The sequence below is a fragment of the Neoarius graeffei genome, chromosome 27, assembly GCF_027579695.1.
Source record: "Neoarius graeffei isolate fNeoGra1 chromosome 27, fNeoGra1.pri, whole genome shotgun sequence".
Lineage (NCBI taxonomy): Eukaryota > Metazoa > Chordata > Actinopteri > Siluriformes > Ariidae > Neoarius > Neoarius graeffei.
Window position 1 is genome coordinate 2,088,172 of NC_083595.1, and position 122,029 is coordinate 2,210,200.

The following is a 122,029-nucleotide window of genomic DNA, read 5'->3' on the forward strand; positions in this document are numbered from 1 at the left end:
CCCATCCAGACGACGTCTCTTTCAGGGAAGACATTGCATTTACCAACATGACAATGCAAAACCACATACTGCATCAATTACAGCATCATGGCTGCGTAGAAGAAGGGTCCGGGTACTGAACTGGCCAGCCTGCAGTCCAGATCTTTCACCCATAGAAAACATTTGGCGCATCATAAAACGGAAGATACGACAAAAAAGACCTAAGACAGTTGAGCAACTAGAATCCTACATTAGACAAGAATGGGTTAACATTCCTATCCCTAAACTTGATCAACTTGTCTCCTCAGTCCCCAGACGTTTACAGACTGTTGTAAAGAGAAAAGGGGATGTCTCACAGTGGTAAACATGGCCTTGTCCCAACTTTTTTGAGATGTGTTGTTGTCATGAAATTTAAAATCACCTAATTTTTCTCTTTAAATGATGCATTTTCTCAGTTTAAACATTTGATATGTCATCTATGTTCTATTCTGAATAAAATATAGAATTTTGAAACTTCCACATCATTGCATTCCATTTTTATTTACAATTTCTACTTTGTCCCAACTTTTTTGGAATCGGGGTTGTAGGACATTGTTGTTGGTTACCTTTAAGCACTAGCATGGGTATTAGCAGCTCATAGATGCTTCAAGCAAACTAATGTATGGCATTTCTGTCCCATTAGCTGCCTCGATTCGTAAAGGGTCAAGCAGGTCAATCAGTTCTGCTATGCCCCTTGGTGATACATCAGGTAAATGGCTTTCTTTCCATACCTTGTCTATAGCACAAACTTGTGAGCTGGTATCCTAGAGTGCCAAACCTTCTACTCGTGCAGGAAACACCTGATGAGGCACTTCTTCCCCACTAACTCCCTTACACTAGGTGTTTCCTCTGGACTACTGTTCCCTTTGCACTTTACTTTCTTACATGGCTGCATAGTTTGTTTCTGAATACCTAAACACATATATGGCTTAAAATTTCTTTACAGTGTGTTCTCTGACATTCTTTTGTGCAATACAGCGTTGCTTTACAAACTGAACAATATTTTAATCATGCACTTCCTTTCTCTTTTTTCCAACTTGCACAAAATTGGGACTTATCTATGCTGCCGGTTGCTCCATGTCCTATGGGAGCAACCCCTCTTAGTTTAAATGGCCCTGCCTGGGGGGTGGGGTCCTGCTGGTCTCTGTGCCCTACAACCTGCTCTAAAGTGCTCACTGTTTCCACACTTAAAACAATGCTGCCAGTATGCTTCACCAGCTTGGATACAAGAAAAACACCTTGGTTGGGGACGTGGTGCTGGGTAATATCGTTGTGCTGCAAATCTTTGTTGGAACTAAGCTGTCTCCCTTGTCTGCCCAGAGCCAGATGCTGGTCGGTGCTTCTGCACTGTTTGTGAACGCTGCTGGTACAACGGCATGGCGTTTGATTCAGTCTTATAAGGTGGGAAGTGGGGGGTTGAAAACACTAGATAAGGAGCAGACACATTTGCTGATTCTCTGCTTGGTGGGGGATACTGTGGGGGTGCAGGCGTGGGCTTTTGGATGGTTTCTCTGATTTGGAAAATCTCAGCTTTCAAGTCTTTCAACAGCACCATGCCAGAGTGGATTTCATTGATTTTGGACAGCAGACCAGAGGGTAGGGTGACTGTGTTTTGCTGGATGGCACTTTTCTTTTCCACTGGAACGTCACCTGCCTGGACTGTATTCACACTAGTCACTCGGGATGGAGTAGTGTGCTTCTTTTTGTCTTGTCTCTCCTTTTCACTGGTGCATGCAATGTTCAGTTTCTCCAGCAGCAGCTCATCTGAAGTGTTTGTCTGCAGGAGGTAAGACTGCAGGTCACTTTTAATATTGTCATTCTGTAGGCCATTTAACACAGTATGCATGAATAGACTTTGGACTGGTGCTAGGTCATATTTCAAGTTCGAATCAACTTCCTGAGAGGCAAACAGGATTTTTTTTTTTTTTTTGCCTTAGGTCCATTGCCCTTATCAGGAAATTCTGAGGGGTATCTTTACTGCTCTGGACCTCAGATGTGAGTTGTTTATATAACTCTGTGGCACGCCTCTCCTGGTAGTGACACCTAAGGATCCTTCGAAGGGCCGGTTGTGTCAGTTTGTCTTTGCCTTCAAGGTAATTCTGTAACTGCAGGCCTGGTGTGATGATACGGATTACAGCATCAATGATCTGTGACTCTGGGTAGCCTTTGCTGAGCCCACTTTCAATTTGTCTGGCCAGACTCGAAAAGATTAGCCCATCTTTTTGCCCTGGCTTCCCTATCTCGCCTGATTTCTTTAAATCTTTGCACCACATGGAGCCACCAATTATCCTAACCTGCATGTCTTTGGACTGTGGGGGAAACCGGAGCACCCAGAGGAAACCCACACAGACACAGGGAGAACATGCAAACTCCGCACAGAAAGGCCCCTGTCGGCCACTGGGCTTGAACCCAGGACATTCTTGCTGTGAGGTGACAGTGCTAACTACTACACCACCGTGTCTCTCTGTAATTTGTATGTGACAAATAAAGGCTTCTTCTTCTTACTGTATTCACTTCAAACTGTGTGCACTGTGTCACTGGTGATCTCATAACCTCTATTATATTATAATGTTTCGATATACAGTCAGTTGTAAACAGCATTCTTTAATGTGTAGATAAATGAACGTATTGTAATTTTATTATTTCACTGTTTTCAATAAAATGATTTGACAGTTTGTAATATTTTACAGCCTGAGATACATTATATGGCCAAAAGTATGTGCACCCCACAACCATCATATCCATATGTCCTTATTGAAAGTCTCATTCCAGATTTATTCCCCTTCACTGTTATAATGAGCGCCACTATTCTGGGAAGGCTCTCCACTAGATTTTGTGTTCATGGGGATTTCTCACTACAGGAGCATTCATGAGATCAGACACTGACGTTGGTGAGGAGGTCTGGGGTGCAGTCGCTGTTCCAGTTCATCCCAAAGGTGTTCAGTGGGGTTGAGTTCAGTCAGGGCTCTGTGCAGGACACTCGAGTTCTTCACTCCAGCCTTCACACACCATGTCTTCATGGAGCTCCTGTGCTTTGTGCACAGGAGTATCATCAGGCTGGAACAGGTTTGGGGCATTTAGTTCCAGTAAAGGGAAACTGTAATGCTACAGCATACAGAGACTGTGTCAGTGGGGGCATGGTCAGGCATCAGCTGTGGACAGCGAGGAGCCAGGTAGAACCAGCAGGTAACACGTGATGAGTTTCACCTGTGTTTGTTTACAAGCAATTTACTTTTGTGTATTTTCTGTGTTCTTGCAGGGAGAAGCCGGTAATCAGGGAGAGGGCTGAGCTACCCAGTGCCGTGTGTGTGTGTGTGTGTGTGTGTGTGTAAGAAAAGATTAAGAAACCAAAGTTAGTGAAAATTTGAGAAGGAAATTAAAACACAACTTGAGCTGTTAAGCTTCATTCCTGAACCTCCAAGGCTGCTGCAGAGATGTTCTATACAACTGTGTGCTTCAGACTTTGTGGGAACAGTTTGGTGAAGAAACACATCTAGGTGTGATGGTCAGGGGTGCATATACTTTTGGCCATATAGTGTATATAGGGCATGAACAATTACATGTATGTGGTGACAAAACAGTAAAAACACAATGATGTGATGATGCAGATTATTTTAATGGAACAAAATGATTGAGGTGATTAAAATGATGAAGATAAAGATGATAAAGATGACGATGATGAGTACATTACAATAATTTCATCATTATGCGTTAAACTGTAGTTTTAGTCTTTTAATCTAAACACGAAGAAAAGTTCACATTATTATTTTAAATGATTATTGTGAGCCTTTTTTTTAAATTTCCAGTAGGAGGAACAACATTAATCAAGATTACTCTGTGTGTGTGTGGACTTGGTACATATTGAGGACCGGAAAACGTTTTTTACCAGCACAGTTTGGACATTTTTGTGAAGTGAGGACCAGGGGCGATTCTAGCATCTGATCTTTGGGGGTGCTTAGCCCCCAGAGCTGACAGAGGCACCTGGCTTGAATGACAGTGTTTCCACGTTTATTCCGCATTTAGACTAGACTTAACTAGACAAGAAGACTAGACAAGACTAGACTTATGCAATGTTTGAACAGAAGCTGACCCAATAAACTATGATATCTACACATTTACAACCACTGACACAAATATTTACGTTATATTTTTAACTAAACAAGACCTACTACTGCATTTTGAAAATGTAGGCTATATCCAAACCACACTCACTGTCCCCCCCAGACAATGACCAGGGTTTGGATTTGTGAATGATAAGCAAACGTAAATGCTATGTTACATTAAATAAAATTGACTAACACACGGTGGTCTAGCACCGTAGCACTTGTACAGCTCTGCACAAAAGTATCTCGATATGGATGATAAATGTCGTTTTTATCATTCTGTTCATAGACCAGGGAACATCAATATTGCATTATGCATATTATTGTGTTGTGTTTAACAATTGTAACTCAAGTCCGTACCTTCACATCTCGCTATGCCAGTAATACTCAGGTGCTACTTCGAGTTCCTCATCGGCGTGGAATCCAGTTAAAAAAAACACCATGTCGTAGCAAGCACTCGCGCGGACAGGCAACCCAATCAGAGGGGACACAAGGAGGAGAGGTATTTTACTGGTCATAGAATTATCACGTAACAGGTGAATTCAAGAACACACACACGCCCGTGCACACATTCATTGCGCAGTGCGCAAGGGCACTTATTTCTGAAAATTACATCCAAAAGCAGTGTTTTTGAGGGTGCTGAGCTAGGGGGTGCTGAGTTAAATAGGCTAAACACACCCCTGGTGAGGACATTTTGTCTGGTTCCCACTTCTGCAAAGGGCTGTTCGAGGGATAAGACTCAGTTTTAGGGATCAGAATGAGGTTTAGGTTAGAGGTAAGGGGTGGGGTTACTGGTAGGGTTAGGGTAAGAGGTGGGATTAGTGTAAGAAGCGGAGTTAGAGGTAGGGTTAGGAATTTAGGTGTGTGTGTGTGCTTTATGCGTGTAGATCTGTGATGTCCCACACAAAGTCCACTGGCAGATCTTTCATTTGTTCCTGATAAACACGGTCAAAGTGTTCATTCTGTGCCACAGTCAGAGAGTTCTTCCAGTCTCCCACTGTACCTGCACACACACACACACACACACACACACACACACACACACACACACACACAAGTAAAAATCAATACCAACACGGGGGAAAATCACAGTATTGCCTTTAAGATCAGAAATTTACATACAGGGACATGAATGTCATGGCAATTTTCGGTTGTCAGCGATTTCTTCAAACTCTTCTTTTTCTGTGGCAGAATGTGTTGATTTCAGAAAACCCAAAATAAATTAAAACTTGTGCATTACGTTCCTGTTTTGTTTCCTATTAAAGTTGTCTGTTGTAAAATCATTCAGCCACAAAAGAAGAACACTTCAAAGAAACCACTGAAAGCCTGACATTGCTGTGACATTCTTATGTAAAGTGTTTAATAAGATAAAATCACAGATCAGTATTGCAGATAATACACAACCCAGTGCAGAAAGAAGGCAGAAGCTACAGGGATACAAAAGGAAGCCATCACGAAAGAGATGTAAATCCATTTTCAGTGAATGTTTTGGTGGATAAAATGAGTGAGAGTTGGGTTTGTGTGTCAGCTGAGAAGTGAGAGATTGTTAATAATCCCTTTCTCACTCTTTCGTACCCTTGCGCAGGAAAGCGCCTTTCATTGGATCTACAAGATCATCAGGTAAAAATTCGTAGTTGGCTTTTGGGTCTTTCTTCATGTAGTTGAAGCTCGATTTCTCCACCACACTGTCGATGACATCATCCGACACGTTCTTCCCCAAAAACTCACAAATCTGCACCACGGCACCTCTCCGGTCCTGAAACACCACAACACATGTTTACATTCATTCACACAACATCCAGAAACCTACATGGGACACAGAGTCCAGTCAGAGCAGCTGAGGATTATAATATCATCATCATCATCATCATGAGGTCAAATCCAAAATCATCCACTGACTAACACACATTTGTTTAATTAACACAATATTGTACAATAACAGTGTGAACTGAGATAAAGTGTTAAGTGATAAACACAATATAAAAATAAAATGGCTGTATGTTTCGTCTCACCCGGATCATCTGCTCATAGCTGAGAAACAGGATGTTGTATTTGTCCTTGTTGGTGTACCATCCTTTGATGTGATCAAACCAGCAGCCGCCGACCACTGCACACAAAACACACAATACATTCAATCCGACTGAACCCACATCAGCTCGACTGCTCTCACATTTAAACTGTCCTGCAGTCCCATTTAGAGAACGTCTGAGTGTTAATTCTCAGCAGGACAAAAAACCAGCCTGAACTCAGATCATAAATCCTTAGTCCGTCACAAGTGTGTTGGAAGGTTCAACGGAGTCACTAAACCTCGAGTCCAAGTCCAGTCTCGAGTCCCCAGTGTTCAAGTCTTAGTCAAGTCCAAGTCATTAAAAATTTTTTTGAGTCGATATTTTCGAGTGCAATATTTACCTTCACTATTAGATTAGTTTCTTACATAACTTACCTTATTTTTACTGTTAGAACACTAATCATCGAGGCACTGGTTTTTGCTTTTTCCGTTCCCCTTATGTCACTTACAGTATTTCTATTGTTCTATTAGACACTGTTTTTTAGGCATTTATTTCTTGCACAGTTCTTATTATGTACTTTTTTCCCCTCCAGCTTGTATTGTTGTATTTTAACTTATATTGCACTGTTATGGAGCGACTTCTGGCACAAGAATTTCCCTCGGGATTCATAAAGTTTATATATATATATATATATATATATATATATATATATATATATATATATATAAAGGTCAATTCAATCTCCTTGGGTACACACAGATTAAAACCTGTGATCTCCTCCTGACCAATCAGAATGCAGAATGGAGAAGTGTAATTAAAGCAGTTTAGACAGTAATTCTCTCTCTTTCTCTCTGCGCATATAAGGGAGAACACTGCCAGCTTGACATTGTGGATAACAGTTGAAATAATCCTGACTGCATGTTTGAGTAAGAGTGAAATGAGCAGCACAGGGAAAACATTAACTTAGTTATTTAGTTTATTATTTTCTCATTCTTTCGTGTGAACATTTATTCGTTTAATTAAAAAAACATGCTTGGAATAAAAAAAAAATTTGTCTCAAAAGTGTAAAATAGTTTCAATTATTAATTTCTACATTATGTCATTGTGGCAGCGGGGGCGTGGTCAAGTGCCGGTCTGTGACAGGAGGGCGGAGCCAGGGAAGGTGAGTGGCAGAATCACTTCACCTGACGGTAATTAACCTGTGTTTTGTGTGTTTTCCCAGTAACTGTGCCCTATTTAAGGAGGCAGAGGGAGAGCAGAGGAGAGCTCATCCCGGGACAAGAACACAGTGTGTGTGTATCGCGAGCAGATTAAGAACTGGCAAAAATACTGAAAAGTCTGGCAATAAAAATCCTTGTTATATCTGAAGCGTTGTCCTGCCGTCCTCTGTGTTCCACCCACACTTCAAAGAGCTTTACAGTGGTGCCGAAACCTGGGAAGGTGGAGCACCAACCTTGCAGCCCCATGGAATCCTCCCCGTTCGCGGACCTGGTCCACGCCCTCGCCACGGCTCAGCAAAGCCAGCACCAGGCGCTCGTCACGCTCCGAAAGGAGCAAGAGCAGCGCTTCGAAGCCCTGGTGCTGGCCCAGCAGGAAGATCGCGAGGCGTTCCGGCATCTCCTCGCGTCGGCGGGGTCCACCAGCGCCCCGGCCGCGGGCCCGTCTCCCCTCACCGTGACCAAGATGGGCCCGCAGGACGACCCCGAGGCATTTCTCACCTTGTTCGAGCAGGTCGCCGAAGCCTCGGGGTGGCCGATGGAGCAGCGCGCGGCACGCCTCCTCCCCCTCCTGACGGGAGAGGCACAGCTGGCCGCGCTACAGCTCCCCGCCGACCGCCGGCTGGCCTACGCGGACCTTCGCCGGGCCTTCCTCCAGCGCGTGGGGCGCACGCCAGAACAACAGCACCAGCGCTTCCATGCGCTGCGGTTGGAGGAAGTCGGCCGGCCGTTCGCGTTTGGCCAGCAGCTCCGGGACGCCTGCTGGCGGTGGCTGAGGGCTGACGATCGCGACACCGAGGGAATCATCGATCAGGTGGCGCTGGAGCAGTTCATCGCACGCTTACCAGCCGGAACCGCGGAGTGGGTCCAGTGCCACCGTCCGGCGTCGCTGGATCAGGCAGTAGGACTGGCGGAGGATCATTTGGCGGCTGTTCCGGTGGCAGGACGGCCGACGACGTCTTCTCTTCTCTCCTCTTCTCTCTCTCTTTCTCCCCTCCCTTCTGTGTCCCGTCCTCACCCCATTCCCCCACCACGGAGGCGGGGGCCGGCTCCACCCCAGCCGGCCCGCTGCACCCGTGGGGCCCTCCCGTTTCTCCCTTCTGTGTCTGTCTCTCCCCCCCTCAGGTGAGTGAGCCCCAGAGCACAGGTGCAAAGGGAAGGCCCGGGCCGGTTTGCTGGCGCTGCGGGGAGCCGGGCCATCTGCAACAACAGTGCGTAGTAATGGAGGTGGGCGCGGTGGTACGGATCCCCGACGCGCCAGAAGCTGCCCTCGATCGGGCCGGAGCGTATCGCATACCGGTGAGTGTACAAGGGGCTACATATCAGGCGTTGGTGGATTCTGGTTGCAATCAGACCTCAATCCGCCAAAGCCTGGTGCAAGACGAGGCATTGGGGGAGCACAGGGGGTGAAGGTGTTGTGTGTGCACAGGGATGTTCACAGCTACCCTTTGGTGTCGGTCCACATATATTTCAGAGGGGAGAAATCTATAGTGAAGGTGGCGGTTAATCGTCGCCTTACCCACTCTTTAATTTTGGGAACTGATTGGCCGGGATTTCGGGGTTTAATGACGCGCCTAGTAAAGAGTGGGTCCTGCCATTTGACAGGGGGAGGTCCCGGTGTCGCTTTGGCTGGAGCTGCTATCGCAGAGCCGTCTACGTCATCTACGCGACAGAGTGAGGAGCCGCCGGCTCCTCCTCTTTCTGTTGGGGAATCACTCGCGGATTTCCCATTAGAACAATCGCGAGACGAGACTCTGCGACATGCGTTTGACCAAGTGAGAGTAATCGATGGTCAAACGCTCCAGCCGAACACCACCCCATCCTTCCCCTATTTTTCTATTATGAAGGATAGATTATACCGAGTGACGCAGGACACTCAGACGAAAGAGCGAGTCACACAGCTGTTAATTCCAAAGAGCCGCCGGGAATTGGTATTTCAGGCGGCTCACTTTAATCCCATGGCTGGACACCTAGGGCAGGATAAGACATTAGCCCGGATAATGGCCCGATTCTATTGGCCGGGGATTTGCGGCGACGTCCGTAAGTGGTGTACGGCGTGCCGCGAATGCCAGTTAGTAAATCCAGCGGCCATTCCAAAAGTGCCTTTGCGCCCTCTACCATTAATCGAGACCCCGTTCGAAAGAATTGGGATGGATCTCGTCGGGCCATTAGATCGGTCAACACGAGGGTACCGCTTTATATTGGTTCTGGTGGACTATGCAATGCGATACCCGGAAGCAGTGCCTCTTCGCAATATCTCAGCACGCAGTATTGCAGAGGCCCTCTTCCACATCATTTCCCGGGTTGGAATCCCGAAAGAGATTCTGACTGACCAAGGCACCTCGTTTATGTCACGAACACTGAGCGAACTGTATGGGCTGTTGGGTATTAAGCCGATCCGCACCAGCGTTTATCACCCACAAACAGACGGTTTAGTTGAACGGTTCAATCGCACCCTCAAGAATATAATTAAAAAATTCGTAAGTGAGGACGCACGTAACTGGGATAAATCGCTCGAACCCTTGTTATTTGCAGTGTGAGAGGTCCCCCAAGCCTCCACAGGGTTCTCCCCGTTTGAATTATTATAGGGGCATAAGCCGCGCAGCATCTTAGATGTGCTGCGGGAAAATTGGGAGGAGGGACCTTCACAGAGTAAAAACGAAATTCAGTACGTTATGGACCTGCACGCAAAACTCCACACGCTCACCCACCTAACTCAGGAGAATTTGCGGCAGGCCCAGGAACGGCAAGCCCGCCTGTACAACAAGGGCACGCGCCTTAGAGAGTTCACTCCGGGAGATAAGGTACTCGTACTGTTGCCCACGTCGAGCTCCAAATTAATCGCCAAGTGGCAAGGACCCTTTGAGGTCACACGGCGAGTCGGGGACGTCGACTATGAGGTAAGGTGAATGGACAGGGAGGGGGCGCTACAGATCTACCACCTCAATCTGCTTAAACTCTGGAACGAGGAGGTCCCCGTGGTGTTGGTGTCGGTAGTTCCGGAGAAGGCGGAGCTGGGGCCGGAGGTTCAAAAAGGGACATTGGCATCACGTACCTCTCCGGTCCCCTGTGGAGACCACCTCTCCCTGACCCAACTCACGGAGGTCGCCCAGTTGCAGGCCGAGTTTTCGGATGTGTTCTCGCCCCTGCCCGGTCGCACTAACCTCATAGAACACCACATAGAGACACCCCCAGGGGTGGTAGTGCGTAGCCGCCCTTACAGGCTACCCAAACACAAAAAAAAGGTGGTTCGGGAAGAACTTCAGGCCATGCTCAAAATGGGCATAGTCGAGGAGTCCCACAGTAACTGGAGCAGCACGGTGGTCTTGGTACCCAAGGCCGACGGGTCGGTCCGGTTCTGTGTGGACTATAGAAAAGTCAACGTGGTGTCTAAATTCGACGCGTACCCAATGCCTCGTATTGATGAGCTGCTCGGTCGACTAGGCACGGCTCGCTTTTACTCGACACTGGATTTGACGAAGGGATATTGGCAGATCCCCTTGACTCCATTATCCCGGGAGAAAACGGCCTTTTCCACACCGTTCGGCTTACACCAATTCGTCACACTTCCGGTTGGGCTGTTTGGGGCGCCCGCTACGTTTCAGCGGCTGATGGACAGGGTCCTCCGGGCCCACGCCACCTATGCGGCTGCATATCTGGGCTTCCACTTGGGCAACGGGCAGGTGCGTCCCCAAATTAATAAGACAGCAGCAATTGCGGCTTGCCCGAGGCCCAAGACCAAAAAGGGGGTGAGACAGTTCCTGGGGCTGGCTGGCTACTATCGTAGGTTTATACCTAATTATTCGGACGTCACCAGCCCGCTGACTGACCTCACTAAAAAGGGGGCACCAGATCCGGTCCAGTGGACGGAGCAGTGCCAGCGGGCTTTCTCTGAGGTAAAGGCTGCACTGTGTGGGGGGCCACTTTTACACTCCCCTGACTTCTCTCTCCCTTTTATGTTGCAGACGGATGCGTCGGACAGAGGGCTGGGGGCCGTTTTGTCCCAGCAGGTGGAGGGGGAGGACCGCCCCGTCCTGTACATTAGTAGAAAGCTGTCAGTGCATGAGGGGCGCTACAGCACTATTGAAAAGGAATGCCTGGTGATCAAGTGGGCGGTCCTCGCCCTCCGTTACTACCTGCTGGGGCGCCCATTCACCCTCTGTTTGGACCACGCGCCCCTCAAGTGGCTCCACCGCATGAAAGATGCCAACGCGCGGATCACCCATTGGTATCTGGCACTCCAACACTTCAATTTCAAGGTGGTCCACAGGCCGGGGGCGCAGATGGTCGTGGCGGACTTCCTCTCCCGTCAAGGGGGGGGGGAGTCGGCTGCGGGCTGGACGGGCACCCGGCCTGAGTTGGGCGGTGGGGGTATGTGGCAGCGGGGGTGTGGTCAAGTGCCGGTCTGTGACAGGAGGGCGGAGCCAGGGAAGGTGAGTGGCAGAATCACTTAACCTGACGGTAATTAACCTGTGTTTTGTGTGTTTTCCCAGTAACCGCGCCCTATTTAAGGAGGCAAAGGGAGAGCAGAGGAGAGCTCATCCCGGGACAAGAACACAGTGTGTATGTATCGCGAGCAGATTAAGAACTGGCAAAAATACTGAAAAGTCTGGCAATAAAAATCCTTGTTATATCTGAAGCGTTGTCCTGCCGTCCTCTGTGCTCCACCCACACTTCAAAGAGCTTTACAGTCATGCTTAATGACAAAACAATATTTTAATATATTTTAAACACTTTATATTTCATTGTTTTTTGGTAAAAAACGAACACCATGTGACCTCCTCGACTGGATTTAGCAACTACTAATGCCTATATCAGGGATGCGCACTGCAAAGAAACTCTTCATAATGTTGCTATTTAGACTCCTTCTGATGAGTGAGTTCAGGAAAACCACGGACAGAGACAACGTTCGTTGCTGAAGAGAGTCTCTCAACTCACTCTTTCGCCCTAAAGGGCAATGTTATTGGGAAACCCACCCCAGAACGGCAGGCAAAATCATAAAACCATGAAACAGGCGACAGGTCGAGCGAGGCACAAACAGGCTATCATAGACTCGGCAGAATCAAAGACGAGAAACAGGAAATCAGGGATCAGGAAACCAAACAAGGACATAAGGCTCGGTAACGTGTCAGCAATGCAACTCAATACTTCCCAAAGTAAATGTGTTTTCACAGTTTTTATATCAGCGCGCTGATTGTGGCTTAATCCTGTGCAGGTGTGAGTCGTTTACAGCACATGCAACAGTCCAGTTGGCATCCACGCACTTTCCGAGGGTGCCCGAGTGTCTATCTGATGCATGCATCAAGGTGCGCAGCTGTGACACTCTTGCATGAAATTAGTACAAATATTAAGGTAGATATAAATATCTTATGCCAAATTATTATGGCATGTTACAAAAAATAAAGAAAAAATCCAAGTCCTCATCTCCAATTTACGAGTCTGAATGCAGTTAATGCACGAGTCCAAGACTGAGTCATCAGTGCTCAAGTCCAAGTCAAGTCATGAGTCCTTAAAATTAGGGCATGAGTCGGACTCAAGTCCGAGTCCTGGACTTGAGTACTACAAGCCTGGTATGAAGAATACTGACCCCGTCCAGTGAAGAATCTCTCCATCAGCTCGTTGTACGTCTCTGGTTGTTCTAAAACCTTCAGGAACCGAGTAAAGTGGAAGTACGACGTCATGATGTCTTTGGGATTCCTGCTCACATAGATGATCTGGAATAAGAAAAACAAAACATTAATAAAAGCTCATGTTTATTACTGTACAGATCAGAGCAGGGTCGGAAGAGACACTACTGTTAGCTTGGTGCTAACATAACTTTGAAATCACCATCTGAGCGCTAGCTAATATTAGAATTGGGGACTGGACACACATGTTAAGGACAGTGGTAAAGGCTGAGCACTGCCTTAAGGAAACGGTCCTCAATATATACATAAAAGATTTACATAAAAGATACAAGATTTACAAACAAGAAGATCTACAGACATAAGAGTTTATAAATTTACAAGCTATGGCCAAAATTTACAAACAAAAAAGGTCTACAATCTACAGACATTCACATAACATACACTGAGCACTTGGTAATAGGTATTGCACTTGGCAATTGGTATTGTGATAATAGATATTGCATAAGAGAGGATAATGCACTTGATAATAGATAAATAACCCTAAGTATGAGTCTGCGATGACCTGGAGACTTGTCCAGAGTGTACCCTACCTCTCACCCATAGTCAGCTGGGATAGGCTCCAGCTTACCTGCAACCCTGTACAGGATAAGCGGTTACAGATAATGGATGGATGGATGGAAGTGGTAAAGGTTGAACAGTGTGTGTGTGTGTGTGTGTGTGTGTGTTTGTGTGTGTGTGTGTGTGTGTGTGTGTGTGTGTGTGTCCCACCTTTCCTTTGCCCTGTAACCCACAGGGCATCAGGTACTCGGGGAGGTGAGAGCAGAAGAGGCGGGGGGATCGGCGAGTGGGATAGTACTGTCCCTTTCCATTCATGGGAAACTCCAGCCATGGCATGCGGTCATTTGTATTCTGATCTATGGACTCTGGAAACTCGTCCTCATACAACAATGTCACAATGCGCTGAGTCCAAACTGTACCTGAAAGACACCCAGGTCACATCTTCAAAAGATTTATAGTAAATTTATTTGGGGTGGAGCTACAAATGATCTCAGACTGTGATGTCAGAAATATCACATCTGATATTCAAATTAAAAGAAGAAAATAGGATGCACTTGTTTGGAACGCAGTCTTGCCAAGTGATGCCCAGGATCCTTCTAAGGCAGTGCAGATGGAAAGCATTGAGTCTGCGCTCTTGACAGGGGTACAAGGTCCATGCTTCACTGCCATAGAGCAGAGTGCTGAGCATGCAGGCTTGGTACACCTTCATCTTGGTGCTGATGGTCAACATGGAGTTTTCCCAAACCCTCTTTGCAAGGTGAGCCATTGCTGTTGCTGCTTTGCTGATACGCATGTTCAGTTCAACATCCAGGGAGAGGTTGCTGGAAATGGTAGAGCCAAGGTAGGTGAAGTTCTCCACCACCTTGAGGGTGTAGTAGCTGATGGAGATGCTTGGATTGTTGCTGACACCTTGGCCTAAGATGTTGGTCTTCTTAAGGCTGATGGTGAGGCCAAACTCTCTACATGCACGTGCAAAGCAGCTAATAAGATGCTGTAGAGCTTCCTCAGTCAAGTTCAAGTTTTTATTGTCATATGCACAGTTAGGACATGTCCACTTGCACAATGAAATTCTTAATTTGCTGTCCACCATGAATGTCAATTACAAATAAATAAATAGGTGGAAGAAGTAATACAAAGTAAGGCAATATAGTGCAAAAATAAAAGCAAAGAAAAGCAAAAGCAACAAAAACAAAAACACCCAGTGTAGTACAAAATAAAGGTGAAAGTCAAGGTCAAGTCAAGTTTATTTTTATAGCTCTTTTAACAATAGACATTGTCACATAGCAGCTTTACAGAAAATTAAGAACTTTAAACATAAGCTAATTTTATCACTAATCTATCCCCAATGAGCAAGCCTGTGACGATGGTGGCAAGGAAAAACTCCCTCAGATGACATGAGAAAGAAACCTCAAGAGGAACCAGTTTTAAAAGGGAACCCACCCTCATGGGTTCCCTTTTAAATCTGGTTCCTCAGGAGAACTCATCCTCATCCCCTCCTAGAACTGCCACCTTATTGTGGTGGAGGGGTTTGTGTGCTTGAATGATCCTAGGAGCTATGTTGTCAGGGGCATTACGCCCCTGTTAGGGTCTCCCAAGGCAGACAGGTCCTAGGTGACAGGCCAGACCAAGAGCAGTTCACCAAAACCCTAATGGAAAATAATAGATCAAGGACCGTGACATCGCTGGGTATGGCGCAGCTGCGGCCCCACCCTGGAGCCAGGCCCGGGGTTGGGGCTTGTATGCGAGTGCTTGGTGGCTGGGCCTTTGCCCACAGGGCCCGGCCGGGCTCAGGCCAAAGCGGTGATGTGGGCCTGACCTCCTGTGGGTTCACCATCCACAGAGGTAGCCGTAGGGGGCTGGTGCAGTGTGGATTGGGCGGCACTCGAAGGCAGGGGCCTTGACGACCTGATCCCCGAACACAGCGGCTAGCTGTTGGAACATGGAATGTCACTTCGCTGGGGGGGAAAGAGCCTGAGCTTGTGTGGGAGGTTGAGAGGTACCGGCTAGAGGTAGTCGTTCGAGTCGTTGGAGAGTCCAGCCCCTCTCGAGGAGCTGGGTTCTGGAGCCCAAGCTCACCTCCACACACAACTTGGGCTCCAGAACCCAGCTCCTAGAGAGGGGCTGGACTCTCCACTTCTCTGGAGTCACTCATGGTGAGCGGTGGCGGGCTGGTGTGGGCTTGCTTATAGCTCCCCAGCTCAGCCGCCATGTGTTGGAGTTTACTCCAGTAAACGAGAGGGTCGCCACTCTGTGCCTTTGGATCAGGGAGAGGGCTCTTGCTGTTGTTTGTGCCTATGGGCCGAATAGCAGTATAGAGTATCCGGCCTTCTTGGAGTCCCTGGGAGAGGTACTGAGAGGTGCTCAGACTGGGGACTCCATTGTTCTACTGGGGGACTTCAACGCTCACACGAGTGACAACAGTGACACCTGGAGGGGCGTGATTGGGAGGAACAGCCTCCCTGATCTGAACCTGAGTGGTGTTTTGTTATTGGACTTCTGTGCTAGTCATGATTTGTCTATAACGAACACCATGTTCAAGCATAGGGGTGTCCATAAGTGCACGTGGCACCAGGACACCTTAGGTCGGAGGTTGATGATCGACTTTGTTGTCGTTTCATCTGATCTCCTGCCCTATGTCTTGGACACTCGGGTGAAGAAAGGGGCTGAGCTGTCAACTGATCACCACCTGGTGGTGAGTTGGATGTGCTGGCAGAGGAGGAAGCCGGACAGACCTGGCAGGCCCAAATGTATGGTGAGGGTCTGCTGGGAACATCTGGCCGAGCACTCTGTCGGGGAGGTCTTTAACTCCCACCTCCGGGAGAGCTTTTCCCAGCTTCTGAGGGAGGTGGGGGACATTGAGTCTGAGTGGACCGTGTTCTCTACCTCCATTGTAGATGCGGCTGTTCGGAGCTGTGGCCGCAAGGTCTCCGGTGCCTGTCGTGGTGGCAATCCCCGAACCCCTTGGGGGACACCGGAAGTAAGGGATGCTGTCAAGCTGAAGAAGGAGTCCTATCGAGCCATGTTGGCCTCCGGGACTCCTGAGGCAGCTGACGGGTATTGGCAGGTCAGGCGTGCCACAGCTCGGGCAGTTGCGGAGGCAAAAACTTGGAACTGGGAGGAGTTCGGTGAGGCCATGGAGGAGGACTATCGGTCGGCCTCGAAGAAATTCTGTCAAACCGTCCGGCACCTCAGGAGGGGGAAGCAGTACTCTGCCAACACTGTTTACAGTGCGGGTGGGGAGCTGTTGACTTCGACTGGGGACATTGTCGGGAGGTGGAAGGAATACTTTGAGGATCTCCTCAATCCCACCGTCATGTCTTCCACTGAGGAAGTGGAGGCTGATGATTCAGATGTGGACTTGTCCATTACCTAAGCCAAAGTCACTGAGGTGGTTTGCAAGCTCCTCGGTAGCAAGGCACCGGGAGTGGATGAGATCCGCCCCGAGTATCTCAAGTCTCTGGATGTTGTGGGGCTGTCTTGGCTGACACACCTCTGCAACATTGCATGGCGGTTGGGGACAGTGCCTCTGGAGTGGCATACTGGGGTGGTGGTCCCTCTTTTTAAGAAAGGGTACCGGAGAGTGTGCTCCAATTATAGGGGAATCACACTTCTCAGCCTCCCCGGGAAGGTTTACTCCAGGGTACTGGAGAGGAGAATTCGGCCAATAGTCGAACCTCGGATCCAGGAGGAACAATGCGGTTTTCATGCTGGTCGCGGAACACTGGACCAGCTCTATACCCTTCATAGGGTGCTCGAGGGTTCATGGGAGTTTGCCCAACCAGTCCACATGTGCTTTGTAGATCTGGAGAAGGCATTTGACCGTGTCCCTCATGGTATTCTGTGGGGGGTGCTTCGGGAGTATGGGGTTCGGGGGTCTTTGCTAAGGGCTGTCCGGTCCCTGTACGAACAGAGCAGGAGTCTGGTTCGCATTGCCGGCAGTAAGTCAGACCTGTTCCCAGTGCATGTTGGACTCCGGCAGGGCTGCCCTTTGTCACCGGTTCTGTTCATAATTTTTATGGACAGAATTTCTAGGCGCAGCCAGGGGCCATAAGGAATCCTGTTTGGGAACCACAGGATTTCATCTCTGCTTTTTGCGGATGATGTTGTCCTGTTGGCTTCTCCAAACCAGGACCTTCAGCATGCACTGGGGCGGTTTGCAGTCGAGTGTGAAGCAGCTGGGATGAGAATCAGCACCTCCAAGTCCGAGGCTATCGTTCTCGACCGGAAAAGGGTGGCTTGCCCTCTCCAGGTTGGTGGAGAAGTCCTGCCTCAAGTGGAGGAGTTTAAGTATCTCGGGATCTTGTTCACGAGTGAGGGAAGGATAGAGCGTGAGATCGACAGGCGGATCGATGCAGCCTCTGTAGTGATGCGGTCGCTTTACTGGTCCGTCATGGTGAAGAACGAGCTGAGCCAAAAGGTGAAGCTCTCGATTTACCGGTCAATCTACATTCTGACTCTCACTTATGGTCATGAGCTTTGGATAATGAGCGAAAGAACAAGATCGTGGATACAAGTGGCCGAAATGAGTTTCCTTCGCAGGGTGGCTGGGCGCTCCCTTGGAGATAGGGTGAGAAGCACAGTCACTCGGGAGGAGCTCGGAGTAGAGCCGCTGCTCCTCCACATCGAGAGGAATCAACTGAGGTGGCTCAGGCATCTCTCTTGGATGCATCTTGGATGCCTCCCTGGGGAGGTGTTCCAGACATTTCCCCTCAGGAGGAGGCCCCGGGGAAGACCAAGGACACGCTGGAGGGACTATGTCTCTTGGCTGGCCTGGGAATGCCTCGGTGTTCTTCCCAAGGAGCTGACCGAGGTGTCTGGGGAAAGGGAAGTTTGGGCTTCCATGCTTAGACTACTGCCTCCACGACCCGGCCCCAGATAAGCGAATGAAAGCAAGATGAGTATAGTTTTAACATGAAGTTTGTTTTGTTGAAGTTATAAACTGTTCATTGTTGGAAACTTGAGTGCAAAACTGTTCATGACAACAGCAGTCCTAAAGTTAGCAAGTTAACTGTAGACCTTAGCCATAAAAGCATTACTGTAAGTGTCCAGAGCCATCTTCCAAGTGTGACAGTGTGTGCAGTCAGGGCAAAATCATCTGCAAACAGCACCTCCCTGATCAGGACAGTCGCACCTTGGTCTTTGCATGGAGGCAAGTGAGGTTAAAGAGGTTCCCATCATTTCTGGTGTTGAGGTATATGCCATCCTCTGACTGGTTGAAGGCAAAGGACAGCAGCAGGGAGAAGAATATGCTGAAGAGTGTTGGGGAAAGTCTGCTCCCCTGTTTCACTCTGCTCCTGATTGGAAATGGATCCAAGGATGAGCCATCGTAATGGACAATACCTTGCATGCCTTCATGAAAAGATGCAATCAACCTCAGGAGCTTGGGGGGGGCAGCCGATCCTTTGCAGCAGGGTGAACAGACCTTTCCTGCTGACAAGGTCGAAGGCCTTCGTCAGATCAATGAAGGCGATGTACAAGGATCGTCTCTGCTCTTGGCACTTCTCTTGCAGCTGTCTCAGTGAAAAGATCATATCAACTGTTGCTCTTCCTGCTATGAATCTGCATTGTGCCTCAGGGTATACACCTTCCACAAGTGCCTGAAACCTGTTCAGTACTACATGGGTGAAGGCCTTCCCAACAATGCTGAGGAGGTAGTTATTAGGACTAATTCCACAGTAGTTGTTGCAGGTCACTACGGTCACCTTTGTTCTTATACAGCGGGATGATGTTGGCCTTATGCATATCCTGGGGCACTGTACTGTCCTCCCAGCACTGTAGCAGGAGCTTGTGAAAATGGTGCAGGAGAACAGATTTCTTGTCAGCCTTGATGACCTCAAGGGAAATGTTATCCTTTCCTGGAGCTTTGCCACAAGCTAGGAAGTCGATGGCCTTGCTGTGTTCCTTCACAGAAGGTGGAACATTGAGCTCCTCCATGACAGACAGGGGATCAATATGCTCAAATCCTATGTTGGTGATAACATTCTCCCTGGAGTACAGCTCCTGATAATGCTCTGCCCATCTCTCACCATTTTTTTTGGTCTGTTATGATGTTGCCAGAAACAGACTTCAGGGGTGTGAGCTTGGTGCCACTTGAACCGAAAGCTTTTGGCACAGATGTTGCTGCAGTCAGCAGAGAGTGCTGGCAGAAAAATGCTCTGGCAGAGGTTCAGCCAGTACTTGTTGGCACACTGTCTAGCGATCCGTTAGCATTGTTCCTGGCCTTCCTGAGCGCAGTGTCTTCTCTGAGGGCTATCTCTTGTAGTTGAGCAGTGCTGTATGCTTGGCTGCAATTACTGGCTTAAGTTCAGCAATTCCTGCTTTGAACCAGTCTGGATTCTATCTCTTTGTCTTGCCGAAGGTGTCCAAGGCGGAGTTGTAGATGGCATCATGGATGTGGTTCTGTCTTTCTTTGGTGTTGCCTGTGGGGCAGTCCTTCAAGTCTTCTTCAGTGGAGTTGGCGAAGTGTTCACACAGGTCTGGGATTGATGTCCTGGCTGTGTTGATATGTGGGCATCCTTTCTGCTTGTAACCATGGATTCATTTGGGCTGAAGATGCATCTTGCTGCTGATCAGGGAGTGGTTGGTGTCACAGTCAGCGCTGTGATAACTGCGAGTAACAAGGATGCAGTTCAACAAGGGTCTTCGAGTGATAATGAGATCCAGCTGGTGCCAGTGACAGGATCTGGGGTGCCACCAGGATACTCTGTGGTTCGGTTTGGTGGAGAAGAATGTGTTGGTTATACAGAGATCATGGTAGGAGCATAACTCTAGAAGCCTCTGTCTGTTCTTGTTGAGCTTGCTGACACCAAAGTGGCTGATGCTATTGGGCCAGCAGGGATCAGCTCTCACTTGTGCATTGAAGTCTCCAAACAGGTACAGGTGCTTTGTGGGAGGAATCCCTCTGATGGTGGAATCAAGCTAGTCATAAAACTCATCCTTTAGCTCGGCTGATGAGTAGAGTGTAGGAGCATAGATGCTCAGGATGTTCACTGTGCCAGAGGAGATTGAGAGACAGAGCAAGAAGATTCGGGCTGTACCTTTGGATGGCAGTCCCACTGATGACAAGAGAGAGTTTCTCATGGTGAATCCAACACCGTGCAATCGTGGGTCCTCTGGTTCCTGCCCCTGCCAAAAGAATGTGTAGTCCTGTTCTCTGAGGCTGCCATTTGAATGGAGTCTGGTCTCCTGCAGTGCAGCAATGTCAATGTTGAGCCTTTTGAGTCCTTGGTTGATGATAGCTGTTTTCCTGGAGTCATCAACCTGACGTAAATCATCGGAGAGGCCAAGACACATTGTCATGATATTCCAGCATGCTAGTCACAAGAGTAATGATTTTCTCTTTCTTCTTCCTTTACCTAGTGTAAGGTTTACAGTCTGCTTGTCAGTTGTTACCCTTAGCTCTAACCACCCAATGAAGCAGGCAGATTGTGGCGGGTCAGCACCTGACTGGCTGGGGACTGCCCAGCTTGAGGCAGGCGATAGCTGACCAGTGAGACTATGATTCACCCTTGGAGACAGCCCATAGCGCCTGAACCTACACCAATTAGTCTGGACTTATAACTCATAACTGCTGCCTCCCATGTTGTTTCTGCTGCTAAGAACAGCGGCACTGGAGTCACCTCTCCAGGATGCATACCTGGGCAAAATGTATGGAGATCCTGTGTTGCCCAGTCAACAGAATCCCCCTCTTGACCTCACTGATGTGGTCCAAAGGAGAGCAAAGTAATACATTTGGCATCAGCTTGGCTGCAGAAGCTGCCAGAAGGAGGTCAATGTTGACAATCCAACTGCCTTAGGGTCCCCACCTGGGACCCAGACACTTTGAGATACTTGTCATGGTAACGAAACATTCATCCATCCATCCAATATCTCTAGCCACTTATCCTGTACAGGGTTGCAGGCAAGCTGGAGCCTATCCCAGCTGACTATGGATGAGAGGCAGGGTACACCCTGGATAAGTTGCCAGATCATTGCAGGGAAATAAAAAAAAACATTACATGCTAATTGGTTAGCTAAGCTAATTCATGCTAGCTCTATTACGCTTTCAGTTCTTTGCTCACTGAATAGAAACAAAAATTAATTCTCATTTAAAATCTCTCTCACACACGCACACATGCATGCACATACATACACCCTACAGATAAAGTGTAGTGTAGAGTTTATTGGAGTTTAACTGCAACGTTGCTTGGCTCGGTGCTGCAGTGGTTATCACTGTCGCCCCACAGCAAGAAGGTTCAAGGTTCTGGGTCCTCGCGGTCAACTGGGGTCTTTCTGTGTGGTGTTTGCATGTTCTTGTGTCTGTGTGGGTTTCCCCTGGCTGCTCCAGTTTCCTCCCACAGTCCAAAGACATGTGTATTCGGTCAACTGGCTCCTCTGAATCCCCCAGAGGTGTGAGTGTGATGGTTATTTATCTCTGTGTGACCCTGTAATAGCATGGTGGCCTGCCCAGAGTGAGCCTCACCTCTCACCCAAAATCAGCTGGGATTGGTTCCACCTTCCACCATGGTCCTGATGGATAAGCACTGTAGATTACAGATGGATGAAACTCCAGTGTTTATCAGATGTGTATGACAGTTATTTGAGTTCATTCAGTGACTATTACAAAACATATAGTAAACAGGACAGGGGTCATGATGAAAGTCCACTGTCTCGAAATTCTGCTCATAGTTTTATTCATCTAATGATTAACATCAGCATCACATTATTGTCAGTGGCAATTCTGGACAAACCCCCATTCAGTCCCCCCCAACACCCAAAAAACCCTAACCTCCCCCAGCACAAAACAAACAAACAAAAACAACAAAACATTCTTTACAAAATTAATTTTTTTTCATACATTTGGAACAACTCAATCACTGAACACAATATAAATATTAAAAATACAGACAAAAATAAGACACATATCAAAAATAAGTAACAAAGATAAATAAAAACAAATTGTAGGATATAAATACAAATAAAAAGAATCAGATTATGAGAATAAGTTTTAATAAATGCTTGTGTGATATATGCTGCAGGCTGCACACATTATCCTTCATTTCCTTCGGGATGAATAAAGTATCTATCTATCTCTATTATCATGATAAAACAGTGTGAAATAAAAATTAACAAACATAAGTGTTTTCAGTGTGTATTATTTTTAATGATTTCACACAAACCAGAAAAAAGAGAGACCAGGAAGGAGCCTGGCTGCCTGGCAAATGAGTGACAGAAAACTCATCTCATCTCATTATCTGTAGCTGCTTTATCCTGTTCTACAGGGTCGCAGGCGAGCTGGAGCCTATCCCAGCTGACTACGGGCGAAAGGCGGGGTTCACCCTGGACAACTCGCCAGGTCATCACAGGGCTTAAAAGAAAACTGATTGTGTAAATGTAAACATTCAGATTTTTTTGTGTGTCTCTCATACCTAAATCCACCGCTGATTATTATTACATACACTTCTCACTGTCTTGATTCTCATATCTGTTGATATAAAAACTTTTATTCCCAATATTCAGTGTGTGTATGAGGGTTGTGTCTCTCACCTGATTTAGGAAAGGTAACAACAAACACATCATCGTCTCTAATCTGGAACGTCTCCAGACTGTCCATGTACTCCGGTGTGGTATCGTTCTCACTGGCTTGAGGAAAGACAAATCCTCTGTAGGAGAGAAGTTTGTCTCCGAGCTTCTGGAACTCCTGCTGAGTCATGCTGTGATATGACTGTGATCCACTCACTCACACACTCAGATCTTATATAAGTAAATCAAAGCAGCAGATAAGAGATCTCGTGGGTGTGGAAAGTGGGTGGAGTCTTTCCATCCATCCATTCATCCATCATCTGTAGCTGCTTATCCTGTCCTACAGGGTCACAGGCAAGCTGGAGCCAATCCCAGCTAACTATGGGCGAGAGGCGGGGTTCACCCTGGACAAGTCGCCAGGTCATCACAGGGCTGACACAGAGACACAGACAACCATTCACACTCACATTCACACCTACGCTCAATTTAGAGTCACCAGTTAACCTAACCTGCATGTCTTTGGACTGTGGGGGAAACCGGAGCACCCGGAGGAAACCCACGTGGACACGGGGAGAACATGCAAACTCCGCACAGAAAGGCCCTCGCCGGCCGCTGGGCTCGAAGCCAGAACCTTCTTGCTGTGAGGCGACAGTGCGAACCACTACAGGGTGGAGTCTTTGTTAATTATTTATTTCAATAGGCCAGAAGTAAACTGTATTGACTCAGAGTTGTGTGTCTCATTCACTCAGTTCATATTTCCTGCTGTCAGATGAAATTGTCACCACTTAGCTTCAGCCAAAATCAAACTGTAGTAAAGTATTCTGTGCAGCACACTCGAGTTCTTCACTCCAACCTTCACACCCCATGTCTCCATGGAGCTCGCTGTGTGCACAGGGGCATCATTATGCTGGAACAGGTTTGGCCCTCTTAGTACCAAATGAAGGAAAATTATAATACTACAGCAAACAAAGACTGTGTCAGTGGAGGCGTGGCCAGGTGTCAGCTGTGGGTGGCGAGGAGTCAGGTAGAACCAGCAGGTAACACGTGATGAGTTTCACCTGATGAATTTAGGTGTGTGTGTGTGTGTGTGTGTGTGTGTGTGTGTGTGCTTTATGCGTGTAGATCTGTGATGTCCCACACAAAGTCCAGTGGCAGATCTTTCATTTGTTCCTGATAAACACGGTCAAAGTGTTCATTCTGTGCCACAGTCAGAGAGTTTTTCCAGTCTCCCACTGTACCTGCACACACACACACACACACACACACACACACACACACACACACACACACACACAAGTAAAAATCAATACCAACACGGGGGAAAATCACAGTATTGCCTTTGAGATCAGAAATTTACATACAGGGACATGAATGTCATGGCAATTTTGGGTTGTCAGCGATTTCTTCAAACTCTTCTTTTTCTGTGGCAGAATGATTACAGCATACCAAACATTTAACCTAATCCTAGCTGGCTGTATGTATAATCTGACCCTGTGTTGATTTCAGAAAACCCAAAATAAATTAAAACTTGTGCATTAAGTTCCTGTTTTGTTTCCTATTAAAGTTGTCGGTTGTAAAATCATTCAGCCACAAAAGAAGAACACTTCAAAGAAATCACTGAAAGCCTGACATTGCTGTGACATTCTTATGTAAAGTGTTTAATAAGATAAAATCACAGATCAGTATTGCAGATAATACACAACCCAGTGCAGAAAGAAGGCAGGAGCTACAGGGATACAAAAGGAAGCCATCACGAAAGAGATGTAAATCCATTTTCAGTGAATGTTTTGGTGGATAAAATGAGTGAGAGTTGGGTTTGTGTGTCAGCTGAGAAGTGAGAGATTGTTAATAATCCCTTTCTCACTCTTTCGTACCCTTGCGCAGGAAAGCGCCTTTCATTGGATCTGCAAGATCATCAGGGTCATTCCGTGCCAACTCACCTAAGGGTCCCCACATCACCGTCTCAGATTTTGTTCAAAAAATTCTATAATCAAGAATCATATGTTTGTACCACACATGCAAAATATTAGCTCCCAATTCATTGTAGTTTTGGAACTACTGGCCTTTGAAATTTTGATGTCAAAATACCACATGACGAAATGGCTCTTTCCCCAACTTCAGAGACCCATAACTTTTTATTGCAGCTATCTAGACAGTTGTGTTTGCAGATTCTTACTGAATGATACCCACTCTTTTCAAATCTGTTGTCAGAAAGCCTCTGAAGGACATACGTTTTGCATAATGGGAAGCCAAAAATGCCGTTTTGGCCAAAATCACATAAAATTCATTAAAACTCTAGGGGGCATAGTAGAAATATGAAGCTAGTTAGATTTTTTTCCTCACTACATAGTATTTGTAGGGTTGTTATCTGTTCACAGAAACATATTTTGCCATGAAATTTCAATTCCTGAATTTACAAAAAAAATTTTAACATCTTACGTCCTTTCCGAGGGGGCTAAAATAGGGCATTTTCGCCATCTTATTTGGTCATGTGGCTAGGGGTTTAGGATCTTCAAATTTTTTGTGAAGATGCTCTCATATAAGATGTAACTACTCCCTGATTTTTTTTAACAAACGCCCCTTGCTTCATATTTTAATAATTTTTTTTGTACATGGACAGTTTCATCATTTTTCACTTTTTTCCACATTCAGAACTCTGTAACTCTAAATTGGAAGATTCCTACTAGCAGCTATTTCAGATTTCCATACACTGACACACAAATTTTCATATTTTAGTAGTTGTATGCCCAAGAAATTCATATTTTTCTTTCTATTGGGACCTAAAAACAGCTATTTGGCCAAAAATGACAAAAACGCTGGGCAGCTTTTAATAAACAAGGGAATAATAAAGGGGTGTTTTGCACACAAATTAAGGCTTATAAGAACCTAATCTAGGCATACACATTTCCTGAACAACTTTTTCTGTATTGTATATTATTTTTTGCAATTAGAAAATTTTAGGTATAATTGCAATTTTTGTTGAATATCCTTGGAAAATATAGAAAAATAACAACAAAATTCTGGAGTAGTATTTTTTATATACTTCAAGGTTGTGTAAGCACAAAACATTTAGCAATGAGGTTTTATTTACATATTAACACATTCAATGATCCATGATCATGATGTTTGAAAAACATCACAAGATTTGTACATAATTTAAAGTCAAATATGGGCATCCGTGATAATGGGTAATTCATTCACAGGCAGTACAGTTTCATGTGATGTGCTAAGACACTCATAAACTGTCATCTAGTAGTACATAAGTTAAAACTTAAGTCTTTCACAAGTTTGAAGTCATCCTCTGTTAGTTGGTAATGGCGTCCCCCACTTTTTATGTTTGGGGCCTCTACCACACAAAGGACATGAAGCAAAGGCACCCAACATTCATCTTTCCTGCTTTGTGGTGGCCATGAGAATGTGTTGCCTCGTCCTTGTCTCATGAAATTGACATACACATCATTTTCTTCTTCATTTCTGGTGACAATATTTCCAATGTACCATTTTCTGTCATAAACACAGGCAATATATTTGCCTGGCTGGTACATATTTGGTGCAGATTGGGACATTTGGCTTGGGGCCTGTAACTGGGACTGTAAAACTGGTGTGGTTTCAGGTCCTATGTCCACTACCGATGATGGTACCACATCAGAAGAAACCCTTCTCATCTCCAGCTGAGTGGGTGCAATTGGGCAGAAGCTGTGATGAGATCTTGTTCCAGGATAGAAAAAGTCACCACATCTTTAATTTATGAGGAAAATAGCCCATTCCCTCCAGAACTTGAAAAATATCAAGTCAACATTTTTGTCATTTTTGGCCAAATAGCTGTTTTTAGGTCCCAATAGAAAGAAAAATATGAATTTCTTGGGCAGACTACTACTAAAATATGAAAATTTGTATGTCAGTGTATGTAAATCTGAAATAGCTGCTAGTAGGAATTTTCCAATGTAGAGTTACAGAGTTCTGAATGTGGAAAAAAGTGAAAAATGATGAAACTGTCCATGTACAAAAAAAAATTATTAAAATATGAAGCAAGGGGCGTTTGTTAAAAAAAATCAGGGAGTAGTTACATCTTATATGAGAGCATCTTCACAAAAAACTAGAAGATCCTAAACCCCTAGCCACATTAACAAATAAGATGGCAAAAATGCCCTATTTTAGCCCCCTCGGAAAGGACGTAAGATGTTAAAAAAAATTTTAAAAATTCAGGAATATAATTTTCATCGCAAAATATGTTTCTGTGAACAGATAACAACCCTACAATTACTATGTAATGAGGAAAAAAATCTAACTAGTTTCATATTTCTACTAGGCCCCTTTGAGTTTTAATGAATTTTAAGCAATTTTGGCCAAAATGCCATTTTTGGCTTCCTATTATGCAAAAAGTATGTCCTTCAGAGGCTTTCTGGCAACAGATTTGAAAAGAGTGGGTATCATTCAGTAAGAATCTGCACACACAACTTTCTAGATAGCTGCAATAAAAAGTTATGGGTCTCTGAAGTTGGGGAAAGAGCCAATTTTGACGTGGTGTTTTGACATCAATATTTCAAAGGCCTGTAGTTCCAAAACTACAACATAATTGGGGGCTAATATTTTGCATGTGTGGTACAAACATATGATTCTTGATTAGAGAATTTTTTGAGTAAAATCTGAGACGGTGATGTGGGGGAGTTCCTGAAATTTAGGTGAGTTGGCACGGAATGACCCATCAGGTAAAAATTCGTAGTTGGCTTTTGGGTCTTTCTTCATGTAGTTGAAGCTCGATTTCTCCACCACACTGTCGATGACATCATCCAACACGTTCTTCCCCAAAAACTCACAAATCTGCACCACGGCACCTCTCCGGTCCTGAAACACCACAACACATGTTTACATTCATTCACACAACATCCAGAAACCTACATGGGACACAGAGTCCAGTCAGAGCAGCTGAGGATTATACAACCCCGATTCCAAAAAAGTTGGGACAAAGTACAAATTGTAAATAAGAACGGAATGCAATAATTTACAAATCTCAAAAACTGATATTGTATTCACAATAGAACATAGACAACATATCAAATGTCGAAAGTGAGACATTTTGAAATTTCATGCCAAATATTGGCTCATTTGAAATTTCATGACAGTAACACATCTCAAAGAAGTTGGGACAGGGGCAATAAGAGGCTGGAAAAGTTAAAGGTACAAAAAAGAAACAGCTGGAGGACCAAATTGCAACTCATTAGGTCAATTGGCAATAGGTCATTAACATGACTGGGTATAAAAAGAGCATCTTGGAGTGGCAGCGGCTCTCAGAAGTAAAGATGGGAAGAGGATCACCAATCCCCCTAATTCTGCACCGACAAATAGTGGAGCAATATCAGAAAGGAGTTCGACAGTGTAAAATTGCAAAGAGTTTGAACATTTCATCATCTACAGTCCATAATATCATCAAAAGATTCAGAGAATCTGGAAGAATCTCTGTGCGTAAGGGTCAAGGCTGGAAAACCATACTGGGTGCCCATGACCTTCGGGCCCTTAGACGGCACTGCATCACATACAGGCATGCTTCTGTATTGGAAATCACAAAATGGGCTCAGGAATATTTCCAGAGAACATTATCTGTGAACACAATTCACCGTGCCATCTGCTGTTGCCAGCTAAAACTCTATAGTTCAAAGAAGAAGCCATATCTAAACATGATCCAGAAGCGCAGACGTCTTCTCTGGGTCAAGGCTCATTTAAAATGGACTGTGGCAAAGTGGAAAACTGTTCTGTGGTCAGACGAATCAAAATTTGAAGTTCTTTATGGAAATCAGGGACGCCGTGTCATTCGGACTAAAGAGGAGAAGGACGACCCAAGTTGTTATCAGCACTCAGTTCAGAAGCCTGCATCTCTGATGGTATGGGGTTGCATTAGTGCGTGTGGCATGGGCAGCTTACACATCTGGAAAGACACCATCAATGATGAAAGGTATATCCAGGTTCTAAAGCAACATATGCTCCCATCCAGACGACGTCTCTTTCAGGGAAGACCTTGCATTTTCCAACATGACAATGCCAAACCACATACTGCATCAATTACAGCATCATGGCTGCGTAGAAGAAGGGTCCGGGTACTGAACTGGCCAGCCTGCAGTCCAGATCTTTCACCCATAGAAAACATTTGGCGCATCATAAAACGGAAGATACAAAAAAGACCTAAGACAGTTGAGCAACTAGAATCCTACATTAGACAAGAATGGGTTAACATTCCTATCCCTAAACTTGATCAACTTGTCTCCTCAGTCCCCAGACGTTTACAGACTGTTGTAAAGAGAAAAGGGGATGTCTCACAGTGGGAAACATGGCCTTGTCCCAACTTTTTTGAGATGTGTTGTTGTCATGAAATTTAAAATCACCTAATTTTTCTCTTTAAATGATACATTTTCTCAATTTAAACATTTGATATGTCATCTATGTTCTATTCTGAATAAAATATGGAATTTTGAAACTTCCACATCATTGCATTCCGTTTTTATTTACAATTTGTACTTTGTCGATGACATCATCTGACACGTTCTTCCCCAAAAACTCACAAATCTGCACCACGGCACCTCTCCGGTCCTGAAACACCACAACACGTTTACATTCATTCACACAACATCCAGAAACCTACATGGGACACAGAGTCCAGTCACAGCAGCTGAGGATTATAATATCATCATCATCATCATCATGAGGTCAAATCCAAAATCATCCACTGACTAACACACATTTGTTTAATTAACACAATATTGTACAATAACAGTGTGAACTGAGATAAAGTGTTAAGTGATAAACACAATATAAAAATAAAATGGCTGTATGTTTCGTCTCACCCGGATCATCTGCTCATAGCTGAGAAACAGGATGTTGTATTTGTCCTTGTTGGTGTACCATCCTTTGATGTGATCAAACCAGCAGCCGCCGACCACTGCACACAAAACACACAATACATTCAATCCGACTGAACCCACATCAGCTCGACTGCTCTCACATTTAAACTGTCCTGCAGTCCCATTTAGAGAACGTCTGAGTGTTAATTCTCAGCAGGACAAAAAACCAGCCTGAACTCAGATCATAAATCCTTAGTCCGTCACAAGTGTGTTGGAAGGTTCAACGGAGTCACTAAACCTCGAGTCCAAGTCCAGTCTCGAGTCCCCAGTGTTCAAGTCTTAGTCAAGTCCAAGTCATTAAAAATTTTTTTGAGTCGATATTTTCGAGTGCAATATTTACCTTCACCATTAGATTAGTTTCTTACATAACTTACCTTATTTCTACTGTTAGAACACTAATCATCGAGGCACTGGTTTTTGCTTTTTCCGTTCCCCTTATGTCACTTACAGTATTTCTATTGTTCTATTAGACACTGTTTTTTAGGCATTTATTTCTTGCACAGTTCTTATTATGTACTTTTTTCCCCTCCAGCTTGTATTGTTGTATTTTAACTTATATTGCACTGTTATGGAGCGACTTCTGGCACAAGAATTTCCCTCGGGATTCATAAAGTTTTACATATATATATATAAAGGTCAATTCAACCTCCTTGGGTACACACAGATTAAAACCTGTGATCTCCTCCTGACCAATCAGAATGCAGAATGGAGAAGTGTAATTAAAGCAGTTTAGTCAGTAATTCTCTCTCTTTCTCTCTGCGCATATAAGGGAGAACACTGCCAGCTTGACATTGTGGATAACAGTTGAAATAATCCTGACTGCATGTTTGAGTAAGAGTGAAATGAGCAGCACAGGGAAAACATTAACTTAGTTATTAGTTTATTATTTGCTCATTCATTCGTGTGAACATTTATTCGTTTAATTAAAAAAACATGCCTGGAATTAAAAAAAAAAAATTGCCCAAAAGTGTAAAATAGTTTCAATTATTAATTTCTACATTATGTCATGCTTAATGATGAAACAATATTGTAACATATTTTAAACACTTTATATTTCATTGTTTTTTGGTAAAAAATGAACACCATGTGACCTCCTCGACTGGATTTAGCAACTACTAATGCCTATATCAGGGATGCGCACTGCAAAGAAACTCTTTATAATGTTGCTATTTAGACTCCTTCTGATGAGTGAGTTCAGGAAAACCACGGACAGAGACAACGTTCATTGCTGAAGAGAGTCTCTCAACTCACTCTTTCACCCTAAAGGGCAATGTTATTGGGAAACCCACCCCAGAACGGCAGGCAAAATCATAAAACCATGAAACAGGCGACAGGTCGAGCGAGGCACAAACAGGCTATCATAGACTCGGCAGAAGACGAGAAACAGGAAATCAGGGATCAGGAAACCAAACAAGGACATAAGGCTCGGTAACGTGTCAGCAATGCAACTCAATACTTCCCAAAGTAAATGTCTTTTCACAGTTTTTATATCAGCGCGCTGACTGTGCCTTAATCCTGTGAAGGTGTGAGTCGTTTACAGCACATGCAACAGTCCAGTTGGCGCCCACGCACTTTCCGAGGGTGCCCGAGTGTCTATCTGATGCATGCATCAAGGTGCGCAGCTGTGACACTCTTGCACGAAATTAGTACAAATATTAATGTAGTTATAAATATCTTATGTCAAATTATTATGGCATGTTACAAAAAATAAAGAAAAAATCCAAGTCCTCATCTCCAATTTATGAGTTTGAATGCAGTTAATTTACGAGTCCAAGACTGAGTCATCAGTGCTCAAGTCCAAGTCAAGTCATGAGTCCTTAAAATTAGGGCATGAGTCGGATCCAAGTCCGAGTCCTGGACTTGAGTACTACAAGCCTGGTATGAAGAATACTGACTCCGCCCACTGAAGAATCTCTCCATCAGCTCGTTGTACGTCTCTGATTGTTCCAAAATCTTCATGAACCGACTAAAGTGGAAGTAGGACGTCATGATATCTTTGGGATTCCTGCTCACATAGATGATCTGGAATAAGAAAAACAAAACATTAATAAAAGCTCATGTTTATTACTGTACAGGGCTAAAGTTGGAGTGCTAACCTCCTAGTGGTTTTCCCTGGGCAACGGCTACAGCAATAACCCTGAATTGCGATACCACTGGGAGTAGGGTGGCAAGCGAGCAGGCTTGTTCTGCAGAGCTTCTCCCTGCTCCTGGCAGATTCAACCATGGTGGGACGGTTCACAGGGGAGCTGCTGCTGGCTAATAGCACCCACACCCCTCCAACTACATCGGAGGCAGTAACTGGTACCCTGAATCCTATACGAACTGTCACCTACCAGGAAAGTGAGGAAGGTAAGGCGTGGGGGCAGCTTCCCCACCCTGTCAAACCAGGCGTAGCTACAGAAACGATAGGAAGGAGAATGAACTCATCTGGCAATAGGAGAGAAGCTGTCCATGCAAATGGACATATGACGGTGGGGGGTAAAAGCCGAGAGGAAACCCTCAACTCGAGAGTGGACATCCTGTCACCGAAACACTGTATAAAAGTAGGCTGCTGGAATGTAAGGACTCTGTTCCAGACTGGAAAACTTGCACAAACTGTCAAAGAAATGAATGAATACAACTTATGTTTGTTAGGAATTACAGAAGTGAGATGGACTAAAGTAGGAAAGCAAGCACTCAGTACTAGTGAAACAATAATATGGTCAGGAAGGGATGATGATAAACATCAACAAGGTACCCCTGATTATCAGTAAGACATATGCTAACACTCTGATTGAATGGAAACCAATTAATGAACGTTTATTGTATGTAAGATTGAATTCTAAGTACACGAAACTGTCTGTTATTGTGGCCTATGCACCTCCTGACGTTGCTGAAGAAGAAGACAAAGAACAGTTCTACAGTGCCTTGCAGGGAGCGTTAGAGGAAAGACCCAAGCACAATGTTCTTTTGGTAATTGGGGATTTCAACGCCAAGGTGGGAAGTGATAACACAGACAAGGAAAAGACCATGGGAAAACATGGTCTAGGAGACATCACTGACAATGGAGAGCAGCTGATAGACACCTGCGAGGAGTATGACCTGGCCATTGGAGGTACACTTTTCACACATAAAGACATCCACAAACTAACATGGACATCGATGGACGGTAAAACCAAGAGCCAAATAGACCACATCATTATCAATAATAAATGGAAGTGATCTTTACAAGATGTCCAAGTTATGAGAAACGCAGATGCTGGCAGTGATCACTACGTGGTCGTAGCAAAACTCACCCTAAAATTGAGAAAAGCAAAAATTGGGAAAAGTAGAAATAAGCGTTTTGATGTTACTAAACTAGAGAACCCAGTAGAAAGGAAAGAGTTTGGTATAGCACTCACAAATTGCTTCAGTATATTACAAGATGAGGCAGCTATGACCATAGATACTTTCAATGAGGCTATGGCTCATGCAGCCAAGGAAACTATTGGTTACAGAAAGAACAACAAGGTAGAATGGATGACTGTAGACACTTGGAAAATAGTAGAGGAAAGAAAGGCGATAAAGAAGAAAATCCTAGGCTCGAGATCACAGAGACAGACACAGCGGTTGAACGCCCAGTATAGAGCAATAGACAAAGAGGTTAAGAATTCTGCGAGGAGAGACAAAAGACGCTTCACAGAACAACTGGCAGAACAAGCTGAATCAGCGGCTCAGAGAAGAGACATGAAAACTGTTTACAAGATCACAAAGAAACTATGTGGAAACCAGAGCACCAACCAAGATCAGCCGGTCAAAGCAGTAGATGGTACTACCATCACAGAAGAGAAGGGAAAGCTGGAAAGATGGAGAGAACACTTCAGGGGTATACTAAACAGACCAGAACCACAAGTACTCTGAAGTATAACAGAGGCGGACAACGACCTTGACATCAACATGAATGATATTACTGTTGAGGAAGTTAAAGAAGCAATTAAAAAAATTGCAGAATGGTAAAGTCCCTGGGGAGGACAGGGTGTGCCCGGAAATGCTCAAGGCAGAAAAACAACTTATACCTCAAATACTAAGAAACATTTTGCAGAATATATGGGACGATGAAGCAATACCAGCTGTCTGGAAAACTGGAGTGATTGTGAAACTACCCAAAAAGGGGAAATTGACAGACTGTAATAACTGGAGGGGTATCACCTTATTATCAATTACAAGTAAAGTCTTCAGTCGCATCATTCTTCAAATTATTAAAACAGCAGTAGATAACATATTAAGGCCGGAACAGGCAGGTTTCTGGAAGGGACGCTCATGTATTGATCACATTTTTGTACTGAGACAGATTTTAGAGCAGTCACAAGAATGGAACAGTCCTCTGTATGTTGTATTTGTGGATTTTGAGAAGGCGTTTGATAGCCTACATTGGGATTCTCTGTATAAGATACTCGGGCATTATGGAATACCTCAGAAGCTGGTAAACATCATCAGATCAATGTACGAGAACTTTGAATGTAGAGTTATCCACAACAACATGTTGACTGACCTGTTTAATGTAAATACTGGGGTTAAACAGGGTTGTATCCTCTCCCCTCTGCTCTTCTCATTGGCCATTGACTGGATAATGAAAAATGTCACCCAGGAAAATCAACAAGGCATTAAATGGACCTTAAACAATATTTTGGAAGACTTAGATTATGCTGATGACTTAGGACTACTAGCACATTTACACCGTCATGTACAAGAGAAGACAGGAAGACTCCACATAACTGCTGGTACCATAGGGCTACAGATAAATGAAAAGAAAACACAAGTACTTAGAAACAGAACTGCTACAAAAGACCTGGTAAGTTTGAATGGCAAGCAGTTTGTAGATGTGAAAGAGTTCACATACCTAGGCAGCGTGGTAACGTCTGATGGGGACTGTTCTAAAGAAATACATACACGAATTAGCAAAGCAAATTAAACCTTTGCAATGCTCGGCCCACTCTGGAGAGACACCTCAATCCATACTAACACAAAAATTAAGATATACAAGAGCAATGTGCAAAGTGTTTTATTGTATGGAGCAGAGTGCTGGAAAACCACAGCTACTATCAGACACAAACTTGAAGTCTTCCAAAATAAATGCCTAAGACGCATATTGGGCATCTTTTGGCCAAACACCATTTCAAATGAGAACCTTCACAGCAGAACAGGAGTGGCGCCCCTGGAGAAAACTATTGCAGCCTGCAGATGGACCTGGCTTGGCCACGTATGTCGAATGACTCCCAACTCAATAACAAGGAGTGCATTAAAGTGGACGCCAGTTGGAAAAAGAAACAGAGGCCGCCCCAAAGAGACCTGGCGAAGAACAATAGAACGAGACCTAAAAGAGAGAGGACTGACTCTGGATACAGCCCCAAGTATTGCCTCAGACAGGGCCAGATGGAGAGCACTCTTCCTAATGCCTCAAGGACCACTAGGCCCAGAAGAAGATTGAGTGAGTGAGTGTTATTACTGTACAGATCAGAGCAGGGTTGGAAGGGACACTACTGTTAGCTTGGTGCTAACATAACTTTGAAATCACCATCAGAGTGCTAGCTAATATTAGAATTGGGGACTGGACACACATTTTAAGGACAGTGGTAAAGGTTGAGCACTGCCTTAATGAAACGGTCCTCAATATATGTGACCCCTCACCGAATCCAGGGACACATGTCGGCCGAAACGAATCCGAGATAATCGCAAAAGAAGCTTTTTTTTTTTCGAAATTTGTGATTTTTGTTTTTTTCCATCATGTGCAAGTTGAGATCTTGAAGAATGCAATCAGTATTTCAGATAATAGATTGTTTTGTTGGAAAAGCATACATTTTTTTGTTGCAAATTGTCTCATTTTTGTCAGGACTGTAGCCTGCTGGGGGGTGTGGGTAAATTACCATATGGGCCATTCACATGATGATTTAAGTCATTTGTTTTTTTTTTCCGCGAATCAGCTGTATGATCCGGGCTGAGTGCATGGCTACTTAACTGCATACAGGCGTGTGATTTCACTATGGAATGAGTTACTAAACAGAGCGCAGAGGAGCTGAAACACCGCGAAGCAAACAGACACACGGTATTTACATCGGAGATAACCATTTCTAGCAAAAAAAAAACCACAACCTCGTTTTCCAGATTGAATGGAATACTTGAATGATCGGATGATACACGGACCGTTCTAGGATTACATTCCATCGGAGGCATTGGTGTGTGCAAGGTGCCGTTTCTCTTTCTGATGGGGTGAGTTTATTAATCTAAGGCTGTGTGGTTATTTTTGCATGTAACGGAGAGTGTTGTGGTTTGGTTAAGCCTAGGTCACAACCGGATGTACGATTTTTTGGCCGTGTGATTTTTGGCGTTTCCCAAATCGCTGCGGGTTTTTTTTTGTTCATGGAGAAAAACGCGCGTTGGCCGTAAGTTTGTCTTGCAACCTGAAAAAAATGTAAGCGCCTGTAGAGTTTGTTTGACATGACAAAGAACCTCTGCGGCCGGTCTGCGGCTCGAAAATCAGCACATCACACGCGCGCTCTCGTGCGTTTCACACGCACTCTCCGTGTGTTTCTTGCGTTTTTTGCGTGTAGACCGGCTGTAGGAACACATACGGCCGGTTGTGACCGAGGCTTTACATGAAACTAGTGTTGTGTTAGTTGTGTCATCATCGTGCTATCTTTCTTTCTTACGGTGTGAGTAATTTTTCAACCACAAAACGTTAAAGTATACTTTAGGACTTATTTTTGTACTTCATAATTGTGTTGGGCATACTTTGCATGGAAGGAAAATTGAAGTGGTGATCTTTGTTTACATGAAAGTAGTATCGTGCTAGCTCGTAGGGGGTAGGGCTTTCCTTAATGTCATGCAAATGAGCACCATTATGTGCCCGCCCTGCACCCAGAGTAGCTGAGATGGAAAACTTTGAGGGCGATTTTCTCCCTTTTCTGTTTTAAGAAGTATACACTTTCAAAAGGCCACACATTCTTCAAATATTGTCAGATCTCCACATGGAAGGCATCATTGGAAAGCTTAGAAACTGTACTTTCTGAATCTGTCAATAACTCAAAATGCCCCCAGGCCGGATGCTGGTCGGTGCTTCTGCACTGTTTGTGAACGCTGCTGGTACAACGGCATGGGGTTTGATTCAGTCTTATAAGGTGGGAAGTGGGGGGTTGAAAACACTAGATAAGGAGCAGACACATTTGCTGATTCTCTGCTTGGTGGGGGATACTGTGGGGGTGCCGGCGTGGGCTTTTGGATGGTTTCTCTGATTTGGAAAATCTCAGCTTTCATGTCTTTCAACAGCACCATGCCAGAGTGGATTTCATTGATTTTGGACAGCAGACCAGGGGGTAGGGTGACTGTGTTTTGCTGGATGGCACTTTTCTTTTCCACTGGAACGTCACCTGCCTGGACTGTATTCACACTAGTCACTCGGGATGGAGTAGTGTGCTTCTTTTTGTCTTGTCTCTCCTTTTCACTGGTGCATGCAATGTTCAGTTTCTGCAGCAGCAGCTCATCTGAAGTGTTTGTCTGCAGGAGGTAAGACTGCAGGTCACTTTTAATATTGTCATTCTGTAGGCCATTTAACACAGTATGCATGAATAGACTTTGGACTGGTGCTAGGTCATATTTCAAGTTCGAATCAACTTCCTGAGAGGCAAACAGGATTTTTTTTTTTTTTTTTGCCTTAGGTCCATTGCCCTTATTAGGAAATTCTGAGGGGTATCTTTACTGCTCTGGACCTCAGATGTGAGTTGTTTATATAACTCTGTGGCACGCCTCTCCTGGTAATGACACCTAAGGATCCTTCGAAGGGCCGGTTGTGTCAGTTTGTCTTTACCTTCAAGGTAATTCTGTAACTGCAGGCCTGGTGTGATGGTACGGATTACAGCATCAATGATCTGTGACTCTGGGTAGCCTTTGCTGAGCCCACTTTCAATTTGTCTGGCCAGACTCGAAAAGATTAGCCTATCTTTTTGCCCTGGCTTCCCAATCTCACCTGATATCTTTAAATCTTTGCACCACATGGAGCCACCAATTATCCTAACCTGCATGTCTTTGGACTGTGGGGGAAACCGGAGCACCCAGAGGAAACCCACACAGACACAGGGAGAACATGCAAACTCCACACAGAAAGGCCCCTGTCGGCCACTGGGCTTGAACCCAGGACCTTCTTGCTGTGAGGTGACAGTGCTAACTACTACACCACCGTGTCTCTCTGTAATTTGTATGTGACAAATAAAGGCTTCTTCTTCTTACTGTATTCACTTCAAACTGTGTGCACTGTGTCACTGGTGATCTCATAACCTCTATTATATTATAATGTTTCGATATACAGTCAGTTGTAAACAGCATTCTTTAATGTGTAGATAAATAAACTTATTGTAATTTTATTATTTCACTGTTTTCAATAAAATGATTTGACAGTTTGCAATATTTTACAGCCTGAGATACATTATATGGCCAAAAGTATGTGCACCCCATAACCATCATATCCATATGTCCTTATTGAAAGTCTCATTCCAGATTTATTCCCCTTCACTGTTATAATGAGCGCCACTATTCTGGGAAGGCTCTCCACTAGATTTTGTGTTCATGGGGATTTCTCACTACAGGAGCATTCATGAGATCAGACACTGATGTTGGTGAGGAGGTCTGGGGTGCAGTCGCTGTTCCAGTTCATCCCAAAGGTGTTCAGTGGGGTTGAGTTCAGTCAGGGCTCTGTGCAGGACACTCGAGTTCTTCACTCCAGCCTTCACACACCATGTCTTCATGGAGCTCCTGTGCTTTGTGCACAGGAGTATCATCAGGCTGGAACAGGTTTGGGGCATTTAGTTCCAGTAAAGGGAAACTGTAATGCTACAGCATACAGAGACTGTGTCAGTGGGGGCATGGTCAGGCATCAGCTGTGGACAGCGAGGAGCCAGGTAGAACCAGCAGGTAACACGTGATGAGTTTCACCTGTGTTTGATTACAAGCAATTTACTTTTGTGTATTTTCTGTGTTCTTGCAGGGAGAAGCCGGTAATCAGGGAGAGGGCTGAGCTACCCAGTGCCATGTGTGTGTGTGTGTGTGTGTGTGTGTGTGTGTGTGTGTGTGTGTGTGTGTGTGTGTAAGAAAAGATTAAGAAACCAAAGTTAGTGAAAATTTGAGAAGGAAATTAAAACACAACTTGAGCTGTTAAGCTTCATTCCTGAACCTCCAAGGCTGCTGCAGAGATGTTCTATACAACTGTGTGCTTCAAACTTTGTGGGAACAGTTTGGTGAAGAAACACATCTAGGTGTGATGGTCAGGGGTGCATATACTTTTGGCCATATAGTGTATATAGGGCATGAACAATTACATGTATGTGGTGACAAAACAGTAAAAACACAATGATGTGATGATGCAGATTATTTTAATGGAACAAAATGATTGAGGTGATTAAAATGATGATGAAGATAAAGATGATAAAGATGACGATGATGAGTACATTACAATAATTTCATCATTATGCGTGAAACTGTAGTTTTAGTCTTTTAATCTAAACACAAAGAAAAGTTCACATTATTATTTTAAATGATTATTGTGAGCCTTTTTTTTTAATTTCCAGTAGGAGGAACAACATTAATCAAGATTACTCTGTGTGTGTGTGGACTTGGTACATATTGAGGACCGGAAAACGTTTTTTACCAGCACAGTTTGGACATTTTTGTGAAGTGAGGACCAGGGGCGATTCTAGCATCTGATCTTTGGGGGTGCTTAGCCCCCAGAGCTGACAGAGGCACCTGGCTTGAACGACAGTGTTTCCACGTTTATTCCGCATTTAGACTAGACTTAACTAGACAAGAAGACTAGACAAGACTAGACTTATGCAATGTTTGAACAGAAGCTGACCCAATAAACTATTATATCTACACATTTACAACCACTGACACAAATATTTACGTTATATTTTTAACTAAACAAGACCTACTACTGCATTTTGAAAATGTAGGCTATATCCAAACCACACTCACTGTCCCCCCCAGACAATGACCAGGGTTTGGATTTGTGAATGATAAGCAAACGTAAATGCTATGTTACATTAAATAAAATTGACTAACACACGGTGTTCTAGCACCATAGCACTTGTACAGCTCTGCACAAAAGTATCTCGATATGGATGATAAATGTCATTTTTATCATTCTGTTCATAGACCAGGGAACATCAATATTGCATTATGCATATTATTGTGTTGTGTTTAACAATTGTAACTCCAGTCCGTACCTTCACATCTCACTATGCCAGTAATACTCAGGTGCTACTTTGAGTTCCTCATCGGCGTGGAATCCAGTTAAAAAAAACACCATGTCGTAGCAAGCACTCGCGCGGACAGGCAACCCAATCAGAGGGGACACAAGGAGGAGAGGGATTTTACTGGTCATAGAACTATCACGTAACAGGTGAATTCAAGAACACACACACGCCCGTGCACACATTCATTGCGCAGTGCGCAAGGGCACTTATTTCTGAAAATTACGTCCAAAAGCAGTGTTTTTGAGGGTGCTGAGCTAGGGGGTGCTGAGCTCGTTTTTGGGGGTGCTTGAGCACCCCCAAAAATAGGCTAAACACACCCCTGGTGAGGACATTTTGTCTGGTTCTCACTTCTGCAAAGGGCTGTTCGAGGGATAAGACTCAGTTTTAGGGATCAGAATGAGGTTTAGGTTAGAGGTAAGGGGTGGGGTTACTGGTAGGGTTAGGGTAAGAGGTGGGATTAGTGTAAGAGGCGGAGTTAGAGGTAGGGTTAGGAATATAGGTGTGTGTGCTTTATGCGTGTAGATCTGTGATGTCCCACACAAAGTCCAGTGGCAGATCTTTCATTTGTTCCTGATAAACACGGTCAAAGTGTTCATTCTGTGCCACAGTTAGAGAGTTCTTCCAGTCTCCCACTGTACCTGCACACACACACACACACACACACACACACACACACACACACACACACACAAGTAAAAATCAATACCAACACGGGGGAAAATCACAGTATTGCCTTTATGATCAGAAATTTACATACAGGGACATGAATGTCATGGCAATTTGGGGTTGTCAGCGATTTCTTCAAACTCTTCTTTTTCTGTGGCAGAATGTGTTGATTTCAGAAAACCCAAAATAAATTAAAACTTGTGCATTAAGTTCCTGTTTTGTTTCCTATTAAAGTTGTCTGTTGTAATATCATTCAGCCACAAAAGAAGAACACTTCAAAGAAATCACTGAAAGCCTGACATTGCTGTGACATTCTTATGTAAAGTGTTTAATAAGATAAAATCACAGATCAGTATTGCAGATAATACACAACCCAGTGCAGAAAGAAGGCAGGAGCTACAGGGATACAAAAGGAAGCCATCACGAAAGAGATGTAAATCCATTTTCAGTGAATGTTTTGGTGGATAAAATGAGTGAGAGTTGGGTTTGTGTGTCAGCTGAGAAGTGAGAGATTGTTAATAATCCCTTTCTCACTCTTTCGTACCCTTGCGCAGGAAAGCGCCTTTCATTGGATCTACAAGATCATCAGGTAAAAATTCGTAGTTGGCTTTTGGGTCTTTCTTCATGTAGTTGAAGCTCGATTTCTCCACCACACTGTCGATGACATCATCCGACACGTTCTTCCCCAAAAACTCACAAATCTGCACCACGGCACCTCTCCGGTCCTGAAACACCACAACACATGTTTACATTCATTCACACAACATCCAGAAACCTACATGGGACACAGAGTCCAGTCAGAGCAGCTGAGGATTATAATATCATCATCATCATCATCATGAGGTCAAATCCAAAATCATCCACTGACTAACACACATTTGTTTAATTAACACAATATTGTACAATAACAGTGTGAACTGAGATAAAGTGTTAAGTGATAAACACAATATAAAAATAAAATGGCTGTATGTTTCGTCTCACCCGGATCATCTGCTCATAGCTGAGAAACAGGATGTTGTATTTGTCCTTGTTGGTGTACCATCCTTTGATGTGATCAAACCAGCAGCCGCCGACCACTGCACACAAAACACACAATACATTCAATCCGACTGAACCCACATCAGCTCGACTGCTCTCACATTTAAACTGTCCTGCAGTCCCATTTAGAGAACGTCTGAGTGTTAATTCTCAGCAGGACAAAAAACCAGCCTGAACTCAGATCATAAATCCTTAGTCCGTCACAAGTGTGTTGGAAGGTTCAACGGAGTCACTAAACCTTGAGTCCAAGTCCAGTCTCGAGTCCCCAGTGTTCAAGTCTTAGTCAAGTCCAAGTCATTAAAAAATTTTTGAGTCGATATTTTCGAGTGCAATATTTACCTTCACCATTAGATTAGTTTCTTACATAACTTACCTTATTTCTACTGTTAGAACACTAATCATCGAGGCACTGTTTTTTGCTTTTTCCGTTCCCCTTATGTCACTTACAGTATTTCTATTGTTCTATTAGACACTGTTTTTTAGGCATTTATTTCTTGCACAGTTCTTATTATGTACTTTTTTCCCCTCCAGCTTGTATTGTTGTATTTTAATTTATATTGCACTGTTATGGAGCGACTTCTGGCACAAGAATTTCCCTCGGGATTCATAAAGTTTTACATATATATATATAAAGGTCAATTCAATCTCCTTGGGTACACACAGATTAAAACCTGTGATCTCCTCCTGACCAATCAGAATGCAGAATGGAGAAGTGTAATTAAAGCAGTTTAGTCAGTAATTCTCTCTCTTTCTCTCTGCGCATATAAGGGAGAACACTGCCAGCTTGACATTGTGGATAACAGTTGAAATAATCCTGACTGCATGTTTGAGTGAGAGTGAAATGAGCAGCACAGGGAAAACATTAACTTAGTTATTTAGTTTATTATTTGCTCATTCTTTCGTGTGAACATTTATTCGTTTAATTAAAAAAAAACATGCTTGAAATAAAAAAAAAATTTGCCCAAAAGTGTAAAATAGTTTCAATTATTAATTTCTACATTATGTCATGCTTAATGACAAAACAATATTTTAATATATTTTAAACACTTTATATTTCATTGTTTTTTGGTAAAAAAACGAACACCATGTGACCTCCTCGACTGGATTTATCAACTACTAATGCCTATATCAGGGATGCGCACTGCAAAGAAACTCTTCATAATGTTGCTATTTAGACTCCTTCTGATGAGTGAGTTCAGGAAAACCACGGACAGAGACAACGTTCATTGCTGAAGAGAGTCTCTCAACTCACTCTTTCGCCCTAAAGGGCAATGTTATTGGGAAACCCACCCCAGAACGGCAGGCAAAATCATAAAACCATGAAACAGGCGACAGGTCGAGCGAGGCACAAACAGGCTATCATAGACTCGGCAGAATCAAAGACGAGAAACAGGAAATCAGGGATCAGGAAACCAAACAAGGACATAAGGCTCGGTAACGTGTCAGCAATGCAACTCAATACTTCCCAAAGTAAATGTGTTTTCACAGTTTTTATATCAGCGCGCTGACTGTGCCTTAATCCTGTGAAGGTGTGAGTCGTTTACAGCACATGCAACAGTCCAGTTGGCGCCCACGCACTTTCCGAGGGTGCCCGAGTGTCTATCTGATGCATGCATCAAGGTGCGCAGCTGTGACACTCTTGCATGAAATTAGTACAAATATTAATGTAGATATAAATATCTTATGCCAAATTATTATGGCATGTTACAAAAAATACAGAAAAAATCCAAGTCCTCATCTCCAATTTATGAGTCTGAATGCAGTTAATGCACGAGTCCAAGACTGAGTCATCAGTGCTCAAGTCCAAGTCAAGTCATGAGTCCTTAAAATTAGGGCATGAGTCGGACTCAAGTCCGAGTCCTGGACTTGAGTACTACAAGCCTGGTATGAAGAATACTGACTCCGCCCACTGAAGAATCTCTCCATCAGCTCGTTGTACGTCTCTGGTTGTTCTAAAACCTTCATGAACCGAGTAAAGTGGAAGTAGGACGTCATGATGTCTTTGGGATTCCTGCTCACATAGATGATCTGGAATAAGAAAAACAAAACATTAATAAAAGCTCATGTTTATTACTGTACAGATCAGAGCAGGGTCAGAAGGGACACTACTGTTAGCTTGGTGCTAGCATAACTTTGAAATCACCATCAGAGCGCTAGCTAATATTAGAATTGGGGACTGGACACACATGTTAAGGACAGTGGTAAAGGCTGAGCACTGCCTTAAGGAAACGGTCCTCAATATATACATAAAAGATTTACATAAAAGATACAAGCTTTACAAACAAGAAGATCTACAGACATAAGAGTTTATAAATTTACAAGCTATGGACAAAATTTGCAAACAAAAAAGGTCTACAATCTACAGACATTCACATAACATACACTGAGCACTTGGTTATAGGTATTGCACTTGGCAATTGGTATTGTGATAATAGATATTGCATAAGAGAGGATAATGCACTTGATAATAGATAAATAACCATAAGTATGAGTCTGCGATGAGCTGGAGACTTGTCCAGGGTGTACCCTACCTCTCACCCATAGTCAGCTGGGATAGGCTCCAGCTTACCTGCAACCCTGTACAGGATAAGCGGTTACAGATAATGGATGGATGGAAGTGGTAAAGGTTGAACAGTGTGTGTGTGTGTTTCCTACCTTTCCTTTGCCCTGTAATCCACAGGGCATCAGGTACTCAGGGAGGTGAGAGCAGAAGAGGCGGGGGGACCGGCGAGTGGGGTAGTACTGTCCCTGTCCATTCGTGGGAAACTCCAGCCATGGCATGCGGTCATATGTATTCTGATCTATGGACTCTGGAAACTCGTCCTCATACAGCAATGTCACAATGCGCTGAGTCCAAACTGTACCTGAAAGACACCCAGGTCACATCTTCAAAAGATTTATAGTAAATTTATTTGGGGGTGGAGCTACAAATGATCTCAGACTGTGATGTCAGAAATATCACATCTGATATTCAAATTAAAAGAAGAAAATAGGATGCACTTGTTTGGAACGCAGTCTTGCCAGGTGATGCCCAGGATCCTTCTAAGGCAGTGCAGATGGAAAGCATTGAGTCTGCGCTCTTGACAGGGGTACAAGGTCCATGCTTCACTGCCATAGAGGAGAGTGCTGAGCATGCAGGCTTGGTACACCTTCATCTTGGTGCTGATGGTCAACATGGAGTTTTCCCAAACCCTCTTTGCAAGGTGAGCCATTGCTGTTGCTGCTTTGCCGATATGCATGTTCAGTTCAACATCCAGGGAGAGGTTGCTGGAAATGGTAGAGCCAAGGTAGGTGAAGTTCTCCACCACCTTGAGGGTGTAGTAGCTGATGGAGATGCTTGGAATGTTGCTGACACCTTGGCCTAAGATGTTGGTCTTCTTAAGGCTGATGGTGAGGCCGAACTCTCTACATGCACGTGCAAAGCAGCTAATAAGATGCTGTAGAGCTTCCTCAGTCAAGTTCAAGTTCAAGTTTTTATTGTCATATGCACAGTTAGGACATGTCCACTTGCACAATGAAATTCTTAATTTGCTGTCCACCATGAATGTCAATTACAAATAAATAAATAGGTGGAAGAAGTATTACAAAGTAAGGCAATATAGTGCAAAAATAAAAGCAAAGAAAAGCAAAAGCAACAAAAACAAAAACACCCAGTGTAGTACAAAATAAAGGTGAAAGTCAAGGTCAAGTCAAGTTTATTTTTATAGCTCTTTTAACAATAGACATTGTCACATAGCAGCTTTACAGAAAATTAAGGACTTTAAACATAAGCTAATTTTATCACTAATCTATCCCCAATGAGCAAGCCTGTGACGATGGTGGCAAGGAAAAACTCCCTCAGATGACATGAGAAAGAAACCTCAAGAGGAACCAGATTTAAAAGGGAACCCACCCTCATGGGTTCCCTTTTAAATCTGGTTCCTCATGAGAACCCATCCTCATCCCCTCCTAGAACTGCCACCTTATTGTGGTGGAGGGGTTTGTGTGCTTGAATGATCCTAGGAGCTATGTTGTCGGGGGCATTACGCCCCTGTTAGGGTCTCCCAAGGCAGACAGGTCCTAGGTGACAGGCCAAACCAAGACCAGTTCACCAAAACCCTTATGGATAATAATAGATCAAGGACCGTGACATCGCCGGGTATGGCGCAGCTGCGGCCCCACCCTGGAGCCAGGCCCGGGGATGGTGCTCATATGCAAGTGCTTGGTGGCTGGGCCTTTGCCCACTGGGCCCGGCCGGGCTCAGCCCAATGCGGTGATGTGGACCCGACCTCCTGTGGGTTCACCATCCACAGAGGTAGCCGTAGGGGGCTGGTGCAGTGTGGATTGGGCGGCACTCGAAGGCAGGGGCCTTGACGACCTGATCCCCGAACACAGCGGCTAGCTGTTGGAACATGGAATGTCACTTCGCTGGGGGGGAAAGAGCCTGAGCTTGTGTGGGAGGTTGAGAGGTACCGGCTAGAGGTAGTTGGGCTCACCTCCACACACAGTTTGGGCTCCGGAACCCAGCTCCTCGAGAGGGGCTGGACTCTCCACTTCTCTGGAGTCACTCATGGTGAGCGGTGGCGGGCTGGTGTGGGCTTGCTTATAGCTCCCCAGCTCAGCCGCCATGTGTTGGAGTTTACTCCAGTAAACGAGAGGGTCGCCTCTCTGTGCCTTTGGATCAGGGAGAGGGCTCTTGCTGTTGTTTGTGCCTATGGGCCGAATAGCAGTATAGAGTATCCGGCCTTCTTGGAGTCCCTGGGAGAGGTACTGAGAGGTGCTCAGACTGGGGACTCCATTGTTCTACTGGGGGACTTCAACGCTCACACGGGTGACAACAATGACACCTGGAGGGGCGTGATTGGGAGGAACGGCCTCTCTGATCTGAACCTGAGTGGTGTTTTGTTATTGGACTTCTGTGCTAGTCATGATTTGTCCATAATGAACACCATGTTCGAGCATAGGGGTGTCCATAAGTGCACATGGCACCAGGACACCTTAGGTCGGAGGTCGATGATCGACTTTGTTGTCGTTTCATCTGATCTCCTGCCCTATGACTTGGACACTCGGGTGAAGAAAGGGGCTGAGCTGTCAACTGATCACCACCTGGTGGTGAGTTGGATGTGCTGGCGGAGGAGGAAGCCGGACAGACCTGGCAGGCCCAAATATATGGTGAGGGTCTGCTGGGAACATCTGGCCGAGCACTCTGTCAGGGAGGTCTTTAACTCCCACCTCCGGGAGAGCTTCTCCCAGCTTCTGAGGGAGGCAGGGGACATTGAGTCTGAGTGGACCATGTTCTCTACCTCCATTGTAGATGCGGCTGTTCGGAGCTGTGGCCGCAAGGTCTCCGGTGCCTGTCGTGGTGGCAATCCCCGAACCCCGTGGGGGACACCGGAAGTAAGGGATGCCGTCAAGCTGAAGAAGGAGTCCTATCAGGCCATGTTGGCCTCCGGGACTCCTGAGGCAGCTGACGGGTATTGGCAGGTCAGGCGTGCCACAGCTCGGGCAGTTGCGGAGGCAAAAACTTGGAACTGGGAGGAGTTCGGTGAGGCCATGGAGGAGGACTATCGGTTGGCCTCGAAGAAATTCTGTCAAACCGTCCGGCACCTCAGGAGGGGGAAGCAGTACTCTGCCAACACTGTTTACAGTGCGGGTGGGGAGCTGTTGACCTCGACTGGGGACATTGTCGGGCGGTGGAAGGAATACTTTGAGGATCTCCTCAATCCCACCATCACGTCTTCCACTGAGGAAGTGGAGGCTGATGATTCAGATGTGGACTTGTCCAATACCTAAGCCGAAGTCACTGAGGTGGTTTGCAAGCTCCTCGGTAGCAAGGCACCGGGGGTGGATGAGATCCGCCCCGAGTATCTCAAGTCTCTGGATGTTGTGGGGCTGTCTTGGCTGACACACCTCTGCAACATCGCATGGCGGTTGGGGACAGTGCCTCTGGAGTGGCATACTGGGGTGGTGGTCCCTCTTTTTAAGAAAGGGGACCGGAGAGTGTGCTCCAATTATAGGGGAATCACACTTCTCAGCCTCCCCAGGAAGGTTTACTCCAGGGTACTGGAGAGAAGAATTCGGCCAATAGTCGAACCTCGGATCCAGGAGGAACAATGCGGTTTTCATCCTGGTCGCGGAACACTGGACCAGCTCTATACCCTTCATAGGGTGCTCGAGGGTTCATGGGAGTTTGCCCAACCAGTCCACATGTGCTTTGTGGATCTGGAGAAGGCATTCGACCGTGTCCCTCATGGTATTCTGTGGGGGGTGCTTCGGGAGTATGGGGTTCGGGGGTCTTTGCTAAGGGCTGTCCGGTCCCTGTACGAATGGAGCAGGAGTCTGGTTCGCATTGCCGGCAGTGAGTCAGACCTGTTCCCAGTGCATGTTGGACTCCGGCAGGGCTGCCCTTTGTCACCGGTTCTGTTCATAATTTTTATGGACAGAATTTCTAGGCGCAGCCAGGGGCCATAAGGAATCCTGTTTGGGAACCACAGGATTTCATCTCTGCTTTTTGCGGATGATGTTGTCCTGTTGGCTTCTCCAAAACAGGACCTTCAGCATGCACTGGGGCGGTTTGCAGTCGAGTGTGAAGCAGCTGGGATGAGAATCACCACCTCCAAGTCCGAGGCCATGGTTCTCGACCGGAAAAGGGTGGCTTGCCCTCTCCAGGTTGGTGGAGAAGTCCTGCCTCAAGTGGAGGAGTTTAAGTATCTCGGGATCTTGTTCACGAGTGAGGGAAGGATAGAGCGTGAGATCGACAGGCGGATCGATGCAGCCTCTGCAGTGATGCAGTCACTTTACTGGTCCGTCATGGTGAAGAACGAGCTGAGCCAAAAGGCGAAGCTCTCGATTTACCGGTCGATCTACATTCTGACTCTCACTTATGGTCATGAGCTTTGGATAATGAGTGAAAGAACAAGATCGTGGAAACAAGTGGCCAAAATGAGTTTCCTTCGCAGGGTGGCTGGACGATCCCTTAGAGATAGGGTGAGAAGCACAGTCACTTGGGAGGAGCTCGGTGTAGAGCCGCTGCTCCTCCACATCGAGAGGAATCAACTGAGGTGGCTCAGGCATCTCTCTCAGATGCCTCTTGGATGCCTCCCTGGGGAGGTGTTCCAGACATGTCCCCTCAGGAGGAGGCCCCGGGGAAGACCAAGGACACGCTGGAGGGACTATGTCTCTTGGCTGGCCTGGGAATGCCTCGGTGTTCTTCCCAAGGAGCTGACCGAGGTGTCTGGGGAAAGGGAAGTTTGGGCTTCCATGCTTAGACTACTGCCTCTGCGACCCGGCCCCGGATAAGCGAATGAAGACAAGACGAGTATAGTTTTAACATGAAGTTTGTTTTGTTGAAGTTATAAACTGTTCATTGTTGGAAACTTGAGTGCAAAACTGTTCATGACAACAGCAGTCCTAAAGTTAGCAAGTTAACTGTAGACCTTAGCCATAAAAGCATTACTGTAAGTGTCCAGAGCCATCTTCCAAGTGCGACAGTGTGTGCAGTCAGGGCAGCAGCATCTGCAAACAGCACCTCCCTGATCAGGACAGTCACACCTTGGTCTTTGCATGGAGGCAAGTGAGGTTAAAGAGGTTCCCATCATTTCTGGTGTTGAGGTATATGCCATCCTCTGACTGGTTGAAGGCAACGGACAGCAGCAGGGAGAAGAATATGCTGAAGAGTGTTGGGGAAAGTACGCACCCCTGTTTCACTCTGCTCCTGATTGGAAATGGATCCAAGGATGAGCCATCGTAATGGACAATACCTTGCATGCCTTCATGAAAAGATGCAATCAACCTCAGGAGCTTGGCGGGGGCAGCCGATCCTTTGCAGCAGGGTGAACAGACCTTTCCTGCTGACAAGGTCGAAGGCCTTCGTCAGATCAATGAAGGCGATGTACAAGGATCGTCTCTGCGCTTGGCACTTCTCTTGCAGCTGTCTCAGTGAAAAGATCATATCAACTGTTGCTTTTCCTGCTATGAATCTGCATTGTGCCTCAGGGTATACACCTTCCGCAAGTGCCTGAAACCTGTTCAGTACTACATGGGTGAAGGCCTTCCCAACAATGCTGAGGAGGTAGTTATTAGGACTAATTCCACAGTAGTTGTTGCAGGTCACTACGGTCACCTTTGTTCTTATACAGCGGGATGATGTTGGCCTTATGCATATCCTGGGGCACTGTACTGTCCTCCCAGCAATGTAGCAGGAGCTTGTGAAAATGGTGCAGGAGAACAGATTTCTTGTCAGCCATGATGACCTCAAGGGAAATGCTATCCTTTCCTGGAGCTTTGCCACAAGCTAGGAAGTCGATGGCCTTGCTGTGTTCCTTCACAGAAGGTGGAACATTGAGCTCCTCCATGACAGACAGGGGATCAATATGCTCAAATCCTATGTTGGTGATAACATTCTCCCTGGAGTACAGCTCCTGATAATGCTCTGCCCATCTCTCACCATTTTTTTTGGTCTGTTATGATGTTGCCAGAAACAGACTTCAGGGGTGTGAGCTTGGTGCCACTTGAACCGAAAGCTTTTGGCACAGATGTTGCTGCAGTCAGCAGAGAGTTGGATGCTCTGGCAGAGGTTCAGCCAGTACTTGTTGGCACACTGTCTAGCAATCCGTTGAGCATTGTTCCTGGCCTTCCTGAGTGCAGTGTCTTCTCTGAGGGCTATCTCTTGTAGTTGAGCAGTGCTGCATACTTAGCTGCAATTACTGGCTCAAGTTCAGCAATTCCTGCTTTGAACCAGTCTGGATTCTATCTCTCTGTCTTGCCGAAGGTGTCCAAGGCGGAGTTGTAGATGGCATCACGGATGTGGTTCTGTCTTTCTTTGGTGTTGCCTGTGGGGCAGTCCTTCAAGTCTTCTTCAGTGGAGTTGGCGAAGCGTTCACACAGGTCTGGGATTGATGTCCTGGCTGTGTTGATATGTGGGCATCCTTTCTGCTTGTAACCATGGATTCATTTGGGCTGAAGATGCATCTTGCTGCTGATCAGGGAGTGGCTGGTGTCACAGTCAGTGCTGTGATAACTGCGAGTAACAAGGACACAGTTCAACAAGGGTCTTCGAGTGATAATGAGATCCAGCTGGTGCCAGTGACAGGATCTGGGGTGCCGCCAGGATACTCTGTGGTTCGGTTTGGTGGAGAAGAATGTGTTGGTTATACAGAGATCATGGTAGGAGCATAACTCTAGAAGCCTCTGTCTGTTCTTGTTGAGCTTGCTGACACCAAAGTGGCTGATGCTATGGGGCCAGCAGGGATCAGCTCTCACTTGTGCATTGAAGTCTCCAAGCAGGTACAGGTGCTTTGTGGGAGGAATCCCTCTGATGGTGGAATCAAGCTAGTCATAAAACTCATCCTTTAGCTCGGCTGATGAGTAGAGTGTAGGAGCATAGATGCTCAGGATGTTCACTGTGCAGAGGAGATTGAGAGACGGAGCAAGAAGATTCAGGCTGTACCTCTGGATGGCAGTTCCACTGATGACAGGAGAGAGTTTCTCACGGTGAATCCAACACTGTGCAATCGTGGGTCCTCTGGTTACTGCCCCTGCCAAAAGAATGTGTAGTCCTGTTCTCTGAGGCTGCCATTTGAATGGAGTCTGGTCTCCTGCAGTGCAGCAATGTCAATGTTGAGCCTTTTGAGTTCTTGGTTGATGATAGCTGTTTTCCTGGAGTCATCAACCTGACGTAAATCATCGGAGAGGCCAAGACACATTGTCATGATATTCCAGCATGCTAGTCACAAGAGTGATGATTTTCTCTTTCTTCTTCCTTTGCCTAGTGTAAGGTTTACAGTCTGCTTGTCACTTGTTACCCTTAGCTCTAACCACCCAATGAAGCAGGCAGATTGTGGCGGGTCAGCACCTGACTGGCTGGGGACTGCCCAGCTTGAGGCAGGCAGTAGCTGACCAGTGAGACTATGATTCACCCTTGGAGACAGCCCATAGCACCTGAACCTACACCAATTAGTCTGGACTTATAACTCATAACTGCTGCCTCCCATGTTGTTTCTGCTGCTAGGAACAGCGGCACTGGAGTGACCTCTCCAGGATGCATACCTGGGCAAAATGTATGGAGATCCTGTGGTGCCCAGTCAACAGAATCCCCCTCTTGACCTCACTGATGTGGTCCAAAGGAGAGCAAAGTAATACATTTGGCATCAGCTTGGCTGCAGGAGCTGCCAGAAGGAGGTCAATGTTGACAATCCAACCACCTTAGGGTCCCCACCTGGGACCCAGACACTTTGAGATACTTGTCATGGTAATGAAACATTCATCCATCCATCCAATATCTGTAGCCACTTATCCTGTACAGGGTTGGAGGCAAGCTGGAGCCTATCCCAGCTGACTATGGGTGAGAGGCAGGGTACACCCTGGATAAGTTGCCAGATCATTGCAGGACAATAAAAAAACATTACATGCTAATTGGTTAGCTAAGCTAATTCATGCTAGCTCTATTACGCTTTCAGTTCTTTGCTCACTGAATAGAAACAAAAATTAATTCTCATTTAAAATCTCTCTCACACACGCACGCACATACATACACCCTACAGATAAAGTGTAGTGTAGAGTTTATTGGAGTTTAACTGCAACGTTGCTTGGCTCGGTGCTGCAGTGGTTATCACTGTCGCCCCACAGCAAGAAGGTTCAAGGTTCTGGGTCCTCGCGGTCAACTGGGGTCTTTCTGTGTGGAGTTTGCATGTTCTTGTGTCTGTGTGGGTTTCCCCGGGCTGCTCCAGTTTCCTCCCACAGTCCAAAGACATGTGGATTCAGTCAACTGGCTCCTCTGAATCCCCCAGAGGTGTGAGTGTGATGGTTATTTATCTCTGTGTGATCCTGTAATTGCCTGGTGGCCTGCCCAGAGTGAGCCTCACCTCTCACCCAAAATCAGCTGGGATTGGTTCCACCTTCCACCATGGTCCTGATGGATAAGCACTGTAGATTACAGATGGATGAAACTCCAGTGTTTATCAGATGTGTATGACAGTTATTTGAGTTCATTCAGTGACTATTACAAAACATATAGTAAACAGGACAGGGGTCATGATGAAAGTCCACTGTCTCGACATTCTGCTCATAGTTTTATTCATCTAATGGTTGACATCAGCATCACATTATTGTCAGTGGCAATTCTGGACAAACCCCCATTCAGTCCCCCCCCCCCCCCAACACCCAAAAAACCCTAACCTCCCCCAGCACAAAACAAACAAAAACAACAAAACATTCTTTACTAAATTATTTTTTTTTCATACATTTGGAACAACTCAATCACTGAACACAATATAAATATTAAAAATACAGACAAAAATAAGACACATATCAAAAATAAGTAACAAAGGTAAATAAAAACAAATTGTAGGATGTAAATACAAATAAAAAGAATCAGATTATGAGAATAAGTTTTAATAAATGCTTGTGTGATATATGCTGCAGGCTGCACACATTATCCTTCATTTCCTTCGGGATGAATAAAGTATCTATCTATCTATCTATCTATCTATCTATCTATCTATCTATCTATCTATCTATCTATCTATCTATCTCTATTATCATGATAAAACAGTGTGAAATAAAAATTAACAAACATAAGTGTTTTCAGTGTGTCTCATCTCATCTCATCTCATCTCATTATCTCTAGCCGCTTTATCCTTCTACAGGGTCGCAGGCAAGCTGGAGCCTATCCCAGCTGACTACGGGCGAAAGGCGAGGTACACCCTGGACAACTCGCCAGGTCATCACAGGGCTTGACAGAAAACTGATTGTGTAAATGTAAACATTCAAATTTTTTTGTGTGTCTCTCATACCTAAATCCACCGCTGATTATTATTACATACACTTCTCACTGTCTTGATTCTCATATCTGTTGATATAAAAACTTTTATTCCCAATATTCATTGTGTGTGTGAGGGTTGTGTCTCTCACCTGATTTAGGAAAAGTAACAACAAACACATCATCATCTCTGATCTGGAACGTCTCCAGACTGTCCATGTACTCCGGTGTGGTATCGTTCCCACTGGTTTGAGGAAAGACAAATCCTCTGTAGGAGAGAAGTTTGTCTCCGAGCTTCTGGAACTCCTGCTGAGTCATGCTGTGATATGACTGTGATCCACTCACTCACACACTCAGATCTTATATAAGTAAATCAAAGCAGCAGATAAGAGACCTCGTGGGTGTGGAAAGTGGGTGGAGTCTTTCCATCCATCCATTCATCCATCATCTGTAGCTGCTTATCCTGTCCTACAGGGTCACAGGCAAGCTGGAGCCAATCCCAGCTAACTATGGGCGAGAGGCGGGGTTCACCCTGGACAAGTCGCCAGGTCATCACAGGGCTGACACAGAGACACAGACAACCATTCACACTCACATTCACACCTACGCTCAATTTAGAGTCACCAGTTAACCTAACCTGCATGTCTTTGGACTATGGGGGAAACCGGAGCACCCGGAGGAAACCCACGCGGACACGGGGAGAACATGCAAACTCCGCACAGAAAGGCCCTCGCCGGCCGCTGGGCTCGAAGCCAGAACCTTCTTGCTGTGAGGCGACAGTGCGAACCACTACAGGGTGGAGTCTTTGTTAATTATTTATTTCAATAGGCCAGAAGTAAACTGTATTGACTCAGAGTTGTGTGTCTCATTCACTCAGTTCATATTTCCTGCTGTCAGATGAAATTGTCACCACTTAGCTTCAGCCAAAATCAAACTGTAGTAAAGTATTCTGTGCAGCACACTCGAGTTCTTCACTCCAACCTTCACACCCCATGTCTCCATGGAGCTCGCTGTGTGCACAGGGGCATCATTATGCTGGAACAGGTTTGGCCCTCTTAGTACCAAATGAAGGAAAATTATAATACTACAGCATACAAAGATTGTGTCAGTGGAGGCGTGGCCAGGTGTCAGCTGTGGGTGGTGAGGAGTCAGGTAGAACCAGCAGGTAACACGTGATGAGTTTCACCTGATGAATTTAGGTGTGTGTGTGTGTGTGTGTGTGCTTTATGCGTGTAGATCTGTGATGTCCCACACAAAGTCCAGTGGCAGATCTTTCATTTGTTCCTGATAAACACGGTCAAAGTGTTCATTCTGTGCCACAGTCAGAGAGTTTTTCCAGTCTCCCACTGTACCTGCACACACACACACACAAGTAAAAATCAATACCAACACGGGGGAAAATCACAGTATTGCCTTTGAGATCAGAAATTTACATACAGGGACATGAATGTCATGGCAATTTGGGGTTGTCAGCGATTTCTTCAAACTCTTCTTTTTCTGTGGCAGAATGATTACAGCATACCAAACATTTAACCTAATCCTAGCTGGCTGTATGTATAATCTGACCCTGTGTTGATTTCAGAAAACCCAAAATAAATTAAAACTTGTGCATTACATTCCTGTTTTGTTTCCTATTAAAGTTGTCGGTTGTAAAATCATTCAGCCACAAAAGAAGAACACTTCAAAGAAATCACTGAAAGCCTGTCATTGCTGTGACATTCTTATGTAAAGTGTTTAATAAGATAAAATCACAGATCAGTATTGCAGATAATACACAACCCAGTGCAGAAAGAAGGCAGAAGCTACAGGGATACAAAAGGAAGCCATCACGAAAGAGATGTAAATCCATTTTCAGTGAATGTTTTGGTGGATAAAATGAGTGAGAGTTGGGTTTGTGTGTCAGCTGAGAAGTGAGAGATTGTTAATAATCCCTTTCTCACTCTTTCGTACCCTTGCGCAGGAAAGTGCCTTTCATTGGATCTACAAGATCATCAGGTAAAAATTCGTAGTTGGCTTTTGGGTCTTTCTTCATGTAGTTGAAGCTCGATTTCTCCACCACACTGTCGATGACATCATCCAACACGTTCTTCCCCAAAAACTCACAAATCTGCACCACGGCACCTCTCCGGTCCTGAAACACCACAACACATGTTTACATTCATTCACACAACATCCAGAAACCTACATGGGACACAGAGTCCAGTCAGAGCAGCTGAGGATTATACAACCCCGATTCCAAAAAAGTTGGGACAAAGTACAAATTGTAAATAAAAACGGAATGCAATAATTTACAAATCTCAAAAATTGATATTGTATTCACAATAGAACATAGACAACATATCAAATGTCGAAAGTGAGACATTTTGAAATTTCATGCCAAATATTGGCTCATTTGAAATTTCATGACAGTAACACATCTCAAAAAAGTTGGGACAGGGGCAATAAGAGGCTGGAAAAGTTAAAGGTACAAAAAAGGAACAGCTGGAGGACCAAACTGCAACTCATTAGGTCAATTGGCAATAGGTCATTAACATGACTGGGTATAAAAAGAGCATCTTGGAGTGGCAGCGGCTCTCAGAATTAAAGATGGGAAGAGGATCACCAATCCCCCTAATTCTGTGCCGACAAATAGTGGAGCAATATCAGAAAGGAGTTCGACAGTGTAAAATTGCAAAGAGTTTGAACATATCATCATCTACAGGGCATAATATCATCAAGAGATTCAGAGAATCTGGAAGAATCTCTGTGCGTAAGGGTCAAGGCTGGAAAACCATACTGAGTGCCTGTGACCTTCAGGCCCTTAGACGGCACTGCATCACATACAGGCATGCTTCTGTATTGGAAATCACAAAATGGGCTCAGGAATATTTCCAGAGAACATTATCTGTGAACACAATTCACCGTGCCATCCGCCGTTGCCAGCTAAAACTCTATAGTTCAAAGAAGAAGCCGTATCTAAACACGATCCAGAAGCGCAGACGTCTTCTCTGGGCCAAGGCTCATTTAAAATGGACTGTGGCAAAGTGGAAAACTGTTCTGTGGTCAGACGAATCAAAATTTGAAGTTCTTTATGGAAATCAGGGACGCCGTGTCATTCGGACTAAAGAGGAGAAGGACAACCCAAGTTGTTATCAGCGCTCAGTTCAGAAGCCTGCATCTCTGATGGTATGGGGTTGCATTAGTGCGTGTGGCATGGGCAGCTTACACATCTGGAAAGACACCATCAATGCTGAAAGGTATATCCAGGATCTAGAGCAACATATGCTCCCATCCAGACGACGTCTCTTTCAGGGAAGACCTTGCATTTTCCAACATGACAATGCCAAACCACATACTGCATCAATTACAGCATCATGGCTGTGTAGAAGAAGGGTCCGGGTACTGAACTGGCCAGCCTGCAGTCCAGATCTTTCACCCATAGAAAACATTTGGCGCATCATAAAATGGAAGATACGACAAAAAAGACCTAAGACAGTTGAGCAACTAGAATCCTACATTAGACAAGAATGGGTTAACATTCCTATCCCTAAACTTGAGCAACTTGTCTCCTCAGTCCCCAGATGTTTACAGACTGTTGTAAAGAGAAAAGGGGATGTCTCACAGTGGGAAACATGGCCTTGTCCCAACTTTTTTGAGATGTATTGTTGTCATGAAATTTAAAATCACCTAATTTTTCTCTTTAAATGATACATTTTCTCAGTTTAAACATTTGATATGTCATCTATGTTCTATTCTGAATAAAATATGGAATTTTGAAACTTCCACATCATTGCATTCCGTTTTTATTTACAATTTGTACTTTGTCCCAACTTTTTTGGAATCAGGGTTGTAATATCATCATCATCATCATCATGAGGTCAAATCCAAAATCATCCACTGACTAACACACACTTGTTTAATTAACACAATATTGTACAATAACAGTGTGAACTGAGATAAAGTGTTAAGTGATAAACACAATATAAAAATAAAATGGCTGTATGTTTCGTCTCACCCGGATCATCTGCTCATAGCTGAGAAACAGGATGTTGTATTTGTCCTTGTTGGTGTACCATCCTTTGATGTGATCAAACCAGCAGCCGCCGACCACTGCACACAAAACACACAATACATTCAATCCGACTGAACCCACATCAGCTCGACTGCTCTCACATTTAAACTGTCCTGCAGTCCCATTTAGAGAACGTCTGAGTGTTAATTCTCAGCAGGACAAAAACCAGCCTGAACTCAGATCATAAATCCTTAGTCCGTCACAAGTGTGTTGGAAGGTTCAACGGAGTCACTAAACCTCGAGTCCAAGTCCAGTCTCGAGTCCCCAGTGTTCAAGTCTTAGTCAAGTCCAAGTCATTAAAAATTTTTTGAGTCGATATTTTCGAGTGCAATATTTACCTTCACCATTAGATTAGTTTCTTACATAACTTACCTTATTTCTACTGTTAGAACACTAATCATCGAGGCACTGGTTTTTGCTTTTTCCATTCCCCTTATGTCACTTACAGTATTTCTATTGTTCTATTAGACACTGTTTTTAGGCATTTATTTCTTGCACAGTTCTTATTATGTACTTTTTTCCCCTCCAGCTTGTATTGTTGTATTTTAACTTATATTGCACTGTTATGGAGCGACTTCTGGCACAAGAATTTCCCTCGGGATTCATAAAGTTATATATATATATATATATATATATATATATATATATATATATATATATATATATATATAAAGGTCAATTCAATCTCCTTGGGTACACACAGATTAAAACCTGTGATCTCCTCCTGACCAATCAGAATGCAGAATGGAGAAGTGTAATTCAAGCAGTTTAGACAGTAATTCTCTCTCTTTCTCTCTGCGCATATAAGGGAGAACACTGCCAGCTTGACATTGTGGATAACAGTTGAAATAATCCTGACTGCATGTTTGAGTAAGAGTGAAATGAGCAGCACAGGGAAATCATTAACTTAGTTATTTAGTTTATTATTTGCTCATTCATTCGTGTGAACATTTATTCGTTTAATTAAAAAAAAAACATGCTTGGAATAAAAAAAAAAAATTGCCCAAAAGTGTAAAATAGTTTCAATTATTAATTTCTACATTATGTCATGCTTAATGACAAAACAATATTGTAACATATTTTAAACACTTTATATTTCATTGTTTTTTGGTAAAAAATGAACACCATGTGACCTCCTTGACTGGATTTAGCAACTACTAATGCCTATATCAGGGATGCGCACTGCAAAGAAACTCTTCATAATGTTGCTATTTAGACTCCTTCTGATGAGTGAGTTCAGGAAAACCACGGACAGAGACAACGTTCGTTGCTGAAGAGAGTCTCTCAACTCACTCTTTCGCCCTAAAGGGGAATGTTATTGGGAAACCCACCCCAGAACGGCAGGCAAAATCATAAAACCATGAAACAGGCAACAGGTCGAGCGAGGCACAAACAGGCTATCATAGACTCGGCAGAATCAAAGACGAGAAACAGGAAATCAGGGATCAGGAAACCAAACAAGGACATAAGGCTCGGTAACGTGTCAGCAATGCAACTCAATACTTCCCAAAGTAAATGTGTTTTCACAGTTTTTATATCAGCGCGCTGATTGTGCCTTAATCCTGTGCAGGTGTGAGTCGTTTACAGCACATGCAACAGTCCAGTTGGCGCCCACGCACTTTCCAAGGGTGCCCGAGTGTCTATCTGATGCATGCATCAAGGTGCGCAGCTGTGACACTCTTGCACGAAATTAGTACAAATATTAATGTAGTTATAAACATCTTATGCCAAATTATTATGGCATGTTACAAAAAATACAGAAAAAAATCCAAGTCCTCATCTCCAATTTACGAGTCTGAATGCCAGAGGTGGGGACTTGAGACTTGGGGACTGTTTTCATGACTTGTGACTTGACTTGACAAAACATGAAAATACTTGAGACTTGACTCGGACTTGGAAGTTTAAGACTCGGGACTTGACTTGACTTGACACACGATGACTTGAGTGACTTGAGTGTTATTTCCGTGTTTTTATTGTGAAAATAAAATGTAATATGCACATACTTCAGTAATTTTGATTGCACTGCCGTTGCGTTGTCACTGCCCTGTCCATCAGGCACGCTGTCTGCGTGGGCTATATACCATGCCCCATGCCACGATGTGTTCACAGATTTCACATCATATCATCATGTCAGCCATCCCAAGAGTAATCACTTTCAGCTTCAAGGGCTACTGCCTAGAAGGTAAACGACGAACGGTGCAGTGCAAGATTTGCAACGTGACGATTTCTGACAGCCAGACCACGACCTCCAATTTTGTCCGGCATTTGAAGATCCATTCTGCCCAGTAAGTTTATTAATGTGTTGTTATTTGGTGATAGCAGCTAAACTCCTCGTTAGCCAATGTTAGCCATGAGAGTGAGCGGTAGGAGGATTTTAGCCGTTGCAGATGTAGCTAGGGATTCAGTTTATTATTGTGAAATTCTTATGTGAATGCTGGTAAGCAATGTAGTTACGTCAAGTTTAATGATATTGTATATCAGTAGTAGTAAGTTGATTGTGCACTTTGCAGTCGTGATGCTGAATAACATAAGCAGCTTCCTACCCTGTTGTTCTGTTTCAGGGTGAAGCTAATGGTCAGCTTGTGAACATGTACACGTTCATGAGCAGTACAAATTCGTGTAAGTGTGTTCGTGTACATTAGCCAGACTGTCCATAGGGCAGAGAGGCAGGGGAGTTTATCATAGCCGTTTGAAATAGCAGTGCAGCAACCTGCACATTTTTTTCGTCACACTACCCGATCAAAAAAGAAAAGAAAACTCCGTCCCACTGCCTATCATGCACTATTGAAAAAAGCGCCACGATTTGGATTCCCCGGCATGCCACTCGCTGTTTGAATGCAGGCTAGCAGCGATACTAAACTCTGCAAAATAGGCTGACTGTGCGCGGGAGTCTCGGTTCCCGCTGTAACACAGTGTTACGAAAATAAATTGTGCAGTCATCCAAACCATGAATTTACATTTAGTATATCAGGCTACCAGGCCGCCAAAACAATGGTTTGAATGACTACAATTTAGAGAGCACAACTCTGTAACTGAACAGGTGCATTGGCTATTTCCCAGTGAGGTAATTTAAAAAGTCTCTGGGTAATTGTTCAAGGAAAGATGAATCCCGCGCACTGTCCTTTCCGTATTGTTCCCGAAACGTTGCACTTGTGGTAAGGAGGACAGTGCGTTAGCCACGACCGAAACGTTGTGAGCAAAGTTCCTGTGGAAAGGAATGCGCGGGATGCATTATTTCATTTAACATTTATTTTCGTAACAATCTATTATAGCGAGAACCAAGACTCCCGCACCAAAGTCGTTCTATATGTCCCCGCTCCGCACAGGCTGAGGCAGCCTCAGAGAGGGAGAGAGCGAGAGAGCGCTTTTGCACACACCTCTGTAGCTTGTCATATGGAATAAGATGATGTCACTTTTGCACGGGCGAACAGGTCTTCTTTTTGAGATCTAAGTTATGTCTGACACATTTCTCTATCCTTTGGGTTTTTTTTTTTTTACTGGCGCAAACATACATCGAAGTCACTTCAGGTTTCTCCACGTGTATCTGATTAATAATAATCATCTCATCTGACGTGATTAGAGATTGGAGGAGCTCATGCCCCTGTTAACCCAAGGGGTCGTCCTACCCTCTTTTAACTACGCACATAACAGAATGCCAATTCTCTGTTTATTTTTCTTGTTGGCTGATGACAATGTGAGAAACTTAGTTGGCTTTCAATCTTGCAATCAATTTTGCCATCAATAAATAACTTTGTGACATTATTACTGTTTTGTTTTATGTATTTTACAGAACGAGTATTTAAAATGGAAATATTTAACAGGTTGGGCACATGTGCCAGGGATGTTTACTGACATTTACTTATGTATTGCCTTTTCAATGTATTAAATTCATATCCTGCTGCTAAAATTACGCCAATACGCCTAAGGTGACTTGACTTCGACTTGACTTGACTTATTATAGGACTTGACTTGACTTGACATAGCCTGTGACTTGACTTGACTTGCCCAAGACAAAAAAGACTTGGGACTTACTTGGGACTTGAAGGTTAAGACTTGAGACTTACTTGAGACTTGCACATGTGTGACTTGGTCCCATCTCTGCTGAATGCAGTTAATGCACGAGTCCAAGACTGAGTCATCAGTGCTCAAGTCCAAGTCAAGTCATGAGTCCTTAAAATTAGGGCATGAGTCGGACTCAAGTCCGAGTCCTGGACTTGAGTACTACAAGCCTGGTATGAAGAATACTGACTCCGCCCACTGAAGAATCTCTCCATCAGCTCGTTGTACGTCTCCGATTGTTCTAAAATCTTCATGAACCGAGTAAAGTGGAAGTAGGACGTCATGATGTCTTTGGGATTCCTGCTCACATAGATGATCTGGAATAAGAAAAACAAAACATTAATAAAAGCTCATGTTTATTACTGTACAGATCAGAGCAGGGTCGGAAGGGACACTACTGTTAACTTGGTGCTAGCATAACTTTGAAATCACCATCAGAGCGCTAGCTAATAATATATAGATTTAGGCACTGCCTAAAAGCGGAGCTCCCATCTGTTTCTGGGTTGTAGAATTTTCTTCTATCATAGCCAGTCTCTTTTGTTTTATTTCTTTACTGGCAAGCACTGGCCAATATGCAGTGTGTATGACTGGTAATTACTAACACTGGCCACTAGGCGGTGTGTATGACTGGTAATTACTAACTCTGGCCACTAGGTGGTGTGTATGACTGTAATTACTCACACTGGCCACTAGGCGGTGTGTATGACTAATTACTAACTCTGGCCACTAGGTGGTGTGTCTCATCTCATCTCATCTCATTATCTCTAGCCGCTTTATCCTTCTACAGGGTCGCAGGCAAGCTGGAGCCTATCCCAGCTGACTACGAGCGAAAGGCGGGGTACACCCTGGACAAGTCGCCAGGTCATCACAGGGCTGACACATAGACACAGACAACCATTCACACTCACATTCACACCTACAGTCAATTTAGAGTCACCAGTTAACCTAACCTGCATGTCTTTGGACTGTGGGGGAAACCGGAGCACCCGGAGGAAACCCACGCAGACATGGGGAGAACATGCAAACTCCACACAGAAAGGCCCTTGCCGGCCACGGGGCTCGAACCCAGACCTTCTTGCTGTGAGGCGACAGTGCTAACCACTACACCACTGTAGGCGGTGTGTATGACTGGTAATTACTAACACTGACCACTAGGCGGTGTGTATGACTGGTAATTACTAACACTGACCATTAGGCGGTGTGTATGAGTGGTAATTACTAACACTGACCACTAGGCGGTGTGTATGAGTAGTGGTACACGTACACAGACAAACCACAAAAAATCGACTCGATGGGTTTACCATTTTTTCTTTGGTATGGTGCTCCGCTCGCCGCTATTAGAATTGGGGACTGGACACACATGTTAAGGACAGTGGTAAAGGTTGAGCACTGCCTTAACAAAACGTTCCTCAATATACACATAAGAGATTTACATAAAAGACACAAGATTTACAAACAAGAAGATCTACAGACATAAGAGTTTATAAATTTACAAGCTATGGACAAAATTTACAAACAAAAAAGGTCTACAATCTACAGACATTCACATAACATACACTGAGCACTTGGTAATAGGTATTGCACTTGGCAATTGGTATTGTGATAATAGATATTGAACAAGAGAGGATAATGCACTTGATAATAGATAAATAACTGTAAGTATGAGTCTGCGATGACCTGGAGACTTGTCCAGGATGTACCCCACCTCTCACCCATAGTCGGCTGGGTTAGGCTCCAGCTTACCTGCGACCCTGTACAGGATAAGCGGTTACAGATAATGGATAGCTGGATGGATGGATGGCAGTATGAGTATTGTACAAAATGTGGGTAGATTGGCACATGATCGATTGTGGTGTGTCTGTGACTTCAGAGCAGAGTTCAGTGTGGTGATAGATTTGGGATAGAAACTGTTTTGAATCTTGTGGTGCGTGCTTTGATTGTTCTGTAACGTTTGCCTGAGGGCAGACATTTTAACAGTTGATGGGTGGGGTGGGATGAGTCCCTTAGGATGCAGTGTGTTTTCTGCAGGCAGCGAGATGTGTATATGTCCTCAAGAGCCTGCAGCTGCTTGTTGATGTTTTTTTCTGCAGTCTTTATGACTCTTTGCAGTGCCTTCTTATTTGCTGCAGAGCTGTTGTTACCATCATAGGCGTAGAATTGGGTATGGACGGTATGGACGTGTCCCTACCATCATCAAACGACGGCTGATGTGTCCCGACCAATATTTCTGATTGAAGAAAAAAAATCGTGCTCCGTGCGCAGTACACAAATGCTTACTGTAGCTTTCCACTGGGCGAAACACCATGCAAAATCTGCTCATGGATATTCGCTCTGGGGGAGTGGTCACGAAAACAGCAAGTTTGGCTCCCATGTCAATTAGCAAGTGTGGTTGCAGTGCAGTGACCAGCTACTAACTAGCAAGCTAGCAAACTGTCCTTGAGGAATGTAACATTAGATTACCACTTGTACAGGAAGGGACAGAGCAGGCTATACTTCCTGAGGAGGCTGCGGTCCTTTAACATCTGCAGGAAACTCCTGTGGATGTTCTATCAGTCCGTGGTTGCCAGTGTCCTGTTTTACACCGTGGTGTGCTGGGGGGGGGCAGCACATCCAAGAAGGACACATCCAGGCTGGAGAAACTGACCAGGTGGGCCGGCTCTGTGGTCAGCGTGAAGCTGGGCTCTCTGATGATGGTGGCAGAGAAGAGGACAATGGACAAACTACTGAACATCATGGACGATGCCAGTCACCCTCTGCACACCGTCATCAGCAACCAGAGGAGCCTGTTCAGTGACAGAATGCTCCTTCCCAAGTGCAGGATGAACAGACTCAAAAACTCCTTTGTCCCTCACGCCATCAGACTGTACCACTCCTCTCTGGGGGGAGGTGGGGTAACAGGAGGATAGAGGACGGGAAGGAGCAGTAGCCTAGCCTGACAATAAGCAATACTGGATAATGTGCAATATAATGTGCAATACCTCTTCTGTTGGACCCCCCCCTTCCCCATATCTTATTCTTTTTTATATTTGTATATGCAAATACCTAATTTAATTTAATTTAATTTAATTTATCTAGAAGTTTTTCTCTATTTCTATTCTCTGTTTATCCTGTAATGATGCTACTGGAATTTTAATTTCCCTGAGGGAACCCTCCCAAAGGGATCAATAAAGTTCTATCTAATCTAATCTAATCTAATCTAATCTAATCTAATCTAATCTAATCTAATCTAATCTGCTTCTAAAATGAATCAGTTCACAACAGTTCGTATTCAGTGTGTAAAAATGACAACATACGAATATGACTGTTTTCTAAGTTTGTGTGGCGTAGAAATAACAATCCGACTTGATACTGGCAACAACTGGTGTTCATTAAGGTCACAAAGACATTATTAAATCATATCAGATTGTGCTAATGTTGGCTAATATTGCACCAAGTCTTGCTTGTGAAATGCCTGCAAACTTTAGCAGCCCGCTAACCCTGAATCTGAAGCGCTTCAGTTAAGACCTGCAGAGCCCTGACCGAGTTTGGGTAACATGACACATGTAAACAACAACAACAACCCGATGATGATGTGGACATTGTTCGAGGCCCAGACATCTTTGTGGCAGCGGGGGCGTGGCCAAGCATTGGTTTGTGACAGGAGGGCGGAGTCAGGGAAGGTAAGTGGCAGAATCACTACACCTGACTGCAATTAACCTGTGTTTGTTTGTGTCTTCCCAGTGACCGCGCCCTATTTAAGGAGGGAGAGCGAGAGCAGAGGAGCTCTCCCCGGAATCAGACGCCGAGTGTGTGTGTCTGTAAACACTAAAAACATAGTTGTCAACCTGAAAAGTGTGACAATAAAGCTGTGTGTCAACCTGATCTCTGTCCTGCCGTCCTCTGTGCTCCACTCATACATAGGGAACTGCCACAGTGGTGCTGAAACCCGGGAAAAGTGGAGTACCAGCCGAGCAGCCCCATGGAGTCCTCCCCGTTCGCCGACCTGGTCCACGCCCTCGCCACGGCCCAGCAAAGCCAGCACCAGGCGCTCGTCACCCTCCGGAAGGAGCAAGAGTGACGCTTCAAGGCCCTGGTGCTGGCCCAACAAGAAGATCGAGAGGTGTTCCGGCACCTCCTCGCGTTGGCGGGGTCCACCAGCGCTCCTACCATGGGTCCGTCTCCCCTCACCGTCACCAAGATGGGCCCGCAGGAAGACCCCGAGGCGTTCATCACGCTCTTCGAGCAGGTCACCGAAGCCTCGGGGTGGCCAATGGAGCAGCGCGCGGCGCGCCTCCTCCCCCTGCTAACGGGAGAGGCACAGCTGGCCGCTCTACAGCTCCCCGCCGACCGCTGGCTGGCCTATGCGGACCTCCACCGGGCCGTCCTCCAGCGCGTGGAGCGCACCCCAGAACAGCAGCACCAGCGCTTCCGCGCGTTGCGCTTGGAGGAAGTCAGCCAGCCGTTCACGTTTGGCCAGCAGCTCCGGGACGCCTGCTGGTGGTGGTTGAGGGCCAACAACCGCGACGCCAAGGGAATCATCGACCAGGTGGTGCTGGAACAGTTCATCGCTCGCTTGCCAGCAGGAACCGTGGAGTGGGTCCAGTGCCACCGCCCAGCGTCGCTGGATCAGGCAGTCGAGCTGGAGGAGGACCATTTAGCGGCTGTCCCGGCGGCAGGACAGCAGACGGCATCTTCTTTTCTCTCCTCTTCTCTCTCTCTCTCCCCCCCCTCCTCCTGTGTCCCGTCCTCGCCCCATTCCCCCACCGCGGAGGCGGGGGCCGGCACCTCCCCAGCCGGCCCGCCGCACCCGCGGTGCCCTCCCGTTTCTCCCTTCTGTGTCTGTCTCTCCCCCACCTCAGGTGAGTGAGCCCCAGAACACCAGTACAGAGGGAAAGCCCGGGCCGGTCTGCTGGCGCTGCGGGGAGCCGGACCACCTCCAACAGCAGTGCACGGCAATGGAGGTGGGCACGGTGGTTTGGATCCCTGACGCGCCAGAGGCCGCCCTCGATCGGGCCGGAGCGTATTGCATACCAGTGAGTATTCAACGGGATACATATCAGGCGTTGGTGGATTCTGGTTGCAATCAGACCTCAATTCACCAAAGCCTGGTTCAAAACGAGGCATTGGGGGGAGCACAGGGGGTGAAGGTGTTGTGTGTGCACGGGGACGTTCACAGCTACACTTTGGTGTCAGTCCACATTTTTTTCAGAGGGGAAAAAGTTATAGTGAAGGCGGCAGTTAATCCTCGCCTTACCCACTCGTTAATTTTGGGGACTGATTGGCCTGGATTTCAGGGTTTAATGACGCACTTAGTAGAGAGTGGGTCCTGCCATTTAGCAGGGGGAGGTCCCGGTGTCACTTTGGCGGGAGCAGCTGTCACAGAGCCGTCTACGTCATCCCTGCGTCAGAGTGAGGAGCCCCCCACTCCTCCTCTCGCTCTCAGGGAATCCCTCGCGGATTTCCCGTTAGAGCAATCGCGAGACGAGACTCTGCGACATGCGTTTGACCAAGTGAGAGTAATCGATGGTCAAACGCTCCTGCCGAACACCACCCCGTCCTTCCCCTATTTTTCTATTATGAAGGATAGGTTATACCGAGTGACACAGGACACTCAGACGAAAGAGCGAGTCATGCAACTTTTAATTCCAAAGAGCCGCCGGGAATTGGTATTCCAGACGGCTCACTTTAATCCCATGGCTGGACACTTAGGGCAGGATAAGACACTAGCCCGAATAATGGCCCGATTCTATTGGCTGGGGATTCGCGGCGATGTTCGTAGGTGGTGTACGGCATGCTGTGAATGCCAGTTAGTAAATCCAGCAGCCATTCCAAAAGTGCCTTTGCGCCCTCTGCCATTAATTGAGACCCCGTTCGAAAGGATTGGGATGGATCTCGTCGGGCCATTAGATCGGTCAGCACGAGGGTACCGCTTTATATTAGTTCTGGTGGACTATGCAACGCGATACCCAGAAGCAGTGCCTCTGCGCAATATCTCAGCACGCAGTATTGCAGAGGCACTCTTCCGCGTTATCTCCCGAGTTGGAATCCCGAAAGAGATTTTAACTGATCAAGGCACCACATTTATGTCACGGACACTGCGCGAACTGTATGGGTTATTGGGGATTAAGCCGATCCGCACCAGTGTGTATCACCCACAAACGGACGGTTTAGTGGAACGGTTCAATCGCACCCTCAAAAATATAATTAAAAAATTCGTAAGTGAGGACACATGTAATTGGGATAAGTGGCTCGAATCCTTGTTGTTTTCAGTGCGAGAGGTTCCCCAAGCCTCCACGGGGTTCTCCCCATTCGAATTATTATATGGACGTAAGCCGCGCGGCATTCTAGACTTGCTGCGGGAAAATTGGGAGGAGGGACCTTCACAAAGTAAGAACAAAATTCAATACGTTATGTACCTGCGCGCAAAACTCCACACGCTCACCCACCTAACCCAGGAGAATTTGTGGCAGGCCCAAGAACGGCAAGCCCGCCTGTACAACAAGGGCATGCGCCTTAGAGAGTTCACCCAGGGAGATAAGGTACTCGTACTGTTGCCCACGTCGAGCTCCGGTCGCCAAGTGGCAAGGACCCTTTGAGGTCACACGGCGATTCGGGGACGTCGACTATGAGGTAAGGCGAACAGACGGGTGGGGCGCTACAGATTTATCACCTCAATCTGCTTAAACTCTGGAATGAGGAGGTCCCCGTGGCGTTGGTGTCAGTGGTTCCGGAGAAGGCGGAGCTGGGGCCGGAGGTTCAAAAAGGGGCATTGACATCACGTACCTCTCCGGTCCCCTGTGGAGACCACCTCTCCCCGACCCAACTCACAGACGTCGCCCAGTTGCAGACCGAGTTTTCGGATGTGTTCTCGCCCCTGCCCGGTCGCACTAACCTCATAGAGCATCACATAGAGATGCCCCCGGGGGTAGTAGTGCATATCCGCCCATACAGGCTACCCGAACACAAAAAAAAAGTGGTTTGGGAAGAACTTGAGACCATGCTCGAAATGGGCATCGTCGAGGAGTCCCACAGTGACTGGAGCAGCCCGGTGGTCTTGGTACCCAAGGCCGACGGGTCGGTCCGGTTCTGTGTGGACTACAGAAAAGTCAACGCGGTGTCTAAATTCGATGCGTACCCAATGCCTCGTATTGATGAGTTGCTCGATTGACTCGGCACTGCTCGCTTTTATTCGACACTGGATTTGATGAAGGGATATTGGCAGATCCCCTTGACTCCCCTATCCTGAGAAAAAAACAGCCTTTTCCACACTGTTTGGTTTACACCAATTTGTCACCCTCCCGTTTGGGCTGTTTGGGGCACCTGCTACTTTTCAGCGGCTGATGGATAGGGTCCTCCGCCCCCACGCCACGTACGCGGCCGCGTATCTAGATGATATCATCATCTATAGTAATGACTGGCCGAGGCACCTTGAACATCTGAGGGCCGTCCTTAGGTCGCTGAGGCGAGCGGGGCTCACAGCCAACCCAAAGAAGTGTGCGATTGGGTGGGTGGAAGTACAGTATCTGGGCTTCCACTTGGGCAACAGGCAGGTGCATCCCCAAATTAATAAGACGGCAGCGATTGCGGCCTGCCCGAGACCCAAGACCAAAAAGGGGGTGAGGCAGTTCCTGGGGCTGGCTGGCTATTACCGTAGGTTTATACCTAATTATTCGGACGTCACCAGCCCACTGACTGATCTCACTAAAAAGGGGGGGCCCAGATCCGGTCCAGTGGACGGAGCAATGCCAGCAGGCTTTTTCAGAGGTAAAGGCTGCACTGTGTGGGGGGCCATTTCTACACTCCCCTGACTTTTCTCTCCCCTTTGTGTTGCAGATGGATGCGTCGGACAGAGGGCTGGGGGCAGTTTTGTCCCAGGAGGTGGAGGGGGAGGACCGCCCCGTCCTCTACATCAGTAGGAAGCTGTCAGTGCGTGAGGGGCGCTACAGCACCATTGAAAAGGAGTGTCTGGCGATCAAATGGGCGGTCCTCGCCCTCCATTACTACCTGCCGGGGCACCCGTTCACCCTCTGTTCGGACCACGCGCCCTTCCAGTGGCTCCACCGCATGAAAGATGCCAATGCGCAGATCACCCGTTGGTATCTGGCACTCCAACCCTTCAACTTTAAGGTGGTCCACAGGCTGGGGGCGCAGATGGTCGTGGCGGACTTCCTCTCCCGTCAAGCGGGGGGGAGTCGGCTGCGGGCTGGACGGCCGCCTGGCCTGAGTCGGGCGGTGGGGGTATGTGGCAGCGGGGGCGTGGCCAAGCGCCAGGTTGTGACAGGAGGGCGGAGTCAGGGAAGGTAAGTGGCAGAATCACTACACCTGACTGCAATTAACCTGTGTTTGTCTGTGTCTTCCCAGTGACCGCGCCCTATTTAAGGAGGGAGAGCGAGAGCAGAGGAGCTCTCCCCGGAATCAGATGCCGAGTGTGTGGTCTGTAAACGCTAAAAACATAGTTGTCAATCTGAAAAGTGTGACAATAAAGCTGTGTGTCAACCTGATCTCTGTCCTGCCGTCCTCTGTGCTCCACTCATACATAAGGAACTGCCACAACCTTTTAATCAAATCAAACATTTTCACGTAATAAGCAGAACAGCCTCCGCCTTCTGGATCAGAAATTTTTGGTTACTCCCGCCTCTCTTTTGAAAACGTCACATTCCGAGTACATACATCCGCTGTATTTGTCCAATAACCATCTTGCATTTTGAGATTGAAAAGCGCAGAGCTCCCAAATGCCATTGAAGTCCACTGAGGCTGGGCTGCATTGCGCTGTCACGAGGGGGAAAAACTCACGCACACATTAGGCGAACTGGGGAAAGTTATAACGGAATGATTTCGCACTGTAGTGGGTTGAGCACATATATTTCTATGATTCTGGATCTGAAATAGCAATGTTATAAGGTCGGCTATAACATAAGCCTAGCGCAATTCATCCTACGCAATGTTCATCATTTTTAGAGGAGGCTGAGCCTCCCTCGTTGTCTTAGAGCAATCGCCCGTGGTATAATGGAAAGGAAAGTATAATGCAGTGTAATGCACTATAACTAAAGTAAAGTTCATATGTCTTTATTATTCAGTCTCCTTGTCTGTCATTCATTTCATTTAACATTACAAAAGTGATTTAGCGTGTTCTGAATTGAAGAAATACATTTTATACAATTTTCCTCGACCAGAACACTATCTGCGCTTCAGCAGAACCCTGTCCCTCCCTCCTCTCCTTCCCCTCTCCGCTCTGGGCTCAAGAAGACAACAAAAGGGCAATAATACAACAACCAATCAGAATTCAGATACATTCTGTTGCCAAGTAAAATTGTAACCTTTCAATGTGTCAAAAAAGTTCTGGAGACCTCGTCCTGTTTTACTGTTAGATCAATCACATATCAGCTTAAACTAGCATTCTAAAACTAGTTACAGATCACACAGAAAAGAGCCGACTCCCCCTGCCAGCCTCATGGAATGCAGTGTTTAAGGCTTCATATGTGTTTTACTTCCATTTATGAGGGAAAGGAACATACACCCTCCCGACAGTCAATGCATTATTCGCTTGTAAAACACATTTGCAAATTGCTAGAATGAGTTAATCATCACATGCAAGATTTGCAGTTAATCAAACGAATTGCATATTATTATTATTCATGAATTACTACAGTTCTGAACTTCAAATTTTAAAAGTCTGGCCTTTGGAGAGATGATGGAGACTCTTTTGGTGGAACACAACGGAGCAAAATATTGTGACCCTCTAATGTTGACCTGAGGTTGGTGCCACTGGGGGTTGGCATTGGGTTTATGTCCCCACCAATGTTAATACCAAACCTACGCCCTTGGTTACCATACTATATCAAGATGCTGTTTGTGAGGACGATCTCAATGGTACAGCAGTAGAAGGACATCAGCAGCTATTGGGACAGGTTGATTTTCTTGAGAGTTCTCAGGAAATATAGTCTTTGTTGTGCTTTTTTAACGAGGCAGTGTGTGTTGTATGTCCACGTCAGCTCCTCTGATATGTGTGTATCCAAGAATCTGTAAATTTTCCAGAATTTGTAAATACCTCAGTTAATTCCATAGCAGTCTCTGAGGACCTGTCCTGGGACACCGTCCAGGCCAGTCATGAATGAAGAGAAAGTTTCTCTGTAAGTTTAGCAGATGAACACTCACTCAGATTCTCCTTCACACCATGGACACATTTTCATTTCAGCAGAACAGTGAATCAACACAAACATCAGAATTGTTTGATTAATTCAACAAATCAAAATAGTTAATGAAAAGTGTGATGAAATCTACATCAACTTAAAGGAGATATGCAGAACCTTTATTTTTCAATACATTTCTGAGTGGATAATATCTCCATCCTTGACTCTTGTATGCTGTATAAATGGGAATAAAAAAAATATTTGAGAGTTAAAATCGACTGCAAAGTTGTGATTGGAGCTGCCCCGCTGAGCCAACCAGCCCTGAGTGCGTGACGTCACAGCGGGAACCAGTTTTAAGGCCGAGGCCTTTTACAACTATAGACCAAAATTATATAAATAAACATTTATGGTGAAAGTAAGAAATACCGTTACCGACTCGCTCAACTAAGACTGATTTGAGTTCATTGATTGTGGGTTGACTCTCATTAAAACAGGACGGGTGTTATAACTTATATAACATACATGTACATGCATGCATTTTCACTGATAAAACGTAAAAGGCTCATTAAATAATCAGATGAACTGAGACAATCACATTCTGAAGCAAATTAAATAATCTTATACTGCTAACTTAAACACACAATACAAGTTACATGGATTAATCTAAATTCAGGTAAACAACGAGTGTTGTTGTTTTTGTTGTTTTTTATCCAAATGAGAGTCGGCGCTTACCCATCTGTGTTCTCGCTTCTTGAAGGCCGATATTGTGGCCGACTGTTTTGAAACAATCTGACTTTCAGTTGTTCGTTCAGTTCTCCATTCATTCACTTCTTCCACGTATGGGCAAGATATTGCTGCTGAGGCGAGTATATCCAGCAGAGAAATCAGACGGCTGGTCCACTCATTCTCCATTTTCTCCATACTGAGTACACCGCCATTACTGCTCGACTCAGGCAATTACTAAAACCTGGGACAGGATGGGACATCACCGGTTTTAGCAACAACTGCGGGGAGGTCACCGCCCGAATGATAATATGTCCCATTCTGTCCTGGGTTTTAGCAACAACCCTTGGCTCACACTCCGGGAGAACTGGTGCAACTGAACTTACATTCCCTTTTCTTATAGCTTTATTTTCCTTTAATTGTTGGTACTGCACCCTCTTTCAATACAGGCTTATAGTCAACGCTCCTCAACAGATAAGAGGTTTCATCCAAGTCCTCAGTAAAATGTGCAGAGCAGAGGAGAGACCACTTCATAGGCGCCCAATGTGCCCGTGAACTTCTCACAAAATGCGTCCAAATCTTTGCAGTTTGAACATTCTTGGGCCATGAATGCAACATGAATCCACCTTCTGTCGTGTTGCTGCACTGGCCAAAAACACGTCTATGTGGCATGGCGATAAATTAGCTCAAAATGGAGGATCGGAGTTGCAGTCAGCTCTGTATTTTAGTATAGTGGAAATGGTGATGAAACCGATAGACTTCCTGCTGTGACGTCACGGATCTCAAGGTCATTCACTCAGACCGCTACCTGTATAAATCACTTTAATCGTAAAAATTACTATATTAGATTTATTGTTTATGCTTAAAACTATTCCTGTGCCATTCTTGAGGTTTCAGGCATTTATAAACAAAAAGTGAGGCCATGGCTCTGCGTATATGCTCTAATGAAGCCATGAGAAACTAAAAATCAGAGACTTTGATGACATTTGTGTGTGTGTGTGTGTGTGTGTGTGCGCGCGCACATTGAGTATGAAGAATACTGACTCCGCCCACTGAAGAATCTTTCCATCAGCTCGTTGTACATCTCTGAACACTCTAAAATCTTAAGGAGCTGACAGAAGTGGAAGTAGGACATAATGTCTTTGGGATTCCTGCTCACATAGATGATCTGGAAGAAGAAAAACAAAACATTAATAAAAGATCATGTTTATTACTGTACACAGGGGCGGTCCTGGGGGCGGTCCGACTGGGCAGCCGCCCGGGGCGGCATCGCGGGGGGGCACGAGCACGGGCGCGGAAAAAAAAAAACGGTCCCCAAAAAATAAATAAATAAAAAGGTCCCCCAAAAAAAAACACCAAAAAAAAACCCAAGACGGGCAGGGGGGTGGGTGAACATTTTGGATGGGGAAGCCCAATACCAAAGTTGCGCAGGTGACGTCATCATAACAAGAGGCGTCAATACCTGAAGTTGGTCAGTTCTTGTAGCTCAATTGTAATTAAGGGTTTGCAGCAGTGTTACACACACACAAGTGTAACATGCAGCAAAAGCCATCATGCGTCACGTTTGCTGTGGGCACAAAACCCCGTATAATTTAAATAACAAACCAAATATGGTGCTGCAATGCATAGGACACAAACTCAAGACGCCTCTCAAATGTGCAGACCACATTACATTACATTGAGCAAACGCTTTTGTGTGTGCGTGTGTGTGCGAGAAAGAGGAGAGAACAGAAAAGCAGAACAATCCAAACAACTTCAAAACGGCTGTACGTTTGATTGTGTGTATGAACCAAATTAATTCCCAAGATTATTGTGGTCGTGGTGGTCAATTGGTCAAGTTGAAATGGTTCAGTCTCACCTCTCGCGTTAGGTGATCACCACTACACACTGACGGTGAGTTTGTGTTGGGGGAAGGGGGAATCATTCAGGAGGAGGTCGAATGACAAATAAATGGAGTCGTACTCGGAGATAGATCTAATGGATAGGAAAAGGTCAAAGCCATCAGGTGCCCAGTTCCGGAAGAAAAGGAAAGAAGAGGAGAAACGAGCAAAAGAAAAAGGTATGCTTTATGAATCAATTTCAGTGAGTGACATAAATTAGTGCCCTAATTAGCCTTATATTATTGATGCTTGCTAAGTCGGACGACCTGCCTGGCTAGCTGTTGTGAGTTTGTGTATGGGGTCGTGTGTGTTCTGGATGAAGTTAGTGTTTTCTTAGGTGGTGGGTGGGAGGTGGTTGTTGGGTTGGGCCGGGGGGGGGGGGGGCAGCAGGGGGTTTCGCCCGGGGAGTAAATCACTCTAGGATCACCACTGACTGTACAGACCAAAGCAGGGCCAGAAGAGACTACTGTTAACTTGGTGCTAGCATAACTTAGAAATCACCATCAGAGTGCTAGCTAATATTAGCATTGGGGACTGGACACACATGCCATGGATAATGGTAAAGTTTGAGCAGTGTGTGTGTGTTTGTGTATGTATGTATGTATGTGTGTTCCACTTTTCCTTTGCCCTGTGCCTCACAGGGCATCAGGTGCTCGGAGAGGTGAGAGCAGAAGAGGCGAGGTGAGTGGCGAGTGGTATAGTCCGGTCCTGTTATGGGAAACTCCAGCCATGGCATGTGGTAATATGAATTCTGATCCACAGACTCTGGAAACTTGTCCTCATACAGCAATGCCATGATTCTCTGAGTCCAGACCGTACCTGAAAGATACAGAGGTCACATCTTCAAAAGGAAACTTATTTGGGGGTAGAACTGCAAATGATCTCAGACTGTGTTGTCCGGAATGTCGCATCTGATATGCAAAAGAAGACAAACAAGACAACCTGTGACCCAAACACTTTGGGATACTTGACATGGTAACTGTTACAGCTTTATGGGAGTGGTCACTGAGGAACTGAAAACAGGTGCTGCAATTCGAGGTATGCTTTGACTTTATTGGCACTTTTCAGTGACTTTTGCTACTATGTAGACTCACTACACACACACAATGGGGTGTCACAACTCTATTTCTTCTTCCTGGCTGTATGAAAGACACACAGAGACACAGGTTAATAGATAGCCAGTAATTAGACACAGGTGCACCTCATCACACATTACCTACTGGTTCAACCTGACTCCTCGCTTTCACAGCCAATGCTCAACCACACCCCTGTTGCCACATACCCCCCACCGCCCAACTCAGGCCAGGGAGAGATCTGGCCTGCAGCTGACTCCCCCCCTGGTGGGAGAGGTAATCTGCCACCACCATCTGCACCCCTGGCCTGTGGATCACCTCAAATGTAAAGGGTTGAATGGCTAGATACCAACGAGCAATCTGTGCATTGGCATCATTCATGCGGTGGAGACACTGGAGTGGGGCATGGTCAGAACAGAGGGTGAATGAGCATCCTAGTGGGTAGTACTGGAGAGTGAGGACCGCCCACTTGATTGCCAGACACTCCTTTTCCACGGTGCTATATTTTGCCTCTCGTATGGAGTGCTTACAGCTGATGTACGGAACTGGGCGCTCCGCCCCCTCCACCACCTGGGACAAAATAGCCCCCAGACCTTTGTCCAACGTGTTGGTCTGCAAAAGAAAAGGGAGAGAAAAGTCAGGAGAATGCAATAGCAGGCCCCTACACAAAACCGCCTTTACCTGAGCAAAAGCCTGTTTGCACGGCTCCATCCACTGGATGGGATCTGGTGCCCCCCTTTTAGTGAGGTCAGTCAGTGGGCTGGTGACATCAGAAAAGTTAGGCACAAACCACCTGTTGTAGCCAGCCAGCCCCAGGAACTGCCTCACCCCCTTTTTGGTCTTAGGTCTTGGGCAGTCCACAATCACTGCAGTCTTATCAATTTTGGGATGCACCTGTGCAATGCAAATGTGGAACAGTACACAGAACCACTGGTGATGCTTATCTGGGCCGCAGCCAGCTCGATGTAGTATAGCCCTGTTCAGGTCCAGATACTCTAGCATGCTGGTGGCGGGGAACTGCCAAGCTGTGAGTTGTGCTTCCCCCAACAGGAGTAGGTGAGCTACCAACTACAAGGTTGGCCACATACTCGCCTCCATGACATGCTTGAACAGCTCGAGGAAGGCTTCTGTGTCATTCTGCGGCCCTATCTTAACCAGCTGCACAGGAACCCTGGCTGCAGGAGCATCCCCTGGAGTACCAGCTGCCTGGACCCAAGCTCCGCATCACTTGCCGGTCTTTCACCTGGATCTCAAGCAGGGCCTGGAAGCGCTGCACCTACTCATTGGATAGGGCAAGCAGCTCTTGGTGCTGGTGTTGGAGGTTAACCGTGAGGGTCTGGAGGAACTCTCTGACTGGTGGGGACTCCATGGCAGCATTTGTTCTTCAGTCCCAGGTTTCGGCACCAGTGCAACAACTTTATGGGAGGGGCCAGTGAGGAAATGGAAACAGGTGCTTCAATTCAAGATATGCTTTGACTTTTGTAGCACTTGTAACACTGTAAATGCAATAATTAATAAATAGTGCTACTGGACCAGTTCTAGATTCGTTAGTGGTGTGTGTTGTACAGAGGAAGAGACATGAGACATGGATACAAATAAGCCGGCAGTTTACTGAATAATAATGAATATGAAAAGGATCAGTAAGTTGGATTGGTTGAGTGTAAGTAGTTCAATAAATATATCAGTGTAAATGGTTCAATAAATATTCACAGTACAAGAGATAAATGAATAAATAGATCAATGAATATACAGTACAAGATTTAAGTGAATAAATAGATCAATAAATATTTGCAGTGCAAAATGTGTATTTAAATAAGTCCTATGAGTTTAATCTTTTCTTGTTGAATAAATTTAAATAAGTTTGAATATGGGTTTATTCTAGCTTTTCTTGACCGATATGTTATAGTCTGAATAGCTTATTTCAGTAACAATTGCTTTAGCTATGTTTAAGCTATTTGATTCTATTCATTTCTAGTTTTCTTTGAGTTAGCTCTTTCTCTTTAACAGGTAAGTATTTTAGGTAAGTATTTTAAATGTTTCTTCTGTTTGATTAATTGTTTAACCTTTCAGTTTACTTTGACAGGAAACCATAAAAGGAAAAATAAACACATTCACCCATTCACACTTCACAAGTTTCTATTCTATTTGAAGGCCCTCAATAGATTACTGTGTTGCAACACTTTAACTTTTCAGTCCAATGGATCCGTCCAATTCGATTTGTTCAATAGCTCAGTCAATATTCAAAGAATAGCTCAGTTTGAGTAAAACCGTGTATCGAATGCTGGTTTCAATCCTTATATTAAGAATCTCTTGGGTAGGCTCGCCATCTAGTGTCCACTTCAATTATCGTTCAGTTCGTACGCTGCCTCGCAAATGCTGAATAGTAAAGGGTCCGATCTGTCAAGCTGTCCTCAAACTCTCCCGGGGGTAGGAAAAAAACCTGGCCTGCACACAGGCCATAAAAATACATAAAATAAATAAATATTCCTCTCACCAGTAAAACTGTATACTCTAATTTTACATAGCGATAGCGGAGGAATGCTAAACTATTCCTCTCGCTACTGACTGTCACCATAGCAACGTAAAATGAACTCGGGCTTAGGGCCTCTGCATGCTCCTGCGACAAGGCTTTCGCAGATAGCTTTTTGCAGACAGTTGTAATTTATCGTTGAGCGGGGAGTAACAGGCGTGCGCGATGTTATTCACCGCCACAACGCAAGGGGGCGCGAAGTTGCAAAATCGCTAGGAGTAGTTGGTGGGTGTGGTTAGTGGAGTGTTTATCCTCCAGTTACTTATAATGACTAGAACTGGAGTCGTATAGATGTACGTACTTCCTCACTTCCTCGATCAACCGCTCTTCGTGCTGCTTCATCTTAGCTCGTGTTTTTAAAAATGGCGGTCGTGAAAACAAACCAAACCGGGAGAGTAGGGAAGTGGAAGTGCGTGTACAGCGGATGTAGAGTGGACCTGGAGTGGACCAATCAGAGCCCTCTTGTCTGCGACGCTGTCTGCGAGGCTTCTGCGGTGGTCACAATTTTTGGGAGGTGCGCGCAGAGCGTCTGCGAAGGTGGGGGGGCTACGCAGACGCCATCTGTGACACCATCTGCGAGGACTGCGTTGTCAGCATAAATTGGCCTTTAGCCATTACTCAAAAGCACAAATTAACCGACAAAATGTCGAGGAATAGGGAATAATCTATTATACATTTCCCTTTTTTAACATTCAGAAGCTAGTGAAAACACCTTGAATAACTGTGTTTTGACAAATATAAACATAGGCTTCACCTCGCTAGCTTATTACATTGTAATACATTCATTCAACTCGTTGAACATACAAAAACAAAGTAAAACTCACCAAAACACTCTTCAAAACACTCTCATCAAGATCACCGCTAAGATGTTGTCGGGTTGACTGTTGATGAACTATATTAGAGATGTTAAATGCGATTTATTTGGATACTATTCAAGAGGTCTATATTTCGTGTTGATTCGTAGTGATTTTAGTCTAGTCGTGATCCCCATAGGCCCAATAGTAAACCCAGAAATGTTGAGTACCCTAAAGTTTTATTGCATAAATGTCATCTATAGGCCTATTGGATGGAATTTAGTTTGGTTGCCCAAAGTTGCACTTTGAGCAATTTGCATAATTAGCATAAATAGGCGATTAATGTGAGATTATTACAGGTGAATAGGCAAAAAAATTAAATAATAGATATCACCATGAAACTCTCTCAGTTGCTTACTCATATTAAGATGAGAAAAAAAATGTATTGCATGTTTTTGTAATTTGATGTTTAAATATGCAAATGAGGCCATAAATCAACAAAAATATGCTAATTAGCATACAAACAAAACTAAATTCGTTTGATAAAGCCAGGGTCAAAAAAGGTTTCTAAGGGTAAATATGTGTACTTGGGGGGTCTGAGTTGGTGAAAACCTTTTGAGGAATCTAGTAGACAGTAGTAATAGTAGTAGACAGCCATAAAGGCTAAGGCCATGTACACACGTAACCGTACATTTCCCCCCCTCCGTTTATAAAAATGTTTTATCCACACCACCTCGTCTTCGAAAAAAATCCCTTCCACACATAACCGAACATCTGCATTTTCAATCACATTCATAAGCATTCCAAACCTGTAGATGGCATTATTTCCCCAAATCCTACCCCCTAATCACATCAGAATAGCCCTCTGTTGGCGTCACTTCCGCCTAAACATAAAACATGGCGCCAAGCTCGTTCGTCTGGACAGACTCGGAGACAGAATTGCTTCTAAACACAATTTTGGAGTATAAACTTCAAAAGACGCAAGAAAACGTTGATTGGGAATCTTGTCAGTAGTTGGGCTTCTAAAATTAAACATGTAAATAGCACCTGCACAATAATTAACGCTTTCAAGGCACTACTCCGATCCATTACTCTTTGTCCATGCTTAATCTGGCTTCTGCAGTAAACAAAGGTCGCACGTTTGACGTCAGGGCAGATTTGTTGTCATTCTTTTGGCGCAGATTGTGACGTTCTAAAACGCAAAACTCCGGTTATCTCTGTCTACACGAAAAGGCATACACGGAGTTTTCAAAAATCTTCACTTTGCCCGGAGTTTTTGATGTGTTTTCATGTGGATGACAGGCCAAAACGTAGAAAAATATCTTCGATTTAGCAGATACCCGGCTACGTGTGGACGGGGTCTTAGTCAGACCAAGAGAACTGCCAAAAGTCACCAGAAAAAGGATTCTGACAATTCAGCTCCACTTTCCCAGACATCTGTGAAGAACACAGTTCACCAACTACATTTTTTACCACAGCCTACATTCTGTGCTTGTGTCAGTCATCATACGCATCCATACACATGCATCCACCTACATCTTGCTAGTGGAAAATAAAGCTCTGACTTGTCAAATTCAGGACATTAATTAAATGTTAAAAACCGAGACTGGGCTGAGAAAGAGAATAAAAGTCTCATTTCACTGACCTCTCCAGACTCTCAATCCTAATTTTCTGCTATGGTATTACACATTTAGCTTTTACTTAGTTATTGTTCTATGGTATTACATAATTAGCTTTTACTTGACAGTAAAATATTTAGTCCAGACACTGACACACTCATGTTAGCACTTTCATACCTATGTTCCATCATCTTATAAATCTCTGTATTAGGTTCTCTACTTTTCCTTCTTATTGGAAAACTGCCCAAATCACTCCAATTTTTAAATCTGATGATCCCACTAGTATATCAAATTATAGACCCATATCAATCCTTCCAGTAATGTCCAAATTACTTGAAAAAATCCTCTGTAATCAACTAAGTTTTTACCTTGAAAATGGAAACTGGCTCAATGACTCCCAGCATGGTTTTCGTGCCAAGCGATCAACTATGACGGCACTATTATTATTTACAGAACACATTAGACACTCTTTAAACAAAGGCCATATAACTGGTGCTATTTTTATTGATTTCTGTAAAGCTTTTGATACTGTAAACCATCAGATTCTGTTGGACAAACTTATCTCATTTCAGTTATCTTCTTCTGTGATCTCAATGCTGTCTTCATATCTCACTAATAGGTCACAAGTTGTTAAGATTGGTCATGAAAGATCTGACTCTTTAGAGTGTAATATGGGTGTCCTCCAAGGTAGTATACTTGGTCCGTTACTTTTCCTGCTGTATATAAATGATCTTCCTTGTATTTGTAAATTCTCAAACTGTTTGTTGTATGCCGATGACACTGTTATTTTTCTTTCTGATTCTGACCCTAACACTATTAATTTAAAACTATTATCTGACCTTCAGCATCTTCATGATTGGGTGGAAACAAATCATTTAACCATCAACGTCAAGAAGACTGAATGTATGTATTTTTATTCCCAAAGGAAAAGCCTGTCCATCTCTGTCCCTATTACCCTTTCAAATCAAAACCTTGTGACCACAAAAACCTATAAATATCTTGGTGTGATCTTGGATTCACATCTTACTTACAGAGAACATACAATTAAGTTAGCAAGTAAAGTTAATCAGAAGCTATATGTTTATAGTAAGATCAGACCATATTTGTCACCCTCAGTATCACACACATATTTACACGCAATTATTCTTTCAACATTATCTTATTGTCTTCCTATTTGGTCTCTCACTACAAAAGAAATCACAGAACCAATTGCTAGATTATACAACAGAGCATTTAAGATCCACCATCAACTTCCTAGTTGGACACATCACTGTACTGCACTCACCCACTCAAATGCTCTTACTTTTCAGAACTACATTAACACCCATGCTATGACATTTTACTTTCAGCTACAATCAAACTGTCCCATAGCTAGTCTTGCTGTGTTCCTTCCAACAACTAACATGCAACAGGGACGGACAACAAGATCAGTAACTAGGGCACTTCTTACAGTGCCAGCCTTTAGAAACACCTATGGCCAGCGATCATTTTTTCACGCTTACACTAAAACATGGAATGATATTCCACACCACATTAGAATAATACCATCTAGTACTCATTTTAAAAAGGCTTATATATTTCTTTTGCTGAATAGTTATACTTGTAACCACTAACACATCATATATACTTACATACACTGACATTATTCAAAACCTTAACTGATTTATGTCTGTGTAATATTGTTTTCTTTTGTTTACTTTTATCCTTGTCCCACGTTTTTGTTGCTGTTATTATACTGTATTGTGGTGTCTATACTTGTCAGTCTGGTGTTGGTGTCTTGTACTCCTGTTGTTTTATGTGCTGCAGAACAGGAACCTGCTGAAAACCAGCTGAAGCTGAGCCAGGCCCTTTAAACTGTAACTGTCTGTTACTTTTAAAAATTCCTGTATAATAAATGAAATGAAATGAAATGAAATGAAATTCACTTGCTACTTGACTCTCTACTTGATCACTTTTCTCTCCCATGGTGAATGACTATACCCCTAACATCGACAATTCCATCTGGACTGGATAAAGTAATCTAAGTGTAAAGAATCTACAGTATGTTGGAAAATCTAAATTAATGCCTTACCAGATATACTGTAGTGGATACTGTAAGTGTTTCATTAAAGTGCAAGCAATTGTTTATCATTTGCTTGTATGGATAATATGAATGTCATTCATGCAGTATCTTTAACTTCCCTGATGCAAGGTCATATTTTGTTGGTATAACACCTATCACGCCTTCTGTGCACTTTTGACCTCACCACTAATTACATCTTGTTTGTGAACGACACAGACTGCATTGTGAAGCATGAAGAGGCTGACATCACCCTAGTTAGCTCCATGCTCCATGCAGCTGAAGCAGGGGCTCCAATAATACGTATCCTGAGTGATGACACTGATGCATTTGTTCTGTTGGTGTACTGGGCTTGGAAGGCCAATGTCAAATCAACAGTGCAGATGGAGAAGTGGAATGGCACCATCCTGGATATAAATGCCACTGTCAGAGAATTGGGTGACAGGTGTCAAGGTCTCCTGGGGATGCATGCACTATCGGGATGCGACACTGCTTCCTATCCCTGTGGAAAGGGCAAGACATCTGCCCTGAAAGTACTCCTAGGGAATTCTATCCCTCGTCTCAATACAGTGCTTGGTGAACCTGATGCTACTCACAGTGCCCTAAAAGATGTTGGGACTGAGTTCTTTGTTGCACTGTATGGGCAGAAGAAGGCCAAGTCGATGAATAGCACTCGTTACCAGATATACAGTCGCAGCAAAAAGCCTCCTAAACTTAAAGCTTCCTCCTACTGATGCCAACCTGATGCCTCACATACTGCGTGCTCATCTTCAGGTCATGTTGTGGAAGGCTGCAGGTCAGAGAGGGCCACCTGTAGAAGCAAGAGACATCACTAAGTTTGGATGGGAGGTTGGTGGAAGGGTTACCATGCCTGCTCTTGCCATCCAGGCAGTGGCTCCAGTACAGCTGCTTGATGTCACCAGCTGTAGCTGCAGCACATTGAAGGCCTGTAGTAAAGGAAACTGTAGCTGCCATGCTGCAAGTATCAGTTGCACTGACTACTGCAAGTGTGAAGGGGATGAGGTCGGCTGCTGCAACCCATTCACAGTTCATACAGATGAAGATGATGAGACTGAACGGAATGAAGAAACAAAATTATGAAGATGGTGAAGGCTATTAAGTGGGATGGTGTGGTTGTTCATGCATACTATATATAGTTATTTTACAGTTTGTTTGCACATTTGCAGTTCATGTACATAGTTATTGTGTTATTGTTCTTTTGGGTTAGTTTGGGTGTGTTTGTGCATGCTGGATACTTGTTCTGCATGGAACACTCCTTAATCTATCCATACAGTAGTCCAAACACTGCCACCTGATCAGATTCCTTAAACATTTTTCACCAAATCATACCCCCAAGTATACATTTTTACCCTAAGTAAAATTATTTTGACTCGGGCTTCATCAATGAATAGGATTTTGTGTGTATGCAAATGAGCGCATATTTGATGGTTTATGGCCTTATTTGCATATTTAAACATTAAATTACAAAAACATGCAATACATTTTTTTCTCATGTTAGCATAAGTAATCAACTGAGAAAGTTTGATGGTGATATCTATTATTATTATTTTTTTTAGCCTATTCACCTGTAATAATCTCAGTTTAATCGCCTATTTATGCAAATTATGCAAATTGCTCAAAGTGCAACTTTGGGCAACCAAGCTAAATTCTATCCATTAGGCCTGTAGATGATATTTCTGCAATAAAACTTTAGGATACTCAACATTTCCGGGTTCATGAAATCACGACTAGACTATTTCTGTTAGCGTCTGCCGTTAGTGTTTAGAACTAGCTCGTGCAGAGCTGGGACAGTGTCTTAAATGGACAGTGTCATTAAATTAAAGGGATGGTTCAAACACCATTAAAAGCATATAAACTTGTACTAAGTGGATTCTAATAAGTGTATTTATTAATGACTGTGTCTTATTTACGTGTTTATTGCTATTTATTCATAAATATTTCTTATTTATTTCACTAGGATTATTTATAGTCCTATTTGAACTGGGGGTTACACTTTATTGGCACTTTTCAGTGACTTTTGCTGCTAGACACACACACACACGCACACACACTACAGATAAAGTGTAGTGTAGAGTTTACTGGGGCAGCACGGTGGTGTAGTGGTTAGCACTGTAGGTGCAATGGGCTTACCAAATCAGTCTCATAAATTCATTAATCATTAATTCAAGTATCTAATAGTTTATAGCTAAACTATTAAAAGCAATCAAATCAGTCTCATGTAAAAGGTATCATAAATTCATCAAATCAGTCTCATAAATTCATTAATCATTAACCATTAGCTTATAGCTAAACTATTAAATCAATAGAATAACTCAGTGGTGATGTTGCTATAGTTTAGTGAGTATTGTAGTTCTAATGTAATATGTTTACTCTAGATCTATAACATTCATACGACCAAATAGGTGAAAGCAATCAGAATACTTTTCTTGGCAGAGGTTGGCACTTTAGTGAATATTGTAACAATAAACAGGACACCGTTTATTCCAAAGATACCATTTATTGAAATAGCTGACATGAATTAGCGAACTAATACTGATCAGGTATAGCAACAATAGTAGCCAAGGAATAATTCAATATAAATGATGATACAATACATACAAATAAGAGTCAGTAGTGTATATGATGATAATTAAGGCACAAATGGTGATCAGAAGTAATAAGCTATACACAAGTTTACAGTGTAGGGGCGAGTGGATGTTAGAATGTGATAGGGAAAATCACATGGTTATGTGTGTGTATGTATGTAGGTGTGTGTGTGAGAGTGTCTGTGTGTGTGAGAGTGTGTGTGGGTGTGTGTGCGGAAAGTGAATGGAATGCTGCCGCGCCCAAAAGCGGGATGGTCAGCACAGCGCGGGAAAAATGAACAAAGAAATCTGTGGTTTAAACTAGTCTCGGTACGACGGAGGGAGTTAAGAGAAAGAGAGAGAGCATGCACAATCTAGCTAAATACAGATAGTAAACAAAGTAAATCAACAAGACGCGGTTTAAGACTGACCTTCATGTGAATCAAAATACATACATTTAAATCCTAAATGAATTCAAATAGACAACACTATTCACATTACCTAGCTACAAGTGAAAACTAACAAATTTTGCCCAGATGCCAGCCTTACACATTAATGATTGGAAGTGAGCCTTCTGTTATCCAGGATAGCGCGGGACGCAGATCCGGGAGAAGACAGTTTGTTCCTTACTTGCTCATCAGCTGAAGATCCTCAGTGCCCAATGATCTAGAAGGAATCTTGTTTATAATTCGTCGACGCTGAAAAAGGGAAAAGGGATCCGGTCGCATTTTCTCTTTGAAACACTCCATATGCTGCACTAACTAACCAGTTCAGTTATTATTACAACTCCACGAAGGTCAAGCACATTGAACTTTGGCTAAAGTCCGGTATCAATAGCTGGTTCTTTGTTCTCTGTCCTTCTGTAGCGCCAAATGCATCAGCCTCTCTTTCATGCGTGGAATCCACCAAAGAGTGGCTCCACGGCCAGAAAGAGCGAATTTTGTTTCCCTCACTGATTTAAAGCAGTCGTGACGTCCCTGTACCTGGTATGCGATATCCTCTGTATCCAATACCATTACAGGGAGTCAGAGGAAAGGGCGGAGATAGAATATGGCGTCGAGTACAGAGATTGGTGTGTTCAAACTGGTTGTGAAAGGGTTACCATGGTTACGGGCATGGCAGCTGTCCCTTCAGCACTGTCATCTCACAGCAAGAAGATTCTGGGTTTGAGCCCAGCGGCTGGCGGGGGCCTTTTTTATTGAAATTTTCTTTCAACAATTACAATGTCAGGTTTTACACACTTCACAAAGCAATTATTCTCAATGTCCTTATTGTCCAGTGATGGTGGTGGTGTCCTCCTGCTGTGTTCTATAATCTGTCCATTTCTCCCATTTTTCCTGAAATTGTGCCTCTTGTAATCGTAGTTTATGTGTAATTTTTTCCATTACAAATGTTTCTTCCACAGTGCACACCCACTGCTCCACTGTCGGTGGTTCTGCTCTATACCATAACCTTGTTATTGCTTTTTTACTTGCTGATAGCAGAACTTTAACAAGATACTCATCCTCTTTTTGTATTATATCTTGTGTCAAATTTCCCAAATAAAGTATCTTACAAGATTTGGTTATCTCATATCCTATTATTTTTCTTAAACCCCGCCATATTTTATCCCAATATCCTATTATCTTTTGGCAAGACCAGAAAATATGCATATGGGCCACATCCATGTGTTCACATAGCCTCCAGCATGGTTGCTGGTTACATTCAGTTACCTTCCTAATGTTTGGAGTTATAAAAAAATCTGACTATATTTTTCCAATTGAATTCTCTCCAGATCCTGGAGCTAGTGGCTGTGCACTGCGTTTTACAAATATTAACCCATTCCTCCTCAGTTATCTGTTCCTTCAACTCTTTTTCCCATTTTTCTTTGATATAAAGAGAGGAAGTCTTCCTACATGACAACAAACCTTTGTAGAGGGCTGAGATTACTTTACATTTTTTTTCCCTCATAAGCTTTCAAAAACACATCAATAACTTCATTATCAGTGTCAGTTTTTATCTCCTTCTCATAATAATCCCTTATTTGTCTGTATCGATATTGATCATGTTCATCCAATCCAAATGTATCCCTTAACTTTTCAAAACTCTGCAGCTTCCCCTGTTCGACCATGGTACATATCGCTGTAATGCCTTTTTTCATCCAATGCCTTATCATTCGTACCAGGTACAAACCTCAAATCAAAAGCAAACCAACTCAAAATCTTTATTTCTTTCTCCAATTTATGTCTTTCAACAACCTTGTTCCATATTTCTACTGTAGTTTTGGTTATTGAGTCCAATTGGTTACCTAACTTGCGGAATAATCCTTTGTGTGCAATTAAGTTTCATAGTTCAATGTCTTTTTGCCCTATTTCTATACTTTTCCATCTTGCAACATACTCATCCTCACTCAAAAAAACAACAACATTGGATTTACTTAACCGAGTTATGGCAACCAGTCCCACGAAACTGTGTTTATTTAGATGTATTGAATACAGTTGAGTTATTCAAAACATAACTGTATTCAATACATCTAAATTAACACAGTTTCGTGGGACCGGTTGCCATAACTCGGTTAAGTAAATCCAATGTTTTATTTTTTTGAGTGCTTGCACCAATAGGTCTTATTTGTGCAGTGTAAAAGTATTCCCTAAGGCTTGGTAAAGCCAGACCTCCTTTGTCCTTTGGGAGCTGCGGAGTTTTGTATCTGATCCTGGGTTTCTTTCCTCTCCATATAAACCTTGATATCCACTTATCCCATTCAATGAATTGTTTTCGTGGGATCATCACTGGCAATGATTGGAACATATATAAAAACCTTGGTAGAGTATTTATCTTAATTAATTCTATCCTTGAGCTAAAATCCAAACGAGTTATTGACCATCTCTCCGAGTCCCTCCTAATTTCTTGATTTAGTTTTGTGTAATTCGCATCATAAACTTGTCTAATCCTTTTGTGACATTTACCCCTAAATATTTTATTGATTTAGCATTCCACTTGAGCTTATAAGTTTCCTTTATCTCTTGAGATGGAGAATAATTTATTGACAAAATCTGTGTTTTTGTGACATTAATTTTGTATCCTGAGTAGAATCCATAGTTCTCTAATAGTCTCATAATTTTTGGAAAACCTTCATTAGGTTGTTTTAGGAAGATTAATATATCATCCGCGAACAACCCTATCTTGTGTTCCTCCTGTCCTATTGTCACCCCTTTAATTTCTTCCTCCTGCCTAATCATCTGAGCTAATGGTTCGACAAACAGCGCGAAGAGGCTTGGTGAGAGGCAACGACCCTGCCTCGTTCCCCTTTCCAGATTGAATTGATTCATCAAATTACCATTTATTTTGACCCTTGCCATTGGTTCCTGATATATTGACCTAATACAGTTCACAGAATCCTCATTAAATCCGAATTTTTCCAATACCTTATACAGAAATGCCCAATTCACGCTATCGAAAGCCTTTTCCGCATCTAAACTTACCAGGATTACACTTTCCCCATTCTTTTGTACCTTTTCAATGACATGTAGACTCCTTCTTATGTTATCTTGCATTTGCCTTTCTTTAATAAAGCCGGTCTGATCCTCATCGATCAAATCCTGCATAAATGTCTCTAACCTTTTAGCTATAATGGAGGTGTAGAGTTTATAATCCACATTTAAAATTGATATTGGTCTGTAATTACAACAATATTCTTTATCTTTACCTTCCTTTGGAATGATGGAAATAATAGCCTCTTTCCATGAGGGAGGGATCCTGCCTTTCTTGAGACTATAGTTAAATGAGTCACATAATAGCGGGGTTAACTCCCCTTTAAAAGTTTTATCAAAGGAGGCACCTAATCCATCAGCTCCTGGTGATTTCCCCGATTTAGCCCGACTAACTGCCTTTTCTATCTCTTCCACTGTTATTTTTGAAGTCAACATCGCATTCTGTTTTGTACCAATTGTTGGCAAATCTAATTGGTCTAAAAATTCCCTTAAGTCCTCCTCACCCAATGAGGTAGGCTGTGTATACAATTTACTGTAATATTCCTCAAATATTTTTTCTGTTTCTTCTGGTTCATATAGGATTTTATTAGTTGTAGGGTCTCTTATTTTATGTATATTATTTAATGCTTGCTGTTTCTTTATACGTCTAGCAATACTTTTAGTGGCTTTAGATCCCCCCTCATAATAAGTTTGTTTCAAAAACCTAGCCTTCCTTTCCACCTCTTCCAACAGGATATCATCTACTTTTTTCCTAACTTCTTTAACCTGGTTAAGTAATACCGGATCTTTTGTCTGTTTATGCTGGTGTTCCAGTTCTTTTAATTCTTCAATTTGTTTCTGGTACGTTTCTAACCTGGCGTTTTTAGCAAAAGCTGTGTACGAAATCAGCTTACCCCTTATTACAGCTTTTAGGGCATCCCATAAGATTGTTGGGTCTACTTCCCCATTATAATTTTCTTCCCTGTATCTAATTATTTCCCCTTTTAATTCCTCAACTAATCCCTTATTGTTCAATATACCTTCGTTAAGTCTCCATACCGTATTTTTCCTCTTATTGTTCAGATTAATTTCTAGGTAAATTGCACTGTGATCTGATATATCAGTTACCCCTATCCTGCACTCCTTCACTTTGCGTATATCTCCCTTATTCTTTAGAAAATAATCAATTCTGGAGTACATTGCATGAGGGACCGAGTAGTGGGTATAATCCCGATCAACTGGGTGGAGTTCTCTCCATACGTCTATTATATCCATTTCTGACATTACCATCTTCATATATCTATTAACTTGTTCTTTGCTTCTCTTCATATTTGTTGTGTCTAACCTGTAGTTTAATACCACGTTGAAGTCCCCACCACATATCAATGTTGCTTCCGATTCCAAATTTATAAGATCAAATATTTTCCAAAAAAATGTTTTCCCATTTTGCGGAATGGCATACACATTGAATAGTGCCACCAGTTGGTTTTCTAATTTACCTTTAATCAGTGGTCGAGTTGTAAAATCAAACCAGGGGTGATGGTGAAATTTTTAGTTGCGTGTCGACCCATCGGTCGGTCCGTCGGTGGGAAACTGGTTTGCTTTTAGGAGGGTTTGCACACAATGTAGGTCTGTGGACCTTGTTCATTTACCAAACATACAATATTTTGTGCTGATAAAGTGTGTAGTACACACTGTGTACCCTTTTTATTGTTGTAAAAAAAACATAATACACTGGTATTTTACTGTAAAACATGCACAGTGTGGATGTCATGTGTCATATTTAGTCAGTCTCCTGGCTGACACACCTACCACATTCTCCATATTAGGGTGAAATGCAGATGACAAATTTGAAGTGTAACTTCATAGTCATGGTAGGCTCCTTTTAAATCTCATCTCATTATCTCTAGCCGCTTTATCCTGTTCTACAGGGTCGCAGGCAAGCTGGAGCCTATCCCAGCTGACTACGGGTGAAAGGCGGGGTTCACCCTGGACAAGTCGCCAGGTCATCACAGGGCTGACACATAGACACAGACAACCATTCACACTCACATTCACACCTACGCTCAATTTAGAGTCACCAGTTAACCTAACCTGCATGTCTTTGGACTGTGGGGGAAACCGGAGCACCCGGAGGAAACCCACACGGACACGGGGAGAACATGCAAACTCCGCCGGCCACGGGGCTCGAACCCGGACCTCCTTGCTGTGAGGCGACAACGCTAACCACTACACCACCGTGCCGCCCTCCTTTTAAATCGTTTGGTAAATAATTTATTAAAACCTCAGCAGGCAATGTAAATGAACTACTGAATCTTTTCATATCAAGTCAATAGAATTTTTATTCAAAGCTGAACATTGGGAACATTGAGTTAAATACAGAGGTAGGTAGGGAACCAATAAGCTAAAACAAGCAACAGTAAATTGTAAATCAGACTAAACTTCCTAAAAGATGTTTGAGGCATTATGCATTTTTTTGTTTTTTCCTTTTTGTTATTATTGTGTTTATTCTTATGAGTAATGCAAATTATACATGTCCATACTGGTTATTATTTTAATGGAAAGAAAAGTACTTATAATGTTATTTCTGATTTATTTATTATCTGAACGAGGATTTGAGCTTTGAAAAATGACCGGATTCTTTCTGTAACGTTGATTCTCGCTGTTATCTAGGTCACATGACACCTTAATGTTGACAGTTACCAAGGAGCTGCCTTGGATACTTTGATACTTTGCTTCGATACATAGCAGCATTTTGATACATACTGGATACAAGCTAGCAAAATGAGTTAAAATCAGGCTTCTTTGGAAAGTTTCTTTGGAAAGGGGAAAAGGCCCATTGAGGAGACAGAAGAAGAGCCTATGACAAAGAAAAAGAAAGCTGCATTTTAGCAGACACTGTCGAGTCCTACACCAATCTTGCTCTGCCTTACATGTTGTGACCGGCTCTCTAATGAGGCAATGAAGCCTTCAAAACTGCTAGTGTCGTTTATTTTAACCTTCCTGTCTTGAATAACACTTTTTGTTGCCTGAAGAATAACAAACGAACGTCCAGGCTGATTAAATTAATGGCCTTATACAAGAAATCAAAGCTAACATGAACCTGAGTAAGCTATCGATAGTTGGCTAGACTCCAAACTAACATTCATTATGATAGCTGTGTTGTTATCCGCCGCCCACAAATTAGGCTACGTATCGGTAACTTTACAGCATGATAGCGGGCTCACAGAAAGTGTGACTGATATTCGTAACTCTTGACTTACCTCCTGAAATGTTTTTTCTTGCGATCTTAAATCTTGCTTAGGTCTTGCTGTCCACTCCGCTTGGCCATGATGCTGCAATCCGCTGCTGTCACTGACGCCGAATGAAATAAAAAATAACGGAACCCCAACTGAATGTCACCTCCTCAAACGCTTCGCTTGCGCGTGCCCTCTCTCGCGGTGGCTTATTGTATGCTCACTTTCAGCAAAGCTACGTGGAATGGCATTTCTAATTCCAATGTTAAATAGAAGTAATGTTCACATTTATTGATAAAATTGCTCAAGGGAAGGGAGGGGGGATGATTTTGACCATTTTTTATTCCAGGGGCATCCCCCCCCCCATCCCCCCTCAACTCGAGTACAGCCTTTAATCATAATATATCTTCCCTCTTTATCAGCAAGTTCCTTAATCAATTCAAACTTTATCATGTTAGCAATCAATATTGCCACACCCCTCTTATGATTTTGTCCAAAGGAACTGGAAAATGAATTCCTGTAACCTAACTTTTTAAACTTTCCATGCGCCTCTTGCGATAAGTGTGTCTCCTGTAAAAAAAATAATCTGCATCTTCTCTTTTCTAAACTTAGTTAAAGCTTTACCTCTTTTTTTTAATTATTCAGGCCATTGATATTCAGCGACACCACCTTTATATCATTATATCTCTCGAAATGATTCCTAATCCCTCCACTGTAATATTACCAACCCACATTTTCCTACGAACAAAGTATGAACAAGCACTGAAACTTAAACTGAACTCCCAAGCAAATAAGGACCTTATTCCCCGTAAGTCCTGTCTCCCTGTTGGTGGGAGTGAGGGATGACCTTTTGTGTTAAAAAGGGCCCCCCCTAGTGATTTGGGATAAACCTGAAATAGGTCTTCCCATCCTACAAGATAAGTCCAACAATCACTAGTGTTATAGTTCTCCTTGTAGATTCTTATGTAAACATTAGAGAAGTCTTGTGCTTCTGGGGGAGAGGGATGATTTTAAAATTCCCCATTTTAAGTCTGTTTCAGTGGAGCCCTTTTTGGCATACTATAAAAAAAAAAACAGTCTAGTACAGAAATTAAATAAAAATCACAACACAAAAGTTAACTATAAATCAGATAGTCCCCCTGTAAATAGCTTCAGTAATATCAAAATAAACTAGTTATCTGACCCGTTTTAGTGTCTCTGTTTACTCACCCAGCCGCTGTAAAAGTTAACTTAAAAACAGGAGACATTTAGTTCTTCTGGGTTCACTGTGGATTTTCCCCCTTATACCCCCTTCTCGGGATACCTTATCTTTCTATCTCATTTTTCAAAAGTTTTTTCTTTTTCATCTTTTAAACTCTTGTAGCCTTTCCCTCGCCCGACTCCCTGCTTCTCGGCGTTCCTCCTGGGCGGTGGTCGTCCCGTTTATCCCCATCTTCTCTCCAACGCGTTGCCATGTAGAGACTCTCAGGATGCGCTCCTCCAGTGGGGGGCCGTTGCTGCGCCTCTCCGGTACCTCCAGCCCTCTGTTCCTCATCTCTCACGCTGCTTCTTCAGCATTGTTATAGATCTTGGGTCCATCCGGCCAGTGGATCCTTATCCTACTCTGTGGTGTTTGGAAGCGGATCTTTTTGCTTTTCTGAGTCTTTTTAATCTCAGAGTAGGATTTACGTCTCTTCATCACCTCCATTGGATAATCGTGGTCAAAAAATATCTGTCTCCCCTCGATTTGTATTTTCTCCTTCCAGGCTTTAGACAGAATATTTTCTTTGGTCTCGTATTTCAAAAAGTTGACCACTATGGACCTCGGGGTTGCTCCCGGTGGTGGTTTCTTCCCAAGGCTTCTGTGTGCCCGCTGTATATGCAATTCAGTTCTCTCCAGTATCCCGAGCTCCTGGCGTAGGAGCCTGTCCACTAGCTCTGGCACAGATTCATTGTCCTGTTCAGCCACGTTATAAATTCTCAGATTGCAGTGTCTTCCGTGTCCTTCCACTTCAGTCAACTTCTCTTGCAATTTACAATGGCTTCTTTCGCATCCATGTTCCACTCTTCCAGCTCTGAAATCTGTTCCTGTGCCTCAGTAATATCTTTTCGCTGCTGTTGTATTTCCGCAATGCTTTCTGCCATTTTGCGTGTCATTTCCTCTGTGAAGCCGGCAAACTCCTTTCTCACCTCTTCTTTAAATTCATCTTTGAATTTTGAGAGGTCCTCTTTCATTTCCCTCTTGAGGTCTCATATTTCCTTTGTGATACTCGAGAGGCCCTCTAGTACCGAGCGGAGTTGTTTAGGGTCAGGGTCGCCATTTTCGTCATCGGCTAACTCCTCTTCATACTCGTCTTCTTGATCTTTGGATGTCATTTTTTTCCTTGAACTTCTCTGTTTTCGTCCCCCACTCATTTCGTGTCAATGTAGAAATTGTATTTTCAGTCCTTTCATAGTTTTTTGGGGGGATTATTGTTTAATCGACTCAGGAGCTCTGCTCTACGCTGCCATCTTGTTCCGTGCCGCGCCCCCTCTCGGCGGGGGCCTTTCTGTGTGGAGTTTGTATGTTCTCCCCGTGTCCGCGTGGGTTTCCTCCGGGTGCTCCGGTTTCCCCCACAGTCCAAAGACATGCAGGTTAGGTTAACTGGTGACTCTAAATTGAGCGTAGGTGTGAATATGAGCGTGAATGGTTGTCTGTGTCTATGTGTCAGCCCTGTGATGACCTGGCGACTTGTCCAGGGTGAACCCCGCCTTTCGCCCGTAGTCAGCTGGGATAGGATCCAGCTTGCCTGCGACCCTGCACAGGATAAGCGGCTACAGATAATGGATGGATGGATTTCACACAAACCAGAAAAAAGAGAGACCAGGAAGGAGCCTGGCTGCCTGGCAAATGAGTGACAGAAAACTGACTGTGTAAATGTAAACATTCAGATTTTTTTTGTCTCTCATACCTAAATCCACCACTGATTATTATTACATACACTTCTCACTGTCTCTATTCTAATATCTTTTTATATAAAAATTTATATTCCTAATATTCAGTGTGTGTGTGAGGGTTGTGTTTCTCACCTGATTTAGGAAAGGTAACAACAAACACATCATCGTCTCTGATCTGGAACGTCTCCAGACTGTCCATGTACTCTGGTATGACATATTTCTTGTTCATTTCAGGAAAGACAAATCGTCTGTAGCACAGAAGTTTGTCTCCGAGCTTCTGGAACTCCTGCTGAGTCATGCTGTGATATGATTGTGATCCACTCACTCACACACTCACACAATCAGATCTTATATAAGTAAATCAAAGCAGCAGATAAAAGACCTCGTGGATGTGGAAAGTGGGTGGAGCCTTTCTCAATCATTGAGAAATCTCAAAATCACTGAGCTTCATCCAAAATCAAACTGTAGGTTTATGAGGTGTAGTAAAATATTCTGTGTAATTTTACACTTTACACACTGTAAAGTACACACTATACAATACACATGTGGCAGCGGGGGCATGGTCAAGCGCCGGTCTGTGACAGGAGGGCGGAGTCAGGGAAGGTGAGTGGCAGAATCACTACACCTGAAGGCAATTAACCTGTGTTTGTGTGTCTTCCCAGTGACCGTGCCCTATTTAAGGAGGGAGAGCGAGAGCAGAGGAGAACTGCCCTGGACAAGACGCTAGTGTGTGTCTGTCTCTCGCTACATTACGAAATATTGTTAGACTGAAAAGTGTGGCAATAAAGCCTTTTGTTCACCTGATCTCTGTCCTGCCTTCCTCTGTGCTCCACCCACCCATAGGGAACTTACCACAGTGGTGCTGAAACCCGGGACAGTGGAGCACCAACCCAGCAGCCCCATGGAATCCTCCCCGTTCGCCGGCCTGGTCCATGCCCTCGCCACGGCTCAGCAAAGCCAGCACCAGGCGCTCGTCACACTCCGAAAGGAACAAGAGCGGCGCTTCGAAGCCCTGGTGCTGGCCCAGCAGGAAGATCGCGAGGCGTTCCGGCATCTCCTCGCGTCGGCGGGGTCCACCAGCGCTCCGGCCGCGGGCCCGCCTCCCCTCACTGTCACCAAGATGGGCCCGCAGGACGACCCCGAGGCGTTCCTCACGTTGTTCGAACAGGTCGCCGAAGCCTCGGGGTGGCCGATGGAGTAGCGCGCAGCGTGCCTCCTCCCCCTGCTAACGGGAGAGGCACAGCTGGCCGCGCTACAGCTCCCCGCCGACCACCGGCTGGCCTACACGGACCTCCGCCGGGCCATCCTCCAGCGCATGGGGCGCACACCGGAACAACAGCGCCAGCGCTTCCGTGGGCTCGCGCTACAATTGGAGGAAGTCGGCTGGCCGTTCGCGTTCGGCCAGCAGCTCTGGGACACCTGCTGGCAGTGGTTGAGGGCCAACGATCGCGATGCCAAGGGAATCGTCGACCAGGTGGTACTGGAACAGTTCATCGCCCACTTACCAGCCGGAACCGCGGAGTGGGTCCAGTGCCACCGCCCGGCGTCGCTGGATCAGGCAGTCGAGCTGGCGGAGGATCATCTGGCGGCTGTCCCGGCAGCAGGACAGCAGATGGCATCTTCTCTTCTCTCCTCTTCTCTCTCTCCCCCTCCTCCTGTGTCCCGTCCTCGCCCCATTCCCCCACCGTGGAGGCGGGGGCCGGCACCACCCCAGCCGGCCCACCGCACCCGCGGTGCCTTCCCATTTCTCCCTTCTGTGTCTGTCTCTCCCCCACCTCAGGTGAGTGAGCCCCAGATCACCGGTGCAGAGGGAAAGCCCAGGCCGGTTTGCTGGCGCTGCGGGGAGCCGGGCCACCTTCAACAGCAGTGCACAGCAATGGAAGTGGGCACGGTGGTTTGGATCCCCGACACGCCAGAGGCCGCCCTCGATCGGGCCAGAGCGTATCGCATACCGGTGAGTATCCAAGGGGCTACATATCAGGCGTTGGTGGATTCTGGTTGTAATCAGACCTCAATTCGCCAAAGCCTGGTTCAAAACGAGGCATTGGGGGGAGCACAAGGGGTGAAGGTGTTGTGTGTGCACGGGGATGTTCACCGCTACCCTTTGGTGTCGGTCCACATTATTTTCAGAGGGGAAAAATTTATAGTGAAGGCGGCGGTTAATCCTCGCCTTATCCACTCTTTAATTTTGGGGACTGATTGGCCGGGATTTCGGGGTTTAATGACGCGCCTAGTAGAGAGGGGGTCCTGCCATTTGACAGGGGGAGGTCCCGGTGTCGCTTTGGCAGGAGCAGCTGTCACAGAGCCGTCTACGTCATCTCCGCGTCAGAGTGAGGAGCCGCCGGCTCCTCCTCTCTCTATTGGGGAATCCCTCGCGGATTTCCCATTAGAGCAGTCGCGAGACGAGACTCTGCGGCATGCGTTTGACCAAGTGAGAGTAATCGATGGTCAAACGCTCCAGCCGAACGCCACCCCGTCCTTCCCCTACTTCATGATTATGAAGGATAAATTATACCAAGTGACACAGGACACTCAAACTAAAGAGCGAGTCACGCAGCTTTTAATTCCGAAGAGCCGCCGGGAATTGCTATTCCAGGTGGCTCATTTTAATCCCATGGCTGGACACTTGGAACAGGATAAAACACTAGCCCGAATAATGGCCCGATTATATTGGCCGGGGATTCGCGGCGATGTCCATAGGTGGTGTATGGCATGCCGTGAATGCCAGTTAGTAAATCCAGCGGCCATTCCAAAAGCGCCTTTGCGCCCTCTACTGTTAATCGAGACCCCGTTTGAGAGAATTGGGATGGATCTCGTCGGGCCATTAGATCAGTCAGCATGAGGGTACCGCTTTATATTAGTTCTGGTGGACTATGCAACGCGATACCCGGAATCAGTGCCTCTCCGCAATATCTCAGCACGCAGTATTGCAGAGGCACTCTTCCGCGTCATCTCCCGAGTTGGAATCCCGAAAGAGATTCTGACTGATCAAGGCACCTCGTTTATGTCACGTACACTGAATGAACTGTATAGGTTGTTGGGGATTAAGCCGATCCGCACCAGTGTGTATCACCCACAAACGGACGGTTTAGTAGAACGGTTCAACCGCACCCTCAAAAATATTATTAAAAAATTCGTGAGTGAGGACGCACGTAATTGGGATAAGTGGCCCGAACCCTTGCTGTTCTCAGTGCGAGAGGTCCCCCAAGCCTCCACGGGGTTCTCCCCGTTCGAATTATTACATGGGCGTAAGCCGCGTGGCATCCTAGATGTGCTGCGGGAAAATTGGGAGGAGGGACCTTTCATTCATTCATTCATTATCTCTAGCCGCTTTATCCTTCTACAGGGTCGCAGGCAAGCTGGAGCCTATCCCAGCTGACTACGGGCGAAAGGCGGGGTACACCCTGGACAAGTCGCCAGGTCATCGCAGGGCTGACACATAGACACAGACAACCATTCACACTCACATTCACACCTACGGTCAATTTAGAGTCACCAGTTCACCTAACCTGCATGTCTTTGGACTGTGGGGGAAACCGGAGCACCCGGAGGAAACCCACGCGGACACGGGGAGAACATGCAAACTCCACACAGAAAGGCCCTCGCCGGCCCCGGGGCTCGAACCCAGGACCTTCTTGCTGTGAGGCAACAGCGCTAACCAGGAGGAGGGACCTTCACAAAGTAAAAACGAAATTCAGTACATTATGGACCTGCGCGCAAAACTCCACACGCTCACCCACCTAACTCAGGAGAATTTGCGGCAGGCCCAGGAACGGCAAGCCCGCCTGTACAACAAGGGTACGTGCCTTAGAGAGTTCACTCCGGGAGATAAGGTACTCGTACTGTTGCCCACGTCGAGCTCCAAATTGATCGCCAAGTGGCAAGGACCCTTTGAGGTCACATGGCGAGTCGGGAATGTCGACTATGAGGTAAGGCGAACGGACAGGGGTGGGGCGCTACAGATTTACCACCTCAATCTGCTTAAACTCTGGAACGAGGAGGTCCCCGTGGCGTTGGTGTTGGTAGTTCCGGAGAAGGCGGAGCTGGGGCCGGAGGTTCAAAAAGGGACATTGGCATCACGTACCTCTCTGGTCCCCTGTGGAGACCACCTCTCCCCGACCCAACTCACGGAGGTCACCCAGTTGCAGACCGAGTTTTCGGATGTGTTCTCGCCCCTGCCCGGTCGCACTAACCTCATAGAGCACCACATAGAGATGCCCCCGGGGGTGGTAGTGCGTAGCCACCCTTACAGACTACCCGAACACAAAAAAAAGGTGGTTCGGGAAGAACTTCAGACCATGCTCAAAATGGGCATCGTCGAGGAGTCCCACAGTGACTGGAGCAGCCCGGTGGTCTTGGTACCCAAGGCCGACGGGTCGGTCCAGTTCTGTGTGGACTATAGAAAAGTCAACGCGGTGTCTAAATTCGACGCGTACCCAACGCCTCGTATTGACGAGCTGCTCGATCGACTAGGCACTGCTCGCTTTTATTCGACACTGGATTTGACGAAGGGATATTGGCAGATCCCCTTGACTCCATTATCCCGGGAAAAAAACGGCCTTTTCCACACCGTTCGGCTTGCACCAATTCGTCGCACTTCCTTTTGGGCTGTTTGGGGTGCCTGCTACGTTTCAGCGGCTGATGGATAGGGTCCTCCGCCCCCACGCCACCTATGTGGCCGCATACCTGGATGATATAATCATTTATAGTAACGACTGGCAGCGGCACTTACAACACCTGAGGGCCGTCCTTAGGTCGCTGAGGCGAGCGGGTCTCACTGCCAACCCAAAGAAGTGTGCGATTGGGCGGGTGGAAGTACGGTATCTGGGCTTCCACTTGGGCAACGGGCAGGTGTGTCCCCAAATTAACAAGACAGCAGCAATTGCGGCCTGCCCGAGGCCCAAGACCAAAAAGGGGATGAGACAGTTCCTGGGGCTGGCTGGCTACTATCGTAGGTTTATACCTAATTATTCGGACGTCACCAGCCCGCTGACTGATCTCACTAAAAAGGGGGCACCAGATCCGGTCCAGTGGATGGAGCAGTGCCAGCAGGCTTTCTCTGAGGTAAAGGCTGCACTGTGTGGGGGGCCACTATTACACTCCCCTGACTTTTCTCTCCCTTTTGTGTTGCAGACCGATGCGTCGGACAGAGGGCTGGGGGCGGTGTTGTCCCAGGAGGTGGAGGGGGAGGACCGCCCCATCCTGTACATCAGCAGGAAGCTGTCGGTGTGTGAGGGTCGCTACAGCACCATAGAAAAAGAATGTCTAGCGATCAAGTGGGTGGTCCTCGCCCTCCGTTACTTCCTGCTGGGGCGCCCTTTCACCCTCTGTTCGGACCACGCGCCCCTCCGGTGGCTCCACCGCATTAAATATGCCAACACGCGGATCACCCGTTGGTATTTGGCACGCCAACCCTTCAATTTCAAGGTGGTCCACAGGCCGGGGGCGCAGATGGTCGTGGCGGACTTCCTCTCCCGTCAAGGGGGGGGGGAGTCGGCTGCAGGCCGGACAGCCGCCCGGCCTGAGTCGGGCGGTGGGGGTATGTGGCAGCGGGGGCGTGGTCAAGCGCCGGTCTGTGACAGGAGGGCGGAGTCAGGGAAGGTGAGTGGCAGAATCACTACACCTGAAGGCAATTAACCTGTGTTTGTGTGTCTTCCCAGTGACCGCGCCCTATTTAAGGAGGGAGAGCGAGAGCAGAGGAGAACTGCCCTGGACAAGACGCTAGTGTGTGTCTGTCTCTCGCTACGTTACAAAATATTGTTAGACTGAAAAGTGTGGCAATAAAGCCTTTTGTTCACCTGATCTCTGTCCTGCTCCACCCACCCATAGGGAACTTACCACAACACACTTTACACTGGACCCTTTATACTGTGCACTTTAAAACCGCACACTGTACACTATAGAATTTACACTTTACACTGCTCAATATCATGCACATACATTATATACAGGGCTCGAAATTAATTTTTTTTTCACCAGCCAGCCGGACTAGTTCCCTTCCAAAGTAACTCGCCAAACAGAAAATCAACTTGCCAAAATTTGTTCATGTATGAATTTTACTTCTGTCAAAAATAACGCAAAAGAGAGTAGTTACCATTGTTCATGACTAATGCGCATTTATTTCAAGACCCGAGTATTTTGATACTGTTGTTAAATACATAAATGAGAACAACACAGGGCACCATAATATAATATCAACAAATAATAATATATTGGAAAATTTGGCAACTTGGTGTACGAGTATTGAAAGCAAATATACTTACTATCATGACTATAGCACCCAAAATATGTCCAACATGCTTTCTGTATTTAACCATTTATGAGAGAGAAAGCATGAGGAGCTTCATATTGACTAGGAATCAACTTGAAAAAAATTAATTATTCCATAAAAATCGTATTGCAGCCAAGGCCTACCCTGCTCCCACGTTTGCTTATAAGTCCTTTGTCATTTCTCCTCTTCAGACCGAGGTCGCTTTGTCCCCGTCTCTGGCGGTTTCTGTACACCTTTCAGAAAATTCCACATCGCAGTGTAGCTTTGGCAGATGTAGATGTAAACAACAACAAAAACACGTGTTTAAATGGGCAATAATGTGGCCACATCTATTGAATTTGATAACGTGATGTGGCAGTGGGGGTGTGGTCAAGCATCGGTCTGTGAATGGAGGGTGGAGTCAGGGAAGGTAAGTGGTGGAATCATTGCACCTGATGGGGATTAACCTGTGTTTGTGTGTCTTCCCCAGTGACCGCGCCATTTAAAAGGAGAGGAGAGCAGAGAAAGGGAGCTCTCTCTCTCCAACCAGAACACGTGTGTGTGCGTGTGTGTGTGTGTCTGTGTGTGTGTGTGTGTGTGTGTGTGTGTGTGCGTGCGTGCTCGCGCGGCTGGGAAGTGATAAAAGGCTGAAAAGCTAGCAATAAATAGTTCATTGAGAACTCAGTTCCGGCCTGCTGTGCTTCTGTGCTCCACCCACCTGGTCCAATACTACACGTGATTGCCACGATATTCAACAAGATGCGTTATACAGTATGCATGCGCAGTAGTGAAAAAACTGACAGCCTGACTCGTACACGATATGATTCAGAATTCTTCGGTATTTTCCGTCCTGCCGATAAACACATCGATTAACACAGACACGGCACGTGCTTAATATGTGGCGGCTTTAGTTGACGGTGTGTCTGAATCTTCGCTTCATATATATTTTTTATTTTCAACTAGCCAGCCGGGCTGGCTAGTGACAGGAATTACCCACCAAATGGCAAATTAAGTCGCCTCGGGCGACCAGATCACCGCGAATTTTGAGCCCTGATACATATGTGAACAAAGACAGAGGAAGCAGAACATTGTCCTGACCTTGTCTTTCTTTTGGTTTTGTTCACTTCTTGATGAAGTTCTTTACACTAACATAACTATAACTAAAATAAATCTTCCAAGTCGATTCCACTGATTATTATTTACAGACCCTGGCACCATATTCTGAATTTTTTTGTGAATTTGCAGATTTCATCTTGATAGAAATATCTGTTTGGCATGCTTGAAACTGGAACACACTGTTCTGATTGCTCCTTGTTTTGGTTTGATAAATCCTTGAAATTTATCTTCACTCGCACATTCTGCTCTGTGCTTAATGAAGGCTATGTTGCTCAGTAATGTCTTTCTTCTTTTCATAACACTATGATCCTCATGAGTGATGTACCTCTCTTCTTTCTCTCTTCTTTCGTACAGTAGTGTAATCTAAACCAGTGATGTAATGCTTCATCACCAGTTTCCATTACCCTGTCATACACAGATAACTCAGCTTCTTCAATATCATCATCCAATCACAGAGCGACAACACACTCTTGAATGTGAATATATACTCATAATTGTCCCACAATAAACTGAGAAACATCTCTGAGCAGCCGTGTCTGTGTCAGTGACTGTTTGCTCCCGGATCGATCCGCGAGGCAGAATCTCTTAGGTGGCAGAGGTCTGCATTCCTCCATCATATTTTGTCAATTCAACCTCCTTCAATACAGACAGATAAAAAATCTAACAAATCTCAGATCTGGCTATTTCCTTAGTGTCACGCTCTCGGGCTCACCTAACACTCAGGACTCCACTTCCCACAATCCCCCTCACACACTTGTCACTACCACATGCACTCCATCAGCCAACCCGGAGCCACTTCCTAGGAGTGGCTCCCCCGAGTTCTAATGATCATCACCTGTACCTCTTTGTTTATATCTGTATTTATACCCCTCTGTTTGTTTCACCCTTTGCACAGTATTGCCTCCACATTTTCATGAGCCTACTGAGCATTTCTATTTCTGATTGCATTCCTGTGTATGACCCTTTTTGCTTTCCGGTTTCTTCCTGTTTCGCCTAGCCCTTGTGTTTGTTTGCTCGTCTCTCTCGCTTCCCGATTTCTCTATCCCCGCCTGTTTTTTGACTCCGATTTGCTTAGCCCTTGTGTTTATCTTGCATGTGCTTTTCTGATTCCCGGTTCCTGGACTATTGCCCATTTCCCGACCACAATTTGTCTAGCCCTCGCTACTGTGTTAGATTTCTCGGTATTGATCTGGCCTGGCTTTTGTACATTGTCTTCTCTCACTGTGTTCATTAATAACCCTTTGGTGACTGACCCCTTGAAAATGGTTCCTCCAGGAACGATGACGTTTCAGTTGTCAAGACAACGGAAAAACTAAAATACAAAAACAGAAAGATACGTCACAATGCTCTTGTGCACAAAACAAAATGCTCTTATATTTGTATTTGTATTTTAGCTTTTCTGTTGTCTTGACAACTGAAACGTCATGATTCCTGGAGGAACCATTTTCAAGGGGTCAGTCACCAAAGGGTTAAAGCATTGAGTTTATTTTTAATCCATGAGCATCTGGTTTGTCACAGCCGTGTTACAGAATACTGTGCCAACATGCAGATGGCAGATTACACGGAGTTACAGGTGGCGCTTAGCAGCCAAGGACAAATACCTGAACAACATCACCAGCGTTTTGACTCCGTGACTCAGTCCATCCAGAATCTTACGCAGCAGCAGGGGGAGCAGCAAAAACAATTAATGCAGATTTTTGAAAGCATGAAGGAAATTACTACCCAACTCCAACGACTCAGCTTCTCTGGCGCACCTATGGTCACTAACCAGGCTGCTCCCCTCATGGCAGGTTCCAGTCCGTTTGTTGTCAGCAAGCCGGATAAATTTGATGGCTCGCCTAATCAGTGTAAGGGGTTTTTGTTACAATATTCAATATTTTTTGCGAATTCCCTCCCGAGCTCGGACAAGGCTCGTATTTCTTTTATGGTTTCTTGCCTTAAATTGGGCTACCGCAGTCTAGCCCATAGTCCAGTCTGACACTTACGACAATTTCATTAAAGAATTTAAAGCAGTTTTCAATCATGCCAATGAGAGCCGCTCTCAAGGGGAATTATGCACCTGTTTACATCAGGGTGATCACTCAGTGTCTGACTATGCTTTGGAATTTCACACTTTTGTGGCTGGGAGTGGTTGGAATGAGCCGACATTACTGGTGACATTTCGCAACGGTTTGAACTCCGACATAATAGCAGAAATGGCATGCAAGGACGAGAGCCTTTCAGTAGAGAAGCTGATTTCCCTAGCCATTCACCTAGACCAGGGGTGGGGAACGTCCGGCCTCTGGGCCGTGTACAGCCCGCGAGACCGTTTGATCCAGCCCGCAAGATGATTTCATAATTACTCACACACACACACACACACACACAATTTTATATATATATAATCAGAAAAAATGAGACTGCAATTCCTAAAATAGGTGAGTGGTTATCTTTCCAGGCCAAGGTCAGGGTCCTGAACCCCACACGAGCAGATCGTGGTTATGCGCGGTCACGTCACATCATTTAGTGGACATAGACAGACTGTTTAACAATTTCACCAAAACACACTATGGCGAGTATGAAGAAGAGAAAGGTAGATGAGGAATGTTGCATTTTTCAGGAAAATTGGACAAATGATTATTTTTTTTGTAGAAGTAAAAGGCAAGCCAGTTTGCTTAGTTTGTGGGGAAGCACTTGCAGTGATGAAAAAGGCTAATCTGGAGCGTCCTTACAGCACCAAACATGCCAAGCTGGACGAGCTGAAAGGACAAGTTTGTGTGGATAAAATTAATGATCTTCGGCAGAGTTTGGGTGCCCAAAAAGCAACATTCACAAGACCTCAAGGTAACCAAGAAAACGTTACACAGGCTAGTTTTGTGGTAAGTGAGCTAATCGCTAAGAAACTGAAACCACATTCAGAAGGGGAGTTTGTGAAGGAGTGCCTTGTCGCTGCCATGGAACTGCTTGTACCGGACAAAGTGAAACTTTTCCAAAGTGTCAGTTTGTCTCGAAGAACCATCTCCGATTGGATTACTGACATGGCACAAGACATTGAGAAAACACTGAAGGATACCGCAAGGGATTTTCAGTTTTTCTCATTTGCCTGAGATGGGCCAACAGACATCACAAACACCACCCAACTCTCCATTTTTGTGCGTGGGATTACAGCTGAGTTTGATACGTGGGAGGAAATGCTGTCTTTGCAAGCCATGCATGGCACTACCAAAGGTAAGGATTTGTTTGAGCAAGTTGTTTTGGCTATGAACAAATTCGACCTGCAGTTTGACAAGCTAAGTGGACTGGCTACAGACAGAGCCCCAGCCATGGTTGGCATGCAGAAAGTATTGACTGCATTGGTTAAAAAAGAAATGAGTCATCTCAGTCTGGATCCAAATGAGTTGGTTGTGTGCCACTGTATCATACACCAAGAGAGCCTGTGTGCACATTCCCTGAAGCTCAATAATGTGATGACTACTGTTGTTTCCACCATCAACTTCATTAAAAGCAGAGGACTTAACAGCCACCAGTTTAAAGAGCTACTGAGTGCGCTTGAGTCAGAGTATAGAGACCTGGTTTACCATTGTGAGGTGTGGTGGCTGAGCCGTGCAGATATGTTTGCACGCTTCTACAACTTGAGGGAAGAAGTAAAGCAGTTCATGGAGATGAAGAGCAAACCAGTCACTGAACTCAGTGATAGCAAGTGGCTGTGTGATTTGGCCTTCGTGGTGGACATTACCAAGTACCTCTCAGAACTGAATGTTAAGCTTCAAGGTCCCAACCAGCTTTTCAGCTCACTGTTTTCAAATGTGAAATCATTTGAAGCTAAATTGAAGCTGTGGCAAGTGCAACTGGAAAGGGGAAACACTGTGCACTTTCCTACTTTGCAAGAACAAAAGCCTGCTGTGACATCTGAATATGCTGGGGAGTGTGCAAAACTACTCCAGGCCTTTGGAGAGAGGTTCCAGCTGATGAGAAGTTACGAGAAGGACCTGAACATATTTGCAACACCATTCAATGTAGAACCAGCTGATGTGCCTGACAACCTACAGCACAAAATCATTGAGCTGCAAAGCAACAATGAGCTCAAAGCTAGGTACAACAACCTTCCTCTGCTTGAGTTCTACAAACTGTATATGTGTCCTGAGGATTTTCCCACTCTGAGGAGACATGCACTGAAGTTTGCATCACTGTTTGGGACAACCGACTGCGGTGAGCAGTTCTTCTCCAAACTGACCCTTGCAAATAATCGGTTCCACTCAAGACTGACTGACCCAAACCTGGAAAACCAGCTGCAAGTAGCATCATCATCTGTACCATCTGACATCAGATGCCTCGCCAAAGAGAAGTAGTTCCAGCCTTCACATTAGGTCGGCCAGATATAATAATAAAAATTGTTAAAATATTATTATATTGTAGCATCTTCATTACATAAAATGCTCAAAGTGCTTTACATCCGTACATATAAAATCAATAAGAACACCAGACTAAAAACAGAGCATTAAAACAATAAGAGGTGGATAAAATTTAAAAAGAAAATGGGAAGATTAAAAAGGGATAAAACAAAGTTATACCAATAAAGTTGCTTTATTTGAATAGCATGAAAGAAAGCTAAAATAAATGGGCTGCATCTTAAAATTTTCAGCAGAGGTTATGGGTTAAAAAATTTAGTTTGGCCCCCACAGGATGTTATAAAACTCGAAATGGCCCTTGATAGGAAAAAGGTTCCCCACCCCTGGCCTAGACCAACTGAAGCACGGGAGAGGTCTGCGGGAATCCTCCAAACCCATGCAGTGTGACTCATTCCATTTGTCTGTGGAGGAGAAGCAACAATGTCTCCATGAGGGGCTGTGTCTCTGTTTTGGAGCTGAGGGTCACCTTCTACGTGACTGTCAAATCCGTCGATGCAGTACTCTGGCACTGACCCCGGAAAAGCTAATGTGGTGAGTGCTCCCACTAAGGGGTTGGTCTCCAAGTCCTTCCTCCTGCCTGTGACAGTTAACTGTCCTCAGTCTGTCTGTGTGTTTTCAGCATTAATTGATTCTGGAGCTGAGGGGGACTTAATCCATGCCGAGCTGGTGGAGCAACCCCAGATTCCCATGGAGCCACTGGAGGCACCACTGAGATTGACTGCCATTGATGGAGATCCCGTGGGAGAAGGACTTTTTAACCAGGTCACGAAACCCATTTCTATGACTGTCAGTGCTTTGCATTCTGAAGAGATTCGTTTTTTTTGTACTGAATACTTCTGAGTATGCCATTATTTTAGGTTTGCCCTGGCTCAGAAAACATAACCCAGTCATCTCCTGGTCTGACAAAGAAATACTCTCGTGGTCCAGTTACTGTTATGATCATTGTCTCACGCTTCCCACAGCCCAGGTGTCATCTACGACTATAGAAAGCCCCAATGACAATGTCATAGTTTCCGTAACCCCCGAATACAGTGACCTGTTTGAAGTATTTAGTCAGAAAAGTGCGACCAAACTTCCCCCTCACAGAGAATATGACTATTCCATTGAGTTACTAGATGATGCTTTCCCACCTAAATCTAGGATTTACCCACGTAAGGCGAGGGCCTTTCTGTGTGGAGTTTGCATGTTCTCCCATGTCTGCATGGGTTTCCTCCGGGTGCTCCGGTTTCCCCCACAATCCAAAGACATGCAGTTAAGTTGACGTGGGGCGACCTTGGGCTGAGGTGCCTTTGAGCAAGGTACCGAACCCCTGACTGCTCCCCGGGCGCTCTGGGCTGCCCACTGCTCTGGGTGTGTGTGTGTGTGTTCACTGCTTCAGATGGGTTAAATGCAGAGGATGAATTTCACTGTGCTTGAAGTGTGCATGTGATGAATAAAGGTTTATTCATTCATTCTTTCTTCATTACCAATCACCTCCTCTCCAATAACCTGTATGAAACATTTCAATCCGGTTTCCGAACTCACCACAGCACTGAAACGGCTCTCCTCAGAGTTACAAACGACCTTCTGTTTTCCTCTGACTCTGGCTCCTTCACCATCCTCTTCCTTCTTGACCTCAGTGCTGCTTTTGACACAGTTAATCATTCCATCCTTCTCAACCGTTTGAAATCTATTGGTGTCACTGACTATGCCCTTTCTTGGTTCAAATCCTATCTGTCTGAAAGATTCCACTTCATTGCTATTAACCAACACAAATCTCATATCACCCCTGTTTCACATGGAGTCCCGCAAGGTTCAGTTCTTGGCCCCATTCTCTTCATCTTATACATGCTTCCACTCGGTTACATTATATGCCGCCATGGACTTCAATTCCACTGCTACGCCGATGACATCCAGCTCTACATCACCACTAAAACCATCACTCCAGCTATCTTTTCCACCCTCACCAACTGCCTGACAGATATTAAAACTTGGATGAGCCACAACTTTCTCAAACTCAACAACAATAAAATTGAAATTATCATCTTTGGTCCAAAATCCATCCTCCCCACCTCCCAAGATTTCTCACTCTGCATCGATGGTCACTCTGTTACTCCCTCCCCCCTGGTCAGAAATCTTGGAATCTACATGGACCCTGCACTTTCCTTCAAGTCACACATTAACCATGTCACCAAAACATCTTTTTTTCATCTATGTAACATAGCATGTCTACGACCCATTCTCTCCTCCTCAGCTGCAGAAACACTAATCCATGCCTTCATCACCTCCAGACTTGACTACTGTAACAGCATCCTGTATGGCCTCCCCTCCTCTGTTCTCCAAAAGCTGCAATATGTTCAAAACTCTGCTGCCCGACTGCTCACTCGATCCCCCTCCAGAGAACACATCACCCCCATCCTCTGTCAACTTCACTGGCTTCCCATTAAACAACGTATACATTTCAAGATCCTCCTCATCACCTACAAAGCTCTTAATAACCTCGCTCCCCCATACCTGACTGATCTCCTCCAACGCTACTCTCCTACTTGCCGACTACGCTCTGCTGACGCAAACCTTCTTACACCCACCACCAGGACCAAATATCATACAATGGGAGACAGAGCCTTCACCATTGCTGCCCCAACTCTCTGGAACTCTCTCCCACAAGCCATCCGAAACTCTGATACACTGCTGTCCTTCAAAAACCAACTCAAAACTCATCTCTTCAATGCTACTTACAATACCTGATACATCATCTTCCATTATTATCCACCCTTTTTCCCTCTGTTTTCCCTCTGTGTGTGTGCTGTGTGCATGTTGTGTGTGTAATTTTTGTAAAGCGTCTTTGAGTGTTAAGAAAAGCGCTATATAAAACCAATGTATTATTATTATTATTATTATTATTATTATTATTCAGGCAGAGGAGGGAGCTATGGAGGAGTACATTCAGTAGGCCTTACAACAGGGTTTCATCTGTCCTTCTACTTCCCCCGCAGCTGCAGGGTTCTTTTTTGTCAACAAGAAAGATGGGGTACTTAGGTCCTGCATTGACTATCGTGGGTTAAATCAAATCATGAAACCTTATTCCTACCCGCTGCCCTTAGTCCCCGTAGCGTTTGAACAACTTTGTGGAGCATTAATATTTACAAAACTCGACTGAAGAAGTGCATGCAACCTAGTCTGTATAAAAGAAGGTGAAGAATGGAAAACAGCATTTCTTACCACTAGGGGGCACTATGAGTATTTGGTAATGCCCTTCGGGTTGGACAATGCCCTGTCCGTATTCCAGGCTTTCATAAACGATGTACTCCGGGATATGCCTGGCAAGTATGTCATTGCCTACATCGACGATATTTCGATCTACTCCCCGAATCTCGAAACTCAAATTCATCATGTCCGTTCCGTCCTTACGTGCCTGCTTGAGAATCAGTCAAGTCAAGTTTATTTGTATAGCACTTTTAACAATAAACATTGTCACAAAGCAGCTTTACAGAATTTGAACAACTTAAAATATGAGCTAATTTTATCCCTAATCTATCCCCAATGATGAAGCCTGTGTCAATGGTGGCAAGGAAAAACTCCCTCAGATGACATGAGGAAGAAACCTTGAGAAGAACCAGACTCAAAAGGGAACCCATCCCCATCCGGGCAACAACAGACAACATGACTATAACATTAACAGTCCTAATATAAAGACAGCTTCGTTGATGCTATAAACCCCCCACCGACGGAAACCCGAGTGCAAAATTGTTCACGACAACCATAGTCCCAAAGTCAGCAAGTCAACTGCAGTCCCAAAGTCAGCAAGTCAACTGCAGTCCTAAAGTCAGCAAGTCAACTGCAATTCCCAGCCACAAAAGCACCACTGCAAGAGTCCAGAGCATCCTCCAGGCACAACCCCCAACTGTCCACATGGGGCCACCCTCCACAGGAGCGATGCAATGAGACTCCAACCAGACACAGGGCACCAGGATGGATCAGGCAGGTCCGAGGAGCAGAAGAGGTCAGCATCTTGATCCCAGGACCGATATGTAACTCAGAGGGACAGATTTGGGGGGGGGGGGGAGAAAACACAGGTTGTTAGGTATGCCCAATGTCACCTGAATAAGTAGGAACAGTATACATATTGCACTGAGTACAAGCAGGGACTCCGGCAAAACTAACTATGACAGCATAACTAAAAGGGAAAAGCCAGAAGGTAACACAGGCATGAGGGAGCCCCGGGACATAAAGCAGCAGCCACTACACCATCAATAAACTCGAGTGAGCAAGCGAGTGGGGACTGACAGCATCCATACATCCCAGTTTAACAAAGCACTCTATGTCTGAGGACCCTCCCGATCTACACCTTTACCTCATAAACACCATTAGCAAAAGGCTTGACTAAACAGATATATTTTCAGCCTAGACTTAAATACTGAGACTGTGTCTGATTCCCGAACACTACTTGAAAGGCTGTTCCATAACTGTGGGGCTTTGTAAGAAAAGGCTCTGCCCCCGATGTAGCCTTCACTATACAACGTACCAGCAGATAGCCTGCAACTTTTGATCTAAGTAGGCATGGCGGGTCATAGAGGAGCAGAAGTTCACTCAGGTACTGTGGTGCAGGACCATTCAGTGCTTTAAAGGTCAATAGTAGTACTTTATTATCAATACGAAATTTGATTGGGAGCCAATGCAGTGAGGAGAAGACAGGGGTGATGTGGTCATATTTTCTAGTTCTAGTAAGGACACTTGCTGCTGCATTTTGAACTAACTGGAGCTTGTTTATGCACTTATTGGAACATCCAGACAGTAAGCCATTACAGTAATCCAACCTGGAGGTAACAAAAGCATGAACTAGTTTTTCTGCGTCATGTAGAAACATTAAATTTCTTATCATAGCAATATTTCTGAGATGAAAGAAAGCTATCCAGGTAATGTTATCAATGCGAGTTTCGAATGAAAGACTGGGGTCAATAATCACTCCGAGGTCTTTTACTGCTGCACGTGAAGAAACAGAAAGGCCATCCAGAGTCACTGTGTAATCAGAAAACTTACTTCTAGCTGCATGTGGTCCGAGTACAAGTACTTCAGTCTTGTCAGAGTTAAGCAGAAGGAAATTAATAAGCATCCAGTGTCTAATGTCCTTCACACATTCCTCAATTCTATTAAGCTGGTGTCTCTCATCAAGTTTTGCAGAAACATACAACTGTGTGTCATCAGCATAACAGTGGAAACTAATACAATGTTTACGAATAACATCACCCAGAGGGAACATATATAAAGAAAAAAAAAAGCAGTGGACCCAAGACAGAACCTTGTGGAACACCAAACTTTACCTCAGTACGTCTAGAAATATCACCATTTACATCAACATACTGATAGCGATCAGTCATATAAGAGCTGAGCCAGGAGAGGGCCGTTCCCTTAACTCCCACAACATTTTCTAGTCTATCCAGAAGAATGGAATGATCAATGGTATCAAATGCTGCACTAAGGTCAAGCAACACAAGCAGCGAGACACAGCCCTGATCAGACACCAACAGTCGGTCGTTTACTACTTTAACCAGAGCTGTCTCTGTGCTATGATGAGGTCTAAATCCTGACTGATACATTTCATGGATGTTATTCCTATGTAAATATGAGCATAACTGCTGTTCCACAGCTTTTTCAAGGATCTTGGAGATAAAGGGGAGGTTTGATATTGGCCGATAATTGGACAGCTGACAGGGATCAAGGTCAGGTTTTTTAATCAGGGGTTTGATAACTGCTAGTTTAAAGGATTTGGGTACATAGCCAATCATAAAAGAAGAATTTATTATTTTTAGAAGCGGTTCAATTAATTCAGGTATTATCTGTTTGAATATATGTGGAGGTAAGGGATCTAGTACACAAGCTGAGGCTTTTGATGCCGAGATAAGTAATTCAGTTTCTTTTAGGGGAGTAAAACATTCTAATTGCTGATCTGATACAGTTATATTGTTAACTACAGGGTCACTTACATTGTCTAACCTTAAATTCATCTCATCTCATTATCTCTAGCCGCTTTATCCTTCTACAGGGTCGCAGGCAAGCTGGAGCCTATCCCAGCTGACTACGGGCGAAAGGCGGGGTACACCCTGGACAAGTCGCCAGGTCATCACAGGGCTGACACATAGACACAGACAACCATTCACACTCACATTCACACCTACGCTCAATTTAAAGTCACCAGTTAACCTAACCTGCATGTCTTTTGGACTGTGGGGGAAACCGGAGCACCCGGAGGAAACCCATGCGGACACGGGGAGAACATGCAAACTCCGCACAGAAAGGCCCTCGCCGGCCCCGGGGCTCGAACCCAGGACCTTCTTGCTGTGAGGCGACAGCGCTAACCACTACACCACCGTGCCGCCCTAACCTTAAATTAGTAGTTTGAATTTTTTTGTCGGATATTCTCACTTTTGTCATTAAAAAAATTCATGAAATCGTTGCTACTACATACTACAGGTGCGCATGTGTCTATAGTGGACTTATTCCTGGTTAATTTTGCTACAGTATTAAATAGGAATCTAGGATTATTTTTGTTATCTTCTATTAGGGAGGACAGATATGTTGATCTAGCAGCACTAAGAGCTTTTCTATACTTCAGGAAGCTCTCCTTCCACGCTAATTTGAACACTGCCAATTTTGTTTGACACCCTTTACGTTCCAATTTTCGAGTGGTCTGTTTTAATGTGCGAGTGTCATCATTATACCAGGGTGCTAATTTTTTGTCTCTGACCATTTTCTTTTTAAGAGGAACTACATTATCTAAGGTATGGCGGAATGTTGACTCTAAGCATTCAGTTGAAATCAGTTGTATGTTAAAGGAGAGAAATTTGAGTTTCATCTCCCTTCTACTTCCTTCCTAGGTTATGTCATCAGTCCGGAAGGTGTCGTTATGGACGATCAGAAAGTGCAAACCGTAATGAATTGGCCCATCCCTACGTCCATAAAGGAGCTGCAATGATTTCTTGGGTTTGCTAATTTCTACAGTTGGTTAATTCGCAACTTCAGTAGTCTAGCAGCTCCCCTTACCACCTTATTGAAAGGACTGGCCAAGAGACTCTCGTGGACCCCCTGGGTGCAGGAGGCATTCAAATCCCTCAAGGTAGCCTGCCCCCATTATGAAGCATCCTGATCCCACTCAGCCTTTCGTGGTGGAGGTGGACGCCTCTGAGGTAGGCACTGGGGCGGTGCTGTCCCAGCGCATAGGTTACCCCTGTAAACTACATCCAATCGCCTTCTACTCCCACAAACTGACCCCTGCCAAACGTAATTATGGTATTGGGGATAGAGAATTGCTGGCCATGAAACTAGCTTTTGAAGAATGGCGCCATTGGCTAGAGGGAGCTACCCATCCCTTCATCATGTTAACAGATCATAAAAACCTAGAATATTTATGGTCGGCTAAACAGCTCAACCCCTGTCAGGCTTGGTGGTCTCTCTTCTTTTCCAGGTTTGATTTTTTCATCTCTTATCACCCCGGATCCCGTAATACTAAAGTAGATGCTCTGTCTCGCATATATTCCAGTCCCGAATCCTCCCCGAAGGCAGTCAATGTACTACCCCCCTCAGTTGTAGTCACCCCCATTAGATGGGAAATAGATGAAGAGATTGATCGAGAACTATCTGTCAGTCCTGTCCCTGAATCTTGCCCCGTAGGAAGTAAATATATACCCACTCAATGCAGGGATAAGCTGATTACATGGGCCCACTCCTCTCTGGCCATCCGGGAGAGACATGTACGCACCAGTTATTGTCTGGCAGATATTGGTGGGAGAATATGCTATCAGATATCCATAGGTTTGTCTCCTCTTGCACCACCTGTTCTAAATGCAAAACACCCAAAACTCTCCCTGCCGGTAAACTCATGCCCTTGCCTGTCCCTTCCCCTCCATGGTTACATGTAGCGGTAGACTTTGTCACTGACCTGCTCCCCTCACAAAATTACATGGTCATTCTGACCATTGTTGATAGGTTCTCACATGGAGTTGGATTTATTCCCTTCGTTAGCCTACCCACCACCTTTCAGACTGCTGAAACCCTTTGTAATTTTGTGTTCTGTATGTTTGGTATCCCAGAGGATATAGTGTCTGATCGAGGGCCCCAATTCACCTAGCAAGTATGGTCTGCTTTCTTTGAGAGGCTGGGAGTTAACATCAGCTTCACCTCTGGTTACCATCCCCAGGATAATGATCAATGTGAGAGGGTTAACCAAGAACTGGGAAAGTTTTTGAGACTGTACTGTCATGAGAACCAAGCCGACTGGTCTAACTATTTGCCCTGGGCCAAAATGGCCCAAAACTCATTAATTCGCTCTGCTATGGGTCTCACACCCTTTCAATGCATGCCGGGTTACCAACCCGCCTTAATGTCATGGTCTACCACACCCTCTGACAACCCGGCCATGGACGGTTGGATGCAACGGAGCAAGCAGGTCTGGGAACAGACCCGCCAGCGGATCAAGGACGCCCTCCGCCAACACAAGAGGCTGGCAGGTGTATGCTATCCACCAGTTGCTGGACTCCAGAAGGAGAGGAGGGACTCTGCAGTACCTTGTGGACTGGGAGGGCTATGGGCCCGAGGAACGTAGCTGGGTTCCCACACGAGATATCCTGGATCCGGGGCTGGTGGAGGAGTTCCATCAGCATCATCCAGAGAAGCCTGCGCCTCGGCCTAGGGGCTGTCCCAGGCGCCATGGGTCTAGCCTTCCCAGCAGTCTGTGCAGCATTGGTCCCAGAGCTTGTCCGCGGCGATGACCGTCTGTCCAGCACCATGGCAGTTATGACGGCTTGCTCAGGAGTGTTCCCGGAAGCGTGGTGGGTGGTTGTCGTGTTCGCCCTCGTCCCTCGGCCTCCTTGGACTCCTGGGGGGGGGGGGGGGGTGTTACTGTCACGCTCCCGGGCTCACCTAACACTCAGGACTCCACTTCCCACAATCCCCCTCACACACCTGTCACTACCACGTGCACTCCATCAGCCAACCCGGAGCCACTTCCTAGGAGTGGCTCCCCCAAATTCTAATAATCATCACCTGTACCTCTTTGTTTATATCTGTATTTATACCCCTCTGTTTATTTTACCCTTTGCACAGTATTGCCTCCACATTTTGATGAGCCTACTGAGCATTTCTATTTCTGATTGCATTTAATACTGTAGCAAAATTAACCAGGAATAAGTCCACTATGCACATGCACACATACAGTATATAGTAGCAATGACTTCATGAATTTTTTTAATGACAAAATTGAGAATATCTGACAAAAAATTCAAACTACTAATTTAAGGTCAGACAATGTAAGTGACCCTGTAGTTAACAATATAACTGCATCAGATCAGCAATTACAACGTTTTACTCCCCTTAGAGAAATTGAATTACTTTCATTAATCTCCGCATCAAAAGCCTCAACTTGTGTACGAGATCCCTTACCTACACGTCTATTCAAACAGATAATACCTGAAGTAATTGAACCTCTTCTAAAAATAATAAATTCTTTTCTTAGGATTGGCTATGTACCCAAATCCTTTAAACTAGCAGTTATCAAACCCCTGATTAAAAAACCTGACCTTGATCCCTGTCAGCTGTCCAATTATCAGCCGATATCAAACCTCCCCTTTATCTCCAAGATAGTTGAAAAAGCTGTGGCACAGCAGTTATGATCATATTTACATAGGAATAACATCCATGAAATGTATCAGTCAGGATTTAGACCTCATCATAGCACAGAGACAGCTCTGGTTAAAGTAGTAAACAACCGACTGTAGGCGTCTGATCAGGGCTGTGTCTCACTGCTTGTGTTGCTTGACCTTAGTGCAGCATTTGATACCATTGATCATTCCATTCTTCTGGATAGACTAGAAAATGTTGTGGGAGTTAAGGGAACGGCCCTCTCCTGGCTCAGGTATTATCTAACTGATCGCTATCAGTATGTTGAGGTAAATGGTGATATTTCTAGACGTACTGAGGTAAAGTTTGGTGTTCCACAAGGTTCTGTCTTGGGTCCACTGCTTTTTTGTTACCTCTGGGTGATATGATTCATAAACATTTGTAGTACGACCCTGATGTGGGTGGAGCACAGAAGCACGGCAGGCGAGAGTTGATGGTTCCACAAACATTTTATTTTAGCTTTTCAGCTTGCTTTTGCTCACTTTCTCTTTCCTTTTACTCACTCACTCACTCACTCACTCACTCACTCACTCACTCACTCACACATGTGTTGTGGTCAAGGAGAGAGCCCCTTTTCTCTGCTCTCTCTCTCCTTTTATGCTCCATCCCTGTAACAAACACACACACACACATTAATTGACAGCAGGTGGAATGACTTAGCCACTTACCTTCTCCGACCCCGCCCTCCATTCACAGACTGCTGCTTGGCCACGCCCCCACTGCCACAACATTGTATTAGTTTCCACTGTTATGCTGATGACACACAGTTGTATGTTTCTGCAAAACCTGATGAGAGACACCAGCTTAATAGAATTGAGGAATGTGTGAAGGACATTAGACACTGGATGCTGATTAATTTCCTTCTGCTTAACTCTGACAAGACTGAAGTACTTGTACTCGGACCACATGCAGCTAGAAGTAAGTTTTCTGATTCCACAGTAACTCTGGATGGCCTTTCTGTTTCTTCACGTGCAACAGTAAAAGACCTCGGAGTGATTATTGACCCCAGTCTTTCATTTGAAACTCACATTGATAACATTACCCGGATAGCTTTCTTTCATCTCAGAAATATTGCTAAGATAAGAAATTTAATGTCACTACACGACGCAGAAAAACTAGTTCATGCTTTCGTTCCCTCCAGGTTGGATTATTGTAATGCCTTACTGTCTGGATGTTCCAATAAGTGCATAAACAAGCTCCAGTTAGTTCAAAATGCAGCAGCAAGAGTCCTTACTAGAACTAGAAAATATGACCACATCACCCCTGTCTTATCCACACTGCATTGGATCCCAATCAAATTTCATATTGATTATAAAATACTACTATTGACCTTTAAAGCACTGAATCACGGGCGATTGCTCTAAGACAACGAGGGAGGCTCAGCCTCCTCTAAAAATGACGAACATCGTGTAGGATGAATTGCGCTAGGCTTATGTTATAGCCGACCTTATAACATTGCTATTTCAGATCCAGAATCATAGAAATATACTGTATGTGCTCAACCCAACTACAGTGTGAAATCATTCCGTTATAACTTTCCCCAGTTCGCCTAATGTGTGCGTGAGTTTTTCCCCCTCGTGACAGCGTGATGCAGCCCAGCCTCAGTGGACTTCAATGGCATTTGGGAGCTATGCGCTTGTCAATCTCAAAATGTGACCGCTCACCGAATTCAGGGACACATGTCGGCCGAAACGAATCCGAGATAATCGCAAAAGAAGCATTTTTTTTCGAAATTTGTGATTTTTGTTTTTTTCCATCATGTGCAAGTTGAGATCTTGAAGAATGCAATCAGTATTTCAGATAATAGATTGTTTTGTTGGAAAAGCATACATTTTTTGTTGCAAATTGTCTCGTTTATGTCAGGACTGTAGCCTGCTGGGGGGTGTGGGTAAATTACCATATGGGCCATTCACATGATGATTTAAGTCTTTTTTTTTTTTTTTTCGCGAATCAGCTGTATGATACGGGCTGAGCGCATGGCTACTTAACTGCATACAGGCGTGTGATTTCACTATGGAATGAGGAAGCTAAACAGAGCGCAGAGGAGCAAACACCGCGAAGCAAACAGACACATGGTTTTTACATCGGAGATCACCATTTCTAGCAAAAAAAACCCGCAACCTCGTTTTCCAGATTGAATGGAATACTTGAATGATTGGATGATACACAGACCGTTCTAGGACTACATTCCATCGGAGGCATTGGTGTGTGCAAGGCGATGTTTCTCTTTCTGATGGGGTGAGTTTATTAATCTAAGGCTGTGTGGTTATTTTTGCATGTAACGGAGAGTGTTGTGGTTTGGTTAAGTCTAGGTCACAACCGGACGTACGATTTTTTTGGCCCTGTGATTTTTGGCGTTTCCCAAATCGCTGCGGTTTTTTTTGTTCACGGAGAAAGACGCACGTTGGCCGTAAGTTTGTCTTGCAACCTGAAAAAAACATAAGCGCCCGTAGAGTTTGTTTGACATGACAAAGAACCTCTGCGGCCGGTCTGCGGCTCGAAAATCAGCACATCACACGCGCGCTCTCGTGCTTTTCACACGCGCGCTCTCGTGCGTTTCTTGCGCGCTCTCCGTGTGTTTCTTGCGTTTTTTGCGTGTATACCAGCCGTAGGAGCGCGTACTGTACGGCCGGTTGTGACCGAGGCTTTACATGAAACTAGTGTTGTGTTAGTTGTGTCATCATCGTGCTATCTTTCTTTCTTACGGTGTGAGTAATTTTTCAACCACAAAACGTTAAAGTATACTTTAGGACTTATTTTTGTACTTCATAATTGTTTTGGGCATACTTTGCATGGAAGGAAAATTGATGTGGTGATCTTTGTTTACATGAAAGTAGTATCGTGCTAGCTCGTAGGGGGTAGGGCTTTCCTTAATGTCATGCAAATGAGCACCATTATGTGCCCGCCCTACACCCAGAGTAGCTGAGATGGAAAACTTTGAGGGCGATTTTCTCCCTTTTCTGTTTTAAGAAGTATACACTTTCAAAAGGCCACACATTCTTCAAATATTGTCAGATCTCCACATGGAAGGCATCATTGGAAAGCTTAGAAACTGTACTTTCTGAATCTGTCAATAACTCAAAATGCCCCCAGGCCGACATGTGTCCCTGGATTCTGTGATCTGCCACAAATGCAAGACAATTATTGGACAAATACTGCGAAAACACCCACCCACAGAGTCCCATGGACTCCCAGCCTCAGTGGACTTCAATGGCATTTGGGAGCTATGCGCTTGTCAATCTCAAAATGCAAGACGGTTATTGGACAAATACTGCGAAAACACCCGCCCACGGAGTCCCAGCCTCACAGTGGGAGGGACATGGCAGTTTCCACGAGGAGACTGGTGATTGGTGAAAGCGGCTGGATATTTTCTTTGATTGACAGCTCGTTTCAACTATAGACAGGCAGCGGTGAATCTCAGTTCAGTCCCATGCGGATTCGCGAGTGCTGTGGTGTATTGTAAGAGATCGGCTTACATTTCGATTTCATTCATTACATACGGTTTCTACCAGCTTTTTTAGTTTGTATATATTTTCATTGTAAATAAAGTGTAAATATAGTGCTGTCAAGTTTGCTATCTTAGTTCCAGAAATTTTGTTTATTTGAGTGACTGAACTTGAACTTGAGGGGGCTAGTCAGCTAGCAAGAAAGCTGCGCACGGATGCCAAGCATTGCTGATTTAATTTTGGCGAAGCCTTTTGCCAGTCTTCCTTTCGAGGAAAAAATTAAAATTAAAGAGCAGGGTAGACCAACGACTCAAACTGACTTGGTGAAAAAGGTAGGGAATAATACTCGTTCCTTTCAGCTCTCCTGGTACGAGAAAGTGAATTGGCTAACAGCAAGTGACCCACATCAACAACAGTAAATAGGCTACTTTAGTAATGTGTCATGGATGGACCAAAAATATAGAATCTATTTAAAATGTTTATGCTGAGTATATTATATTGGAATATATATTTCTCTGGATATGAATTAAACACAGCTACAATTTGGAAAACATTTTTAATCAAAAACACAGCTGAGAACATTTCACACTACAGACCTGGATTAAAAGTGAAGGGTTATCAAAATTGTCAATAAAACATTTCTCAGTCAAAATAAGTAAAATATAGGGAAAGTGTCATTGAATGAAATGTGTGGCCCCCAGCTCTATGTTTGGCTCCCCAAGGTCAGTGCTTGTGCCTATTCCAGAACACTCTGCTGTTACTGCTGAGGTTCCTCACAAAGAGCTGCTTTCAATAATGATCAATTTTTAAACAACATGCCACAATTTTAAAATATAAAATGTTAAAATATACCCCTCCCCCCCAACACCACCATCATGTATATTGGACAGTAGGCTAATGGGCCAAAAGAACCTGTTATTTCACAGTTTGTGACCCTGCCAACAATCAGCCAGATCAGAGGCAAGAGTATGGGCAAAATTGATGTGTTTTTTCTTTTTTCTTTTAAAATCTGGAAATATCGTAACTGACCAGCCTCCCCTGTTTGAAAGACTACCAGCCACCACTGCACTGAATGGTCTCGCACCACAGTACCTGAGTGAACTTCTGCTCCTTTATGACTCGCCACGCCTACTTAGATCAAAAGTTGCAGGCTATCTGCTGGTACCTCGTATAGTGACGGCTACATCAGGGGGCGGAGCCTTTTCTTACAAAGCTCCACAGTTATGGAACAGCCTTCCAAGTAGTGTTCGGGAATCAGACACAGTCTCAGTGTTTAAGTCAAGGCTGAAAACATACAGTGGTGCTTGAAATTTTGTGAACCCTTTAGAATTTTCTATATTTCTGCGTAAATATGACCTAAAACATCATCAGATTTTCACACAAGTCCTAAAAGTAGATAAAGAGAACCCAGTTAAACAAATGAAACAAAAATATTATACTTGGTCATTTATTTATTGAGGAAAATGATCCAATATTACAGATCTGTGAGTGGCAAAAGTATGTGAACCTTTGCTTTCAGTATCTGGTGTGACCCCCTTGTGCAGCAATAACTGCAACTAAATGTTTGCGGTAACTGTTGATCAGTCCTGCACACCGGCTTGGAGGAATTTTAGCCCGTTCCTCCGTACAGAACAGCTTCAACTCTGGGATGTTGGTGGGTTTCCTCACATGAACTGCTCGCTTCAGGTCCTTCCACAACATTTCCATTGGATTAAGGTCAAGACTTTGACTTGGCCATTCCAAAACATTCACTTTATTCTTCTTTAACCATTCTTTGGTAGAACGACTTGTGTGCTTAGGGTTGTTGTCTTGCTGCATGACCCACCTTCTCTTGAGATTCAGTTCATGGACAGATGTCCTGACATTTTCCTTTAGAATTAGTTGGTATAATTCAAAATTCATTGTTCCATCAATGATGGCAAGCCGTACTGGCCCAGATGCAGCAAAACAGACCCAAACCATGATACTACCACCACCATGTCCTGACAGGAGTGTACTGAGACAGGAGTGTACTGAGAGGGCGCATGCGTACGCAGCGACCGGCGGCAGTGGAAAGCATGTTTGTTTGTCAAAGTTTCTTTTAACAAGGCCATTTTCGATAGTTTTTGTTTGAATGTGTATGTAAATCTGCTTATGTAAATTTGTTTAGAATCGGGCCGGCGTCATGGATCTGACTCCGATTCTTTTATTGACGGCGTTTGTGATTGTATTGCAACTGGGGCTGCTGGCAGCATCTAAACCCAGTAGGATTCAATACTCAAGAGACTATTTGCTCAAATTGGAAAAATCTGTGATCAGTGGACCTCCTGCAGACCTGGTCTTACCGGTCCTGAAGGAAATTGGGGATTATGAGAAAGGGGATCACTTCAGATCTCCAAAAGGGAAGTTGAGGAGGCGAGGAAGGAGAGGCGGGGTTCGAGAGCGCATGAGACGGCAACGCCTGTCCCGCATACCGCTGCCCTCAATTAT

The 122,029-nt window shown here is 44.7% G+C and overlaps 5 protein-coding genes across 5 annotated transcripts; 1 reads left to right on the forward strand and 4 right to left on the reverse strand.

The window, feature by feature from the left end:
* Nucleotides 1–4,996: 4,996 nt before the first annotated feature.
* Nucleotides 4,997–23,235, reverse strand: LOC132874760 (amine sulfotransferase-like). Its single transcript, XM_060911156.1, has 6 exons — nt 23,058–23,235; nt 13,743–13,951; nt 12,935–13,061; nt 6,134–6,228; nt 5,697–5,877; nt 4,997–5,124 (listed from the first exon to the last, which is right to left on the reverse strand). The coding sequence occupies exons 1-6, from the start codon at nt 23,221–23,223 to the stop codon at nt 4,997–4,999; spliced, it is 906 nt and encodes a 301-aa protein (XP_060767139.1). The 5' UTR covers nt 23,224–23,235.
* A 908-nt stretch (nt 23,236–24,143) lies between these two features.
* On the reverse strand, nt 24,144–32,444 carry LOC132874771 (amine sulfotransferase-like). Its single transcript, XM_060911167.1, has 7 exons — nt 32,431–32,444; nt 32,260–32,320; nt 31,822–31,948; nt 29,870–29,964; nt 27,744–27,878; nt 24,908–24,953; nt 24,144–24,271 (listed from the first exon to the last, which is right to left on the reverse strand). Exons 1-7 carry the CDS (start codon nt 32,442–32,444, stop codon nt 24,144–24,146), a joined length of 606 nt encoding a protein of 201 aa, XP_060767150.1.
* An 8,251-nt stretch (nt 32,445–40,695) lies between these two features.
* On the reverse strand, nt 40,696–53,956 carry LOC132874811 (amine sulfotransferase-like). The gene is made up of 6 exons (XM_060911217.1): nt 53,779–53,956; nt 44,545–44,753; nt 43,791–43,917; nt 41,833–41,927; nt 41,396–41,576; nt 40,696–40,823 (listed from the first exon to the last, which is right to left on the reverse strand). Exons 1-6 carry the CDS (start codon nt 53,942–53,944, stop codon nt 40,696–40,698), a joined length of 906 nt encoding a protein of 301 aa, XP_060767200.1. The 5' UTR covers nt 53,945–53,956.
* An 894-nt stretch (nt 53,957–54,850) lies between these two features.
* LOC132875210 (amine sulfotransferase-like) lies at nt 54,851–95,019 on the reverse strand. Its single transcript, XM_060911907.1, has 6 exons — nt 94,842–95,019; nt 75,065–75,267; nt 61,927–62,053; nt 57,621–57,715; nt 55,577–55,757; nt 54,851–54,978 (listed from the first exon to the last, which is right to left on the reverse strand). Exons 1-6 carry the CDS (start codon nt 95,005–95,007, stop codon nt 54,851–54,853), a joined length of 900 nt encoding a protein of 299 aa, XP_060767890.1. The 5' UTR covers nt 95,008–95,019.
* Nucleotides 95,020–103,618: 8,599 nt separating this feature from the next.
* On the forward strand, nt 103,619–106,403 carry LOC132874772 (general transcription factor II-I repeat domain-containing protein 2A-like). The gene is made up of 2 exons (XM_060911168.1): nt 103,619–103,922; nt 105,223–106,403. The coding sequence occupies exons 1-2, from the start codon at nt 103,619–103,621 to the stop codon at nt 106,401–106,403; spliced, it is 1,485 nt and encodes a 494-aa protein (XP_060767151.1).
* The last annotated feature ends 15,626 nt before the right edge of the window (nt 106,404–122,029 follow it).

What these genes read in the sequence shown, in the direction of transcription:
- LOC132874760 (XM_060911156.1), bottom strand. Translation starts at nt 23,223, where the DNA reads ATGACTCAGCAGGAGTTCCAGAAGCTCGGAGACAAACTTCTCTCCTAC. An exon ending in TGTTACCTTTCCTAAATCAG is followed by an intron (nt 13,952 to 23,057) that starts GTGAGAGACACA and finishes GGTGTCTTTCAG; the next exon opens with GTACAGTTTGGACTCAGCGC. An exon ending in GGTTACAGGGCAAAGGAAAG is followed by an intron (nt 13,062 to 13,742) that starts GTGGGACACACA and finishes TTCTTATTCCAG; the next exon opens with ATCATCTATGTGAGCAGGAA.
- LOC132874771 (XM_060911167.1), bottom strand. An exon ending in TTACCTTCCTCACTTTCCTG is followed by an intron (nt 31,949 to 32,259) that starts GTAGGTGACAGT and finishes TTCTTATTCCAG; the next exon opens with ATCATCTATGTGAGCAGGAA. An exon ending in GCTATGAGCAGATGATCCGG is followed by an intron (nt 27,879 to 29,869) that starts GTGAGACGAAAC and finishes GTGGTGTTTCAG; the next exon opens with GACCGGAGAGGTGCCGTGGT.
- LOC132874811 (XM_060911217.1), bottom strand. Translation starts at nt 53,944, where the DNA reads ATGACTCAGCAGGAGTTCCAGAAGCTCGGAGACAAACTTCTCTCCTAC. An exon ending in GAGATTCTTCAGTGGGCGGA is followed by an intron (nt 41,928 to 43,790) that starts GTCAGTATTCTT and finishes TTTTGTGTGCAG; the next exon opens with TGGTCGGCGGCTGCTGGTTT. An exon ending in GCTATGAGCAGATGATCCGG is followed by an intron (nt 41,577 to 41,832) that starts GTGAGACGAAAC and finishes GTGGTGTTTCAG; the next exon opens with GACCGGAGAGGTGCCGTGGT.
- LOC132875210 (XM_060911907.1), bottom strand. Translation starts at nt 95,007, where the DNA reads ATGACTCAGCAGGAGTTCCAGAAGCTCGGAGACAAACTTCTGTGCTAC. An exon ending in TGTTACCTTTCCTAAATCAG is followed by an intron (nt 75,268 to 94,841) that starts GTGAGAAACACA and finishes TGTATCTTTCAG; the next exon opens with GTACGGTCTGGACTCAGAGA. An exon ending in GCTATGAGCAGATGATCCGG is followed by an intron (nt 55,758 to 57,620) that starts GTGAGACGAAAC and finishes GTGGTGTTTCAG; the next exon opens with GACCGGAGAGGTGCCGTGGT.
- LOC132874772 (XM_060911168.1), top strand. Translation starts at nt 103,619, where the DNA reads ATGCAGATGGCAGATTACACGGAGTTACAGGTGGCGCTTAGCAGCCAA. An exon ending in TGATGGCTCGCCTAATCAGT is followed by an intron (nt 103,923 to 105,222) that starts GTAAGGGGTTTT and finishes GTGGGATTACAG; the next exon opens with CTGAGTTTGATACGTGGGAG.